Genomic DNA, 144,179 nt, shown 5'->3' on the forward strand with positions numbered 1-144,179 from the left:
TGACTGATACGTGTTCTTTTTGGGTGTTTAGGTGATAGATCATACAGTATGGTGATGACAAGAAGTGTACCATACATAATTTATATGGCCTATCCTTAATATGAATGTCTACTTTAAATTGATCATTTTTAGGTATCTCTCAACCACTTTACACATACTTTTGTACAGGGACAGACACCCTTGCAAATAGAAAAGAAAACACAACTTTCAGTTTCATTTGATCATTAATAGACATTTACGTATATATAATACATATAAAAAAATAACATTTAAAACCAGTCCATTTTTGTCATTCTACAAACTTGACATGGATAAGAGCAAGGCGGATTGTCTATTTTAACATCTTGCAATGTAGCTAAAGCCAAAGCACTTGAACCATGATTGTTTCCTAAGAAAATATATGGATATATTTGTATGTAATATATTTTCTTTCTTCTTTATTTGTCACACATGCTATACTATTTGCAGTTAATTATCCCAAAGCAATGTTTTTTGGTTTAAAAAAACAACAACCTTTTCCTCCCCAATTTCGTTGCAAAGCTAGCATCCAGAAATATGCTAAAATATTTGTGGCATCTTATGTTCTCTCACATTGTATTTTGAGTGGAAAGATGATATGTATGACCTGGTGAACTTGACAAAGCACACAAACTGTTACTGTAACAACAGCAAGCAAATCTGCAAAGTAGGCAATTTGGACCACATGATGACAACAAACCCATACATGGCAGCCACTGCTCTTCCTTTGCAGTGATTCAGTGAGACACAGTCTTCCTACTACACACTTTTGAAATACTTGCAAACAACTGTAATTTTTCAGTGCACCGGTATGATGTTTAACTTTCTGGTAGAAAGTAAACAGAATCTCAATAACGTGTATTATGACTGTGTATGTTACAACACATTCAGTGACATTTTAAGATGGAAACAGCTGTTATTAATACTATCCTCATTGGCTTTATAGACATGATTAGCTACTGGGGCCCAAAAATATGTGCATACTTAAAAATACCTTAATTTGTATTGAATAGAATGTCTCCTACTTTTGTTTACTGTACATTAAAGCCGACATACTGTACATACTGTTGTTCAGACAGTTAAACCAAGACTATACAACTAGGAGTGCACAACAGTGAAAATCAAGTAAATCGTGGTATGTAGTGTATTCAGGTATGAAAGACTATGTAGGTAATGGGACCAAACATCTTTAACATGTTCGGAGAAGCACAATGGTGAGATCTAAGCAGCAAGTGATCGGTAGAAAGCGACTTACAGTATGTGCTCTTCAAATAATATAATGTGGTTTGTCATTCCCACAGGATAGGATTTCTTTTTTTATTGTTGACACATTTTGCCAAATGAATTAATGAAGGCTTCCCCTGTGTATCATCCCAAATACACACAATTGGGTACTGTAGTGCTACTTTATTGCTAGGGTTGTATTCATTCAATTGCAAATAATGAATCAATTTGAATAAGGGCTGCTTTTAAACAACAGTGTCAAATCTGGTTACCACCTACACGTACAAAACGTTCTGTTACCCAGAGGTGGATCCATATCCTGTATAAAACATTCCAGTTCCAATTGACTTTAGTCCAGTACAATATGTCTAATTTGTATTGTACCTCAAATTGCTTAAATTCAAGTGTGGCAAATAGCTTGTGACTGTGATAGTTGAGATGACTAAACTGCTTGGAGTAACCCTAGATTGTAAACTGCCATGGTCAAAACATATTGATGCAGTAGTAGCTAAGATGGGGAGAAGTCTGTCTATAATAAAGTGATGCTCTGCCTTAACAACACTATCAACAAGGCAGGTCCTACAAGCCCTAGTTTTGTCACATCTTGACTACTGTTTAGTCGTGTGGTCAGGTGCCACAAAAAAGGACTTAGGAAAATTGCAACTGGCTCAGAACAGGGCCGCACGACTGACCCCTCGACGTACACAGAGAGCTAATATTAGTAATATGCAGGTCAATCTCTCCTGGCTGAAAGTGGAGAAGAGATTGACTTCATCACTAATTGTATTTGTGAGAGGTATTGACATGTTGAACGCACCGAGCTGTCCGTCTAAACTTCTGGCACACAGCTCGGACACCCATACATACCCCACAAGACATGCCACAAGAGGTCTCTTCACAGTCCCCACGTCCAGAACAGACTATGGGAGGACCACAGTACTACATAGAGCCATGACTACCTGGAACTCTATTCCACATCAAGTAATTGATGCAAACAGTAAAATTAGGTTTAAAAAACAGACAAAAAAACACCTTATGGAACAGTGGGGACTGTGAAGCAACACAAACATTGGCACAGACACACGCATGCATGCACACACACGATAACATACGCACTATACATACATGTGGATTTAGTACTGTAGATATGTGGTAGTGGTGGAGAAGGGGCCTGAGGGCACACAGTGTGTTGTGAAATCTGTGAATGTATTGTAATGTTTTTTTTTACAATTGTATAAACTGCCTTTATTTTGCTGGACCCCAGGAAGAGCAGCTGCTGCATTGGCAGCAGCTAATGGGGATCCATAATAAATGCAAATACCATTCAAACCATATTATACATAAAGTTATAATGGTGTCACAGTCACATGCTATTTGCCGAAAGAGAGTTGGACAGGCCCCACAAACACACTGCAAATAATTGGTTCTATAATGCAAAGCTCTATAATGCAAATCTTTTCTACTCTTGTATTTAAGCAATTTGAGGTACAGTACAAGTTAAACATATTGTATTGGACTAAAGGCAATTGGAATGGGCACAGAAACCCTCCTCATTGAAAACAACAATTAACTGAGCGTGGCCTAGTTGCCCTTTTGATGGGGAACCATTAGATTTATCAGGTTTTGTTGCTTTTACTTCTGTCAGTGTGCATTATAGTAAGTGCTTCTCAGTGAAGCTACAACATTAATTAAATGAATTTGCCATACTGGAGGGCCATGTAAAATCATGTGAATTGAGAACCATGTAGTGTACATTTTACCCACTCTTGAATGAAAAATGTACCATAGTAGTAATAAATATGTAACATTCAAAAGACTACTGCAATGATACGCCTAACCGTGGGAACTAGACTGAATGGTAAATGTTTGTCTATGACTATGTTGTACATGTATATATTCATCAGTACAATGTGATAAGATGTATACTACATCTGTACTGATCCTATCGTAATAAAGTGCTTCTTCTTAGGTCATGACCTCAGAGGATGTGGTTTCTGCTAAAAGCCCAATTGTGGTGCACACTTTGCGCAGAAGGTGGAGACTTGGAATTGGGCTCTAGTCTTTGACACATAGCAATTCAAACTCCCACCAACTCCATTAAAACACACCCCAAAGATACCTAAAAACATGAATCAACATAGTAACTCAAATTATTTTTGAAGGACAAATCCACCTTCCAAAAAGCAACATAGTGAAAATAGACAAAAAAAAATATGATGTGGGAGTTGGGACCCTAAAAAGCTTTCAAGACAATTCAGTTTAAAAAATGAGTAAAACATTTAAAACCATCAGAGGTGCGTTATAAAATATCAGGTGAACAAACAAAGGATTTGGTGGGTTTGGAGAAACTTCCTGGAGTATACTGTAGGGCTAGGGTGTATATTGGTTGGCAGAATGTCCATCACGTTGGCACCATCTCTGTGTACTCATCCTGTCCCTCCCTCTCATCAAACTTAGGTTCTGTGTCATCTGCATCCAACTAAGACACAAAGAGAGAGCAGGGGTAGAAGTCAAGGGTCAAGGTTATTGCCAGGGTTCAGCTGCATAGGATATCAGACTTTCCCACAGATTATTTCTCAGACAAAGGCCCCCGAAGCAACATCCCACTGTAAACTAAAACCAATAAAAACACAACTCCTTTAGGCGGTGGCAACAGTGCTAGACGGTGTGTGTGGTGAGACTTACACACTGCATCTCGCGCGTGGTGAAAATGCGGGGCAATAGGAACCATTTGATGGGCACGGTGAGGATGAGGACGAAGGGGAAGGCCAGCGAAGCCACGGTGGACATGACTGTCCACAGTGCCGCCAGACACACCAGCTGGATCCCCGTGAACAGATGCATGCGCAGGGTCCTCACCTGGAACACACACACACACACATATTAGAATAGCAGTTCTAGTCAGAGTCAGTAGTTGGCTTTCAAAGGCCTTGCCCTTCAGATGCTAAGGACACTTTTACAAGATAGAACCAGTGTCGTTATTAAGTTTTGCTTAGCTACTCTGCTGCACAGGATTTTCAGGCGTGGTTGGGGTTTGGGTAGTACTTACATTGTGGACGTAGGTGTGGTCGAGGTTTGGGCAATACACTGACCTTGCAGACATTGGTGTGGTAGGGATTCAAGCAGTGCTGCTGACCTTGCAGCTGTAGGTATGGTTGGGATTTGGGCAGTACTGACCTTGCAAACATAGATGTTGTTGTGGTTTAGTGGTACTGACCTTGCGGACATAAGTGTGGTCAGGATGATACTTGGGAGGCATCAAAAGCAGCAACATGCGCTCGGTGAGCTGGATACCGTTGAGGGACATGACGCCCATGTAGAGGAAGATCCCAAAGAGCACAGCGATGGGGATCTGACGCAGGAGATCTCCGATCACAATGGACAAACCTAGCCAGAGGAACAGACGTGAGAAGAACATTTGTCCTAGGAAATGAACACACCATTTATATGAAGCATGTGTCTGGATCTAAAAAAAATGTTTTAAAAAAATCACGTGAAAAAAACGTGGTTTTCCAAGACATATAAACATGTGAACAAATCACTTGTGAAAAATAAAAACAATTGTTGTTGACATTTTCATGTTTTCAGACAAGTAAAGTTTCACAAGTGTTTTTTTTTAGGCTATAGAATTTACACAACTTCAAGTTACATCTGGTTTCCCATCCATGAACTGGCTAGAACCCTGCTTATCTTGAGAGACACACCAGCAATGGGGTGCTCTGTTGCTTGAATGAATGTGCCAAATCTTGCAACTAGAAAAAGATAACCAAAAATTGCACAAAAGGGGGAGACATTTTGTTTAATCATGTTTTCATAAAAAAATATTTCACTGCAAACATTTTTTTTGCATACATTTACATTTGCAATATTTTGTTTTGCTATCAATACTTTTGGGTATATGTTTTGCTTTCAATATCGTTTGCAATACTAAGAATTTGGTTCTCGACATCAGAAGTTTTGCTTAATATCAATGGCACAAAAGCAACTCACTCACTAGAGGATGGCACCATATAATAACAATATGACTCTATTTAAGGTGTTTAAAGTGTCAATCCTTAATTGAAACTTTAACAAAGTGTTCTCCTTGCCCAGTGGTGACCAGTCATTCATGGCAGGTGGGGTAGAGCCCTGTTTTTTGTTGTTGTCTGTTTTGTTATATTTTCTGTTGTCTGTTTTGTTATATTGGCATTAATACGTGTCACATATCAGTTGGCAAACAATGTAAAAAATATAATTGAGTTAATAAAGTCGCATACAAACATGGTCTCTTTTTTGATTTCTTGAGTAAGGCAGCTCCAAAATGCAGGTGTTTCAAGCTAGCTCAGTGCTTTCTGTGGTGGTGGGGCAGCCAGTGGAAAATACAGTGCGTAGGGGTTGGTAATGTTCTCTAGTTGCACCATGATTGGCTCAGTTTTCTGTCAGTTATGGGGACACTAAGTCACCGCAAAATCTACAGGGAAAGTTTGAAAATTCAAACCCCTTGGGTGCTGCCATAAAGTTACATTAGAAGTGCCCATCTAAGAAGGCTCATGGTCATTGGACACGGATAAAATTATGTCAAATCACGTTATATCTACCGTAGCTTTGATTGGACTGATCATGTCAACATCATACTTTCAAAATCTTAGCTAAGCAAGCTACACAAGCAGTCATCATCATGAATCAAGTCGACAATCTACTGGCAAATCCTTTTCAAGAAATTATGGATAAAACGTCTCGGCGCTCATCGGCCATAAACATTACACAACAAGTTGGAAATCGCAAATTCAACAATGAGTGGTTTGGAAGAAATTAGTGGCTAACTGCAAGTGTTGGAAAGCAATCACTAGCCTGCTATTCAGTAGAGAGGGTGTGTAGTCCAAGTCAGGTATCATGACTTGCTATTTTGGGTGAGGATCATAGGCACCAGACCCCCTCCTCTCTCCCACCACAGTTTTATAACGGTCGTAAATAACTGCAGGACGGCTTAAAATCCCTTCTTTACAACAGAGAGAGATATTGTAGTACTGTGACATCCAAGATTGGATAATGAAACAATATTTCTGTAATCCAAGCAGTTGGCAGGGTCCGTGGGTACTTAAAGAACAATCATGTCAAATTCATTACTAATTTGTGATGTAACTAAGGACAGTAGAACAACATAAATGCATCTCTGAATGTGTATATTTTCCAGTGATCAGATTCACATCTAGATGTTGTGGAACTTATATGATTAAATATGAAACTATTTGTGAGAAGATGTGATGTTAGCCTTCTAAGTGAGAGAATTGTTTTTCATATGAAGTCTTAACAAGTCAGTGACCCCACCCACGTGAGCACACACATGTCGGCATCATGGAACGTCCCTTTTTCCAGAGTTCATAAAAGGACCAGTGACAAAATGTACATTTCGACCAGAGAACGTGAGGACGAGCCCGTTGGGTGCTGAAATGGTGAAATGCTGAAATGGTTAAGAAATGTAAATCTCTAGAGACTAGTACATTGTCGGGTTGCTAAGGGCGTGTAAAATGGTTCTAGCTCTACATAAGACAGCGTGAGCTGAATGATACGAAATGGTTAGACACTCTGAAATTTTCAACAGAGAAGAAGAAAATCTCTACAGACCAGTCAGCGTGAAGCAGTGGCTACATGGCTGAGAAATGGTTTAAAACTAGAGACCAAGCAGGGGGACGGTGTGAACTGGATGTCACTAATGGTTAGACTCTACAAGACCAGTACACAGACAGCGTGAGCTGAAAGGTACAAAATGGTTAGAAACTCTGAAACTTTCTTGAGTGAAGAAGATGAAGACAACACGGGAATATTCAGTCTGCAGCTGTTTAAGTACTTTAGGCTAGTAAATTTGACCGAGAACCACCGGGTGGTACTCTGAAAGAATCAATTCAAAGAACATTTCCCTATCAAACAACCATTGGTACGTCTGATGTACCCTTTATAACAGAGCTACAACTACAAAGACTTTGATCTCTGGTGGACAAACCAGAGACTTTGTCAAATTACTTCCCAGATGGACTGGCAATTTCAACAGAGACAACAAAGACATACACACGTCAATATGTACATTGCAATTTTTTCGAATGAGCGACCGTTCATGTGCAAAGTATTCACATTTCCATGAGCATAGTTCTCAGCTGTATGTACGTTAGCGAAGTCCTTTGTCTTTTTCTCCCACTCTTTCTTACACACCCCTTCCTTTCCCTCTCTTTTGAATCCACCATTTTGTGTAACAAGCCGTCATTTTAGTTTAGTACACTAGGGACTTTTCATTGCATTATGTAGTAATCAATGTCTAAGCTATTCTGTTTGTGTGTTTATGTAATTCTGTGTGATTATTTAGTTCACCTGATTTAGAATTCCTCACAATCAAATATCGACCGCATTATCTACCAAGGGAATTCTCTTCGATTATAATCACAGCTGTATATATTCCCCCCCAAACACATCGATGGCTCTGAACTAACTTTATTTGACTCTTTGCAAACTGGAAACCACATATCCTGAGGCTGCATTCATTGTAGCTGGGGATTTTAACAAGGCTAAACTGAAAACAAGACTCCCTAAATTGTATCAGCATATCGATTGCGCAACCAGGGCTGGTAAAACCTTGGATCATTGCTATTCTAACTTCTGTGACGCATATAAGGCCCTCCCCCGCCTTCCTTTCGGAAAAGCTGACCACGACTCCATTTTGTTGCTCCCTGCCTACAGATAGAAGCTAAAACAAGAAGCTCCAGCGCTCAGGTCTGTACAACGCTGGTCCGACCAATCTGATTCCACGCTCCAAGACTGCTTCCATCACGTGGACTGGGATATGTTCCGCACTGCATCCAACAACAACATTGACGAATACGCTGATTCGGTGAGCGAGTTCATTAGAACGTGCATTGAAGATGTCGTTCCCATAGCAACGATTAAAACATTCCCAAACCAGAAACCGTGGATTGATAGCAGCATTCGCGTGAAACTGAAAGCGCGAACCACTGCTTTTAATCAGGGCAAGGTGACCGGAAACATGACCGAATACAAACAGTGTAGCTATTCCCTCCGCAAGGCAATCAAACAAGCTAAGAGTCAGTATAGAGACAAAGTAGAGTCGCAATTCAACGGCTCAGACACAAGAGGTATGTGGCAGGGTCTACAGTCAATCACGGATTACAAAAAGAAAACCAGCCCCGTCACGGACCAGGATGTCTTGCTCCCAGGCAGGCTAAATAACTTTTTTGACCGCTTTGAGGACAATACAGTGCCACTGACACGGCCCGCAACCAAAACATGTGGACTCTCCTTCACTGCAGCCGACGTGAGTAAAACATTTAAACGTGTTAACCCTCGCAAGGCTGCAGGCCCAGACGGCATCCCCAGCCGCGCCCTAAGAGCATTCGCAGAGCATTCGCAGTGTGTTTACGGACATATTCAATCAATCCTTATCCCAGTCTGCTGTTTCCACATGCTTCAAGAGGGCCACCATTGTTCCTGATCCCAAGAAAGCTAAGGTAACTGAGCTAAACGACTACCGCCCCGTAGCACTAACTTCCGTCATCATGAAGTGCTTTGAGAGACTAGTCAAGGACCATATCACCTCCACCCTACCTGACACCCTAGACCCACTCCAATTTGCTTACCGCCCAAATAGGTCCACAGACGATGCAATCTCAACCACACTGCCCTAACCAATCTGGACAAGAGGAATACCTATGTGAGAATGCTGTTCATCGACTCCAGCTCAGCATTTAACACCATAGTACCCTCCAAGCTCGTCATCAAGCTCGAGACCCTGGGTCTCGACCCCGCCCTGTGCAACTGGGTACTGGACTTCCTGACGGGCCGCCCCCAGGTGGTGAGGGTAGGGAACAACATCTCCACCCTGCTGATCCTCAACACTGGGGCCCCACAAGGGTGCGTTCTGAGCCCTCTCCTGTACTCCCTGTTCACCCACGACTGTGTGGCCACGCACGCCTCCAACTCAATCATCAAGTTTGCGGACGACACAACAGTGGTAGGCTTGATTACCAACAACGACGAGACGGCATACAGGGTGGAGGTGAGGGCCCTCAGAGTGTGGTGTCAGGAGAATAACCTCACACTCAACGTCAACAAAACTAAGGAGATGATTGTGGACTTCAGGAAACAGCAGAGGGAGCACCCCCCTATCCACATTGATGGGGCAGTAGTGGAGAGGGTAGTAAGTTTTAAGTTCCTCGGCGTACACATCACAGACAAACTGAATTGGTCCACCCACACAGACAGCATCGTGAAGAAGGTGCAGCAGCGCCTCTTCAACCTCAGGAGGCTGAAGAAATTCGGCTTGTCACCAAAAGCACTCACAAACTTCTACAGATGCACAATCGAGAGCATCCTGTCGGGCTGTATCACCTCCTGGTACGGCAACTGCTCCGCCCACAACCGTAAGGCTCTCCAGAGGGTGGTGAGGTTTGCACAACGCATCACCGGGGGCAAACTACCTGCCCTCCAGGACACCTATACCACCCGATGTCACAGGAAGGCCATAAAGATCATCAAGGACAACAACCACCCGAGCCACTGCCTGTTCACCCCGCTATCATCCAGAAGGCGAGGTCAGTACAGGTGCATCAAAGCTGGGACCGAGAGACTGAAAAACAGCTTCTATCTCAAGGCCATCAGACTGTTAAACAGCCACCACTAACATTGAGTGGCTGCTGCCAACACACTGACTCAACTCCAGCCACTTTAATAATGGGAATTGATGGACATGGATGTAAAATATATCACTGGCCACTTTAAACAATGCTACTTAATATAATGTTTACATACCCTACATTATTAATCTCATATGTTTATACTGTACTCTATATCATCTACTGCATCTTTATGTAATACATGTATCACTAGCTACTTTAAACTATGCCACTTTGTTTACATACCCTACATTACTCATCTCATATGTATATACTGTACTCGATACCATCTACTGCATCTTGCCTATGCCGTTCTGTACCATCACTCATTCATATCTTTATGTACATATTCTTTATCCCTTTACACTTGTGTGTATAAGATAGTAGTTTTGGAATTGTTAGGTTAGATTTCTCGTTGGTTATTACTGCATTGTCGGAACTAGAAGCACAAGCATTTCGCTACACTCGCATTAACATCTGCTAACCATGTGTATGTGACAAATAAATTTGATTTGATTTTGATTTGAGTTAGTAAATAAATAATTAAGCCAATTTGTATATCGCTGATTCATCATTTATTCTAGGGTTTGTGCAGATATCCAAGGATTTTGTAACATTCAGAATGAGACTGAAGGTAAATTAATTAATGACTGATTGATGACTGAAATCTTTATATCTTTAAGAGTTCATTCGGAAAACGGTAATTCGTTGAATCAACTTTTTCTGTGGTGCCCAAGATTGCTAATGAGTTCATTGTTACAGGATTAATTGAATCATCGTAATAATTAAACATAGTTAATTGATTTGATAAAGTAATTGTCATCACATTAAACCCAGTGTTGTCTCTTTTACTATCCTTAAGGGTCTATTTTCCAAGCTTAAAATTATAAACATTAACATGCAACACCATGGGCCTGAAATGTTGAATACATTGTCCATGCTGTCAATCCAGCATGACTTCTGCCACGTTCAAAACAACTGGAAACTCAGAACTAGGGAATCTCAGACTTCAGTGAGTTCAAGACAAGTGGGCACTCTGAGAAAAACGAGCTTCGACTGGGAAAACACATTTTGAAAGGTCATCCAACTCGGAATTCCAAGTCGGGAACTCTGGCCTCTTTCTAGAGCTCTGACCTGAAGATCCCTGACGTCATGATTCAACCTTGTTTTTTCAGAATTCCCAGTTGTCTTGAAAGCACCATCAATGCAGAGAATGCCAGACTTTGATGACAAAGTTTGATGACAAAATTTGCCAACAAGAAGGATCGCCATGTCATTTTCCTGTTCAAGTGAGCACACAACAGCAAGATGAGTCCAAAAATGTATGCTGCTGCATAAATGATGTAATATGCTAAGGAGATATGTATACTGTAGATAAGAAAGTAATGCTAAGTGTATGTTGTGTAGCAAGCTGTTAGTAGCCCATGTGCCTCACCCAAATAATTTGGTCCCTTTCCCCCTACTATTCTGACTTGGTGGTGCACATGTAGCCTCGGGGCGGCAGGGTAGCCTAGTGGTTAGAGCATTAGACTAGTAACCGGAAGGTTGCAAGTTCAAACCCCCGAGCTGACAAGGTACAAATCTGTCGTTCTGCCCTTTGAACAGGCAGTTAACTGTTCCTAGGCCGTCATTGTAAATAAGAATTTGTTCTTAACTGACTTGCCTAGTAAAATAAAGGTACTTTTTTTAAATTTTTTAAATAGCCTGTGTGATGGAACATTTTATGTTGGTGCTTTTCTTATAACCAATTTCTGTGTTCATGCAAGTGACTGATTGAACAAGTCCTCAATATCAGTATCTACAATTTGACACTATGCGCATAACCTTGTTTTGAGAAAGGGATATTTCAGTTTCAAGGTCTCAGCTTATAGAGAAGAAGCCTCATGAGGTATTGGTCTGTCATATGCATGACCCAGTATTGGTCGGTCACATGAATAAAGCAAACGTTAATGATGAATGATGAATAAGCTAAATCATTCAAATATAACTTTTTTATATATAAGAGAACTAACGGGACTGCCCCAGGTGAAGGTCCTGATCGACATGTATACTTGGTGCATTGAGTTGGTTGGAACCTCTCCAGCTCACTGATAATAAAGGATGATTCATTTCAGATTGACTTTGAGTGTCCCTGTGTAGAATTTCCATGACACCTATTTTAGAAAATGTCATCATCAAATATTGCAAGAGCTTTTTTTGTCTGCTTATATGCCCACTTTATTTATCCTACAGTTCTGACTTGGTGTACAGGGAGAATAATGTAAGAACGCCCCAAGTTCTGAATTCTGTCGCTGTACATTTCAAAAGGGTTGAACAAATAGTTATATTGACTGCGTCTGTCTTAGCTCACTAATTAACATCTTAATCTAAAAATGTGGATAGCCTCTTATCCGCTCATCGTTCCTTTATGCTGTCGTGTCTCTAGTATGATTAAATGAGATGACATGCAATTTTCAAATTGGTTACCTAACGTTTAATTATTTGATTAAATAAATCAGGCAATAACTAGCTCATTAGGAATCCGGAGCACCACGGAAGCATTAGTTTATATAGAGTGGTTATCTCCCGAATCCATTCTTAAAAATCTGAAGATCTTTTATATCAATAGCAGTCTATCATTAGTTATTCTATACCTTCTATCAGTCTCATCTGAACGTCGTAAAATTCTTGGTTATCTGCATGAACCCTAGCATAACTTATGAATCAGGAATATACAAGCTGGCTTAATTCATTATTTACTAACTAACTAAATAATCACAGAAAAACTTCACAAACAAACAGTAGATATTGGTTACCAACAATGGTAGAAAAGTGCCTAGTGGGATAAGCCGATATGACGGCTTGGTAGACAAAGGGAAGGGCGTGGGACTGAGAAAGACAAATGGATTCATTACACACAGTCTATAATTATATTAATTGAAATGCTAATCGTTTGTACATGAACGGCCGCTCATTCGAGAATAATTGCAATGTATACACAATTGAAGTCGGGAAGTTTACATACACCATAGCCAAATACATTTAAACTCAGTTTTTCCCACTTCCTGACATTTAATCCTAATAGAAATGCCCCATCTTAGGTCAGTTAGGATCACCACTTCATTTTAAGATTGTGAAATGTCAGAATAATAGTAGAGAGAATGATTTATTTCAGCTTTTATTTCTTTCATCGCATTCCCAGTGGGTCAGAAGTTTACATACACTCAATTAGTATTTGGTAGCATTGCCATTAAATTGTTTAACTTGGGTCAAACTTTTCTGGAGCCTTCCACAAGCTTCCCAAAATATGTTAGGTGAATTTTGGCCCATTCCTCCTGACAGAGCTGGTGTAACTGAGTCAGGTGTGTAGGCCTCCTTGCTCGCACATGCTTTTTCAGTTCTGACCACAAATCTTCTATAGGATTGAGGTCAGGGCTTGGTGATGGCCACTCCAATACCATGACTTTGTTGTCCTTAAGTCACTTTGCCACAACTTTGGAAGTATGCTATGCATTGTCCATTTGGGAGACCCATTTGCGACCAAGCTTCAACTTCCTGACTGATGTCTTGAGATGTTGCTTCAATATATCCACATCATTTTCATCCCTCATGATGCCATCTATTTTGTGAAGTGCACCAGTTCCTCCTGCAGCATGATGCTACCACGCCCATGCTTCATGGTTGGGATGGTGTTCTTCAGCTTGCAATCCTCCCCCTTTTTCCTCCAAACATAACGATGGTCATTATGGCCAGACAGTTCTATTTCCGTTTCATCAGACCAGAGGAGCATTTCTCCAAAAAGAACGATCTTTGTCCCCATGTGCAGTTGCAAACCGTAGTCTGGTTTTTATACGGCGGTTTTGGAGCAGTGGCTTCTTCCTTGCTGAGCGGCCTCACAGGTTAAGTCGATATAGGACTCGCTTTCCTGTGGATATAGATACTTTTGTACTTTGCTTCCTCCAGCATCTTCACAGGGTCCTTTGCTGTTGTTCTGGGATGGATTTTAACTGGATTCGCACCAAAGTACATTCATCTCTAGGAGACAGAACACGTCTCCTTCCTGAGCGGTATGATGGCTGCGTGGTCCTATGGTGTTTATACTTGTGTACTATTGTTTGTACAGATGAACGTGGTACCTTCAGGCGTTTCGAAATTGCTCCCAAGGATGAACCAGACTTGTGGAGGTCTACAATTTTTTTCTGATTTTCCCATGATGTCAAGCAAAGAGGCACTGAGTTTGAAGGTAGGCCTTGAAATATATTCACAGGTATACCTCCAATTGACTCAAATTATGTCAAATCGTCTATCAGAAGCTTCTAAAGCCATGACATCATTTTCTGGAATTTTCCAAGCTGTTTAAAGGCAGTCAACTTAGTGTATGTAAACTTCTGACCCACTGGAATTGTAATACAGTTAGTTATAAGTGAAATAATCTGTCTGTAAAACTTTTGGGGAAAAATGACTTGTGTCATGCACATTGTAGATGTCCTAACCGACTTGCCAAAACTATAGTTTGTTAACAAGAAATTTGTGACGTGGTTGAAAAACGAGTGTTAATGACTCCAACTTAAGTGTATGTAAACTTCCGACTTCAACTGTATATTTACGCCCGTGTAAATATATCGATCGTCCTGTAGGTGGTTAGAATGGATACTTCAGAGTAGAATAGAATGGATGCTTCGGTGGTTGTCTGTATTCTCGTCCTAGGTTTACGTAATTTATAGCTGCAGACTAGTAATTGTGTCTAAGATTTGCCCTTATTCTGTTGGAATCAAGTTGAACCATTTCCAGCCGTGTAGCCAATGCTCCACGTGGTATAGTCTTGTCTTTTGGTAGAGTTGTAGTTTAAACCACTTCACATACCAGCATCACCCCGCATGTTTCGGTCTTAGAAATTCAATCATTTGCAACTTTAGCTCACACCGGGGTTTGCGTGGTCTGGTGTGAATTTCATCAGGGGTGGGTTTTATATGTTTCAGTAGAAAAGAGACGGTTCCGTGACGCCTAATGACTGGGCTCACGAGGGTGTGGCCACGGACTAGTTCTTAACATCACATTACATCTTTTAATAAATAGTTTCATGTTTAAACACATCCGTTTCACAATATTTAGATGCAAACCTGACAGCTGGGAAATGTACACTTTAAGAGAAAGCGTTATGTGTGTTTCCTGTCCTTCATGAGATCACCAAATGAAACACACTCAACATAACTATCCCGTAAGTGTACACGGATCATTCCCACATTCTCAAAACCATAACGAATGTTTCATTCTCCCATTTTGGGGATTTAGGAGTTTGGCAAAGTGAAGTCCTTCGTTCTCGCTCTCTCTCTGAATACTGCATGGTAGGTTCTACCCTGCATTTATGACCTGAGGTGCTGAACCTGGTTTAGGAGAGAGAGTGAGGAGGGGGGGGGAAGCCACGATCTACACCCAGAAAGGGCCACGTCATGATAGTGTCGTAGTTTGTACATCTTAATTGTCAGCTATGTTTGTTGAAAAGGCAATAAATGAGGCTGAATTAAGACTGCTGATAGCCAGGTGCAGCTGTGGTAAGGATTCACTCCATAGTGCTAAAAAGAAAGCTCTGCTGTTGGGACAGCTTTATGTAGGCCCCAACAGTTTGTGGACACTGTTTTTCACCGTTATAGTGCAATTCATGTATTGTTTAGTGTTGTGTAGTGGCTCTGCTGGCGAGAATCTACATTTTTTTGTTTTGTTTTCCCCACCAAGATTTACATGATAAAATCGCCACTGTCCCCGCCAGTTTCGATAAAAAGATGAGGGATGGGGCTGGAGAAATGCAAACACACTAATCCATTGACGATGCTATGGATACAAGGACTGACCATCCATTATATAAAAATTAAATTTTTAACAATGTTTTAAGGCTATATACACGTGTTTGTTTACATTTACTTTGGCTTAAATCAAGCTTATATTTTGGGTTCTAATGGGTTACAGAACAGTTGGACTAAGCTCATGAGGCATTTATACGTTATATTCTTGAAGAATAAATGGATACATATAATGAATTTATAAATCCAAAAATGGATGCAGCAAATAAATATTACCTGTTTAACAAGCAGTGGCCTTCATACAGCAGAACTATCAAATCAATCTTTATTTGTCACATGCCCCGAATACAACAAGTGTAGACTTTACTGTGAAATGCTTACTTACAAGCCCTTAACAAACAGTGCAGAACTATGTCGCCATTTGAATGTGTTCCATTAACCTGCCCCCCAAAATAAGGATCTGTCCACTGTTCCTCGAATGTCCCGCAAAATCATTCCCTTGTCCCGCATTAGTTTTTTCCCCAGATGTGGTCACCCTAATTCCAACGGTGGAAACATTGCTACTGCAACACACTAACACCATCTTTTCACATGTGAGAAGAATATCATTATTTCAACCCCACATGAGATTTTCACATGTGGAGGATTCTTACATGTGAAACCGCAAATTAGATTTTCACATGTGAAAATACAATTCCACATGTGAAAGTCAGATATTCATACAAAGTTTTTTTTTTTTTACATTTGTGAAAGTGCATATCCGATTATCACATGTGAATGTTTTTAACATGTGAAACATTATTCTCCTCACATGTAAAAAGGTGGTGTTAACACGTGAACTCTAAATTCAGTAAATGTGAAAACAGATATTTCACATATGAAACTGCAAATTTGACATGTGTTTTTTTGTAGGGGGAGTAAGGTTGTAAAACTCCAGAACCGTTCCCAAACTTCCCAGGTGTTCCATAAATCCTGGTTGTAGGATTCACAGTTGGAGGATCATCTCCCTGCTTATTCCCTCCTAATTCCAGGGAGATCCTCCAACCAGGATTTTTTGAAAACCTGTGCATTTTGGGAAAGTTTCTGGAATTTTGCGAACCTACTCTCAAGTTAGGCCTTGGCCCTAAGTTAGATGGGTCAAGCCTACCAACGAACGGAGCAATAAGGAAGCATGTCACCCTCTGCTCTTTCAATTCCTGGATACGGGGCTTATCGCCAGGGGCCACTTCCTTGTAAAGCTCTACTACGCAACCCGTCTGACGGACCCAGACATTATAAATTGGGTTGGGGCCAGATAGGACGTGTTTTTTCACAGATTTTGAAGCTGAACCATTTGCTCGTGCTCTGCTGCGCCGCAGTCATATCTGACTAAGATCATTGCAAGGTGTCACAACAGTGATTTAACCTTGCCAAAAATAAAACAGGAGAGATCATTTCACAGAAAATAACAATGCTCTTGAATTTTGTTAGAGTTTAGATTGACGAAAAGTTGCTAACAGCTAATTGCTCTCTCATGTCTCTTCATTGAGCAGAGCAGCCAAAGCAGAGCCATTGCTATGGATACTCACAGACTCAGAGCCGGCATGAGCAGAGCCAATACGGGGCAATTTGAACGTGATCCATTAACCTACCCCCAAGAAATGTATTCTGTCCACTGTTCCTCAAATGTCCTGCAAAATCTTTCCCTTGTCCCGTATTTGACCATTTTAGATGTGGTCACCCTAATTCCAATGGTGGAAACATTGCTCCTGCAACATCTTTTCACATGTGGGGTGAACATCATTTCAACCACACATGGGAATTTGCAATTCCACATATCAAAGTGCCATTTTCAAGTGGAGTTTTCATGTGATTGAAAACATGTTATTCTACTCACGTGAAAATATGGTTTCACGTGAAATCTTAACCCAACATGTGAAAACAACTATTTCACATGTGAAAATGTGATTTTTGGAAAACCTGTGCAATTTGGGAAAGTTTCTGGAATTTTGCGACCCTACTCTGGATTTAGTCCTTGGCACTAAGTTAGAGGGGTCATGCCTACCGACAAACAGAGCTACGAGGAAGCCCGTCACCCTTTGCTCTTTCACTTCATGGATACGGGGCTTGTCGCCGGGGGCCACCGCCTTGCTCATGACGGTAAGGGCGTTTGCGTGAGTAACAGAACGCACGGTGGCGGCGGCCAACCAGGGCAGGCCGAACAGGGCCGAAACCCCACCTATGGCCACGATGATGAGCAGGTCCAGGTGGAAGCCGGAGCCCTTCAACAGCATCCGTTCCTTCTTACTGACTATCAGCCTGACGGAAGGAGATAGACCAAAGAGAGAAAGAGTGTATAAAAAGAGAGGAATGTGGAGGGAGAGGCATTGAGTGAAGGAGAGAGAGTGAGGGGGTAGGGAGAGAGAGAGATGACTTGTATTACTCTATGATATGTAAGATGAGGGTGCAGAGGTAACGGGTTGTATTACTCTATGACATGTAAGATGGGGGTGCAGAGGTAACGGGTTGTATTACTCTATAATATGTAAGATGAGGGTGCAGAGGTAACGGGTTGTATTACTCTATGATATGTAAGATGAGGGTGCAGAGGTAACGGGTTGTATTACTCTATGACATGTAAGATGGGGGTGCAGAGGTAACGGGTTGTATTACTCTATAATATGTAAGATGAGGGTGCAGAGGTAACGGGTTGTATTACTCTATGATATGTAAGATGGGCGTGCAGAGGTAACGGGTTGTATTACTCTATAATATGTAAGATGGGGGTGCAGAGGTAACGGGTTGTATTACTCTATAATATGTAAGATTGGGGGTGCAGAGGTAACAGGTTTTATTACTCTATGATATGTAAGATTGGGGGTGCAGAAGTAACGGGTTGTATTACTCTATGATATGTAAGATGGGGGTGCAGAGTAACTGGTTGTATTACTCAATGATATGTGAAATGGGGGTGCAGAGGTAACGGGTTGTATTACTCTATGATATGTGAGATGGGGGTGCAGAGGTAACGGGTTGTATTACTCTATGATATGTAAGATGGGGGTGCAGAGGTAACGGGTTGTATTACTCTATGATATGTGAGATGGGGGTGCAGAGGTAACGGGTTGTATTACTCTATGATATGTGAGATGGGGTGCAGAGGTAACGGGTTGTATTACTCTATGATATGTAAGATGAGGGTGCAGAGGTAACGGGTTGTATTACTCTATAATATGTAAGATTGGGGGTGCAGAGGTAACGGGTTTTATTACTCTATGATATGTAAGATTGGGGGTGCAGAGGTAACGGGTTGTATTACTCTATGATATGTAAGATGGGGTTGCAGAGTAACGGGTTGTATACCTCTATGATATGTAAGATGAGCGTGCAGAGGTAACGGGTTGTATTACTCTATGATATGTAAGATGGGGGTGCAGAGGTAACGGGTTGTATTACTCTATGATATGTAAGATGGGGTGCAGAGTAACGGGTTGTATTACTCTATGATATGTGAGATGGGGGTGCAGAGGTAACGGGTTGTATTACTCTATGATATGTAAGATGAGGGTGCAGAGGTAACGGGTTGTATTACTCTATAATATGTAAGATGGGGGTGCAGAGTAACGGGTTGTATTACTCTATAATATGTAAGATGGGGGTGTGAGTAACGGGTTGTATTACTCTATGATATGTAAGATTGGGGGTGCAGAGGTAACAGGTTTTATTACTCTATGATATGTAAGATTGAGGGTGCAGAGGTAACGGGTTGTATTACTCTATGATATGTAAGATGGGGGTGCAGAGGTAACGGGTTGTATTACTCTATGATATGTAAGATGAGGGTGCAGAGGTAACGGGTTGTATTACTCTATAATATGTAAGATTGGGGGTGCAGCGGTAACGGGTTTTATTACTCGATGATATGTGAGATGGGGGTGCAGAGGTAACGGGTTGTATTACTCTATAATATGTAAGATGGGGGGTGCAGAGGTAACGGGTTGTATTACTCTATGATATGTAAGATGGGGGTGTGAGTAACGGGTTGTATACCTCTATGATATGTAAGATGGGGGTGCAGAGTAACGGGTTGTATTACTCTATAATATGTAAGATTGGGGTGCAGAGGTAACATGTTTTATTACTCTATGATATGTAAGATGGGGGCAGAGTAACGGCTTGTATTACTCTATGATATGTAAGATGGGGGTGCAGAGTAACTGGTTGTATTACTCAATGATATGTGAAATGGGGGTGCAGAGGTAACGGGTTGTATTACTCTATGATATGTGAGATGGGGTGCAGAGGTAACGGGTTGTATTACTCTATGATATGTAAGATGGGGGTGCAGAGGTAACGGGTTGTATTACTCTATGATATGTGAGATGGGGGTGCAGAGGTAACGGGTTGTATTACTCTATGATATGTGAGATGGGGGTGCAGAGGTAACGGGTTGTATTACTCTATGATATGTAAGATGAGGGTGCAGAGGTAACGGGTTGTATTACTCTATAATATGTAAGATTGGGGGTGCAGAGGTAACGGGTTTTATTACTCTATGATATGTAAGATTGGGGGTGCAGAGGTAACGGGTTGTATTACTCTATGATATGTAAGATGGGGGTGCAGAGGTAACTGGTTGTATTACTCTATGATATGTAAGATTGGGGGTGCAGAGGAACGGGTTGTATTACTCTATGATATGTGAGATGGGGGTGCAGAGGTAACGGGTTGTATTACTCTATGATATGTAAGATGAGGGTGCAGAGGTAACGGGTTGTATTACTCTATAATATGTAAGATGGGGGTGCAGCGGTAATGGGTTTTATTACTCTATGATATGTAAGATTGGGGGTGCAGAGTAACGGGTTGTATACCTCTATGATATGTAAGATGGGGTGCAGAGGTAACGGGTTGTATTACTCTATAATATGTAAGATTGGGGTGCAGAGGTAACAGGTTTTATTACTCTATGATATGTAAGATTGGGGGTGCAGAGGTAACGGGTTGTATTACTCTATGATATGTAAGATGGGGGTGCAGAGGTAACGGGTTGTATAACTCTATGATATGTAAGATGAGGGTGCAGAGGTAACGGGTTGTATTACTCTATAATATGTAAGATTGGGGGTGCAGCGGTAATGGGTTTTATTACTCTATGATATGTAAGATTGGGGGTGCAGAGGTAACGGGTTGTATTACTCTATGATATGTAAGATGGGGGTGCAGAGTAACGGGTTGTATACCTCTATGATATGTAAGATGAGGGTGCAGAGGTAACGGGTTGTATTACTCTATGATATGTAAGATGGGGGTGTGAGTAACGGGTTGTATTACTCTATGATATGTAAGATGGGGTGCAGAGGTAACGGGTTGTATTACTCTATGATATGTAAGATGGGGGTGCAGAGGTAACGGGTTGTATTACTCTATAATATGTAAGATTGGGGGTGCAGAGGTAACAGGTTTTATTACTCTATGATATGTAAGATTGGGGATGCAGAAGTAACGGGTTGTATTACTCTATGATATGTAAGATGGGGGTGCAGAGTAACTGGTTGTATTACTCAATGATATGTGAAATGGGGGTGCAGAGGTAACGGGTTGTATTACTCTATGATATGTGAGATGGGGGCAGAGGTAACGGGTTGTATTACTCTATGATATGTAAGATGGGGGTGCAGAGGTAACGGGTTGTATTACTCTATGATATGTGAGATGGGGGTGCAGAGGTAACGGGTTGTATTACTCTATGATATGTGAGATGGGGGTGCAGAGGTAACGGGTTGTATTACTCTATGATATGTAAGATGAGGGTGCAGAGGTAACGGGTTGTATTACTCTATGATATGTGAAATGGGGGTGCAGAGGTAACGGGTTGTATTACTCTATGGTATGTGAGATGGGGGTCCAGAGGTAACGGGTTGTATTACTCTATGATATGTGAGATTGGAGTGCAGAGGTAACGGGTTGTATTACTCTATAATATGTAAGATTGGGGGTGCAGAGGTAACGGGTTTTATTACTCTATGATATGTAAGATTTGTATTACTCTATGATATGTAAGATGGGGTTGCAGAGTAACGGTTGTATTACCTCTATGATATGTAAGATGAGGTGCAGAGGTAACGGGTTGTATTACTCTATGATATGTAAGATGGGGGTGCAGAGGTAACGGGTTGTATTACTCTATGATATGTAAGATGGGGTGCAGAGTAACGGGTTGTATTACTCTATGATATGTGAGATGGGGGTGCAGAGGTAACGGGTTGTATTACTCTATGATATGTAAGATGAGGGTGCAGAGGTAACGGGTTGTATTACTCTATAATATGTAAGATGGGGGTGCAGAGTAACGGGTTGTATTACTCTATAATATGTAAGATGGGGGTGCAGAGGTAACGGGTTGTATTACTCTATAATATGTAAGATTGGGGGTGCAGAGGTAACAGGTTTTATTACTCTATGATATGTAAGATTGAGGGTGCAGAGGTAACGGGTTGTATTACTCTATGATATGTAAGATGGGGTGCAGAGGTAACGGGTTGTATTACTCTATGATATGTAAGATGAGGGTGCAGAGGTAACGGGTTGTATTACTCTATAATATGTAAGATTGGGGGTGCAGCGGTAACGGGTTTTATTACTCGATGATATGTGAGATGGGGGTGCAGAGGTAACGGGTTGTATTACTCTATAATATGTAAGATGGGGGTGCAGAGGTAACGGGTTGTATTACTCTATGATATGTAAGATGGGGGTGTGAGTAACGGGTTGTATACCTCTATGATATGTAAGATGGGGGTGCAGAGTAACGGGTTGTATTACTCTATAATATGTAAGATTGGGGGTGCAGAGGTAACATGTTTTATTACTCTATGATATGTAAGATTGGGGGTGCAGAAGTAACGGGTTGTATTACTCTATGATATGTAAGATGGGGGTGCAGAGTAGCTGGTTGTATTACTCAATGATATGTGAAATGGGGGTGCAGAGGTAACGGGTTGTATTACTCTATGATATGTGAGATAGGGGTGCAGAGGTAACGGGTTGTATTACTCTATGATATGTAAGATGGGGGTGCAGAGGTAACGGTTGTATTACTCTATGATATGTGAGATGGGGGTGCAGAGGTAACGGGTTGTATTACTCTATGATATGTGAGATGGGGGTGCAGAGGTAACGGGTTGTATTACTCTATGATATGTAAGATGAGGGTGCAGAGGTAACGGGTTGTATTACTCTATAATATGTAAGATTGGGGGTGCAGAGGTAACGGGTTTTATTACTCTATGATATGTAAGATTGGGGGTGCAGAGGTAACGGGTTGTATTACTCTATGATATGTAAGATGGGGGTGCAGAGGTAACTGGTTGTATTACTCTATGATATGTAAGATTGGGGGTGCAGAGGAACGGGTTGTATTACTCTATGATATGTGAGATGGGGGTGCAGAGGTAATGGGTTGTATTACTCTATGATATGTAAGATGAGGGTGCAGAGGTAACGGGTTGTATTACTCTATAATATGTAAGATTGGGGGTGCAGCGGTAATGGGTTTTATTACTCTATGATATGTAAGATTGGGGGTGTGAGTAACGGGTTGTATACCTCTATGATATGTAAGATGGGGGTGCAGAGGTAACGGGTTGTATTACTCTATAATATGTAAGATTGGGGGTGCAGAGGTAACAGGTTTTATTACTCTATGATATGTAAGATTGGGGGTGCAGAGGTAACGGGTTGTATTACTCTATGATATGTAAGATGGGGGTGCAGAGGTAACGGGTTGTATAACTCTATGATATGTAAGATGAGGGTGCAGAGGTAACGGGTTGTATTACTCTATAATATGTGAGATTGGGGGTGCAGCGGTAATGGGTTTTATTACTCTATGATATGTAAGATTGGGGGTGCAGAGGTAACGGGTTGTATTACTCTATGATATGTAAGATGGGGGTGCAGAGTAACGGGTTGTATACCTCTATGATATGTAAGATGAGGGTGCAGAGGTAACGGGTTGTATTACTCTATGATATGTAAGATGGGGGTGTGAGTAACGGGTTGTATTACTCTATGATATGTAAGATGGGGGTGCAGAGGTAACGGGTTGTATTACTCTATGATATGTGAAATGGGGGTGCAGAGGTAACGGGTTGTATTACTCTATAATATGTAAGATTGGGGGTGCAGAGGTAACAGGTTTTATTACTCTATGATATGTAAGATTGGGGGTGCAGAAGTAACGGGTTGTATTACTCTATGATATGTAAGATGGGGGTGCAGAGTAACTGGTTGTATTACTCAATGATATGTGAAATGGGTGCAGAGGTAACGGGTTGTATTACTCTATGATATGTGAGATGGGGGCAGAGGTAACGGGTTGTATTACTCTATGATATGTAAGATGGGGGTGCAGAGGTAACGGGTTGTATTACTCTATGATATGTGAGATGGGGGTGCAGAGGTAACGGGTTGTATTACTCTATGATATGTGAGATGGGGGTGCAGAGGTAACGGGTTGTATTACTCTATGATATGTAAGATGAGGGTGCAGAGGTAACGGGTTGTATTACTCTATAATATGTAAGATTGGGGGTGCAGAGGTAACGGGTTTTATTACTCTATGATATGTAAGATGGGGGTGCAGAGGTAACTGGTTGTATTACTCGATGATATGTAATATTGGGGGTGCAGAGGAACGGGTTGTATTACTCTATGATATGTAAGATGAGGGTGCAGAGGTAACGGGTTGTATTACTCTATAATATGTAAGATGGGGGTGCAGAGGTAACGGTTGTATTACTCTATAATATGTAAGATGGGGTGCAGAGGTAACGGGTTGTATTACTCTATAATATGTAAGATTGGGGGTGCAGAGGTAACAGGTTTTATTACTCTATGATATGTAAGATTGGGGGTGCAGAGGTAACGGGTTGTATTACTCTATGATATGTAAGATGGGGGTGCAGAGGTAACGGGTTGTATTACTCTATGATATGTAAGATGAGGGTGCAGAGGTAACGGGTTGTATACCTCTATGATATGTAAGATGAGGGTGCAGAGGTAACGGGTTGTATTACTCTATGATATGTAAGATGGGGGTGTGAGTAACGGGTTGTATTACTCTATGATATGTAAGATGGGGGTGCAGAGGTAACGGGTTGTATTACTCTATGATATGTGAAATGGGGGTGCAGAGGTAACGGGTTGTATTACTCTATAATATGTAAGATGGGGGTGCAGAGGTAACGGGTTGTATTACTCTATAATATGTAAGATTGGGGGTGCAGAGGTAACAGGTTTTATTACTCTATGATATGTAAGATTGGGGGTGCAGAAGTAACGGGTTGTATTACTCTATGATATGTAAGATGGGGGTGCAGAGTAACTGGTTGTATTACTCAATGATATGTGAAATGGGGGTGCAGAGGTAACGGGTTGTATTACTCTATGATATGTGAGATGGGGGTGCAGAGGTAACGGGTTGTATTACTCTATGATATGTAAGATTGGGGGTGCAGAGGTAACGGGTTGTATTACTCTATGATATGTAAGATGGGGTTGCAGAGGTAACGGGTTGTATTACTCTATGATATGTAAGATGAGGTGCAGAGGTAACGGGTTGTATTACTCTATGATATGTAAGATGGGGGTGCAGAGGTAACGGGTTGTATTACTCTATGATATGTAAGATGGGGTGCAGAGGTAACGGGTTGTATTACTCTATGATATGTGAAGATGGGGGTGCAGAGGTAACGGGTTGTATTACTCTATGATATGTAAGATGAGGGTGCAGAGGTAACGGGTTGTATTACTCTATAATATGTAAGATGGGGGTGCAGAGTAACGGGTTGTATTACTCTATAATATGTAAGATGGGGGTGCAGAGGTAACGGGTTGTATTACTCTATAATATGTAAGATGGGGGTGCAGAGGTAACAGGTTTTATTACTCTATGATATGTAAGATTGGGGGTGCAGAGGTAACGGGTTTTATTACTCTATGATATGTAAGATGGGGGTGCAGAGGTAACTGGTTGTATTACTCGATGATATGTAATATTGGGGGTGCAGAGGAACGGGTTGTATTACTCTATGATATGTAAGATGAGGGTGCAGAGGTAACGGGTTGTATTACTCTATAATATGTAAGATGGGGGTGCAGAGTAACGGGTTGTATTACTCTATAATATGTAAGATGGGGGTGCAGAGGTAACGGGTTGTATTACTCTATAATATGTAAGATTGGGGGTTAACAGGTTTTATTACTCTATGATATGTAAGATGGGGGTGCAGAGGTAACGGGTTGTATTACTCTATGATATGTAAGATGGGGGTGCAGAGGTAACGGTTGTATTACTCTATGATATGTAAGATGAGGGTGCAGAGGTAACGGTTGTATACCTCTATGATATGTAAGATGAGGGTGCAGAGGTAACGGGTTGTATTACTCTATGATATGTAAGATGGGGGTGCAGAGGTAACGGGTTGTATTACTCTATGATATGTAAGATGGGGGTGCAGAGGTAACGGGTTGTATTACTCTATGATATGTGAAATGGGGGTGCAGAGGTAACGGGTTGTATTACTCTATAATATGTAAGATGGGGGTGCAGAGGTAACGGGTTGTATTACTCTATAATATGTAAGATTGGGGGTGCAGAGGTAACAGGTTTTATTACTCTATGATATGTAAGATTGGGGGTGCAGAGGTAACGGGTTGTATTACTCTATGATATGTAAGATGGGGTGCAGAGTAACTGGTTGTATTACTCAATGATATGTGAAATGGGGGTGCAGAGGTAACGGGTTGTATTACTCTATGATATGTGAGATGGGGGTGCAGAGGTAACGGTTGTATTACTCTATGATATGTAAGATGGGGGTGCAGAGGTAACGGGTTGTATTACTCTATGATATGTAAGATGGGGTGCAGAGTAACGGGTTGTATACCTCTATGATATGTAAGATGAGCGGCAGAGGTAACGGTTGTATTACTCTATGATATGTAAGATGGGGGTGCAGAGGTAACGGGTTGTATTACTCTATGATATGTAAGATGGGGGTGCAGAGGTAACGGGTTGTATTACTCTATGATATGTGAGATGGGGGTGCAGAGGTAACGGGTTGTATTACTCTATGATATGTAAGATGAGGGTGCAGAGGTAACGGTTGTATTACTCTATAATATGTAAGATGGGGTGCAGAGTAACGGGTTGTATTACTCTATAATATGTAAGATGGGGGTGCAGAGGTAACGGGTTGTATTACTCTATAATATGTAAGATTGGGGGTGCAGAGGTAACAGGTTTTATTACTCTATGATATGTAAGATTGGGGGTGCAGAGGTAACGGGTTGTATTACTCTATGATATGTAAGATGGGGGTGCAGAGGTAACGGGTTGTATTACTCTATGATATGTAAGATGGGGGGTGCAGAGGTAACGGGTTGTATTACTCTATGATATGTGAGATGGGGGTGCAGAGGTAACGGGTTGTATTACTCTATGATATGTAAGATGAGGGGTGCAGAGGTAACGGGTTGTATTACTCTATGATATGTAAGATGGGGGTGCAGAGGTAACGGGTTTTATTACTCTATGATATGTAAGATGGGGGTGCAGAGGTAACTGGTTGTATTACTCGATGATATGTAATATTGGGGGTGCAGAGGAACGGGTTGTATTACTCTATGATATGTAAGATGAGGGTGCAGAGGTAACGGGTTGTATTACTCTATAATATGTAAGATGGGGGTGCAGAGTAACGAGTTGTATTACTCTATAATATGTAAGATGGGGGTGCAGAGGTAACGGGTTGTATTACTCTATAATATGTAAGATTGGGGGTGCAGAGGTAACAGGTTTATTACTCTATGATATGTAAGATGGGGGTGCAGAGGTAACGGGTTGTATTACTCTATGATATGTAAGATGGGGGTGCAGAGGTAACGGGTTGTATTACTCTATGATATGTAAGATGAGGGTGCAGAGGTAACGGGTTGTATACCTCTATGATATGTAAGATGAGGGTGCAGAGGTAACGGGTTGTATTACTCTATGATATGTAAGATGGGGGTGCAGAGGTAACGGGTTGTATTACTCTATGATATGTAAGATGGGGGTGCAGAGGTAACGGGTTGTATTACTCTATGATATGTGAAATGGGGGTGCAGAGGTAACGGGTTGTATTACTCTATAATATGTAAGATGGGGGTGCAGAGGTAACGGGTTGTATTACTCTATAATATGTAAGATGGGGGTGCAGAGGTAACAGGTTTTATTACTCTATGATATGTAAGATTGGGGGTGCAGAGTAACGGGTTGTATTACTCTATGATATGTAAGATGGGGGTGCAGAGTAACTGGTTGTATTACTCAATGATATGTGAAATGGGGGTGCAGAGGTAACGGGTTGTATTACTCTATGATATGTGAGATGGGGGTGCAGAGGTAACGGGTTGTATTACTCTATGATATGTAAGATGGGGGTGCAGAGGTAACGGGTTGTATTACTCTATATGTGAAATGGGGGTGCAGAGGTAACGGGTTGTATTACTCTATGATATGTGAGATGGGGGTGCAGAGGTAACGGGTTGTATTACTCTATGATATGTAAGATATTACTCTATGATATGTAAGATGGGGTGCAGAGTAACGGGTTGTATACCTCTATGATATGTAAGATGAGGGTGCAGAGGTAACGGGTTGTATTACTCTATGATATGTAAGATGGGGGTGCAGAGGTAACGGGTTGTATTACTCTATGATATGTAAGATGGGGTGCAGAGTAACGGGTTGTATTACTCTATGATATGTAAGATGGGGTGCAGAGGTAACGGGTTGTATTACTCTATGATATGTAAGATGAGGGTGCAGAGGTAACGGGTTGTATTACTCTATAATATGTAAGATGGGGGTGCAGAGGTAACGGGTTGTATTACTCTATAATATGTAAGATGGGGGTGCAGAGGTAACGGGTTGTATTACTCTATAATATGTAAGATGGGGGTGCAGAGGTAACAGGTTTATTACTCTATGATATGTAAGATGGGGGTGCAGAGGTAACGGGTTGTATTACTCTATGATATGTAAGATGGGGGTGCAGAGGTAACGGGTTGTATTACTCTATGATATGTAAGATGGGGGTGCAGAGGTAACGGGTTGTATTACTCTATGATATGTGAGATGGGGGTGCAGAGGTAACGGGTTGTATTACTCTATGATATGTAAGATGAGGGTGCAGAGGTAACGGGTTGTATTACTCTATAATATGTAAGATTGGGGGTGCAGAGGTAACGGGTTTTATTACTCTATGATATGTAAGATGGGGGTGCAGAGGTAACTGGTTGTATTACTCTATGATATGTAAGATGGGGGTGCAGAGGTAACGGGTTGTATTACTCTATGATATGTAAGATGAGGGTGCAGAGGTAACGGGTTGTATTACTCTATAATATGTAAGATGGGGGTGCAGAGTAACGGTTGTATTACTCTATAATATGTAAGATGGGGGTGCAGAGGTAACGGGTTGTATTACTCTATAATATGTAAGATGGGGGTGCAGAGGTAACAGGTTTTATTACTCTATGATATGTAAGATTGGGGGTGCAGAGGTAACGGGTTGTATTACTCTATGATATGTAAGATGGGGGGCAGAGGTAACGGGTTGTATTACTCTATGATATGTAAGATGGGGGTGCAGAGGTAACGGGTTGTATTACTCTATGATATTTAAGATGAGGGTGCTGAGGTAACGGGTTGTATTAATCTATAATATGTAAGATGGGGATGCAGAGGTAACGGGTTGTATAACTCTATGATATGTGAGATGAGGGTGCAGAGGTAACGGGTTGTATTACTCTATGATATGTGAAATGGGGGTGCAGAGGTAACAGGTTGTTTTATTCTATGAAATGCGAGATGGGGGTGCAGCGGTAACGGGTTGTATTACTCTATGATATGTAAGATTGGGGGTGCAGAGGTAACAGGTTTTATTACTCTATGATATGTAAGATTGGGGGTGCAGAGGTAACGGGTTGTATTACTCTATGATATGTAAGATGGGGGTGCAGAGTAACTGGTTGTATTACTCTATGATATGTGAAATGGGGTGCAGAGGTAACGGGTTGTATTACTCTATGATATGTGAGATGGGGGTGCAGAGGTAACGGGTTGTATTCTATGATATGTAAGATTGGGGGTGCAGAGGTAACGGGTTGTATTACTCTATGATATGTAAGATGGGGTGCAGAGTAACGGTTGTATTACTCTCTATGATATGTAAGATGAGGGTGCAGAGGTAACGGGTTGTATTACTCTATGATATGTAAGATGGGGGTGCAGAGGTAACGGGTTGTATTACTCTATGATATGTAAGATGGGGGTGCAGAGTAACGGGTTGTATTACTCTATGATATGTGAGATGGGGGTGCAGAGGTAACGGGTTGTATTACTCTATGATATGTAAGATGAGGGTGCAGAGGTAACGGGTTGTATTACTCTATAATATGTAATATGGGGGTGCAGAGTAACGGGTTGTATTACTCTATAATATGTAAGATGAGGGTGCAGAGGTAACGGGTTGTATTACTCTATAATATGTAAGATGGGGGTGCAGAGGTAACAGGTTTTATTACTCTATGATATGTAAGATGGGGGTGCAGAGGTAACGGGTTTTATTACTCTATGATATGTAAGATGGGGGTGCAGAGGTAACTGGTTGTATTACTCTATGATATGTAAGATGGGGGTGCAGAGGTAACGGGTTGTATTACTCTATGATATGTAAGATGAGGGTGCAGAGGTAACGGGTTGTATTACTCTATAATATGTAAGATGGGGGTGCAGAGGTAACGGGTTGTATTACTCTATAATATGTAAGATGGGGGTGCAGAGGTAACGGGTTGTATTACTCTATAATATGTAAGATGGGGGTGCAGAGGTAACAGGTTGTATTACTCTATGATATGTAAGATGGGGGTGCAGAGGTAACGGGTTGTATTACTCTATGATATGTAAGATGGGGTGCAGAGGTAACGGGTTGTATTACTCTATGATATGTAAGATGAGGGTGCAGAGGTAACGGGTTGTATACCTCTATGATATGTAAGATGAGGGTGCAGAGGTAACGGGTTGTATTACTCTATGATATGTAAGATGGGGGTGCAGAGTAACGGGTTGTATTACTCTATGATATGTAAGATGGGGGTGCAGAGGTAACGGGTTGTATTACTCTATGATATGTAAGATGGGGGTGCAGAGGTAACGGGTTGTATTACTCTATGATATGTAAGATGGGGTGCAGAGGTAACGGGTTGTATTACTCTATAATATGTAAGATGGGGGTGCAGAGGTAACAGGTTTTATTACTCTATGATATGTAAGATGGGGGTGCAGAGGTAACGGGTTGTATTACTCTATGATATGTAAGATGGGGGTGCAGAGTAACTGGTTGTATTACTCTATGATATGTAAGATGGGGGTGCAGAGGTAACGGGTTGTATTACTCTATGATATGTAAGATGGGGGTGCAGAGGTAACGGGTTGTATTACTCTATGATATGTAAGATTGGGGGTGCAGAGGTAACGGGTTGTATTACTCTATGATATGTAAGATGGGGTGCAGAGTAACGGGTTGTATTACTCTATGATATGTAAGATGGGGTGCAGAGGTAACGGGTTGTATTACTCTATGATATGTAAGATGGGGGTGCAGAGGTAACGGGTTGTATTACTCTATGATATGTAAGATGGGGTGCAGAGTAACGGGTTGTATTACTCTATGATATGTGAGATGGGGGTGCAGAGGTAACGGGTTGTATTACTCTATGATATGTAAGATGAGGGTGCAGAGGTAACGGGTTGTATTACTCTATAATATGTAAGATGGGGGTGCAGAGTAACGGGTTGTATTACTCTATAATATGTAAGATGGGGGTGCAGAGGTAACGGGTTGTATTACTCTATAATATGTAAGATGGGGTGCAGAGGTAACAGGTTTTATTACTCTATGATATGTAAGATGGGGGTGCAGAGGTAACGGGTTGTATTACTCTATGATATGTAAGATGGGGGTGCAGAGTAACGGGTTGTATTACTCTATAATATGTAAGATGGGGGTGCAGAGGTAACAGGTTGTATTACTCTATAATATGTAAGATTGGGGGTGCAGAGGTAACGGGTTTTATTACTCTATGATATGTAAGATTGGGGGTGCAGAGGTAACGGGTTGTATTACTCTATGATATGTAAGATGGGGGTGCAGAGTAACGGGTTGTATACCTCTATGATATGTAAGATGAGGGTGCAGAGGTAACGGGTTGTATTACTCTATGATATGTAAGATGGGGGTGCAGAGGTAACGGGTTGTATTACTCTATGATATGTAAGATGGGGGTGCAGAGGTAACCGGTTGTATTACTCTATGATATGTGAAATGGGGGTGCAGAGGTAACGGGTTGTATTACTCTATGGTATGTGAGATGGGGGTGCAGAGGTAACGGGTTGTATGAACTCTATGATATGTAAGATGAGGGTGCAGAGGTAACGGGTTGTATTACTCTATAATATGTAATATGGGGGTGCAGAGTAACGGGTTGTATTACTCTATAATATGTAAGATGGGGGTGCAGAGGTAACGGGTTGTATTACTCTATGATATGTGAGATGGGGGCAGAGGTAACGGGTTGTATTACTCTATGATATGTAAGATGGGGGTGCAGAGGTAACGGGTTGTATTACTCTATGATATGTAAGATGGGGGTGCAGAGGTAACGGGTTGTATTACTCTATGATATGTAAGATGGGGGTGCAGAGGTAACGGGTTGTATTACTCTCTATGATATGTAAGATGGGGGTGCAGAGGTAACGGGTTGTATTACTCTATGATATGTAAGATGGGGGTGCAGAGTAACGGGTTGTATTACTCTATGATATGTAAGATGGGGGTGCAGAGGTAACGGGTTGTATTACTCTATAATATGTAAGATGGGGGTGCAGAGGTAACGGGTTGTATTACTCTATGATATGTAAGATGGAGGTGCAGAGTAACGGGTTGTATACCTCTATGATATGTAAGATGGGGGTGCAGAGTAACGGGTTGTATTACTCTATGATATGTAAGATTGGGGTGCAGAGTAACGGGTTGTATTACTCTATGATATGTGAAATGGGTGTGCAGAGGTAACGGGTTGTTTTACTCTATGATATGTGAGATGGGGGTGCAGAGGTAACGGGTTGTATTACTCTATGATATGTAAGATGGGGGTGCAGAGGTAACGGGTTGTATTACTCTATGATATGTAAGATGGGGGTGCAGAGGTAACGGGTTGTATTACTCTATGATATGGAAGATGGGGGTGCAGAGGTAACGGGTTGTATTACTCTATGATATGTAAGATGGGGGTGCAGAGGTAACGGGTTGTATTACTCTATGATATGTAAGATGGGGGCAGAGGTAACAGGTTTTATTACTCTATGATATGTAAGATTGAGGGGTGCAGAGGTAACGGGTTGTATTACTCTATGATATGTAAGATGGGGGTGCAGAGGTAACGGGTTGTATTACTCTATGATATGTAAGATGAGGGTGCAGAGGTAACGGGTTGTATTACTCTATAATATGTAAGATGGGGGTGCAGAGGTAACGGGTTTTATTACTCTATGATATGTGAGATGGGGGTGCAGAGGTAACGGGTTGTATTACTCTATGATATGTAAGATGGGGGTGCAGAGGTAACGGGTTGTATTACTCTATGATATGTAAGATGGGGGTGTGAGTAACGGGTTGTATTACTCTATGATATGTAAGATGGGGGTGCAGAGTAACGGGTTGTATTACTCTATGATATGTAAGATGGGGGGTGCAGAGGTAACAGGTTGTATTACTCTATAATATGTAAGATGGGGGTGCAGAGGTAACGGGGTTGTATTACTCTATAATATGTAAGATAGAGGTAACAGGGTTTATTACTCTATGATATGTAAGATGGGGGTGCAGAGGTAACGGGTTGTATTACTCTATGATATGTAAGATGGGGGTGCAGAGTAACTGGTTGTATTACTCAATGATATGTGAAATGGGGGTGCAGAGGTAACGGGTTGTATTACTCTATGATATGTGAGATAGGGGGTGCAGAGGTAACGGGTTGTATTACTCTATGATATGTAAGATGGGGGTGCAGAGGTAACGGGTTGTATTACTCTATGATATGTGAGATGGGGGTGCAGAGGTAACGGGTTGTATTACTCTATGATATGTGAGATGGGGGTGCAGAGGTAACGGGTTGTATTACTCTATGATATGTAAGATGAGGGTGCAGAGGTAACGGGTTGTATTACTCTATAATATGTAAGATGGGGGTTAACGGGTTTTATTACTCTATGATATGTAAGATGGGGGCAGAGGTAACGGGTTGTATTACTCTATGATATGTGAAATGGGGGTGCAGAGGTAACGGGTTGTTTTACTCTATGATATGTGAGATGGGGGTGCAGAGTAACGGGTTGTATACCTCTATGATATGTAAGATGGGGGTGCAGAGTAACGGGTTGTATTACTCTATGATATGTAAGATGGGGGTGAAGAGGTAATGGGTTGTATTACTCTATGATATGTGAAATGGGGGTGCAGAGGTAACGGGTTGTATTACTCTATGATATGTGAGATGGGGGTGCAGAGGTAACGGGTTGTATTACTCTATGATATGTAAGATGGGGGTGCAGAGTTAACGGGTTGTATTACTCTATGATATGTGAGATGGGGGTGCAGAGGTAACGGGTTGTATTACTCTATGATATGGAAGATGGGGGTGCAGAGGTAACGGGTTGTATTACTCTATGATATGTAAGATGGGGGTGCAGAGTAACGGGTTGTATTACTCTATGATATGTAAGATGGGGGGCAGAGGTAACAGGTTTTATTACTCTATGATATGTAAGATGGGGTGCAGAGGTAACGGGTTGTATTACTCTATGATATGTAAGATGGGGTGCAGAGGTAACGGGTTGTATTACTCTATGATATGTAAGATGAGGGTGCAGAGGTAACGGGTTGTATTACTCTATAATATGTAAGATGGGGGTGCAGAGGTAACGGGTTTTATTACTCTATGATATGTGAGATGGGGGTGCAGAGGTAACGGGTTGTATTACTCTATAATATGTAAGATGGGGGTGCAGAGTAACGGGTTGTATTACTCATATGATATGTAAGATGGGGGTGTGAGTAATGGGTTGTATACCTCTATGATATGTAAGATGGGGGGTGCAGAGTAACTGGTTGTATTACTCTATGTATGTAAGATGGGGGTGCAGAGGTAACGGGTTGTATTACTCTATGATATGTGAAGATGGGGGTGCAGAGGTAACGGGTTGTATTACTCTATGATATGTGAGATGGGGGTGCAGAGGTAACGGGTTGTATTACTCTATGATATGTAAGATGAGGGGTGCAGAGGTAACGGGTTGTATTACTCTATAATATGTAAGATATGTTTTATTACTCTATGATATGTAAGATGGGGGTGCAGAGGTAACGGTTGTATTACTCTATGATATGTAAGATGGGGGTGCAGAGGTAACTGGTTGTATTACTCTATGATATGTAAGATGGGGGTGCAGAGGAACGGGTTGTATTACTCTATGATATGTGAGATGGGGGTGCAGAGGTAACGGGTTGTATTACTCTATGATATGTAAGATGAGGGTGCAGAGGTAACGGGTTGTATTACTCTATGATATGTAAGATGGGGGTGCAGAGGTAACGGGTTGTATTACTCTATAATATGTAAGATGGGGGTGCAGAGGTAACGGGTTGTATTACTCTATAATATGTAAGATGGGGGTGCAGAGGTAACAGGTTGTATTACTCTATGATATGTAAGATGGGGGTGCAGAGGTAACGGGTTGTATTACTCTATGATATGTAAGATGGGGGTGCAGAGTAACGGTTGTATAACTCTATGATATGTAAGATGAGGGTGCAGAGGTAACGGGTTGTATTACTCTATAATATGTAAGATTGGGGGTGCAGAGGTAACGGGTTTTATTACTCTATGATATGTAAGATGGGGGTGCAGAGGTAACGGGTTGTATTACTTATGATATTACTCTATGATATGTAAGATGGGGTGCAGAGGTAACGTTGTATTACTCTATGATATGTAAGATGGGGTGTAGTAACGGGTTGTATTACTCTATGATATGTAAGATGGGGGTGCAGAGGTAACGGGTTGTATTACTCTATGATATGTAAGATGGGGGTGCAGAGGTAACGGGTTGTATTACTCTATGATATGTAAGATGGGGGTGCAGAGGTAACAGGTTTATTACTCTATGATATGTAAGATGGGGGTGCAGAGTAACGGGTTGTATTACTCTATGATATGTAAGATGGGGGTGCAGAGTAACTGGTTGTATTACTCATGATATGTGAAATGGGGGTGCAGAGGTAACGGGTTGTATTACTCTATGATATGTGAGATGGGGGTGCAGAGGTAACGGGTTGTATTACTCTATGATATGTAAGATGGGGGTGCAGAGGTAACGGGTTGTATTACTCTATGATATGTGAAGATGGGGGTGCAGAGGTAACGGGTTGTATTACTCTATGATATGTGAAGATGGGGGTGCAGAGGTAACGGGTTGTATTACTCTATGATATGTAAGATGGGGGTGCAGAGGTAACGGGTTGTATTACTCTATGATATGTGCAGAGATTTTATTACTCTATGATATGTAAGATGGGGGTGCAGAGGTAACTGGTTGTATTACTCTATGATATGTAAGATTGGGGGTGCAGAGGTAACGGGTTGTATTACTCTATGATATGTAAGATGGGGGTGCAGAGGTAACGGGTTGTATTACTCTATGATATGTAAGATGGGGGTGCAGAGGTAACGGGTTGTATTACTCTATGATATGTAAGATGGGGTGCAGAGGTAACGGGTTGTATTACTCTATGATATGTGAGATGGGGGTGCAGAGGTAACGGGTTGTATTACTCTATGATATGTAAGATGGGGGTGCAGAGGTAACGGGGTTGTATTACTCTATGATATGTAAGATGGGGGTGCAGAGGTAACGGTTGTATTACTCTATGATATGTAAGATGGGGGTGCAGAGGTAACAGGTTTTATTACTCTATGATATGTAAGATGGGGTGCAGAGGTAACGGGTTGTATTACTCTATGATATGTAAGATGGGGGTGCAGAGGTAACGGGTTGTATTACTCTATGATATGTAAGATGAGGGTGCAGAGGTAACGGGTTGTATTACTCTATAATATGTAAGATTGGGGGTGCAGCGGTAACGGGTTTTATTACTCTATGATATGTGAGATGGGGGTGCAGAGGTAACGGGTTGTATTACTCTATAATATGTAAGATGGGGGTGCAGAGGTAACGGGTTGTATTACCATATGATATGTAAGATGGGGGTGTGAGTAATGGGTTGTATACCTCTATGATATGTAAGATGGGGGTGCAGAGTAACTGGTTGTATTACTCAATTATATGTGAAATGGGGGTGCAGAGGTAACGGGTTGTATTACTCTATGATATGTGAGATGGGGGTGCAGAGGTAACGGGTTGTATTACTCTATGATATGTGAAGATGGGGGTGCAGAGGTAACGGGTTGTATTACTCTATGATATGTAAGATGGGGGTGCAGAGGTAACAGGTTGTATTACTCTATAATATGTAAGATGGGGGTGCAGAGGTAACGGGTTTATTACTCTATGATATGTAAGATGGGGGTGCAGAGGTAACGGGTTGTATTACTCTATGATATGTAAGATGGGGGTGCAGAGGTAACTGGTTGTATTACTCTATGATATGTAAGATGGGGGTGCAGAGGTAACGGGTTGTATTACTCTATGATATGTAAGATGGGGGTGCAGAGGTAACGGGTTGTATTACTCTATGATATGTAAGATGGGGGTGCAGAGGTAACGGGTTGTATTACTCTATGATATGTAAGATGGGGGTGCAGAGTAACGGTTGTATTACTCTATAATATGTAAGATGGGGGTGCAGAGGTAACGGGTTGTATTACTCTATAATATGTAAGATTGGGGGTGCAGAGGTAACAGGTTTTATTACTCTATGATATGTAAGATGGGGGTGCAGAGGTAACGGGTTGTATTACTCTATGATATGTAAGATGGGGGCAGAGAGTAACGGGTTGTATTACTCTATGATATGTAAGATGAGGGTGCAGAGGTAACGTTGTAAGATGAGATTGGGGTGCAGAGGTAACGGGTTTATTACTACTCTATGATATGTAAGATGGGGGTGCAGAGGTAACGGGTTGTATTACTCTATGATATGTAAGATGGGGGTGCAGAGTAACGGGTTGTATACCTCTATGATATGTAAGATGGGGGTGCAGAGGTAACGGGTTGTATTACTCTATGATATGTAAGATGGGGGTGAGGTAACGGGTTGTATTACTCTATGATATGTAAGATGGGGGTGCAGAGGTAACGGGTTGTATTACTCTATGATATGTAAGATGGGGGTGCAGAGGTAACGGGTTGTATTACTCTATGATATGTAAGATGGGGGTGCAGAGGTAACAGGTTTTATTACTCTATGATATGTAAGATTGGGGATGCAGAGGTAACGGGTTGTATTACTCTATGATATGTAAGATGGGGGTGCAGAGTAACTGGTTGTATTACTCTATGATATGTAAGATGGGGGTGCAGAGGTAACGGGTTGTATTACTCTATGATATGTGAGATGGGGGTGCAGAGGTAACGGGTTGTATTACTCTATGATATGTAAGATGGGGGTGCAGAGGTAACGGGTTGTATTACTCTATGATATGTAAGATGGGGGTGCAGAGGTAACGGGTTGTATTACTCTATGATATGTAAGATGGGGGTGCAGAGGTAACGGGTTGTATTACTCTATGATATGTAAGATGAGGGTGCAGAGGTAACGGGTTGTATTACTCTATAATATGTAAGATGGGGGTGCAGAGGTAACGGGTTTTATTACTCTATGATATGTAAGATGGGGGTGCAGAGGTAACTGGTTGTATTACTCTATGATATGTAAGATGGGGGTGCAGAGGTAACGGTTGTATTACTCTATGATATGTGAGATGGGGGTGCAGAGGTAACGGTTGTATTACTCTATGATATGTAGATGGGGTGCAGAGGTAACGGGTTGTATTACTCTATAATATGTAAGATGGGGGTGCAGAGTAACGGGTTGTATTACTCTATAATATATGTAAGATGGGGGTGCAGAGGTAACGGTTGTATTACTCTATAATATGTAAGATGGGGGTGCAGAGGTAACAGGTTTTATTACTCTATGATATGTAAGATTGGGGGTGCAGAGGTAACGGGTTGTATTACTCTATGATATGTAAGATGGGGTGCAGAGGTAACGGGTTGTATTACTCTATGATATGTAAGATGAGGGTGCAGAGGTAACGGGTTGTATTACTCTATGATATGTAAGATGGGGGTGCAGAGGTAACGGGTTGTATTACTCTATGATATGTAAGATGGGGGTGCAGAGGTAACGGGTTGTATTACTCTATGATATGTAAGATGGGGGTGCAGAGGTAACGGGTTGTATTACTCTATGATATGTAAGATGGGGGTGCAGAGGTAACGGGTTGTATTACTCTATAATATGTAAGATGGGGGTGCAGAGGTAACGGGTTGTATTACTCTATGATATGTAAGATGGGGGTGCAGAGGTAACAGGTTTGTATTACTCTATGATATGTAAGATTGGGGTATAACGGGTTGTATTACTCTATGATATGTAAGATGGGGGTGCAGAGTAACTGGTTGTATTACTCTATGATATGTGAGATGGGGGGTGCAGAGGTAACGGGTTGTATTACTCTATGATATGTAAGATGGGGGTGCAGAGGTAACGGGTTGTATTACTCTATGATATGTGAAGATGGGGGTGCAGAGGTAACGGGTTGTATTACTCTATGATATGTAAGATGGGGTGCAGAGGTAACGGGTTGTATTACTCTATAATATGTAAGATGGGGGTGCAGAGGTAACGGGTTGTATTACTCTATGATATGTAAGATGGGGGTGCAGAGGTAACGGGTTGTATTACTCTATGATATGTAAGATGGGGGTGCAGAGTAACGGGTTGTATTACTCTATGATATGTAAGATGGGGTGCAGAGGTAACGGGTTGTATTACTCTATGATATGTAAGATGGGGGTGCAGAGGTAACGGGTTGTATTACTCTATGATATGTAAGATGGGGGTGCAGAGTAACGGGTTGTATTACTCTATGATATGTAAGATGGGGGTGCAGAGGTAACGGGTTGTATTACTCTATGATATGTAAGATGGGGTGCAGAGGTAACGGGTTATTACTCTATAATATGTAAGATGGGGGTGCAGAGTAACGGGTTGTATTACTCTATAATATGTAAGATGGGGGTGCAGAGGTAACGGGTTGTATTACTCTATAATATGTAAGATGGGGGTGCAGAGGTAACAGGTTTTATTACTCTATGATATGTAAGATGGGGGTGCAGAGGTAACGGGTTGTATTACTCTATGATATGTAAGATGGGGGTGCAGAGGTAACGGGTTGTATTACTCTATAATATGTAAGATGGGGGTGCAGAGAAATGGGTTGTATTACTCTATAATATGTAAGATGGGGGTGCAGAGGTAACAGGTTGTATTACTCTATAATATGTAAGATTGGGGGTGCAGAGGTAACGGGTTGTATTACTCTATGATATGTAAGATGGAGGTGCAGAGTAACGGGTTGTATACCTCTATGATATGTAAGATGAGGGTGCAGAGGTAACGGGTTGTATTACTCTATAATATGTAAGATGGGGGTGCAGAGTAACGGGTTGTATTACTCTATGATATGTAAGATGGGGGTGCAGAGGTAACGGTTGTATTACTCTATGATATGTGAAATGGGGGTGCAGAGGTAACGGGTTGTATTACTCTATGGTATGTGAGATGGGGGTGCAGAGGTAACGGGTTGTATTACTCTATGATATGTAAGATGAGGGTGCAGAGGTAACAGGTTGTATTACTCTATAATATGTAAGATGGGGGTGCAGAGTAACGGGTTGTATTACTCTATAATATGTAAGATGGGGGTGCAGAGGTAACGGGTTGTATTACTCTATGATATGTAAGATGGGGGTGCAGAGGTAACGGGTTGTATTACTCTATGATATGTAAGATGGGGGTGCAGAGGTAACGGGTTGTATTACTCTATGATATGTGAGATGGGGTGCAGAGGTAACGGGTTGTATTACTCTATGATATGTGAGATGGGGGTGCAGAGGTAACGGGTTGTATTACTCTATGATATGTAAGATGGGGGTGCAGAGGTAACGGGTTGTATTACTCTATAATATGTAAGATGGGGGTGCAGAGTAACGGGATGTATTACTCTATAATATGTAAGATGGGGGTGCAGAGGTAACGGGTTGTATTACTCTATGATATGTAAGATGGAGGTGCAGAGTAACGGGTTGTATACCTCTATGATATGTAAGATGGGGGTGCAGAGTAACGGGTTGTATTACTCTATGATATGTAAGATTGGGGTGCAGAGTAACGGGTTGTATTACTCTATGATATGTAAGATGGGGGTGCAGAGGTAACGGTTGTATTACTCTATGATATGTAAGATGGGGGCAGAGGTAACGGGTTGTATTACTCTATGATATGTAAGATGGGGGTGCAGAGTAACGGGTTGTATTACTCTATGATATGTAAGATGGGGGTGCAGAGGTAACGGGTTGTATTACTCTATGATATGTAAGATGGGGTGCAGAGGTAACGGGTTGTATACCTCTATGATATGTAAGATGGGGTGCAGAGGTAACGGGTTGTATTACTCTATGATATGTAAGATGGGGGTGCAGAGGTAACGGGTTGTATTACTCTATGATATGTAAGATGGGGGTGCAGAGGTAACGGGTTGTATTACTCTATGATATGTGAGATGGGGGTGCAGAGGTAACGGGTTGTATTACTCTATGATATGTAAGATGGGGTGCAGAGGTAACGGTTGTATTACTCTATAATATGTAAGATGGGGGTGCAGAGTAACGGGTTGTATTACTCTATAATATGTAAGATGGGGGTGCAGAGGTAACGGGTTGTATTACTCTATAATATGTAAGATTGGGGTGCAGAGGTAACAGGTTTTATTACTCTATGATATGTAAGATGGGGGTGCAGAGGTAACGGGTTGTATTACTCTATGATATGTAAGATGGGGGTGCAGAGGTAACAGATATGTAAGATGAGGGTGCAGAGGTAACGGGTTTGTATTACTCTATAATATGTAAGATGGGGGTGCAGAGGTAACAGGTTTTATTACTCTATGATATGTAAGATGGGGGTGCAGAGGTAACGGGTTGTATTACTCTATGATATGTAAGATGGGGGTGCAGAGTAACGGGTTGTATTACTCTATGATATGTAAGATGGGGTGCAGAGGTAACGGGTTGTATTACTCTATGATATGTAAGATGGGGGTGCAGAGGTAACGGGTTGTATTACTCTATGATATGTAAGATGGGGTGCAGAGGTAACTGGTTGTATTACTCTATGATATGTGAGATGGGGGTGCAGAGGTAACGGGTTGTATTACTCTATGATATGTGAGATGGGGGTGCAGAGGTAACGGGTTGTATTACTCTATGATATGTAAGATGGGGGTGCAGAGGTAACGGGTTGTATTACTCTATAATATGTAAGATGGGGGTGCAGAGTAACGGGTTGTATTACTCTATAATATGTAAGATGGGGGTGCAGAGGTAACGGGTTGTATTACTCTATGATATGTAAGATGGGGGTGCAGAGGTAACGGGTTGTATTACTCTATGATATGTAAGATGGGGGTGCAGAGGTAACGGGTTGTATTACTCTATGATATGTAAGATGGGGGTGCAGAGGTAACGGGTTGTATTACTCTATGATATGTAAGATGGGGGTGCAGAGGTAACGGGTTGTATTACTCTATGATATGTAAGATGAGGGTGCAGAGGTAACGGGTTGTATTACTCTATGATATGTAAGATGGGGGTGCAGAGTAACGGGTTGTATTACTCTATAATATGTAAGATGGGGGTGCAGAGGTAACGGGTTGTATTACTCTATGATATGTAAGATGGGGTGCAGAGTAACGGGTTGTATTACATGATATGTAAGATGGGGGTGCAGAGTAACGGTTGTATTACTCTATGATATGTAAGATGGGGGTGCAGAGGTAACGGGTTGTATTACTCTATGATATGTAAGATGGGGGTGCAGAGGTAACGGTTGTATTACTCTATGATATGTAAGATGGGGGTGCAGAGGTAACGGGTTGTATTACTCTATGATATGTAAGATGGGGGTGCAGAGTAACGGTTGTATTACTCTATGATATGTAAGATGGGGGTGCAGAGTAACGGGTTGTATTACTCTATGATATGTAAGATGGGGGTGCAGAGGTAACAGGTTGTATTACTCTATAATATGTAAGATGGGGGTGCAGAGGTAACGGGTTGTATTACTCTATAATATGTAAGATGGGGGTGCAGAGGTAACAGGTTTATTACTCTATGATATGTAAGATGGGGGTGCAGAGGTAACGGGTTGTATTACTCTATGATATGTAAGATGGGGGCAGAGAGTAACTGGTTGTATTACTCTAATGATATGTGAAATGGGGGTGCAGAGGTAACGGGTTGTATTACTCTATGATATGTGAAGATGGGGTGCAGAGGTAACGGGTTGTATTACTCTATATATGTAAGATGGGGGTGCAGAGGTAACGGGTTGTATTACTCTATGATATGTTGGGGGTGCAGAGGTAACGGGTTGTATTACTCTATGATATGTAAGATGGGGGTGCAGAGGTAACGGGTTGTATTACTCTATGATATGTAAGATGGGGGTGCAGAGGTAACGGGTTGTATTACTCTATAATATGTAAGATGGGGGTGCAGAGGTAACGGGTTGTATTACTCTATGATATGTAAGATGGGGGTGCAGAGGTAACGGGTTGTATTACTCTATGATATGTAAGATGGGGGTGCAGAGGTAACGGGTTGTATTACTCTATGATATGTGAGATGGGGGTGCAGAGTAACGGGTTGTATTACTCTATGATATGTAAGATGGGGTGCAGAGTAACGGGTTGTATTACTCTATGATATGTAAGATGGGGGTGCAGAGGTAACGGGTTGTATTACTCTATGATATGTGAAATGGTGGTGCAGAGTAACGGGTTGTATACCTCTATGATATGTAAGGTGAGGGTGCAGAGGTAACTGGTTGTATTACTCTATGATATGTAAGATGGGGGTGCAGAGTAACGGGTTGTATTACTCTATGATATGTAAGATGGGGGTGCAGAGGTAACGGGTTGTATTACTCTATGATATGTAAGATGGGGGTGCAGAGGTAACGGGTTGTATTACTCTATGATATGTAAGATGGGGGCAGAGGTAACTTGTATTACTCTATGATATGTAAGATGGGGGTGCAGAGGTAACAGGTTTTATTACTCTATGATATGTAAGATGGGGTGCAGAGGTAACGGGTTGTATTACTCTATGATATGTAAGATGGGGGTGCAGAGGTAACGGGTTGTATTACTCTATGATATGTAAGATGGGGTGCAGAGGTAACGGGTTGTATTACTCTATAATATGTAAGATGGGGGTGCAGAGGTAACGGTTGTATTACTCTATGATATGTAAGATGGGGGTGCAGAGTAACGGGTTGTATTACTCTATGATATGTAAGATGGGGGTGCAGAGTAACGGGTTGTATTACTCTATGATATGTAAGATGGGGGTGCAGAGGTAACGGGTTGTATTACTCTATGATATGTAAGATGGGGGTGCAGAGGTAACGGGTTGTATTACTCTATGATATGTAAGATGGGGGTGCAGAGGTAACGGGTTGTATTACTCTATGATATGTAAGATGGGGGTGCAGAGGTAACGGGTTGTATTACTCTATGATATGTAAGATGGGGGTGCAGAGGTAACGGGTTGTATTACTCTATGATATGTAAGATGGGGGTGCAGAGGTAACGGGTTGTATTACTCTATGATATGTAAGATGGGGGTGCAGAGGTAACGGGTTGTATTACTCTATGATATGTAAGATGAGGGTGCAGAGGTAACGGGTTGTATTACTCTATAATATGTAAGATGGGGGTGCAGAGGTAACGGGTTTATTACTCTATGATATGTAAGATGGGGGTGCAGAGGTAACGGGTTGTATTACTCTATGATATGTAAGATGGGGGTGCAGAGGTAACTGGTTGTATTACTCTATGATATGTAAGATGGGGGTGCAGAGGTAACGGGTTGTATTACTCTATGATATGTAAGATGGGGGTGCAGAGGTAACGGGTTGTATTACTCTATGATATGTAAGATGAGGGTGCAGAGGTAACGGGTTGTATTACTCTATAATATGTAAGATGGGGGTGCAGAGTAACGGGTTGTATTACTCTATAATATGTAAGATGGGGGTAGAGGTAACGGGTTGTATTACTCTATAATATGTAAGATGGGGGTGCAGAGGTAACAGGTTTTATTACTCTATGATATGTAAGATGGGGGTGCAGAGGTAACGGGTTGTATTACTCTATGATATGTAAGATGGGGGTGCAGAGGTAACGGGTTGTATTACTCTATGATATGTAAGATGAGGGTGCAGAGGTAACGGGTTGTATTACTCTATAATATGTAAGATGGGGGTGCAGAGGTAACGGTTTTATTACTCTATGATATGTAAGATGGGGGTGCAGAGGTAACGGGTTGTATTACTCTATGATATGTAAGATGGGGGTGCAGAGTAACGGGTTGTATTACTCTATGATATGTAAGATGAGGGTGCAGAGGTAACGGGTTGTATTACTCTATGATATGTAAGATGGGGGTGCAGAGGTAACGGGTTGTATTACTCTATGATATGTAAGATGGGGGTGCAGAGGTAACGGGTTGTATTACTCTATGATATGTAAATGGGGGTGCAGAGGTAACGGGTTGTATTACTCTATGAATATGTAAGATGGGGGTGCAGAGGTAACAGGTTTTATTACTCTATGATATGTAAGATGGGGTGCAGAGGTAACGGGTTGTATTACTCTATGATATGTAAGATGGGGGTGCAGAGTAACTGGGTTGTATTACTCTATGATATGTAAGATGGGGGTGCAGAGGTAACGGGTTGTATTACTCTATGATATGTGAGATGGGGGTGCAGAGGTAACGGGTTGTATTACTCTATGATATGTAAGATGGGGGTGCAGAGGTAACGGGTTGTATTACTCTATGATATGTAATGGGGGTGCAGAGGTAACGGGTTGTATTACTCTATGATATGTAAGATGGGGGTGCAGAGGTAACGGGTTGTATTACTCTATGATATGTAAGATGGGGTGCAGAGGTAACGGGTTGTATTACTCTATGATATGTAAGATGGGGGTGCAGAGGTAACGGGTTTTATTACTCTATGATATGTAAGATGGGGGTGCAGAGGTAACTGGTTGTATTACTCTATGATATGTAAGATGGGGGTGCAGAGGTAACGGGTTGTATTACTCTATGATATGTAAGATGGGGGTGCAGAGGTAACGGTTGTATTACTCTATGATATGTAAGATGAGGGTGCAGAGGTAACGGGTTGTATTACTCTATAATATGTAAGATGGGGGTGCAGAGTAACGGGTTGTATTACTCTATAATATGTAAGATGGGGGTGCAGAGGTAACGGGTTGTATTACTCTATAATGTGTAAGATGGGGGTGCAGAGGTAACAGGTTTTATTACTCTATGATATGTAAGATGGGGGGTGCAGAGGTAACGGGTTGTATTACTCTATGATATGTAAGATGGGGGTGCAGAGGTAACGGGTTGTATTACTCTATGATATGTAAGATGGGGTGCAGAGGTAACGGGTTGTATTACTCTATGATATGTAAGATGGGGGTGCAGAGGTAACGGGTTTTATTACTCTATGATATGTAAGATGGGGGTGCAGAGGTAACGGGTTGTATTACTCTATGATATGTAAGATGGGGGTGCAGAGGTAACGGGTTGTATTACTCTATGATATGTGAAGATGGGGGTGCAGAGGTAACGGGTTGTATTACTCTATGATATGTAAGATGGGGGTGCAGAGGTAACGGGTTGTATTACTCTATAATATGTAAGATGGGGGTGCAGAGGTAACAGGTTTTATTACTCTATGATATGTAAGATGGGGGTGCAGAGGTAACGGGTTGTATTACTCTATGATATGTAAGATGGGGGTGCAGAGTAACTGGTTGTATTACTCATGATATGTGAAGATGGGGGTGCAGAGGTAACGGTTGTATTACTCTATGATATGTAAGATGGGGGTGCAGAGGTAACGGGTTGTATTACTCTATGATATGTAAGATGGGGGTGCAGAGGTAACGGTTGTATTACTCTATGATATGTAAGATGGGGGTGCAGAGGTAACGGGTTGTATTACTCTATGATATGTAAGATGGGGTGCAGAGGTAACGGGTTGTATTACTCTATAATATGTAAGATGGGGGTGCAGAGGTAACGGGTTTTATTACTCTATGATATGTAAGATGGGGGTGCAGAGGTAACGGGTTGTATTACTCTATGATATGTAAGATGGGGGTGCAGAGTAACGGGTTGTATTACTCTATGATATGTAAGATGGGGGTGCAGAGGTAACGGGTTGTATTACTCTATGATATGTAAGATGGGGGTGCAGAGGTAACGGGTTGTATTACTCTATGATATGTAAGATGGGGGTGCAGAGGTAACGGGTTGTATTACTCTATGATATGTAAGATGGGGGTGCAGAGGTAACAGGTTGTATTACTCTATGATATGTAAGATGGGGTGCAGAGGTAACGGGTTGTATTACTCTATGATATGTAAGATGGGGGTGCAGAGTAACGGGTTGTATTACTCTATAATATGTAAGATGGGGGTGCAGAGGTAACGGGTTGTATTACTCTATAATATGTAAGATGGGGGTGCAGAGGTAACAGGTTTTATTACTCTATGATATGTAAGATGGGGGTGCAGAGGTAACGGGTTGTATTACTCTATGATATGTAAGATGGGGGTGCAGAGGTAACGGGTTGTATTACTCTATGATATGTAAGATGAGGGTGCAGAGGTAACGGGTTGTATTACTCTATAATATGTAAGATGGGGGTGCAGAGGTAACAGGTTTTATTACTCTATGATATGTAAGATGGGGGTGCAGAGGTAACGGGTTGTATTACTCTATGATATGTAAGATGGGGTGCAGAGGTAACGGGTTGTATTACCTCTATGATATGTAAGATGAGGGTGCAGAGGTAACGGGTTGTATTACTCTATGATATGTAAGATGGGGGTGCAGAGGTAACGGGTTGTATTACTCTATGATATGTAAGATGGGGGTGCAGAGGTAACGGTTGTATTACTCTATGATATGTGAAATGGGGGTGCAGAGGTAACGGGTTGTATTACTCTATGGTATGTGAGATGGGGGTGCAGAGGTAACGGGTTGTATTACTCTATGATATGTAAGATGAGGGTGCAGAGGTAACGGGTTGTATTACTCTATAATATGTAAGATGGGGGTGCAGAGTAACGGGTTGTATTACTCTATGATATGTAAGATGGGGGTGCAGAGGTAACGGGTTGTATTACTCTATGATATGTAAGATGGGGGTGCAGAGGTAACGGGTTGTATTACTCTATGATATGTAAGATGGGGGTGCAGAGGTAACGGGTTGTATTACTCTATGATATGTAAGATGGGGGTGCAGAGGTAACGGGTTGTATTACTCTATGATATGTAAGATGGGGGTGCAGAGGTAACGGGTTGTATTACTCTATGATATGTAAGATGGGGTGCAGAGGTAACGGGTTGTATTACTCTATGATATGTAAGATGGGGGTGCAGAGGTAACGGGTTGTATTACTCTATGATATGTAAGATGGGGTGCAGAGGTAACGGGTTGTATTACTCTATGATATGTAAGATGGGGGTGCAGAGTAACGGGTTGTATTACTCTATGATATGTAAGATGGGGGTGCAGAGGTAACGGGTTGTATTACTCTATGATATGTAAGATGGGGGTGCAGAGTAACGGGTTGTATACCTCTATGATATGTAAGATGGGGGTGCAGAGGGGGTTGTATTACTCTATGATATGTAAGATGGGGGTGCAGAGGTTGTATTACTCTATGATATGTAAGATGGGGGTGCAGAGGTAACGGGTTGTATTACTCTATGATATGTAAGATGGAGGTGCAGAGTAACGGGTTGTATACCTCTATGATATGTAAGATGAGGGTGCAGAGGTAACGGGTTGTATTACTCTATAATATGTAAGATGGGGGTGCAGAGTAACGGGTTGTATTACTCTATAATATGTAAGATGGGGGTGCAGAGGTAACAGGTTGTATTACTCTATAATATGTAAGATGGGGGTGCAGAGTAACGGGTATTACTCTATGATATGTAAGATGGGGGTGCAGAGGTAACGGTTGTATTACTCTATGATATGTAAGATGGGGGTGCAGAGGTAACGGTTGTATTACTCTATGATATGTAAGATGGGGGTGCAGAGGTAACGGTTGTATTACTCTATGATATGTAAGATGGGGTGCAGAGGTAACGGGTTGTATTACTCTATAATATGTAAGATGGGGGTGCAGAGGTAACAGGTTGTATTACTCTATGATATGTAAGATGGGGGTGCAGAGGTAACGGGTTGTATTACTCTATGATATGTAAGATGGGGGTGCAGAGGTAACGGGTTGTATTACTCTATGATATGTAAGATGGGGGTGCAGAGGTAACGGGTTGTATTACTCTATGATATGTAAGATGGGGGTGCAGAGGTAACGGGTTGTATTACTCTATGATATGTAAGATGGGGGTGCAGAGGTAACGGTTGTATTACTCTATGATATGTAAGATGGGGGCAGAGGTAACGGGTTGTATTACTCTATGATATGTAAGATGGGGGTGCAGAGGTAACTGGTTGTATTACTCTATGATATGTAAGATGGGTGCAGAGGTAACGGGTTGTATTACTCTATATATGTGAGATGGGGGTGCAGAGGTAACGGTTGTATTACTCTATGATATGTAAGATGGGGTGCAGAGGTAACGGGTTGTATTACTCTATGATATGTAAGATGGGGGTGCAGAGGTAACGGGTTGTATTACTCTATGATATGTAAGATGGGGGTGCAGAGGTAACGGGTTGTATTACTCTATGATATGTAAGATGGGGTGCAGAGGTAACGGGTTGTATTACTCTATGATATGTAAGATGGGGTGCAGAGGTAACGGGTTGTATTACTCTATGATATGTAAGATGGGGGTGCAGAGGTTTGTATTACTCTATGATATGTAAGATGGGGGTGCAGAGTAACGGGTTGTATTACTCTATGATATGTGAGATGGGGGTGCAGAGGTAACGGGTTGTATTACTCTATGATATGTAAGATGGGGTGCAGAGGTAACGGGTTGTATTACTCTATAATATGTAAGATGGGGGTGCAGAGTAACGGGTTGTATTACTCTATAATATGTAAGATGGGGGTGCAGAGGTAACGGTTGTATTACTCTATAATATGTAAGATTGGGGGTGCAGAGGTAACAGGTTTTATTACTCTATGATATGTAAGATGGGGGTGCAGAGGTAACGGGTTGTATTACTCTATGATATGTAAGATGGGGGTGCAGAGGTAACGGGTTGTATTACTCTATGATATGTAAGATGGGGGTGCAGAGGTAACGGGTTGTATTACTCTATGATATGTAAGATGGGGGTGCAGAGGTAACGGGTTGTATTACTCTATGATATGTAAGATGGGGGTGCAGAGGTAACGGGTTGTATTACTCTATGATATGTAAGATGGGGGTGCAGAGGTAACGGGTTGTATTACTCTATGATATGTGAAGATGGGGGTGCAGAGGTAACGGGTTGTATTACTCTATAATATGTAAGATGGGGGTGCAGAGGTAACGGGTTGTATTACTCTATAATATGTAAGATGGGGGTGCAGAGGTAACAGGTTTATTACTCTATGATATGTAAGATTGGGGGTGCAGAGTAACGGGTTGTATTACTCTATGATATGTAAGATGGGGGTGCAGAGTAACTGGTTGTATTACTCTATGATATGTGAAATGGGGGTGCAGAGGTAACGGGTTGTATTACTCTATGATATGTAAGATGGGGGTGCAGAGGTAACGGGTTGTATTACTCTATGATATGTAAGATGGGGGTGCAGAGGTAACGGGTTGTATTACTCTATGATATGTAAGATGGGGTGCAGAGGTAACGGGTTGTATTACTCTATGATATGTAAGATGGGGTGCAGAGGTAACAGGTTGTATTACTCTATAATATGTAAGATGGGGGTGCAGAGGTAACGGGTTGTATTACTCTATGATATGTAAGATGGGGTGCAGAGGTAACGGGTTGTATTACTCTATGATATGTAAGATGGGGTGCAGAGAGTAACGGGTTGTATACCTCTATGATATGTAAGATGAGGTGCAGAGGTAACGGTTGTATTACTCTATGATATGTAAGATGGGGGGTGCAGAGGTAACGGGTTGTATTACTCTATGATATGTAAGATGGAGGTGCAGAGTAACGGGTTGTATACCTCTATGATATGTAAGATGGGGGTGCAGAGTAACGGGTTGTATTACTCTATGATATGTAAGATGAGGGTGCAGAGGTAACGGGTTGTATTACTCTATAATATGTAAGATGGGGGTGCAGAGTAACGGGTTGTATTACTCTATAATATGTAAGATGGGGGTGCAGAGGTAACAGGTTGTATTACTCTATAATATGTAAGATGGGGGTGCAGAGGTAACAGGTTTTATTACTCTATGATATGTAAGATTGGGGGTGCAGAGGTAACGGGTTGTATTACTCTATGATATGTAAGATGGGGGTGCAGAGGTAACGGGTTGTATTACTCTATGATATGTAAGATGAGGGTGCAGAGGTAACGGGTTGTATTACTCTATAATATGTAAGATGGGGGTGCAGAGGTAACAGGTTTTATTACTCTATGATATGTAAGATGGGGGTGCAGAGGTAACGGGTTGTATTACTCTATGATATGTAAGATGGGGTGCAGAGTAACGGGTTGTATACTCTATGATATGTAAGATGAGGGTGCAGAGGTAACGGGTTGTATTACTCTATGATATGTAAGATGGGGGTGCAGAGGTAACGGGTTGTATTACTCTATGATATGTAAGATGGGGGTGCAGAGGTAACGGGTTGTATTACTCTATGATATGTGAAATGGGGGTGCAGAGGTAACGGGTTGTATTACTCTATGGTATGTGAGATGGGGGTGCAGAGGTAACGGGTTGTATTACTCTATGATATGTAAGATGAGGGTGCAGAGGTAACGGGTTGTATTACTCTATAATATGTAATATGGGGGTGCAGAGTAACGGGTTGTATTACTCTATAATATGTAAGATGGGGGTGCAGAGGTAACGGGTTGTATTACTCTATGATATGTGAGATGGGGGTGCAGAGGTAACGGGTTGTATTACTCTATGATATGTAAGATGGGGGTGCAGAGGTAACGGGTTGTATTACTCTATGATATGTGAGATGGGGTGCAGAGGTAACGGGTTGTATTACTCTATGATATGTAAGATGGGGGTGCAGAGGTAACGGGTTGTATTACTCTATGATATGTAAGATGGGGTGCAGAGGTAACGGGTTGTATTACTCTATAATATGTAAGATGGGGGTGCAGAGGTAACGGTTGTATTACTCTATGATATGTAAGATGGGGGTGCAGAGGTAACGGGTTGTATTACTCTATGATATGTAAGATTTGTATTACTCTATGATATGTAAGATGGGGGTGCAGAGGTAACGGGTTGTATTACTCTATGATATGTAAGATGGGGGTGCAGAGTAACGGGTTGTATACCTCTATGATATGTAAGATGGGGGTGCAGAGTAACGGGTTGTATTACTCTATGATATGTAAGATGGGGGTGCAGAGTAACGGGTTGTATTACTCTATGATATGTAAGATGGGGGTGCAGAGGTAACGGGTTGTATTACTCTATGATATGTGAAATGGGGGTGCAGAGGTAACGGGTTGTATTACTCTATGATATGTAAGATGGGGGTGCAGAGGTAACGGGTTGTATTACTCTATAATATGTATTACAGAGGTAACGGGTTGTATTACTCTATGATATGTAAGATGGGGGTGCAGAGGTAACGGGTTGTATTACTCTATGATATGTAAGATGGGGTGCAGAGTAACGGGTTGTATTACTCTATGATATGTAAGATGGGGGTGCAGAGTAACGGGTTGTATTACTCTATGATATGTAAGATGGGGGTGCAGAGTAACGGGTTGTATTACTCTATGATATGTAAGATGGGGGTGCAGAGGTAACGGGTTGTATTACTCTATGATATGTAAGATGGGGGTGCAGAGGTAACGGGTTGTATTACTCTATAATATGTAAGATTGCAGAGGTAACGGGTTTTATTACTCTATGATATGTAAGATGGGGGTGCAGAGGTAACGGGTTGTATTACTCTATGATATGTAAGATGGGGGTGCAGAGGTAACGGGTTGTATTACTCTATGATATGTGAAGATGGGGGTGCAGAGGTGATATGTAAGATGGGGGTGCAGAGGTAACGGGTTGTATTACTCTATAATATGTAAGATGGGGGTGCAGAGGTAACAGGTTGTATTACTCTATGATATGTAAGATGGGGGTGCAGAGTAACGGGTTGTATTACTCTATGATATGTAAGATGGGGGTGCAGAGTAACGGTTGTATTACTCTATGATATGTAAGATGGGGGTGCAGAGGTAACGGGTTGTATTACTCTATGATATGTAAGATGGGGTGCAGAGGTAACGGGTTGTATTACCCTATGATATGTAAGATGAGGGTGCAGAGGTAACGGGTTGTATTACTCTATAATATGTAAGATGGGGGTGCAGAGGTAACGGGTTGTATTACTCTATGATATGTAAGATGGAGGTGCAGAGTAACGGGTTGTATATCTCTATGATATGTAAGATGGGGGTGCAGAGTAACGGGTTGTATTACTCTATGATATGTAAGATGGGGGTGCAGAGGTAACGGGTTGTATTACTCTATGATATGTAAGATGGGGGTGCAGAGGTAACGGGTTGTATTACTCTATGATATGTAAGATGGGGTGCAGAGGTAACGGGTTGTATTACTCTATGATATGTAAGATGGGGGTGCAGAGGTAACGGGTTGTATTACTCTATGATATGTAAGATGGGGTGCAGAGGTAACGGGTTGTATTACTCTATAATATGTAAGATGGGGGTGCAGAGTAACGGGTTGTATTACTCTATAATATGTAAGATGGGGGTGCAGAGGTAACGGGTTGTATTACTCTATAATATGTAAGATGGGGGTGCAGAGGTAACAGGTTGTATTACTCTATGATATGTAAGATGGGGGTGCAGAGGTAACGGGTTGTATTACTCTATGATATGTAAGATGGGGGTGCAGAGGTAACGGGTTGTATTACTCTATGATATGTAAGATGAGGGTGCAGAGGTAACGGGTTGTATTACTCTATAATATGTAAGATGGGGGTGCAGAGGTAACAGGTTGTATTACTCTATGATATGTAAGATGGGGGTGCAGAGGTAACGGGTTGTATTACTCTATGATATGTAAGATGGGGGTGCAGAGTAAGATTACCTCTATGATATGTAAGATGGGGTGCAGAGGTAACGGGTTGTATTACTCTATGATATGTAAGATGGGGGTGCAGAGGTAACGGGTTGTATTACTCTATGATATGTAAGATGGGGGTGCAGAGGTAACGGTTGTATTACTCTATGATATGTAAGATGGGGGTGCAGAGGTAACGGGTTGTATTACTCTATGATATGTAAGATGGGGTGCAGAGGTAACGGGTTGTATTACTCTATGATATGTAAGATGGGGTGCAGAGGTAACGGGTTGTATTACTCTATGATATGTAAGATGGGGGTGCAGAGGTAACGGGTTGTATTACTCTATGATATGTAAGATGGGGGTGCAGAGGTAACGGGTTGTATTACTCTATGATATGTAAGATGGGGGTGCAGAGGTAACGGGTTGTATTACTCTATGATATGTAAGATGGGGGTGCAGAGGTAACGGGTTGTATTACTCTATGATATGTAAGATGGGGGTGCAGAGGTAACGGGTTGTATTACTCTATGATATGTAAGATGGGGGTGCAGAGGTAACGGGTTGTATTACTCTATGATATGTAAGATGGGGGTGCAGAGGTAACGGGTTGTATTACTCTATGATATGTAAGATGGGGGTGCAGAGTAACGGGTTGTATTACCTCTATGATATGTAAGATGGGGTGCAGAGGTAACGGGTTGTATTACTCTATGATATGTAAGATGGGGGGTGCAGAGGTAACGGGTTGTATTACTCTATGATATGTAAGATGGGGGTGCAGAGGTAACGGGTTGTATTACTCTATGATATGTAAGATGGGGGTGCAGAGTAACGGGTTGTATTACTCTATGATATGTAAGATGGGGGTGCAGAGGTAACGGGTTGTATTACTCTATGATATGTGAAGATGGGGGGCAGAGGTAAGTGAGATGGGGGTGCAGAGGTAACGGGTTGTATTACTCTATGATATGTAAGATGGGGGTGCAGAGGTAACGGGTTGTATTACTCTATAATATGTAAGATGGGGGTGCAGAGGTAACGGGTTGTATTACTCTATAATATGTAAGATGGGGGTGCAGAGGTAACGGGTTGTATTACTCTATGATATGTAAGATGGGGGTGCAGAGGTAACGGGTTGTATTACTCTATGATATGTAAGATGGGGGTGCAGAGGTAACGGGTTGTATTACTCTATGATATGTAAGATGGGGGTGCAGAGGTAACGGGTTGTATTACTCTATGATATGTAAGATGGGGGTGCAGAGGTAACGGGTTGTATTACTCTATGATATGTAAGATGGGGGTGCAGAGGTAACGGGTTGTATTACTCTATGATATGTAAGATGGGGGCAGAGTAACGGGTTGTATTACTCTATGATATGTAAGATGGGGGTGCAGAGGTAACGGGTTGTATTACTCTATGATATGTAAGATGGGGGTGCAGAGGTAACGGGTTGTATTACTCTATGATATGATATGTAAGATGGGGGTGCAGAGGTAACGGGTTGTATTACTCTATGATATGTAAGATGGGGGTGCAGAGGTAACGGGTTGTATTACTCTATGATATGTAAGATGGGGGTGCAGAGGTAACGGGTTGTATTACTCTATGATATGTAAGATGGGGGTGCAGAGGTAACGGGTTGTATTACTCTATGATATGTAAGATGGGGGGTGCAGAGGTAACGGGTTGTATTACTCTATGATATGTAAGATGGGGGTGCAGAGGTAACGGGTTGTATTACTCTATAATATGTAAGATGGGGGTGCAGAGGTAACGGGTTGTATTACTCTATGATATGTAAGATGGGGGTGGAGGTAACAGTATTACTCTATGATATGTAAGATGGGGGTTAACGGGTTGTATTACTCTATGATATGTAAGATGGGGGTGCAGAGGTAACGGGTTGTATTACTCTATGATATGTAAGATGGGGGTGCAGAGGTAACGGGTTGTATTACTCTATGATATGTAAGATGGGGGTGCAGAGGTAACGGGTTGTATTACTCTATGATATGTAAGATGGGGGTGCAGAGGTAACGGGTTGTATTACTCTATGATATGTGAGATGGGGGTGCAGAGGTAACGGGTTGTATTACTCTATGATATGTAAGATGAGGGTGCAGAGGTAACGGGTTGTATTACTCTATAATATGTAAGATGGGGGTGCATAGGTAACGGGTTGTATTACTCTATGATATGTAAGATGGAGGTGCAGAGTAACGGGTTGTATACCTCTATGATATGTAAGATGGGGGTGCAGAGGTAACGGGTTGTATTACTCTATGATATGTAAGATGGGGGTGCAGAGGTAACGGGTTGTATTACTCTATGATATGTAAGATGGGGGTGCAGAGTAACGGGTTGTATTACTCTATGATATGTAAGATGGGGGTGCAGAGGTAACGGGTTGTATTACTCTATGATATGTAAGATGGGGGTGCAGAGGTAACGGGTTGTATTACTCTATAATATGTAAGATGGGGGTGCAGAGGTAACAGGTTGTATTACTCTATGATATGTAAGATGGGGTGCAGAGGTAACGGGTTGTATTACTCTATGATATGTAAGATGGGGGTGCAGAGGTAACGGGTTGTATTACTCTATGATATGTAAGATGGGGGTGCAGAGGTAACGGGTTGTATTACTCTATGATATGTAAGATGGGGGTGCAGAGGTAACGGGTTGTATTACTCTATGATATGTAAGATGGGGGTGCAGAGGTAACGGGTTGTATTACTCTATGATATGTAAGATGGGGGTGCAGAGGTAACGGGTTGTATGTATGATATGTAAGATGGGGTGCAGAGGTAACGGGTTGTATTACTCTATGATATGTAAGATGGGGGTGCAGAGGTAACGGGTTGTATTACTATGATATGTAAGATGGGGGTGCAGAGGTAACGGGTTGTATTACTCTATGATATGTAAGATGGGGGTGCAGAGGTAACGGGTTGTATTACTCTATGATATGTAAGATGGGGGTGCAGAGGTAACGGGTTGTATTACTCTATGATATGTAAGATGGGGGTGCAGAGGTAACGGGTTGTATTACTCTATGATATGTAAGATGGGGGTGCAGAGGTAACGGGTTGTATTACTCTATGATATGTAAGATGAGGGTGCAGAGGTAACGGGTTGTATTACTCTATAATATGTAAGATGGGGGTGCAGAGGTAACGGGTTGTATTACTCTATGATATGTAAGATGGGGTGCAGAGTAACGGGTTGTATTACTCTATGATATGTAAGATGGGGGTGCAGAGGTAACGGGTTGTATTACTCTAGATATGTAAGATGGGGTGCAGAGGTAACGGGTTGTATTACTCTATAATATGTAAGATGGGGGTGCAGAGTAACGGGTTGTATTACTCTATGATATGTAAGATGGGGGTGCAGAGGTAACGGGTTGTATTACTCTATGATATGTAAGATGGGGGTGCAGAGTAACGGGTTGTATTACTCTATGATATGTAAGATGGGGGTGCAGAGTATTGTATTACTCTATGATATGTAAGATGGGGGTGCAGAGTAACGGGTTGTATTACTCTATGATATGTAAGATGGGGGTGCAGAGGTAACGGGTTGTATTACTCTATGATATGTAAGATGGGGGTGCAGAGGTAACGGGTTGTATTACTCTATGATATGTGAGATGGGGTGCAGAGTAACGGGTTGTATTACTCTATAATATGTAAGATGGGGGTGCAGAGTAACGGGTTGTATTACTCTATAATATGTAAGATGGGGGTGCAGAGGTAACAGGTTGTATTACTCTATAATATGTAAGATGGGGGTGCAGAGGTAACGGGTTGTATTACTCTATGATATGTAAGATGGGGGTGCAGAGGTAACGGGTTGTATTACTCTATGATATGTAAGATGGAGGTGCAGAGTAACGGGTTGTATACCTCTATGATATGTAAGATGGGGGTGCAGAGGTAACTGGGTTGTATTACTCTATGATATGTAAGATGGGGGTGTAGAGGTAACGGGTTGTATTACTCTATGATATGTAAGATGGGGGTGCAGAGGTAACGGGTTGTATTACTCTATGATATGTAAGATGGGGGTGCAGAGGTAACGGGTTGTATTACTCTATGATATGTAAGATGGGGGTGCAGAGGTAACGGGTTGTATTACTCTATGATATGTAAGATGGGGGTGCAGAGGTAACGGGTTGTATTACTCTATGATATGTAAGATGGGGGTGCAGAGGTAACGGGTTGTATTACTCTATGATATGTAAGATGGGGGTGCAGAGGTAACGGTTGTATTACTCTATGATATGTAAGATGGGGGTGCAGAGGTAACGGGTTGTATTACTCTATGATATGTAAGATGGGGTGCAGAGGTAACGGGTTGTATTACTCTATGATATGTAAGATGGGGGTGCAGAGGTAACGGGTTGTATTACTCTATAATATGTAAGATGGGGGTGCAGAGGTAACGGGTTGTATTACTCTATGATATGTAAGATGGGGGTGCAGAGGTAACGGGTTGTATTACCTCTATGATATGTAAGATGGGGGTGCAGAGGTAACGGGTTGTATTACTCTATGATATGTAAGATGGGGGTGCAGAGGTAACGGGTTGTATTACTCTATGATATGTAAGATGAGAGTAACGGGTTGTATTACTCTATAATATGTAAGATGGGGGGTGCAGAGGTAACAGGTTGTATTACTCTATAATATGTAAGATGGGGGTGCAGAGTAACGGGTTGTATTACTCTATAATATGTAAGATGGGGTGCAGAGGTAACGGGTTGTATTACTCTATGATATGTAAGATGGGGTGCAGAGAACGGGTTGTATTACTCTATGATATGTAAGATGGGGGTGCAGAGTAACGGGTTGTATTACTCTATGATATGTAAGATGGGGGTGCAGAGTAACAGGTTGTATTACTCTATGATATGTAAGATGGGGGTGCAGAAGTAACGGGTTGTATTACTCTATAATATGTAAGATGGGGGTTCAGAGGGTAACAGGTTGTATTACTCTATGATATGTAAGATGGGGGTGCAGAGGTAACGGGTTGTATTACTCTATGATATGTAAGATGGTGGTGCAGAGTAACGGGTTGTATACCTCTATGATATGTAAGGTGAGGGTGCAGAGGTAACTGGTTGTATTACTCTATGATATGTAAGATGGGGGTGCAGAGGTAACGGGTTGTATTACTCTATGATATGTAAGATGGGGGTGCAGAGTAACGGGTTGTATTACTCTATGATATGTAAGATGGGGGTGCAGAGGTATCGGGTTGTATTACTCTATGATATGTGAGATGGGGGTGCAGAGGTAACGGGTTGTATTACTCTATGATATGTAAGATGGGGGTGCAGAGGTAACGGGTTGTATTACTCTATGATATGTAAGATGGGGTGCAGAGGTAACGGGTTGTATTACTCTATGATATGTAAGATGGGGGTGCAGAGGTAACGGGTTGTATTACTCTATGATATGTAAGATGGGGGTGCAGAGGTAACGGGTTGTATTACTCTATGATATGTAAGATGGGGGTGCAGAGGTAACGGGTTGTATTACTCTATGATATGTAAGATGGAGGTGCAGAGTAACGGGTTGTATAACTCTATGATATGTAAGATGAGGGTGCAGAGGTAACGGGTTGTATTACTCTATAATATGTAAGATGGGGGTGCAGAGTAACGGGTTGTATTACTCTATAATATGTAAGATGGGGGTGCAGAGGTAACAGGTTGTATTACTCTATAATATGTAAGATGGGGGTGCAGAGTAACGGGTTGTATTACTCTATAATATGTAAGATGGGGGTGCAGAGGTAACGGGTTGTATTACTCTATGATATGTAAGATGGAGGTGCAGAGTAACGGGTTGTATTACCTCTATGATATGTAAGATGGGGGTGCAGAGTAACGGTTGTATTACTCTATGATATGTAAGATGGGGTGCAGAGGTAACGGGTTGTATTACTCTATGATATGTAAGATGGGGGTGCAGAGGTAACGGGTTGTATTACTCTATGATATGTGAAATGGGGGTGCAGAGGTAACGGGTTGTATTACTCTATGATATGTAAGATGGGGGTGCAGAGGTAACGGGTTGTATTACTCTATAATATGTAAGATGGGGGTGCAGAGGTAACGGGTTGTATTACTCTATAATATGTAAGATGGGGGTGCAGAGGTAACGGGTTGTATTACTCTATAATATGTAAGATGGGGGTGCAGAGGTAACGGGTTGTATTACTCTATGATATGTAAGATGGGGGTGCAGAGGTAACGGGTTGTATTACTCTATGATATGTAAGATGGGGGTGCAGAGGTAACGGGTTGTATTACTCTATATGATATGTAAGATGGGGGTAGAGTAACGGGTTGTATTACTCTATAATATGTAAGATGGGGGTGCAGAGGTAACGGGTTGTATTACTCTATGATATGTAAGATGGGGGTGCAGAGGTAACGGGTTGTATTACTCTATAATATGTAAGATGGGGTGCAGAGGTAACGGGTTGTATTACTCTATGATATGTAAGATGGGGGTGCAGAGTAACGGGTTGTATTACTCTATGATATGTAAGATGGGGGTGCAGAGGTAACGGGTTGTATTACTCTATGATATGTAAGATGGGGGTGCAGAGGTAACGGGTTGTATTACTCTATGATATGTAAGATGGGGGTGCAGAGGTAACGGGTTGTATTACTCTATGATATGTAAGATGGGGGTGCAGAGGTAACGGTTGTATTACTCTATGATATGTAAGATGGGGGTGCAGAGGTAACGGGTTGTATTACTCTATGATATGTAAGATGGGGGTGCAGAGGTAACGGGTTGTATTACTCTATGATATGTAAGATGGGGGTGCAGAGGTAACGGGTTGTATTACTCTATGATATGTAAGATGGGGGGTGCAGAGGTAACGGGTTGTATTACTCTATGATATGTAAGATGGGGGTGCAGAGGTAACGGGTTGTATTACTCTATGATATGTAAGATGGGGTGCAGAGGTAACGGGTTGTATTACTCTATGATATGTAAGATGGGGGTGCAGAGGTAACGGGTTGTATTACTCTATGATATGTAAGATGGGGGTGCAGAGGTAACGGGTTGTATTACTCTATGATATGTAAGATGGGGGTGCAGAGGTAACGGGTTGTATTACTCTATAATATGTAAGATGGGGGTGCAGAGGTAACGGGTTGTATTACTCTATGATATGTAAGATGGGGGTGCAGAGGTAACGGGTTGTATTACTCTATGATATGTAAGATGGGGGTGCAGAGGTAACGGGTTGTATTACTCTATGATATGTAAGATGGGGGTGCAGAGGTAACGGGTTGTATTACTCTATGATATGTAAGATGGGGGTGCAGAGGTAACGGGTTGTATTACTCTATGATATGTAAGATGGGGGTGCAGAGGTAACGGGTTGTATTACTCTATGATATGTAAGATGGGGGTGCAGAGGTAACGGGTTGTATTACTCTATAATATGTAAGATGGGGGTGCAGAGGTAACGGGTTGTATTACTCTATGATATGTAAGATGGGGGTGCAGAGGTAACGGGTTGTATTACTCTATGATATGTAAGATGGGGGTGCAGAGGTAACGGGTTGTATTACTCTATGATATGTAAGATGGGGGTGCAGAGGTAACGGGTTGTATTACTCTATGATATGTAAGATGGGGTGCAGAGGTAACGGGTTGTATTACTCTATGATATGTAAGATGGGGGTAGAGGTAACGGGTTGTATTACTCTATGATATGTAAGATGGGGGTGCAGAGGTAACGGGTTGTATTACTCTATGATATGTAAGATGGGGGTGCAGAGGTAACGGGTTGTATTACTCTATGATATGTAAGATGGGGGTGCAGAGGTAACGGGTTGTATTACTCTATGATATGTAAGATGGGGGTGCAGAGGTAACGGGTTGTATTACTCTATGATATGTGAGATGGGGGTGCAGAGGTAACGGGTTGTATTACTCTATGATATGTAAGATGGGGGTGCAGAGGTAACGGGTTGTATTACTCTATGATATGTAAGATGGGGGTGCAGAGGTAACGGGTTGTATTACTCTATGATATGTAAGATGGGGGTGAGGTAACGGGTTGTATTACTCTATGATATGTAAGATGGGGTGCAGAGGTAACGGGTTGTATTACTCTATAATATGTAAGATGGGGGTGCAGAGGTAACGGGTTGTATTACTCTATAATATGTAAGATGGGGGTGCAGAGGTAACGGGTTGTATTACTCTATGATATGTAAGATGGGGGCAGAGGTAACGGGTTGTATTACTCTATGATATGTAAGATGGGGGCAGAGGTAACGGGTTGTATTACTCTATGATATGTAAGATGGGGGTGCAGAGGTAACGGGTTGTATTACTCTATAATATGTAAGATGGGGGTGCAGAGGTAACGGGTTGTATTACTCTATAATATGTAAGATGGGGTGCAGAGGTAACGGGTTGTATTACTCTATAATATGTAAGATGGGGGGTGCAGAGGTAACGGGTTGTATTACTCTATAATATGTAAGATGGGGGTGCAGAGGTAACGGGTTGTATTACTCTATGATATGTAAGATGGGGGTGCAGAGGTAACGGGTTGTATTACTCTATGATATGTAAGATGGGGGTGCAGAGGTAACGGGTTGTATTACTCTATGATATGTAAGATGGGGGTGCAGAGGTAACGGGTTGTATTACTCTATGATATGTAAGATGGGGGTGCAGAGGTAACGGGTTGTATTACTCTATGATATGTAAGATGGGGGTGCAGAGGTAACGGTTGTATTACTCTATGAATATGTAAGATGGGGGTGCAGAGGTAACGGGTTGTATTACTCTATGATATGTAAGATGGGGGTGCAGAGGTAACGGGTTGTATTACTCTATGATATGTAAGATGGGGGTGCAGAGGTAACGGGTTGTATTACTCTATGATATGTAAGATGGGGGTGCAGAGGTAACGGGTTGTATTACTCTATGATATGTAAGATGGGGGTGCAGAGGTAACGGGTTGTATTACTCTATGATATGTAAGATGGGGGTGCAGAGGTAACGGGTTGTATTACTCTATAATATGTAAGATGGGGGTGCAGAGGTAACAGGTTGTATTACTCTATGATATGTAAGATGGGGGTGCAGAGGTAACGGGTTGTATTACTCTATAATATGTAAGATGGGGGTGCAGAGGTAACGGTTGTATTACTCTATAATATGTAAGATGGGGGTGCAGAGGTAACGGGTTGTATTACTCTATGATATGTAAGATGGGGGTGCAGAGGTAACGGGTTGTATTACTCTATGATATGTAAGATGGGGGGTGCAGAGTAACGGGTTGTATTACTCTATGATATGTAAGATGGGGGTGCAGAGGTAACGGGTTGTATTACTCTATATATGTAAGATGGGGGTGCAGAGGTAACGGGTTGTAAGATTACTCTATAATATGTAAGATGGGGGTGCAGAGGTAACGGGTTGTAAGATGATGGGGTGCAGAGGTAACGGGTTGTATTACTCTATGATATGTAAGATGGGGGTGCAGAGGTAACGGGTTGTATTACTCTATAATATGTAAGATGGGGTGCAGAGGTAACGGGTTGTATTACTCTATGATATGTAAGATGGGGGTGCAGAGGTAACGGGTTGTATTACTCTATGATATGTAAGATGGGGGTGCAGAGTAACGGGTTGTATTACTCTATGATATGTAAGATTGGGGGTGCAGAGGTAACGGGTTGTATTACTCTATAATATGTAAGATGGGGGTGCAGAGTAACAGAGGTAAGATGGGTAACGGTTGTATTACTCTATGATATCTAAGATTGGGGGTGCAGAGGTAACGGGTTGTATTACTCTATGATATGTAAGATGGGGTGCAGAGTAACGGGTTTATTACTCTATGATATGTAAGATTGGGGTGCAGAGGTAACGGGTTGTATTACTCTATGATATGTAAGATGGGGGTGCAGAGGTAACGGGTTGTATTACTCTATCATATGTAAGATGGGGGTACAGAGGTAACGGGTTGTATTACTCTATGATATGTAAGATGAGGGTGCAGAGGTAACGGGTTGTATACCTCTATGATATATGAGATGGGTGTGCAGAGGTAACGGCTTTTATTACTCTATAATATGCACATCTCACACTACGAGAGCATTGCAGATTTTTTGCTGATAAAATCAAACATGTTTGAAAATATTGGGACGTTTGGGACTGCTCAAAGACGAGATCAGTAGCCCTCAGATTTCTTCTCTGACCCGTTCATATTAAACGAGCACCGGTGAGAGCCGCGCGCCCTGTGTTAGCAACGACATGGGGATTTTGTCTCCGATTTCAAAAACTTATCTCGGACAGCTAAATCATAGCCTTGTGAACACCCGGCTTACGTGGTGATCTGTGTCTCCATGAAGATGAGGATGAAGACGAGCAGGGCAGGTAAGATGCTGGTGGCCATCATCCAGACAGGGAACTGTCCGTCCGAGCCTAGCGGGGGGATCAGCCACTGCCGCTTTTCAGGACTGGTCACCGAGAAGCCTGTGGGCACGCTTAGCTTCTGAATAGGGTGGAGTGGTCAAAGGGAAAAGGTTAGCCTGGGCTATTCTCACTTCTGATTGCTCTCTTGACATTTGATCTTGACCTATATCTCACCTGGGTGTAGGTGTCTTTTATGCTGTAGTCCACCAACACCATGATGAGAATCGCGATGGGAACCCCGAAGTCTCCAATCATCCTACGGAGCTGAGACAAAGAACATGCACAAGTCAGATTGAATATAAAACGGATGCTTACTGCCACATGCATTAAAGCTGTAATATGTCACTTTTTGGACGACCCGACAAAAAAAACATAGAAATGAGAGTCATAGAACGGCCATTGTTATCAAAAGCAAGTCTAAGAAGCGGTACATCTGTTCTATGTTCACTATTTCTATGCTTCCCAGTCTTAAGTTTTAAGTTTAGTTTCTGTGTCTTTTACTTTCAGTTTTGTACACCAACTTCAAACACTTGAAAATACAATTTATTTTGGTTATGGAATATATATTTCACAGCAGTTTAGATGGTACAATGGTTCTCTACACTATACTTGCTTATTTTGTCACAAACTGAAATTAGGTGAAATATTCAAATTTTATCAATCAGGAAATGGCATAGCAATGTCTGCATAGTGCACCTTTAATGCATTTTGAATAAGTATTTTTTAAGAGCCAATAATGTATGGCTCTGGTCAGGCAGCCCAGGGTTACTGTACTTACCTTGCCTGGGAAAAAGGAACTGTTCTTGAACTTGCGCAGGTAAAACGCAATGAAGAACGTTCCGGACATTAGCACCAACGTCAGGAGGGCTGTGTTGGGCTCCCCCACCACCTTGCCAGGCACGCCAACCACAGTGTTGTTGCATGATGAGGATGTCCATGTGTCGTTGACCAGGTAACAGCGTTGGAGAGGATGCTCTTGAAAGATCTTGGTGGGTTTTTAGACAGACAGACAGACAGACAGACAGGCACAGACAGATGGACTCAGAGACAGACACAGTTTTCTCATGAGTCTCATACATTCCTGCACCATTTCATCTGTGTCAGGTGTGCGATAGATGACTTCCGTTTCAAACGCTCTTGACGGAGTCATAATGCATGCGGTGGTATGCTAGCAATGAAAGCTATGAACTTGTAGGCCAGTGGACAAGCAAGCCCAATTAGCTCCAGCCCAGTGTTAAAGGGCGCTCCTCCTCTAAACCTCACCTTGCCCAGTTTCGAGAAGGTCTCGTAGATGAAGATGAGGGAGATGAGGAAGGAGAAGATCTCCTGGGTGAAGCGCGTGACGAAGCGGACCAGGAAGCTACCTTCAAAGGCCACTATGATGACCACAATGAGCACCAGCCAGAAGCCAATCCACACCCGGCCCGTCAAGTACTCTATGTGGTTGGCATTGCAGAACTGCAATACAGAACCACGAGGCAACTTTGGGTTATGTTCAAGAAAGTGACATTATCATGCACACATTGCAACCATATTCCTTGCACCAGCTAGGGTTGCAAAATCGCTGAAACTTTCCCAAAGTTCATAGTTTTTTTTATTTAAAAGATTTCTAGAATTAGGAAGGAATAAGCAGGAAATCTTTCTACTGGGAATCCAGTAATTCTGCAACCAGTTTATTACTTGTAAATCCTTGCCAGGGGAGTGAACCACATTTGGGGAGAAGGGGGAATAACAGAATGGAAGAATTGGGTTAGTTGCTCACTGAGTAGAAGGCCTCCTCAAAAACCAGGAGGGGTCCAGAGAAGCCCACCACCAGCAGAGGCTGTGCCCCCAGGAGGGAAAAGATGACCCCCTGCATCGCCGTGGCGATGATCAGCTCCGACACGCCAATCAACCCCCCCGTTTTCTCACCTAGAAGAAGAAGAAAGGAAGGGATGGAGAAAGTGAATACCAACTCAAAATGATAAAGCCAACTATAGACTCTATCCCTCTTTTAAGCTTCATTTCCATTTAGTAATTGTCCCTCTTCTTTCCCTCCCCCCTCCTTTCTTCCCTCCCCCAATGGGGCTCTGAGTGACTGACCCAGCAGTCCTCCAAAGGTGACAGCGGGCGACAGAGCAGCGAAGTAGATGAAGATGATGGCAGCCATGCACTGGGGGTTGAGTGCATCACGGAAGTCACTGGCATATTTGGGGTAGCGCCGTGCGGCGTCACTGATCAGCCCCCCAAACAGGTGGCCGGACCGGCGCAGAGGGTCATCCCCAGGTTTGAAGGGTGCCTGCAGAGCTGAGGGAGGGGGTTATTTGCTGGTCAGGTAGCCCTCAAGCTCCTTCCTCCAGTACATGTCTTTGTCACCCTTGTCCATAGGACCTTTGGGTTTTTTGGCCAGTAGTTTGCCCTTCGGTTCCTCTCTGGAGTATACGTCTGTGCATATCTGAGTGTATCAGTGTATACCTGTCTCTATTACCTTTATCCTTTGGGCTCTTGGGCTCTTTGACCTTGAGCTTCTTGCCCTGCTGCTCCTCTCTCTTGTGGAGCATCTCTCTCTGGAAGCGGGCCACAGAGCGAAGCAGCTCCTCGCCGCCCACCTCAGACGGCGGCAGCACAATGCTACAGTCCAGAAAGCTGTTGATGGCGTTCAGCAGATCCTGCCGCTCGTCCGCCATGTACGCCGCCTCGTGGAAGTGCTGCGGTAAAATAATAACAATAATATATGCCACTTATCAGAGTTATTCAAAGTGATTTACAGGACAGTGAGTGCATACATTTTCTGTATGTGATCCCTGTGAGAGTTGAAGCCACAATCTTTGTGTTGCTAGTGCCACGCTCTTACCAACTGAGCCACACAGGGCAGTATGGGTTACCCAACGGTTAACTCGCCTTGTCAGACATAAGTGTGGAGATGGAGCGGCCGATCTGGTGGTAGTCGATGTTGGCAATGGGCGGGCCCATTAGAAGGAAGAGGAAACGTACAGGGACGGGCACCTCCAGCACAGATTCCAGCAGCACGGCTTCCTGCAGACGCACAAATGCCATGGATGGCTGCTCCAGGAAGGCCACGGTGCCTGCGAGAGACAGTTATTAAATGTAATTGAACTTTAATGATTCAAGACAAGCAACACTGAAACATGCATGAGAGCACCAGCTGTTCCGGACGAATGTATGATGACGCTCTACGTAGCCGATGTGAGTACGGCCTTTAAACAGGTTAACATTCACAAGGCTGCAGACTGATTACCAGGACACGTACTCAGAGCATGCGCTGACCAGCTGGCAAGCACGTTCAGTGACATTTTCAACCTCTCCCTGACCCAGTCTGTAATACCTACATGTTTCAAGGAAACCTCTGCAACTGGATCCTGGACTTCCTGACAGGCCGCCCCCAGGTGGGGAGGGTAGGCAACAATGCATCCGCCAAGCTGACCCTCAACACGGGGGCCCCTCAGGGGTGCATGCTTAGTCCCCTCCTGTACACCCTGTTTACCCACGACAGTTTGTTAGGCCTGATCACCGATGATTATTAGACAGCATCCCATGAGGGATGAGGTCAGAGACCTAGCAGTGTAGTACCAGAACAACAACCTCTCCCTCGTGGACTATAGGAAACGGATGGTTGAGCGCGCCCCCATTCACATCAACAGGGCTGTAGTGGAGCGGGTCGAGAGTTCAAGTTCCTTGGTGTCCACATCACTAAGGATGTATCATGGTCCACACTCACCAACACAGTCTTGAAGAGGGCACGACAATGCCTCTTCCCTCTCAGGAGCCGCAAAAGATTTGGCATGGGCCCTCAGATCCTCAAAAAGATCTACAGCTGCACTATTGAGAGCATCTTGACTGACTGCATCACCGCTTGGTATGGCAACAGCTTGGCATCCGACCGCAAGGCGGATGTGCGTACAGCCCAGCACATTACTGGGGCCAAACTCCCTGCCATCCAGGACCTTTATACCAGGCGGTGTCAGATACTTTTTCAAAGACTCCAGCAACCCAAGTCATAGACTGATCTCTCTGCTACCGCATGGGAAGCATCAAGTCTGAACAGCTTCTACTCACGAGCTATAAGATTGCTAAATAGTAAGTTAACTAGTTAACCAAATAGCTACCCAGACTACCTGCATTGACCCCCTTTCTTTTTTTTACACTTTTTTCTGTAGCCAGGTTATCATTACTCATTGTGTATTTATTATTAATTGTATTATTAAGTGTTTTACTTTTCTATTGTTTCTCTATTTTCTTTCTCTCTGCATTGTTGGGAAGGGCCTGTAAGTAAGCATTTCACTGTCTATCCCTGTTGTCTACGAAGCATGTGACAAATAACATTTTATTTGATTTGAATAGTAAGGCATACCTACGAGGACGACGGTGGCCTCTGCATTTTCCGGAATCTTCTCCAGCAACTTGAGCTCATGTTTGGACTTGGACCTGTGCATGCCCAATTTGGGAGGATTGTCTTTCTGTAGACGAAAACGTTGTTTAGACACCAAAAACCCACACACACTCAGACAAAAAAAAACATAAAAAATCACCTAGACAAGTGGATGAAGATGAATGCGTACACCCACCCAGAAACACAACTCACACAACACACTACTACACAAACAGAGCTCACAAAAACGCTCAGACTCACAAACATCCTGCACACACAGACACACTCAACCCCACACACTCCCAAAAACACAGCCACACTTTCAAGTGAAGACCTCGCTCTTCTCCATGTCAATGCGGGTGTCTGGAAGGATGCAGGCGGCCTCTCCTCCACCTACAACGGGGTCAATGACAGAGGGCTCGGCTTGGCCTATGTGGTTGCTGCTGCTGTGGTGGTTCACCATCAGGGAGGCCAGGCTGGCGGCAGAGATGTTCTGCGTGAAAGAGCTGTGTTCTTTCTCGTCGCTCGGGTGACTGCAGAGGAGAGAGAGAACGCCTGAACTGAGTTTGTGTAGAAGTACCAATGATGTATATAAACACTGTGAATACCGTAGGTAGCAGGGTAGATAAAGGATTTCATACAGCAAGACAAAAAGAGATACCTGTGTTTGAGTAGTAGGGCTCTGAGGACATTGGCCCGGTCCTCCACTTTGATCTGGTCAGAGATTATCATCTGCTCCACCACCTGATGGGCAATGCCAGGCAAGGTGTGCTGGTTCAGGTCCAGCAGCACCGCACCTAAAAAACACCCCCCAATGTGCCCCTTTAATGCCACAAACGCTACTTCATTCTCTTGCCTTTCTCATCCCTCGATTTGTATTTATTCCTCCTTTATCTTCCCTTCCTCCCCAAACTCTTCCTACCCTCTCTCTTCATCACTCCTTTTTCTCTTTTCCTAACTCACCCACTCCCTTCCCTCTTTCACCCTCTCCTTTCCCAACTCCTTCTCCCACTCGCCCTCTTTATTCCCACCTAGTCCCTTCCTCCCCTTTCTTTCCTCACCTTCCCCTCTTTCTCTCACCGTGGGAGATGGTCTTGCGGAGCTCCAGAAGACTACGGAAGGAGAGCGAGGCAACGTGGGGTTTGCCCCAGCGGTCCGTCTCCTCCTCCACGTCCTCCTCAAATTTGATCCAGCGGGCCGTCTCCCGCCACTGCAACTCCTGGTTCTTATCCATCACCAACTCGTTCAGCTCCACAAACACCTGGGAGATTATATATATATATATATCGGTTTTGCAACTCTGTGAAATCCAGACAAATGCTTCCTGATCCAGGTGTGAATGTTTTGGAAGTCTTTTAACATATCCCAACCAGTTTGAAAACAATGTGAAGCCCTTGATGGCCCATCAGCAGGCAATCGCGCATACCAAGTTGAGAGCCTGTGCGAAGGTCTGTGAGATGGTTTCTCAGTACTCCTTTTTACATAATACGGTACCTTAACAGGAATGATAAACCGATATCACAATATGCCTTGCACAAATCGATATCAAATGAATCAATATTTGTGCCCAACCCTATTCTTTATAGTACAGAGTAGTACTGATCTGAAACATCTAATCTAGAAACCATCTAATCTCGAATCCAACTTCAGATAGGAAAACAAAAAGAAGAATTTCTGACACCCCAGACACAACACACAAAAACACACAGCAAACATTTGGGTGGAACACGGGGTCTTTCTGTAGACAAACAGGGGGGTTTAGAAAGTCACACACATTTTCCCATTTTAGGTGAGTTCCAACTCGTGTCTCAATAACGAGAAATGTAGGACATTGGACCATACTCATTAGTGTTTCTAGTGTTATTACTCTGAGACCAAGAAGAAACCCAAAAGTTTCCACATCAAAAACATGTGTTGTATCAACCAGACTAAGCTCCCACGAACAACAATAACACGTTAAAACAGGTGTTGTATCAACCAGACTAAGCTCCCACGAACAACAATAACACGTTAAAACAGGTGTTGTATCAACCAGACTAAGCTCCCACGAACAACAATAACACGTTAAAACAGGTGTTGTATCAACCAGACTAAGTTCCCACGAACAACAGTAACACGTTAAAACAGGTGTTGTATCAACCAGACTAAGCTCCCACGAACAACAATAACACGTTAAAACAGGTGTTGTATCAACCAGACTAAGTTCCCGCGAACAACAATAACACGTTAAAACAGGTGTTGTATCAACCAGACTAAGTTCCCACGAACAACAATAACAAGTTAAAACAGGTGTTGTATCAACCAGACTAAGTTCCCACAAACAACAATAACACGTTAAAACAGGTGTTGTATCAACCAGACTAAGCTCCCACGAACAACAATAACACGTTAAAACAGGTGTTGTATCAACCAGACTAAGCTCCCACGAACAACAATAACACGTTAAAACAGGTGTTGTATCAACCAGACTACGTTCCCACGAACAACAATAACACGTTAAAACAGGTGTTGTATCAAAAACAGGTGTTGTATCAACAGACTAAGACTAAGTTAAAACAGGTGTTGTATCAACCAGACTAAGCTCCCACGAACAACAATAACACGTTAAAACAGGTGTTGTATCAACCAGACTAAGTTCCCACGAACAACAATAACACGTTAAAACAGGTGTTGTATCAACCAGACTAAGCTCCCACGAACAACAATAACACATTAAAACAGGTGTTGTATCAACCAGACTAAGTTCCCACGAACAACAGTAACACGTTAAAACAGGTGTTGTATCAACCAGACTAAGTTCCCACGAACAACAATAACACGTTAAAACAGGTGTTGTATCAACAAGAATAAGCTCCCACGAACAACAATAACACGTTAAAACAGGTGTTGTATCAACCAGACTAAGCTCCCACGAACAACAATAACACGTTAAAACAGGTGTTGTATCAACCAGACTAAGTTCCCACGAACAACAATAACACGTTAAAACAGGTGCATGAAGATATTATGGCAGCATCCAGCATGCATCAAGTGTCTACAAACACACCATGCTGTGTAGGTGTGGTGTTAATTGCCTTCTAACTGCACTCCAAACCAATATGAAGGCTAACACAGCAAATCCAAAGTTACCCGGGCTAAAACCAGGTTGTACTTCAAAACGACCCTACCTTCTGGTGCCGTGCCATACGACCCACGAACTCCAAGCGAACCATTCTGTCCGAATGCGAGGAGGACCGATACTCAAGCACTGGCTGGGTGAGTGAGAAGCAGAGATACTGGCAAATCTAATAGGGCAGGCTTACCTTACACACACTAATACACAGTTACTGGCTCAACAAGAGAGCGCATGTGAAATGGTCTGTCCATTTACGTTCACTCTCACACACACCCACACGAGAGTTATGTTTACCTGGCTACCCTAATACAACAAACTTAACTCCCTCGCTTACTTCCTAGAGCCCCTTGTGTCGTGTTACCTCTCCTCTTTTTCTTGTGGCATGTGAAAGGCGTTCCTAAGTTCATTTTTAACGTCTCACCTTTCCCTGACTGACTTAAGTACCAAAGAAGGGAGTTAATGTACAGGTGAGACATGGACTTCTTAACGCAAACTCTCCATCATAAAAACAACTTGACATGTGCTACTCATGTCACTGCCTGCTACTTATAACCAGCAGTAACACTGCTGGCCTACACCAGTGGGGGGCAAATTAAATGTAATAGTATACAACAATGTTATGTAAGTCTATGATAGACCATTCCGGTGAAGTGGTAGCAAAACATGGAATTGGGCCAAAATCACTGCCCATTAAACTCATTACCCTCTTGTTCCATGGTACCCACCTCATGTGGGGTACGGTCCAACTTGCAGCAGTGGGCACTAGGCTCCTTGTGGTCTTTGCTGATGTGCACCACCTGACCCTTGTTGCTCTTCCTGACCAGGTGACGGCGCACCGCAGGCACATCCTCGAACCTGTGACCTACGGAACATGGGGACAGAGAGAAAGAGAGATGGGGGAAAGAGAAAAATAAAGAGAAAGTTACTTTTTTGTCCCAAACTGATTTTCTCCTTGTTGAGTCATCGATCAGGTACAGCCATATTTTGTCCATGACAACATCTAAACATTTGGGAAAGACACCATATTTTGGTTGTTATCTGACCGGGTTACAAGCAGTTCAATATGTATTTTTGTGGTCGCTGAAATGATGTCTAAAATACCTCCTATTACATTCAAACCATGACGTCACAAAAGACATCATTGCAACTAGTTTTGCCACCTGCAGTGTGTTTTAACAAGTACGGTGAGAACACACTCATATTCCCACAGGAGTACTTTTCTAGAAAATAACATTTCAGGATTGGCATAGCAATAGGAAAGCTTCCCAGGGAATCTTTGTGAGACTAAGGTTTTAAAGCCCAAAGAAAACAAATGAACATTTGTCAAGACTAACCCCACCATCATCAACGAGCCAACATTTCTTCACTCACTTCACATAGCTCAAGTAGAGGCTAATTCATGGCTATCTCATTAAGATAATGGTTAGCAAACCATTGATATACATTTTTAACATGTTGATCTGAATGACAAACTTGCATATTCTACTATAAGTTATAACAGTATAATAATTATGTAATTTTATATGATGTCATGGATACTCACAAAGAAATTGCCTCTGACTCAAAGAAAAACGCAGTTGCAACGTTTTGACTTTCAAAACACAGAACCAAACCATGCTTCCAAAATGAATGATTGTTTTCCAAAGAATGACATATGGGCACACGTCACACACACGCTCACAGACTTTTATCTGAACATGAAACAAACAATGGAAAACTGGGAAAGAACTCCGGTGGTGGGCAGCTATGGGCTCTTTGAAAATGTTCACATTCCAACGGTGCACACTGAGCATGTGGGATGGACGGCCTTGTTTTCTTGTACACAGAACAATAAATTCCGTATTAGGATCAGATTTAAGATAACAAATGCAAATTGACTGTGGAGAATGGGCTTTTTGTGTCGAAATATCAAGGTTTTGAAAGCTTTCCATAAGGGTAAGGACAATGCAGATATAAAAATATGTCTTGGTCAAGTCATTATTGAACAACATTCTTTCATTGTTTCTTCCTAGTGATGATTTCATTTGGATAGGTTATCCATGAAAGTTACTGACAAATACCCTATAGATTAACATGGCATTTTTGTGACATCATACTACTGTAGAACTTCTATGACCACACAGTGGTGTGATATAACTTCAGATTTTACTATGACATCATTCTTGCATTCTTACATATGGGAAGTCATTGAAATTATGCTGCTATGATGTCAAAGTAATATCAAAGGTATAGTCCCAGTCAGTACTAAATAGAAAGTTGCCACCCTGCCCACCTGTGGGGAAAACAACCCATGGTTACCTTGGTTACCCCATTGGCTCTCAGCAAAAATCATTCCCTGATTACAACAACATTCCCTGATTACAACCATTCTCATTACTTAGAAAAACATAATATTGTAGGGCTTCTGTAAGGCATGCGTACTGGCGGTAGAGAAGTCAGGCGCAGGAGAGAAAAGACTGTGTTACAACGGCGCAGTTTAATGAATAAAATCACTGTGAACAAAAACAATATATCCAATGGGACAAAAACCCCAGACATAACGTGCACAAGCACTTACAATAAACAATACCGGACAAGGACATGTGGGGAACGGAGGGTTAAATACACAACATGTAATTGATAGAATTGAAACCAGGTGTGTGGGAAGACCAGACAAAACAAATGGAAAATGAAAGGTGGATCGGCGATGGCTAGAAGACCGGTGACGTCGACCGCCGAATGTCGCCCGAACAAGGAGAGGGACTTAGAAATAATGCTACAATGATGTCACGGTAATATCAAAATGAATCTCCTGTGTAGGCCTGGAAATTCTGCAATGATGTCATAGTATTATCAAAATGAATCCCCTGTGAAGTCATTGAAATGATGCTGCTGTGACGTAAGTCAGAGTAATATGAAAATTAATCTCCTGTGTAGTCATGGAAATAATGCTGCAATGTCACAGTAATATCAAAGTTCATCCTCTGTGAAGTCATGGAAATAATGCTGCAATGATGTCACAGTAATATATACATTTAGTCTCCTGTAAAGTCATTAAAAAGTTGCTGCAATGATGTCATAGTAATACTAAAATGAATCCCCTGTGAAGTTAATGAAATCATGCTGAAAACAGTTTAGTCATGACATGCTGCTATTATGTCACATTAAAGTGTGAATCAGCCCCGTGTCATGAAAATGCAATTATTTAATTCTATAAATTACATGATGTAACTCTATGCTCCAAAAATCATACCCCTCTGAGTATAGTTCCTGTAAAGTTTTCCTCTTTCCAGATAGTTGTTCCTTGCCACTGTGGTACTGCTTGATCTTTGGGGTTCTAGGTCGGGAAAATGATATTTATTGATTGATTGGTAGACTGACTGACTGACTCATTGATTAGAACTCACTCTTGATGCCGTCCAGGTCGGCGGACCCCAGCATCTGGGCCTCGCTGTCGTCGGTGGCCTGGCGCTGGTGGCGCTCCTGCTGCCCGCCCGTCATGTTGCCCGAGCGCCGGCGCTCCTGCAGGTCGTAGCCGCGGCTGCCAGGGGGCGGTGTCCTGGAGGAGGAAGAGGAGGCGGAGGAGGAGGGAGGCGTGGAGCCCCGTGTGGAGGGGTTGTGGGACTCCCGGGAGGGGCCAGAGGATAGGCCATTCCTCCCTTTGTTGGGGGCCAACACTGCGTCCACTGGCTCACTGGGACAACGATGATGACGTACAAGTAATTAGACAGACGGATGGACAGGCAGGCAGACAGATAAAGTACTGTACCTGTGTGTTTCTCTGTGCACACACTTAACTACATGCATGTGTTTGCAAGTGTGTGTACATTGCTTTATCAGTTTGTGTGTGTCACAGGAGGTTAGTGGCACCTTAATTGGGGAGGACGGGCTGTTGGTAGTGGCTGGAGTGGAATAGGTGAAATGGTATCAAATACATCAAGTACATGGTCTCCATGGTGTGTGTTGGTTTATGTCAGTCTGTGCATGTGTTTATGTGTATGTGTGTTTGTGTACATCTTTCTCACTTACTCCGTGGCATCCTCTGGCATGTTGGTACCCAGGGCAGTCTCAGGTACGATGGTGAGGCGTCTGGTAAGGGTGGCACTGCCACCCTTGCTGTGCGTGGGGGCAGGAGTGGCACTGGCAGGGTCATCCTCAGACACGAAGAACTACAGAGAGGAAAGATTGGGGTCAATGAGGAAGAGGCCTACCTAATAAAAAAGAAATTAGCTGAGTGTGTGTGTACAGTATGTACTATATGTAAGTGTGTATACTATAAAACTAATATACTATAACAAATACAGTGTATACTATAAACCACTTTAATATAATGTAAACCAGTATAAGCTTGCAACTCTACCTGCACATCCTCGTTGTGTGTGTCCGTGTCAGTATCAGGTGTGGGTGTGGTGGTCTGCCCCCCCTCTCCATCGTTCTGGCTGTAGGACTCATCTGCCTCCTCTTCTTCCTCGTCCTCCTCTATGTTGGGTGCTCCGCCAGGCCCGGATCCTCTCCTCCATCCCGCTTCCTTCTTCTTGCTCTTCTTCTTCCTCCTTTCTGGGGGTAGTTTGGACAGCGGGTGGTGGATGTGGTGGGAGGAGTGGCGGTGGTCTGCAGACAGGAGAAATAAACCGTGTTTGGTCAAGTAGTCATTTGGTGACACACTTCCTTGTCTGCATTGAGATGATATTTGTTGAGCAGCGTTGTCTGTCCTTTAATGGGCATCAAAAGCTGATGAAAGATACATTTTTGATGGACAGGCATGGCCCATACTCAATGCTACTTCCAACCAGAATGTGATGTCAAGCTGTACACGGTAACTGATACCCTTTCTATGGTACATAAAACAGTGATTTAATAGACATGAAGATTAACAAGTAAACATTGGTGGCTCACACTCAAAGTCTTCTTCGTTGTAGGCACGGTGTTTCTCTGGGGGTCCACGGGCCGGTGGGTGGAGGATCTGCTGGAAGAGCTGCACCCCCAGGGTCTTGTTCAGGTCCTGCTCTTCATCATCATCATCATCTTCACTCCGCCTAGAAGGGGCCGATGGCTGGACCGGGGAGGGTGGGTGGTCGATGGGTGGTTCGAGGTTAGTGATTATTTCATCATAGTCATGGATTCCTATTTATATAAGATTTTATGTTTTTTGTGCATTGCCCTATGACAAACAATGTTAGTATACAACATGTTATTGCTCACGTATACCCTTTAATCATATAGATTTGGAAAGCTTAGCTTAGATTCACAGCTATCAATCAGGCACATTTTTGGAATGTTCCGGTCAACTGAACCTTGACATTTGACCTCTAGTGTACATATCAGAATTACCTGTATAAATTGCTTTAAAAAGTAAACCCTGATATATTTTAATCTTTGTTTGACAAGTGGTTCTGAAAGGTCATGAAATTAACTTACTTTCAAATGATATATAATAAAAAAACAACTTAGAAAGCACCAGCTATAACTATTGTTTAAAAATAGCCCATATTGTGCCATTGGTATCAAAATGTTGGAAGCTTAGCTATAGAATTTCATGTAGTGGGGCACCTATGTTTTTGGATTGTAACTTTGGTGATATTCTGCACTGCATTTCACACACACAGCTAGAACAGGGTTTTAAAAATGTTTGAGAGATACAGCTCAATGACATCTTATTGGATTTCTCCCTGCATCATCATACCTGTATGACATTATAAATTTAGTGCTCAATAATATCTTAAAATGTTCATAGTGATGTAGAATATACAACCAAAGGAGCCAGGTGTCCCAGATATGTAAAGATGACAAATTATTCACACAATTGTGGTAAGAATGTGCCAAAATGCTGTCTGATTCACTAATTTCTGAATATGTTTCAAGCCTTAATTACAATACTTCATCTTCAAACATGTAAAAATGGATTTACAATGCCTTCAGAAAGTATTCATACCACTTGACTTATTCCACATTTTGTTGTGATTCAGCCTGATTTCAAAATTGATTAAATATTTATATATTTTTTTACCCATCTACACAGAATTTTTGTTCAAAAAAGGCATAACAAAAATGTAATTGCTAACTAGAAATTAGCATCATCATAAACTGCTCATGCAACTACAGCATACTACGGGATATGATTAGGAGACATGGAAGTGCAAAGTGTATGGCATCATGGGCTCCCGAGTGGCGTCAGTACAGACTCGATTCCAGGCTGTATCACAACCGGCCACGATTGGGAGTCCCATAGGGCGGCACACAATTGGCCCAGCGGTGTCCGTTTTAGGGTTTGGCTGGGGTAGACCGTCATTGTAAATAAGAATTTGTTCTTAACTGACTTGCCTAGTTAAATAAAGATTACATTTTTTTTTAAATAAAAAATGATTACCATAGGCAACACTAGAGGGAGACATGGCCACAGGTAAACACCAGGTGACTGACATTTACCAGTCACCAGATACATTTAGACAAAAGCTTAAAAAACACTGTTATACTACATTAATTTAAAAAATGTCCTAACCAATTACAGTTTAAAAGTCTATTTGGTTGTTTAAAAGTCTGATGGCAATGGTAAAATGTTTGTCTATTTGTCCTTGCATTAGTGAGGGACAGTTGGCTCTGGTTGTGGAAGACTGCCAGTGCAGTCTCCCCTTCTCTGTGGTAGGAGATCATGTAGAGGGTGGTCAGGTTGGTGCATGTCAGTGACAAATGTTCTGCTTGCTCTATCAGTGAATGTTAGTGGTGGAAGGGTCAGTGGGATGTCTCTGTTTTTGTTATTATCTTGCTTGCCCTTTTCTGTACCCTATCCAGTGCAGCTTGCTGCTTCTTTGTGAGGTCCACCTTCAACACACTGGCATACTCCAGGCATGGTCGGATCAGAGTGCTGTAGATGTAATCAGCGGGAAAGCCTTTTCTTGCCATTACAGTCAGGAAGTGGAAACGCCTTGAAGCCTTTTTCACTGCCTGGTCAATGTTGGTTCCCACTAAGTTGGTTGTCCAAGTGGAAGCCAAGGTATTTTGTGCATGTTAGAACCGGAACAGCCTGTCCACCGAGTATTAGTGGAGCCGGTAGGGGAGGTTTTTGAGAAGCAGATTCTTAATTCGACAGACTTCTTCCCATTAAGAAGCATGTTGTTCTCGGTCATCCATAAATCCAGTTTCTTAGCCTCCTCTTCCATTTTCAATGTTTGCTAGCCTTAAAGCACAAAACAGGCCAATGTCATTGGCATAGCCAGTGTCCAGTGTATCCTCAGAGATGACTCTCTCAGAGTGGACATGTGAAGCAGGAAGAGGTAAGACGAGACGACCCCAACCTCTGGGACCCCAGATGTTACCTCTGGCCATGAGCTGTACATTCCATTTGCTATCACCCTCTGTGTTCTCCCTGTTGTGCAGCTGTGAAACCAGGTGATTAACCCTGGACACAGACACAGACTGGCCAGATGCTGGAGGAGATCAGCATGGTCGACACGACCAGAAGCCTTTGACATGTCCGCCAGCAGAACCAGGACCATTATGGGTTGCTTTGAGTCTGTCTCTGTAAGCCAGGTGTGTGAGGCTCTGACCAGTGCATTTGTTGTGCTGTGTTTAGGCAAGTATGCTTGCTGTTTTTTTTTTTGCATTATTCAAGATCAACTGGTATGAGCTTCTTGACAATGAGCCTTTCCTGGACTTTGCCTAGACAGGATGTCAGAGAGATTGGTCTCCAATCATTTTTCTGTCCAGGACTGGAGACCTTAGGAATGGGGCAGATGTTAGTGGTCTTCCACTCTGTAGGTACAGAGCCCAGTTGATAAGAGGTGTTAACTAAGTGAGTGACCACTGGCGCTAGAACTTCTGAAAATTCCTTGAGTAACCATCTGGACCACATGCTTTCTTAGGACTGAGTCTTGAAAGAGCTTGTTTCATTTGTCCAATGTTGCATAGTTCTCCTTCCCCAACAGGCCTAGGAAGAGCAAAAACAGTGAAGGATGTATTTCCTGTCCATGCTTCAGCAAGTAAGTTTTTCAAGACCTCAGCAACATTGTCAGTTTCCACATCGTCAATCTGTATCATCCCTCTAAATGATTTTTAACAACCAAGCTCTTTATTGATGAAGTCCCACCACTCGTTTGGGTTATTCTTGTTAAATTGATTGAATTTAATTAGTGTAGTAGTTTTTCATTGCCCCTCGGATAAGCTTTTGAACAGAGTTTCTCACTTTTTTCTATTTCTCAGTTCCCCCCCCCAACTATTAAATATTTTTGCCATTTCTTGATGGACACTTTTAGTTGTTCCGTCATCCATGGCTTGTCCAGGGATGTTTTTTTAAAAATGATTTTGAATGGACATACATACAGTGGGGCAAGAAAGTATTTAGTCAGCCCCCAATTGTGCAAGTTCTCCCATTTAAAAAGATGAGAGAGGCCTGTAATTTTCATCATAGGTACACTTCAACTATGACAGACAAAATGAGAGAAAAAAATCCAGAAAATCACATTGTAGGATTTTTTATGAATTTATTTGCAAATTATGGTGGAAAATAAGTATTTGGTCAATAACAAAAGTTTCTCAAAACTTTGTTATATACCCTTTGTTTGGCAATGACAGAGGTCAAACGTTTTCTGTAAGTCTTCACAAGGTTTTCACACACTGTTGCTGGTATTTTGGCCCATTCCTCCATGCAGATCTCCTCTAGAGCAGTGATGTTTTGGGGCTGTTGCTAGGCAACACAGACCTTCAACTCCATCCAAAGATTTTCTATGGGGTTGAGATCTGGAGACTGGCTAGGCCACTCCAGGACCTTGAAATGCTTCTTACGAAGCCACTCCTTCGTTGCCCGGGCGGTGTGTTTGGGATCATTGTCATGCTGAAAGACCCAGCCACGTTTCATCTTCAATGCCCTTGCTGATGGAAGAAGGTTTTCACTCAAAATCTCACGATACATGGCCCCATTCATTCTTTCCTTTACACGGATCAGTCGTCCTGGTCCCTTTGCAGAAAAACAGCCCCAAAGCATGATGCTTCACAGTAGGTATGGTGTTCTTTGGATGCAACTCAGCATTCTTTGTCCTCCAAACACGACGAGTTGAGTTTTTACCAAAAAGTTATATTTTGGTTTCATCTGACCATATGACATTCTCCCAATCTTCTTCTGGATCATCCAAATGCTCTCTAGCAAACTTCAGACAGGCCTGGACATGTACTGGCTTAAGCAGGGGGACACGTCTGGCACTGCAGGATTTGAGTCCCTGGCGGTGTAGTGTGTTACTGATGGTAGGCTTTGTTACTTTGGTCCCAGCTCTCTGCAGATCATTCACTAGGTCCCCCCATGTGGTTCTGGGATTTTTGCTCACCGTTCTTGTGATCATTTTGACCCCACGGGGTGAGATCTTGCGTGGAGCCCCAGATCGAGGACGATTATCAGTGGTCTTGTATGTCTTCCATTTCCTAATAATTGCTCCCACAGTTGATTTCTTCAAACCAAGCTGCTTACCTATTGCAGATTCAGTCTTCCCAGCCTGGTGCAGGTCTAAAATTTTGTTTCTGGTGTCCTTTGACAGCTCTTTGGTCTTGGCCATAGTGGAGTTTGGAGTGTGACTGTTTGAGGTTGTGGACAGGTGTCTTTTATACTGATAACAAGTTGAAACAGGTGCCATTAATACAGGTAACGAGTGGAGGACAGAGGAGCCTCTTAAAGAAGAAGTTACAGGTCTGTGAGAGCCAGAAATCTTGCTTGTTTGTAGGTGACCAAATACTTATTTTCCACTATAATTTGCAAATAAATTCATTAAAAATCCTACAATGTGATTTTCGGATATTTTTTTTTCTCATTTTGTCTGTCATAGTTGAAGTGTACCTATGATAAATTACAGGCCTCTCTCATCTTTTAAGTGGGAGAACTTGCACAATTGGTGGCTGACTAAATAATTTTTTGCCCGACTGTACATCAAGGGCCATTTGTATGTTGGTGTTAAAGATCTACAACTTTTCATCCATGTTCTCCTCATTGTAGACAGCTGACCAGTCACTGATGGCCAGACACCAGGCTAGGGCCTCCTTTCTCTCAAACAACCTGTAGCCCTACTCTGTATTGCATTTCCTTCCCATGTTTAGGTACACTGGTGGGAGTGAGTTGCAGACACTGGTGGCCACTTGAGCCCAGCGGGGCCAACACCGTAGGGGTGCTGATCAGATCAATCATGGAGTCTCCACGGGTCTTATTTCTGACAACCTGTTTTAGATCGGGCTGGGAGTTAAGGTACAGGGTTAGGGAATTAGTAGGTAGATGATTGAAATCCCCACATAAGGCAATACCTACTTCAGGTGATTTCAGCTTCACAGAGTTAATGGTGTTAATGAGATAGTTAATCGCTTGCTGTTGCAGTTTATTCTCAATAAGCCCATGGAGGATAGTAAAGTGTTTCAACAACAATTGTTGATCTGGGAACCCGCTCTGAGCGCAACTGGATCCAGAAACACTCAAACTCATCTCGTTCAAGGTCAGTGCGTATCTTAACCTGGAGACTATCGTCCACATATGGCCACTACTCCTCCATTCATATTTAGGCTAGGATTTTTGACCTACATGAACACCTGAAAACCCTCTATGTTTAGGGACTTATCTGGAATGTTGTCATGTGCCCATGTGTCCATTACACAACCAATTTCAGCCCTGGGTGATAGGAGTAGAAGTTCTAACTCATCCACTTTGTCTAGCAGAGATCTGGAATTGCAAGTTAGGGCATTTGGCGGACATTGGGAAGCTTTTGCATCTTTTGCTTTCTTTATTACAGGGAAGACTCTGTCGCTTGGTACTTCTACATGACTGACAGTTTTGGCATGCCTGATATCAACAACAGTGCAGATTTTTGTTTACCTCGGCCAAGGAGTTCCTATTGGACGGCCTCAAAACAAATTTCCTTTGATGAATGGAGCCAGAGGTGTGGTAAGTTTCCTAAGATTCCAAAGGGAATTCGGTAAGTTTTCACAAATGTTTCTGGAATCCATTTTACTTGCTTAAAGTCCTTCAGTCCTCCTTTATTTTTTTTTTACAAGTTACCAATTCTGCAACAGAACTGACCACACAGACAATATCTATATACATGTCAACCAAAAACAAATGGATGGCTAATATATTGTACCAGGGTCATATCAAAACAACAGGACCAGCAAAGACATATCATCCATATAATCACTCCTACATTTTATATATAGGGAACTCATGTTGCCTTCTACTAAATTAACAAACGTTCAAACAATTATTTCCATGCCTATTACACAGGTCGATGTTAAAACTAACCGATCAAAAAACGATCAGAATCATAAGCAGTATTTAACCAAGCACTGTACTTTCAACCGGTAAACAATATCACATTCTTAACAGGTCAACCCCACATGTCAACGGCAGCATCATAAAACTGTGTAAACTGAACAAAAAAAGAAACGTCCTCTCATTGTCAACTGTGTTTATTTTCAGCAAACGTGTAAGTATTTGTATGAACATATCAAGATTCAACAATTGAGACAAACTGAACAAGTTCCACAGACATGTGACTAACAGAAATTGAATAATGTGTCCCTGAACAAAGGGGGGTCAAAATCAAAAGTAACAGTCAGTATCTGGTGTGGCCACTAGCTGCATTAAGTACTGCAGTGCATCTCCTGCTCATGGGTTGCACCAGATTTGCCAGTTCTTGCTGTGAGATGTTACCCCACTCTTCCACCAAGGCACCTGCAAGTTCCCGGACATTTCTGGGGGGAATGGCCCTAGCCCTCACCCTCAAATCCAACAGGTCCCAGTCATGCTCAATGGGATTGAGATCCGGGCTCTTTGCTGGCCATGGCAGAACACTGACATTCCTGTCTTGCAGGGAATCACATACAGAACGAGCAGTATGGCTGGTGGCGTTGTCATGTTGGAGGGTCATGTCAGGATGAGCCTGAAGGAAGGGTACCACATGAGGGAGGAAGATGTCTTCCCTGTATTGCACAGCTTTGAGATTGCCTGCAATGACAACAAGCTCAGTTCGATGATGATGTGACACACCGCCCCAGACCATGACGGACCCTCCACCTCAATCCCGCTCCAGAGTACAGAGTACAGGCGTAACTCATTCCTTCGACGATAAATGTGAATCCGACCATCACCCCTGGTGAGACAAAAACGCGACTTGTCAGGGGAGAGCACTTTTTGCCAGTCCTGTCTGGTCCAGCGACGGTGGGTTTGTGCCCATTGTTGCCGGTGATGTCTGGTGAGGACCTGCCTTACAACAAGCCTACAAGCCCTCAGTCCAGCCTCTCTCAGCCTATTGCGGACAGTCTGAGCACTGATGGAGGGATTGTGCGTTTCTAGTAGAGGTCGACCGATTAATCGGAATGGTCGATTAATTAGGGCCGATAACAAGTTTTCATAACATTTTTGTTTCAAATATTTTTATTAAACACACACAAGAATGGTGTATAGGTATACATGACAGGTATACAATTCTTATCTAAACATAAAAGAGCATACAGGAACAACAAGACCCAGAGTTCTGGGTGCAGAACAAATAATACAAAACACGACATACAAACCAAGGACACCTTGAAAGAAAGAGAGAAGATGTTCCCCCCATCCCCTATTCCTCCCCTCCCAACTGCTCGGGTGGTAGGGCCAGCACACGCTGCCCAAAGGTAGATTAAAATATTACAATTGAGAGTGTGTTAATAAGTACAAATTCACAGCGCCGACTCGTCCAAGTAGGAGAGGAAAGGCTGCCAGATTTTATCAAATGTTGATAATTTATTGTTCAGAATATATCTAATTCTTTCTAAGTGTGCAGTGTTTGCCAATTCACTGAGCCATAATTTGGTAGAGGGCGCTTCCCTCCTTTTCCAAAACAACAAGATTAGTTTTTTTGCCGAGATGAGACCATACGAGATTAGTTGTTTTTGGGGGTTGGTTAATCCGTTTAGGGACTCAGATACTCCCAGGATTATCAGAAGCGGGTCTGGATCTATTGAAGTCTCCAAAACTTCAGAGAGGATCCTAAAAATTCCACACCAATAACCATGCAAGCTAGAGCATAGGGCAAAGCAGTGGAGTAGTGTACCCTGCGTAGCCTGACATTTATCACATGTAGGGGATGTGTCAGGAAATATCCTATGCAGTTTAGTTTTGGAATAGTGTAATCTGTGTAATACCTTGAATTGTATGAGACGATGTCTGGAATTAATGGAGCATGTGTGGATATACTCCAAGCTCTCTTCCCAGTCTGCCACTGAGATGTCAGTCCCTAGTTCTTCCTCCCATTTTGCCTTGATGGCATCAGTAGAAGGTGTGCTAACAGATTGAAAAGCATCATATAGACGCGATATCAGTTTATCTGAGGTGGGGCATATCTTTATGCATCCGTCAAACATGGAAGGTTTAGCATTCCCAAATGTTGGGAGGTGTTTTCTAACGTAGTCTCTAATTTGTAGGTATCTGAAAAAATTACTTCTGGGAAGATTATAAGTTTCCCTCAGCAGCTCAAAGGAAGCAAAGGTCCCTTCTATGTATAAATCCCCTATGGTACTTATCCCCAACTCTCCCATCGCTCAAAGGTGTTATCAAGGTTAGAGGGGCAAAGGAGGGATTCCTGGCGACAGGGAGCATGAATGACATTGGTCTGAGCTCAAAGTGGACTTTAATTTGCTTCCAGATTCGGACTGTGCTATGTATTATAGGATTGTTACAATAAAGTGACATCTCCAGATTGACAGGCGACAAAATCACAGCGCCAATAGAGAAGGGGTGACACTCCTCACGCTCCATACTAAGCCAGCTGGATGCCGGGAGTACGTCATCCAACAGAAACGTAACAATGCGGAGGTTAGCGGCCCAGTAATAAAATATAAAATTTGGGAGAGACAATCCTCCTTCCATCTTGGATTTACAGAGGTGTTTTTTACCTATCCTGTGTGTTTTATAATCCCAGATGAAAGGATTGATAATTGAGTCCAGTTGTTTATGAAAGGATTTAGGTATGAATACTGGGATGTTCTGATATAGGTAGAGCAGTTGAGGGAGGAAGACCATTTTAATGGCATTAATTCTTCCGAGCAGAGAAATTGGGAGAGTTCTCCAAAATAGTATGTTTGCTTTGAGTTTTTGTATCAGAGAGGGGAAATTCTCTTTAAATAGTAAGGAGTATTGTTTGGTAACTACAATTCCTAGGTAGGTAAACTTTTCGGAAGATAACTTAAATGGGAGATGCTCTAGCCAGGAGGTATTTTGCGACCGTATGGGCATTAATTCACTCTTGTTCCAATTTATTCTGTATCCCGAGAAGGTACCAAACAAATTGATCACATCAAGAATAGCTGGGATACTAGCCTGGGGTTCTGTTACATAGAGGAGGATGTCATCTGCGTATAGGGAGATCTTATTTAGAGTATCTTTAGTATTATAGCCGTGTATTGCTGCATGAGATCTAATCGTCTGAGCGAGCGGTTCGATAATTAGGGCGAAGAGCATAGGCGACAGCGCACAACCCTGCCTTGTCCCCCTGTTGAGGTTAAATCGGGCGACAATGATTGGTTAGTGAGTATTCTGGCACAGGGGTTCCTATATAAAAGCTGGATCCAATTTATGAACCTATCTCCAATATTAAATTTCTGTAGGACCTTGAATAGATAGGGCCACTCAACTTGGTCAAAGGCCTTTTCGGCGTCAAGAGATATGACGGCAAGGTCCACGTTGGGTAACCTCTGAGAATACATAATATTGAAGAGGCGCCTGAGATTGAAGAATGAGTTTCTGTTAGGGATAAAGCCGGTCTGATCCGAATGGACCAATTTGCCAATTAAAGTGCTAAGCCTGTTAGCCAGAGTTTTTGCTAAAATCTTTTGGTCTGTATTAAGGAGAGATATTGGTCTGTATGACCCTACCTCTTCTGGATCTTTACCCTTCTTATGTATAACTGTAATGAACGCTTTGTCCAAAGTAGAAGGGAGAGCTCCATCCTCATTGGCCTGAATCAACATTTTGTGCAGATAGGGGGAGAGCATGTTGCTGAATGTTTTATAGAATTCACCAGGGTATCCATCTGGGCCCGGGGTCTTGCCACTCTTTAGAGATTTAATTGTTTCTCGGATTTCATCAAGAGATATTTCCTTATTCAGGAAGTTAGAATCTTCCTGGTTCAGGGCAGGAAGATTACAGTCCTCCAAAAATGTTTGCATAATTAAGGGGTTAGGATCCGCTTTAGATGTATATAGAGTCTCATAAAACTGCCGGAATCTGTCATTGATGTCTTTGGGGGAAGAGAGTAATTCCCCAGATGCAGATTTAACCCTGTGAATCATTCGGTCACTCACATTTTTTCAAAGTTGTCTGGTGAGTAATTTGTGTGGTTGTTTTGCTTGGCATAGAGAAAAGATTTAGCAATTTTAGCTGAGAGAATCTGATTATATTCAAATTTTAAAGAGGTAATTTTTTTATGTTTCTCCATAGATGGGTGGCTAGCATTCTCCCTATCCAGTAAGTGAATTTGTCCCTCTAGTTCTTCCAGTTTTCCTCTGTTTTGCCTACTCCTGGCAGCCTGAAAGGAGATGATACAGCCTCTCAGATAAGCCTTCAGTGTTTCCCACAATAATGCTGGGGAGGTCTCTGTGTTGTCGTTGGTATCAAAGAAAAATTTAATTTGGTCTTTAAGATATTCACAGAATGTTGGTTCTGTGAGGAGCTGAGGATTCAACCTCCAGACCTTCTCGTTTGGTACAATGTCACCCAATCTCAGGGAGAAGGTGAGTGGACTGTGGTCCGAGATTATAATATCATGATACCTCACATTACAGGTATAGGGGAGTAGTCTAGCATCCAACAAAAAGTAGTCAATTCGTGTGTAAACCTTGTGAACATGAGAGTAAAAGGAGTATTCCCTACCCGTAGGGTTAGCGATCCTCCATATATCAAATAAGTTAGAATTTTTTATGTAGGTATTCAAGAATTCGCTTGAATAGGAGGTAGGGGTTCGCCGGGTAGAGGATCTATCCAAATATTGGTCTAGCACACAGTTAAGGTCCCCTCCAATGACCAGGTTAGTATGGGAGATATCTGGAATCAGGGCAAGGACTCTTTTGAAAAAAGAGGGGTTGTCAATGTTTGGCCCATAGATATTTAGTAGAGTTACTGAGGTAGAGTGGATTTCTCCTATTGCGATCACATACCGACCCTCTTTATCCGCAATAGTGGTTTTATGTAGAAAGGGAATTCCTTTCCGTACCAGAATCGCTGTGCCTCTCGTTTTGGCAGAGAAGTTAGAGTGATACACTTGCCCCACCCACCTACACTTAAGTCTGCTATGAGAGTTATTCTTCAGATGGGTTTCTTGCAAAAATATAATATCAGACGAGAGTGCTTTCAAGTGGGCTAGGACCTTGCCCCTCTTAATTGGTTCGTTTAAACCCTTGACATTCCAGGAAGTGAATGTAAGCCCCGCCCTCCTCTCGTTTGTAGTTCCTATGGTGGCCTGCATACCATGTAACTTGATAAAAAGGTAAGAAAGCGCACCAAACCATCACGATCAGCATATGTAGCACCTACACCCGAGCAGTATCCAACCCACCCCTCCCCCCCTGCAAGCACCTTTACTTCCCACCCTGTTCCCCTAATTTCCCCAACACTTACCCCCCCCCATCAACCCACATTTAACAGGCATGTACATACAGGAGAGAAAAAAAAGGAAAAATAAAAAAATAAAAACATTGTCTGGCCGATGCCAAAAAGCACGGCGCGACCTCGAACAAGAGGTAAAACAAAAATAAAATCCCAACTATACGTTCACCTCTCACTATCCTAGAACTTCTACTAACATATGAACTGAGGAGGCTCCCGCGAGTTAAGTGTTCAGTTAGCATCTAATAAACCTAAACCGAATAAGTTGCAACTTAAACATATTGCGCATTTAAGCGTCATCCTGGGTCAATCCCAGAGATAAGCAAGATATAGCCTCAAGATAATATTGCTAAGCACTGCCGGTCAAAAAATAAACCATCCGCAACCGACCTAGTCAGCCGTACCTTTACATACTGTGGGTCAGGAGATCGGAACAAGGATTTGTTAAATTAAACGTTCCCCCCATAAAAAAAAATATGTTTAATAAAAAATAAGTAAAAATATATACCTTATATATATATACACATACATACATACACACATATACACACACACACACACATATATATACATACATACATACATACATACATACACACACACATACCTATATATACATATATATATATATACATACACACACACACACATCCATACATATACATGTATGTATACATACCCACACAAAAAAATCATATATAAAAATATATATTTAAAGAATATGTATATACATCCATATGCACACATACACAAACAAACATTCATACCCCAGAATAACAATCTACACTGATTTAAAATATACACATACATAATACTAAAATGCTAAGAGAAAATAGTAATAAAGTACAAATAGTAATTATATTTACGCACACCTACACATACATAAGCACTACAGAGGGCTGGTGGGACTCTAGTCGGGAGAGAGGCCCACGGCCAGACAAAGGCAGAACGGCACAAAACATCAACTTGCTAACCAGGCGTCTGCCCCCTCCCAACCATCACCCCCAGTCCCCTGCAAGCAATAAATAAATGGTATGGTAGTAAGAGTGATGTAAGGATTGTAAAATAAATAACGAAACAAAACAAACGTGGGGGAATATAAGTATATCCGTCCGAAGGTGTCAGTGATCAAACCTGGAAGTAAAAAATATGCATCGCTGAGCACAGCCGGGATGAAAGTGAATTTAACGTTAAATGAGAGCTCTGACCGCCATCCATTGGTCTGCTCAGCGTCTTACATGCTCGGTAGCCCTTGTTGAGCCCGTTTAATACGTTTTCACCCAATATGGTATAGTATGGATTCGAGTCCATGAGCAGACCCTGACACGCAATAACAAGGCACTCTAACCTGTACACCGGAAGGCGGGGTAATTCTTAGTCTTGCAGGGAAGAGTAAGGCTGGGCGAAGATGGAGTTTGTAGAGTTTGGTCATGACATCTCTGTAGTCGGCGCGATGCTTTGCCACATCGGGCGCATAATCCTCAGACACGGAATGGATGCCCTTTATGTGACAGGTTGCCCCTCATTCGAGCTTCACGCAGGATAAGATCCTTGGTCTTGAAACTGTGACAACAGATTATTACTGGGCGAGGACGTTGGCCCGGTCCAGGCACTGGGACAAGGGAGCGATGTGCGCGGTCCAGCTGGGGATCCGAATCCAAAACATCCGATCCCATTGCATCCTTCAATAGCTTGGCGAAGAAGTCGGTAGGGCGAGAGCCCGCCTCTATCCCCTCTGCCAGACCAACAACGCGAAGGTTATTACGTCTGGATCGGCCCTCCAGGTCCACCACTTTCACAGAAAGCCTCTGCACAGTATCCTGCAATGACGTGCATAGCTTCTCTAACTCGTCGATCCTACCAGCGTTGAATTCAGAAGCTTTTCAAGGTCCACAATACTCTGGCCATGCGAAGCGACCGTTCGAATGACGCTCTCGATTTTGGTGTCCAGCTCAGCAATAGTGGCCTTAAGATCCTCAGCTATAGCAACACGTAGCTCCCCAGAGCCCGGGTAAGTTCTGTAAGTGTCACGTTGTTGCATGTGCCTCCCACATGTCTGTCTCGTTGTTTAGTGGGGAGTAGGCCTCCGCTGTCGATTTATTGTCCTTTGGTCGCTTATTACTCGGCATTTTCATATAAAAAGTTACAATCTTGTATTAGAAAGAAACGTTTGTTGTAAAAAGTGCCATAAAGTAGGTTAAATTAGATTATTTCGCAAAAAGTTGCAGGAGCCTCTCACGCACAGCCGTTCACTCCAACATGCTAGTATTACTAGTTTATCTAGCGTGTCCTGCATGGCATATAATCGATGCGCTGCGCATCGTTGCTCCAATGTGTACCCAATATAAACATCAATGCCTTTCTTAAAATCAATACACAGAAGTATATATTTTTAAACCTTAGCTAAAAGAAATCCTGGTTAGCAGGCAATATTAACCAGGTGAAATTGTGTCACTTCTCTTGCGTTCAATGCACGCAGAGTCAGTGTATATGCAACAGTTTGGGCCGCCTAATTTGCCAGAATTTTACGTAATTATGACAGAACATTGAAGGTTATGCAATGTAACAGGAATATTTAGACTGATGGGTGCCACCCGTTAGATAAAATACGGTTCCGTATTTCACTGAAAGAATAAACGCCTTGTTTTCGAGATTATAGTTTCCGGATTCGACCATATTAATGACCTAAGGCTCGTATTTCTGTGTGTTATTATGTTATAACTAAGTCTATGATTTGATAGAGCAGTATGACTGAGTGGTGGTAGGCAGCAGCAGGCTCATAAGCATTCATTCAAACAGCACTTTTGTGCGTTTTGCCAGCAGCTCTTCGCTTTCAACTCCCGAGATTAGGCTGGTGTAACCGATGTGAAATGGCTAGCTAGTTAGCGGGCTGAGCGCTAATAGCGTTTCAAACGTCACTCGCTCTGAAACTTGGAGTAGTTGTTCCCCTTGCTCTGCATGGGCCGCGGCTTTTGTGGAGCGATGGGTATCGCTGCTTCGAGGCTGGCTGTTGTTGATGTGTTCCTGGTTCGAGCCCAGGTAGGAGCGAGGAGAGGGACGGAAGCTATACTGTTACACTGGCAATACTAAAGTGCCTATAAGAACATCCAATAGTCAAAGATTAATGAAATACAAATGGTATAGAGAGAAATAGTCCTATAATAACTACAACCTAAAACTTCTTACCTGGGAATATTGAAGACTCATGTTAAAAGGAACCACCAGCTTTCATATGTTCTCATGTTCTGAGCAAGGAACTTAAACATTAGCTTTCTTACATGGCATATATTGCACTTTTACTTTCTTCTCCAACACTTTGTTTTTGCATTATTTAAACCAAATTGAACATGTTTCATTATTTATTTGAGGCTAAATTGATTTTATTTATGTATTATATAATGCTTAAAAAGTGTTAATTCAGTATTGTTGTAATTGTCATTATTACAAATAAATAAATACATTTTATAAATCGGCCGTTGAAAAATCATAGTCGGTCGACCTCTAGTTTCTAGTGTAACTCGGCAGTTGTTGTTGCCATCCTGTACCTGTCCCGCAGTTGTGATGTTCGGATGTACCGATCCTGTGCAGGTGTTGTTACACGTGGTCTGCCACTGTGAGGACAATCAGCTGTCCGCCCTGTCGCCCAGTCTTAGGCGTCTCACATTACGGACATTGCAATGCATTGCCCTGGCCACATCTGCAGTCCTCATGCCTCTTTGTAGCATGCCTAAGCACGTTCACGCAGATGAGCAGGGACCTTGGGAATCTTTCTTTTGGTGTTTTTCAGAGTCAGTATGAAGGCCTCTTTATAGTGTCCTAAGTTTTCATAACTGTGACCTTAATTGCCTACCATCTGTAAGCTGTTAGTGTCTTAATGACCATTCCACAGGTGCATGTTCATTAATTGTTTATAGTTCATTGAACAAGCATGGGAAACAGTGTTTAAACCCTTTACAATAGAGATCTGTGAAGTTATTTGGATTTTTACCAATTATCTTTGAATGACAGGGTCCTGAAAAAGGGATGTTTATTTTTTTGCTGAGCTTATATATACACACACACTACCATTCAAAAGTTTGAGGTCACTTAGAAATGTCCTTCTTTTTGAAAGAAAAGCAACATTTTTGTCCATTAAAATAGCATAAAATTGATCAGAAATACAGTGTAGACATTGTTAACGTTGTAAATGACCATTGTAGCTGGAAACGGCTGATTTTTAATGGAATATCTACTGTGCTGAGATATGGCTTTGTCTTTGCAACTCTGCCTAGAAGACCATCATCCCAGAGTCACCTCTTCACTGTTGACATCGAGACTGGTGTTTTGCGAGTACAATTTAAATGAAGCTCCCAGTTAAGGACTTGTGAGGCGTCTGTTTCTCAAACTAGATACTCTAATGTACTTGTCCTCTTGCTCAATTGTGCACCGGGGCCTTCCACTCCACCCTATTCTAGTTAGTCAGTTTGTGCTGTTCTGTGAAGGGAGTAGTACACAGCGCTGTACAAGATCTTCAGTTCGTTGGCAATTTCTCATATGGAATAGCCTTCATTTCTCATAAAAAGAATAGACTGACGAGTTTCAGAAGAAAGGTCTATTTTTCTGGCCATTTTGAGCCTGTAATCAAACCCACAAATGCTGATGCTCCAGATACTCAACTAGTCTAAATAACAGTTTTCAGCTGTGCTGACATAATTGAAAAAGGGTTCTCATGATCAAATAGCAAATCCAAGTTTATCATTTTAAAAGGCTAACACAACGTGCCATTGGAACACAGGGGGGGTGGTTGCTGATTATGGGCCTCTGTGTGCAGATATTCCATAAAACATCTGCAGTTTCCAGCTACAATAGTAATTTACAACATTAACAATATCTACACCGTATTTCTGATCAATTTGATGTTTTTTAATGGACAATTTCTTTATTTTCTTTCTAAGTGACCCCAAACTTTTGAACGGTCTTGTGTGTGTGTGTGTGTGTGTGTATAAATACAGTTCAAGTCGGAAGTTTACATACACCTTAGCCAAATACATTTAAACATTTTAACTTTTTCACAATTCCTGACATTTAATCCAAGCAAAATTTCCCTGTCTTAGGTCTGTTAGGATCTCCACTTTATTTTAGGAATGTGAAATGTCAGAATAATAGTAGAGAATGATTTATTTCAGCTTTTATTTCTTTAATCACATTCCCAGTGGGTCAGAAGTTTTACATACACTCAATTAGTATTTGGTAGCATTGCCTTTAAATTGATTAACTTGGGTCAAACGTTTCGGGTAGCCTGCCACAAGCTTCCCACAATACGTTGGGTGAATTTTGGCCCATTCCTCCTGACAGAGCTGGTGTAATTGAGCCAGGTTTGTAGGCCTCCTTGCTTGCACATGCTTTTTCAGTTCTGCCCACAAATTTTCTATAGAATTGAGGTCAGGGCTTGGTGATGGCCACTCCAATACCCTGATTTCGATGTCCATAAGTCATGTTGCCACAAGTTTGGAAGTATGCTTGGGGTCATTGTCCATTTGAAAGACCCATTTGCGACCAAGCTTTAACTTCCTGACTGATGTCTTGAGATGTTGCTTCAATATATCCACCTAAATTCCCTTCCTCATGATGCCATCTATTTTGTGAAGTGCACCAGTCCCTCCTGCAGCAAAGCAGTCCCACAACATGATGCTGCCACCCCCGTGATTCACATTTGGGATGGTGTTCTTTGGCTTGCAAGCCTCCCCCTTTTTCCTCCAAACATAACGATGGTCATTATGGTCAAACAGTTCTATTATTTCAGTTTCATCAGACCAGAGGACATTTCTCCAAAAAGTATGATCTTTGTCCCCAATGTGCAGTTGTAAACCGTAGTCTGGCTTTTTTAATGGTGGTTTTGGAGCAGTGGCTTCTTCCTTGCTGAGCGGCCTTTCAGGTTTTTTCGATATAGGACTTGTTTTACTGTGGATATAGATACTTTTGTACCTGTTTCCTCCAGCATCTTCACAGGGTCCTTTGCTGTTGTTGTGGGATTGATTTGCACTTTTCGCATCAAAGTATGTTCATCTCTAGGAGACAGAACGCGTCTCCTACCTGAGCGGTATGACGGCTATGTGGTCCCATGGTGTTTATACTTGCATACTATTGTTTGTACAGATGAACGTGGTACCTTCAGCCATTTGGAAATTGCTCCCAAGGTTGAACCAGACTTGTGGAGGTCTACAATTATTTTTCTGAGGTCTTTGCTGATTTCTTTTGATTTTCCCATGATGTCAAGCAAAGAGGCACTGAGTTTGAAGGTAGGCCTTGAAATACATACACAGGTACACCTACAATTTACTCAAATGATGTCAATTAGCCTATCAGAAGCTTCTAAAGCCACAGTCAACATAGTGTATGTAAACTTCTGACCGACTGAAATTGTGATACAGTGAATTATAAGTGAAATAATCTGTCTGTAAACAATCGTTGGAAAAATGACCTGTGTCATGCACAAAGTAGATGTCCTAACCGACTTGCCAAAACTATAGGTTGTTAACAAGAGTGGTTGAAAAACAAGTTAATGACTACAACCTAAGTGTATGTAAACTTCCGACTTCAACTGTATGTATGTATATATATATATACACAGTATATCACAAAAGTGAGTACACCCCTCACATTTTTGTAAATATTTGAGTATATCTTTTCATGTGACAACACTGGAGGAATGACACTTTGCCTCAATGTAAAGTAGTGAGTGTACAGCTTGTATAACAGTGTAAATGTGCTGTCCCCTCAAAATAACTCAACACACAGCCATTAATGTCTAAACCGCTGGCAACAAAAGTGAGTACACCCCTAAGTGAAAATGTCCAAATTGGGCCCAAATTGTCAATATTTTGTGTGGCCACCATAATTTTCCAGCATAGCCTTAACCCTCTTGGGCAAGGAGTTCACCAGAGCTTCACAGGTTGCCACTGGAGTCCTCTTCCACTCCTCCATGACGACATCACGGAGCTGTTAGAGACCTTGCACTCCTCCACCTTCCGGTTGAGGATGCCCCACAGATGCTCAATAGGGTTTTGGTCTGGAGACATGCTTGGCCAGTCCATCACCTTTACCCTCAGCTTCTTTAGCAAGGCAGTGGTCGTCTTGGAGGTGTGTTTGAGGTCGTTATCATGTCCGAAGGGAGGTGATCATGCTCTGCTTCAGTATGTCACAGTACATGTTGGCATTCATGGTTCCCTCAATGAACTGTAGCTCCCCAGTGCCGGCAGCACTCATGTAGCCCCAGACCATGACACTCCCACCACCATGCTTGACTGTAGGCAAGACACACTTGTCTTTGTACTCCTCACCTGGTTGCCGCCACACACGCTTGACACCATCTGAACCAAATAAATGTATTTTGGTCTCATCAGACCACAGGACATGGTTCAAGTAATTTATGTCCTTAGTTTGCTTGTCTTCAGCAAACTGTTTGCGGGCTTTCTTGTGCATCATCTTTAGAAGAGGCTTCCTTCTGGGACGACAGCCATGCAGACCAATTTGATGCAGTGTACGGCGTATGGTCTGAGCACTGACAGGCTGACCCCCCACCCCTTCACCCTCTGCAGCAATGCTGGCAGCACTCATACGTCTATTTCCCAAAGACAACCTCTGGATATGACGCTGAGCACATGCACTCAACTTCTTTGGTCGACCATGGCGAGGCCTGTTCCGAGTGGAAGTTAAACCGCTGTATGGTCTGTCCAGTTAAACCGCTGTATGGTCTTGGCCACCGTGCTGCAGCTCAGTTTCAGGGTCTTGGTAATCTTCTTATAGCCCAGGCCATCTTTATGTAGAGCAACAATTCTTTTTTTCAGATCCTCAGAGAGTTCTTTGCCATGAGGTGCCATGTTGAACTTCCAGTGACCAGTCAGTATGAGGGAGTATGAGAGCGATGACACCAAATTTAACACACCCGCTCCCCATTCACACCTGAGACCTTGTAACACTAACGAGTCACATGACACCGGGGAGGGAAAATGGCTAATTGGGCCCAATTTGGACATTTTCACTTAGGGGTGTACTCACTTTTGTGGCCAGCGGTTTAGACATTAATGGCTGTGTGTTGAGTTATTTTGAGGGGACAGCAAATGTACACTGTTATACAAGCTGTACACTCACTCCTTTACATTGTAGCAAAGTGTAATTTCTTCAGTGTTGTCACATGAAAAGATATACTCAAATATTTACAAAAATGTGAGGGGTGTACTCAATTTTGTGATATACTGTATGTATATACATACATACATACATACATACATACATACATACATACATACATACATACACTTAACATGTTCTTTGTGGCACTCCATATACAGTATACAGTATACTGTACTTCCATAACATTTTTCAACAGGTACCGGGAGACCTTCAGACGAGTCTTGTGAGGCCTGTGGGCATCCTTAAGCAAAACAACCGACATGTACATGTTTGTCATATTAGTGTGTAGTCCAAACTGTTCGGACGCTACAGACAGAAGTTGGCAGATTGGCTGTACCAACTACCAACGAGTCCCAAGATGCTTGTGGGGGCCGTAGAGCAAAATGGAGAACAACACCATGTTCGTGAGTGTCACATATTTCCATAATAGTTTGTAGGCCAAACCATTAAAAAGCATGATCATTACACAGGTGCAACTTTTCCTGGGAACAATAAATGGCCACTAAAATGTGCAGTTTTGTTACACAACACAATGCAACAGATGTCTCAAGTTGAGGGAGCATGGAATTGGCATGCTGACTGCAGGAATGTCCACCAGAGTTGCCAGAGAATTGAATGATTATTTCTCTACCATAAGCCACCTCCAACATTGTTTTAGAGAATTTGACAATACGTTCAACTGGCCTCACAACTGCAGACCACGTGTAACCACGCCAGCCCAGGGCCTCCACATCTGGCTTCTTCACCTGCGGGATCATCTGAGACCAGCCACCCGGACAGCTGATGAAACTGTGGGTTTGCACAACTGAAGAACTTCTGCACAAACTGTCAGAAACCGTCTCAGGGAAGCCCATCTGCGTGCTCATCGTCTTCACCAAGGACTTGACCTGACTGTTGTGAGTGACTTCAGTGGGCAAATGCTCACCTTTGATGGCCACTGGCACGCTAGAGAAGTGTGCTCTTCACGGATGAATCCCGGTTTCAACTGTAGCGGGCAGATGGCAGATGGTGTCGTCTGGGCAAGCTATTTGCTGATGTCAACATTGTGAACAGATGCCCCATTGTGGCAGCGGAGTTATGGTATGGGCAGGCATAAGCTACGAACATCAAACACAATTGCATTTTATCGATGGCAATTTGAATGCACAGAGATACCGTGATGAGATACTGTCGTGCCATTCATCCGCCACCACCTCAATTTAGGGTATCTGTGATCAACAGATGCATATCTGTCTTCCCAGTCATGTGAAATCCACCAATTAGGGCCTAATTAATGTAGTTCAATTGACTGATTTCCTTATATAAAACTGTAACTAAGTCTAAAATCTTAAGAATTGTTACATGTTCCATTTATATTTTAGTTCTGTTTATCTGGCCAAAACATAGACATGTATGATGTGCCATACTGAACTCTACTATACTGTACTCTACTGTGCTCTACTCTACTGTGCCCTGCTGTACTGTACCCTACTGTACTGTACAGTGCTCTACTGTACTGTGCTCTACTATACTCAAGTTCTCTACATGAGTTTCTTACAATTGAAGAAAGGATCTATGGACTCTTAATCTAGTGGTCTTGGTCTTGAAACCACTCAAGACCACATATATTCGGGCATTAACTTGTCATGGTCTCAACTCACTGGGTCTGAGTCTGGATCTTGGGTCCAATGTCCTGGTATAAATATTGGTCTTGGCTCCTAGATATTACCTTAGTCTTTGGTTTATAAACCAATACAAACCAATTTGAATAAGACAATGCTTTCTGATCATTGGCTATTCACTCCCAACACATAGGAATCCCAACCCAGTTGGGGAAGCCCTCAATGGCAATGTCTATATTAAAATTAGTTATATCCATCTGGAGTCCTCCAATTATATCTATGATTGACACTTCACACCGAAACGCCAAAATTAAGATAAGTGATCATTTAAACATCTAATGACATAATTAATGACTGAACAATATAGATTATATTTCTCTAAATTCAATTTAAAGATTTGGAAAATCTGGTTAAAAATGATTTTTACTATTTTATTAATTTGGTGTGCAAATAACATTTAAAAATGTATCTGTAATAGAAGGTTAATCAAAACAACCACTACTGTCCATGGTTCTTCCTATATTGCAACTTCTTCACAAATTTAGTGAGGTGGTAAGGAAGTAAAATAAATATTTAAAATATGAAATATTAACAAAGTGTGTGAGTAGTATACAGTATATGTTTACCTGAAATATGTTGGAAGAGTTTTAAATTGGCTTTACAGCTTCCTCTGGTGCAATATAATAATAATAAGATATATTTTATATAGCGCTTTTCATACAGAATCTCAAAATAAAAACAAATTCAGGGGGCTGGCAGTTCATGGGAGCAGTTCAGTAAAGGAGTATCTCGAGTGGAGGTGGCATTGATGGTACAGCCAGGGAAGGAGAAACGTCAGACAGGCAGGCCCGGAGCTCTCCATCAGGCATCTCTCTCGGAAGTTCACAGCTACTCCTTCTATGTAGGTAGGCTGGAACATCCACCACCGAATGTGTAGCACCAACCTGGATGACGCTTCGGCACCATCGCCCAAGAGACCACCCCAGTTTGGCCTCGTAATCAGGAACAGTCTTCTACGAGGCGAGCCTCTGTCGTCGCCTCACACCACAGTACAAATCCTTCCAGAAGCCAGGGCAGGTGGAACAAAAAGCTGGTTCTGTATTGATCCATCATTCAAATTACATATGCCAGCTAGATAGCTAGCTATAGCTAACCAAGCCAAGTAAACTTGCCATCGTCAGTTCTGCAACTACATAGGTCACAACAAGATATTATAGATCAACTCACAACAGGTTTTTGTACATTATTGTTAAATGCAACAAAAAACACTTAAATTATATGTACAGTATTTACAGATACAATTACATATCGGGATATTATTTAATGATATATACCACATAAAGAAATACTACAGTTTACTATAGAATATCACAGTACTTACCATAGACTTCTGTAGTATACAATACTACACCCTGCAGTATCCCTCGATCATGTTCAGTACTTAGTATAGAATTTTGTAGTATACTATAGTAAATTCTACATTATTATTCACAAAAGAAACACTAGTAAATGTCAGCAAAGACATTTTTTTTACTATAGTAAATAGAAATGTAATTAGCATACAGTATACCCTGCCCATTCCCATCCTCCACATCCCAATTTGTGCCGACCGTAAAGTGAGAAACCTACATGTCAAGTATAGACCATATTGTGTTCCCCTGTGATTATAAAAAAGAGAAGAAGCCCTGAACTCTCTGTTCAGAACCCAGTCCTACCTACCTACAGGTTATGGAATATTTGTATTTCTCTACTAGGTTTCCTCAAGAAGAAAGCTTCACACTTCTATGTTAAAGATAATAAAACAAAACACTTTATTAAAAATACTACAGTAATGTACACAAAATACCTACAGTAAATACTACAGTATCCTACTATAGTATATACTAAAAACAAATTTACTACAATATTTATATAATAAATACAACAGTATTCACTGACGTTTTTTGTCGGACTTCAGTCTGCAAAAACACTACAGCAGTAAAGTCTGTAAAAACATTACAGTGAATACTATAGTATTCCTACCATAGTACACACAATGGTATTTTTTAATGTGGGTAGGCTTCTTCACAGCGCCATGGCAACCACAGAACCACGGATATAAGCATTACCTGACTAATAAGTTTAAAAAATGTTTTCAAAAATAAATACAGCAATAAATATCTAATTTTGTGTGTATAGAACCTGTGTTTAGAATAACTCATGTACAGTAAGTAGATGTAAGGTTTAAACTCACAGCTGAGGTGGCTGTGGCCATAGTGTTGGTGGCGACATTGGTGTCGCTGGCATCCTTAGGGTTGCTCATGGCTCCGTTGCAGATCACAAGGTCAGGGCAGTATGTTGCGAAGCAGTCCTTAGCCCTTTTCACTCTCTTTCTTACTCAACGGAGGACTTTTGGGTAGCATAACCTGCGAAAAGGACAGGAATGGTATTGTTGGTCTTAGTCAAGTGACTATTGGTAAATTGGGTCAAATGTTACGTCAATCACCCAAATGATCTTTTGGTTAGTGATTTCATTGTACGTCCTACATGATGATTATACGTCCATAATAACGACATAGGCAACGCCATTGTCATGACGCCGTTTACACATTTAGGGCCACATCACCAGACCAGGAAAAAGTAGGGTAAGATTCAGGGTCTGGAAAAAGTCCTGGCCCTAACCATATGGACAATCCCTTGTGAGTGAACAACAAGCTTACAGTATTGTGATTCTGAATGGGGCCAACACAGCGGCAAATAACAAAAGCAATCAATTTCTCTACTGTAGCTCTGAGTTTAGCTAAAAGTGAAGTCTTTTTTTAATGAAAACATGGGTGATAGCTTCATCATGAAAACACTGCTAAGAATTGCTGTGTCCTGAAGGGTTCAGAGGAGATTATGATGTACCCACCTTGGCAAGACCACAACATCCAATTTAGGGTGGAAAACCCCCTTTTTTTTCAAGACACTTTTTTCCAAGCGAGCAAATCAACTCAGCTGATCAGGCAGTGTCTTGTAACACAGCTGGTGTTACCAAGGTCTATTAGTGGTCACCTGGTTTGCGTGATAAGTAACCTTGCCTGAGACCTGAAGACTTAAATTACATCTCCGAGCTAATGCATAAGACTTAGCTCAGTGGGCTAACAGTGTTCAGGCGGAAAGCCGACTCGGGTGTTTATGATAACATTCATACATAAACACCCATAAACAGCTGAGAGCTTCTCTGATAGTGGATAGTGTTTGTCTACAGAGAATAACATTTACAGTTATTATGAGTCTGTATTCTTTTTAAGAAGCAGCGAGGGTCAGGGTTGAGGGTAAGGGTCAGGGTTGCCAGATTGCTGGTAATTTAGATAACATATTTAGAGAATATCTTGAAGTATTCCCTTCAATGACATCAGAACATCTGAATGCAGGGTTTGAGGGTCAGGGTTGCCAGATTGTGTTCTGGCTGTGGTCAGATAGTGGGGTTGCCATTAGAACCTGACCGATATATCAGTTCACCTATATTATCAATTCAACCGATAACTGATATTCTATAAATATAATTTTTAAAAAAAGGGTTAATCTGAACACTTGTGGCCATTCTCATGTCATTTTCACAATGTATGAAATCAACATTTGAAGCATAGTTATTGGACAATTGCTCTTTTGGATGGCAATTTCGGAGAATTCAGTGTGGGAAAATGACACTTCCATTTCCCCACTGTAAAACCGTATATCGGCAGATATGTCAGTATCGGTAAGTGTTCCTCCCAAAATTGGAAGCGGTATCAGACCCAAAGAAACATATCTGATGGGCTCTAGTTGCCATGCTGTGTAGGCCGAGTCCACGTGGAAATCACCCTAATCACTAGCCCAAACCATTTCAGTGAGTGAATTGACATGCTCAGCATTTTCCCTATCATTTTTGTGATTATATGTAAAACATGACCAAGTATTGACAGTATGTTGGTCTTGTTTAACATTTGAAAATAAGGATATACATTTCTAATGTATACATTTACATTGAGGCATATTAAAATAAAGAAGTTGTTTCATTTTCTTTCACTTTCGTATAATCAAAATGGGACCCATATCTCCCTCTGATTTCCATTGATGCATCTCAATAGTCTACAGGGTGCTTCCTCTCCTCATCCCCCAGCCGTTGCATGCACTGAACTGAGAGGACACTACTCTCCCTATGAGTGATAAGGAATACATCCCCAGTCTCGCCAAAGCAGGAAGAGACTGTCAGTGTGGTTTACATCAACAAGGTCACTGCTGCAATGTCACCGCCTTCGGAAAACACCCAACACCCTCCCTCTGATTTCCAGCCACAAACTGAGGAGGAGGAATGGGATGGATGATGTTCATTAGAGGTATCCTATGACACTTCATGAACTCTTAGAAAAAATATTTATTTGACTATCCTCATATGAGAACCCTTTGAATTACTCCTTTAGGTTCCAGGTAGAACCCTTTTAGGTTCCCAAAATATTTTTTGGGGATCCCAAAAGAGTTCTACCTGGAACCAAAAAGGGTTCTCCTATGGGGACAGCAGCAGAACCCTTTTGGAACCCTTTTTTGTGCTTGGTGTGGTTGGGAATGATACGATACTCATATATTACGCATATGTATAATATGTGATAATCATATTATATTTGAGTGGGAGTGGGAATTGTGGATCTACAGTACAGATAGTGCTGAATCATGTGAGGTCACAGGGGAGTTCATTAGAGATTTATGTTGAGATTTTGTCATCACTCACTACAAAATGTTGCTTGAGGTATGGTTTCGTCTTTGGTGGTCCATCTTATGGTGAAACTTGTGACGCTGAAAGCCCTCAAAGGACACAGAAGCAGGCAGACACACACAGACAGACAAACAGATGTACATAGGGCACATGTAAGAGAGCAATTAAGGGACCTCATAAATCTCAATATTACTTCCAGATATAGAAGCAGTAGCTGTGTGTGTGTGTCTCTGATTACGTTATTGGTTCTTTCAGTTCAACCTTCATTTCATTAAAGTGGAAGAGATCCATTTGATGACTCCATCATGACCCATCTCTCCCTGATATCAAATCAATACTTCTCCTAGGACAAAAACAGTTAGAAGAACACCAAAGAAGAAACACAAGTAGTTCCAGCAGGAAATGCCTTATTAGCATTCCATATCAATACACAAAGCTTCTAATTTATCATCCACACAGCAGGGATTATTTACACCTTTTCAAAATCCACTGAAAATAGCTGTTATTTTAGACAGGATCGTGAGGTCACAAAAAAATGCACTAAGCCTAAAACTACACAAATTACCATACTACACGTCAGCATTTACTGAAGTGAAATCTCTGACTTCCATTTTTGACTGTATAAGCCCTAGAGAGCAGACGTCGACACAAAGGGACCATGGTTCTCTTTGGTGACGACCCTCTTCCACAGTACCACACCCCTCATCGATTCAAAGGGCTTAATCATGTCAAAGCGCTTAGTGGAAAAACAGCAACAATGACTCGCCAGCCAAAAATGAGAAAGGCAAAAGGCATATGGGAAAATACGGTGCCGTACCTACTCTTGCCTTTGTTGTCGTTGTTTTAGTGGTCGGTGATATGTTAAAGTAAATCTGTGGTGGACCTGCAGGTGGTGGGACGATTATTAAAAGGCTACAAGGTCAGCGTTCGGAAACCCACTAGGGATTACAGGGTTAAAAATGTTTGCGTGAAAATATTAGTGTGATTGTTAACGTGTGACTCGTGAGCGTATGGATCGAAGACCTTAGCTAATATTTTTTGTTCAGGCCCGATACAAGTTTTAGAACGGTCCAAAACGGACCATACGGTTTTGGGAAAGTTACGGGTAGATATGTGGTAGGCCAGGAGCTACTCTACTGTAGACCTTAGGGCATGAAACGCAAGAGGACTGACCTTCTTCCTTTAGGTCATAGCTATGAGTTCACTGTGTTTCTTTCCTTACAGTTCATTTACTTCCTTACTTCACTCTTTTCAAAGTACATACTGTAGTGATCCTCGCTATATTCTTCCACTGCAAATCTACCATTTCAGTGTTTTACTTGCTATATTGTGTTTACTTTGCCACCATGGCATTTTTTTTGCCTTTACCTCCCTTCTCACCTTATTTGCTCACATTGTATATAGACTTATTTTTCTACTGTATTATTGACTGTATGTTTGTTTTACTCCATGTGTAACACTGTGTTGGCCAGGTCGCAATTGTAAATGAGAACTTGTTCTCAACTTGCCTACCTGGTTAAATAAAGGTTAAATAAAAATAAATAAATAAATATGAGCCACGTTGCAATTCCTACAAAGTGGGTTAACCCTATTTGTGCTATGCGTAGGGTGTTTGCCTTTCAAGCCAGCAACCTGGGTTTGCATCCCTGTCCTGCCATTTGCTACATTGGTGTCAGAAGTGTGATGGTGCCCGTGAGGCCATCGGAGAGGCGTGCACACGTGAGGGACATGGTATAGAGAAGCGTGAGGGGTGATGTAGCGACCTTAACTCAACACCTAGCGACCTCAAGAGGTTTTAGACCTCTTGTTGTAAAGGTGTTGGCTGGACAGTCACTGCACCCGGGTTTGCGTCCTGGGACTACCCCCTAAATGAGCTACACTGGTGTCAGAAGTGGGATGGCAACCCTGAGGCCATTGTGTTCGAATGGGGCAGTGTAGCAACACTCATTATATGAGCCACGTTACAATTCCCACCAAGCGGATCAGCGCGATGCATGCGGGTCAATCTGCCCTGCCCTGCCATACAGTACCAGTCAAAAGTTTGGAGACAGTTACACATTCAAGTGTTTTTCTTTATTTTTACTATTTTATACATTTTACAATAAACAGTGAAGACTTCAAAACTATGAAATTACTATATGATTCCATATGTGTTATCAAAAAAGTGTGAAACATATTTTATATTTGAGATTCTTCAAAGTAGCCACCCTTTGCCTTGATGACAGCTTTGCACACGCTTGGCATTCTCTCAACCAGCTTCATGAGGTAGTCACCTGGAAATAATTTCAATTAACAGGTGTGCCTTGTTAAAAGTTAATTTGTGGAAGTTATTTCGTTCTTAATGCTTTTGAGCCAATCAGTTGTATATAGCCCTATTTGGTTAAAGACCAAGTCCATATTATGGCAAGAACAGCTCAAATGAGCAAAGAGAAATGACAATCCATCATTACTTTAAGGCATGAAGGTCAGTCAATGAGGAAAATTTCAAGAACTTTGAACGTTTCTTCAACTGCAGTGGAAAAAATCATCAAGCTCTATGATGAAACAGGCTCTCATGAGGACTGCCACAGGAAAGGAGGACCCAGAGTTACCTCTACAGCAGGGGATAAGTTCATTAGAGTTACCAGCCTCAGAAATCGCAGCCCAAATAAATGCTTCACAGAGTCCCAAGTAACATCTCAACATCAACTGTTAAGAGGACACTGCATGAATCGGGCCTTCATGGTCCAATTTCTGCAAAGAAACAACTACTAAAGGATGCCAATAAGAAGAAGAGACTTGCTTGGCCCAAGAAACACAAGCAATGGACATTAGACCGGTGGAAATCTGTCCTTTGGTCTGATGAGTCCAAAGTTGAGATTTTTGGTTCCAACCGCCGTGTCTTTGGGAGACGCAGAGTAGTTGAACGGATGATCTCTGCATGTGTTGTTCCCACCGTGAAGAATGGAGGAGGTGGTGTGATGGCGTGGGGCTGCTTTGCTGGTGACACTGTCCGTGATTTATTTAGAATTCAAGACACACCTAACCAGCATGGCTACCACAGCATTCTGCAGCAATACGCCATCCCATCTTTTTTTTTTTCAATAGGACAATGACCCAAAACACACCTTCAGGCTGTGTATGGGCTATTTGACCAAGAAGGAGGGTGATGGAGTGCTGCATCAGATGACCTGGCCTCCACAATCACCCGACCTCAACCCAATTGAGATGGTTTGGGATGAGTTGGATGGCAGAGTGAAGGAAAAGCAGCCAACAAGTGCTCAGCATATGTGGGAACTCCTTCAAGACTGTTGGAAAAGCATTCCAGGTGAAGCTGGTTGAGAGAATGCCAATTGTGCAAAGCTGTCATCAAGGCAAAGGGTGGCTACTTTGTAGAATCTCAAATATAAAATATATTTTGATTTGTTTAACACTTTTTTGGTTACTACATGATTCCATATGTGTTATTTCATGGTTTTGATGTCTTCACTATTATTTTACAGTGTAGAAAATAGTAAAAAATGAAGAAAAACCCTTGAATGAGTAGATGTGACCAAATTTCTGACTGGTACTGTATATCAGCTTGAAGAAAGCAGGTAACGTTGCACTTAAGGGCATTTCCATCTAAAAGGATCCACGAGCACCATCATAGAGTTCATAGTAGCATGTCAAATTGGGTGTCAAATGAAAGCTAAGAGTCTGGCTATATTTTTGAGAAATTAAGGCATATATGCATTTTCAGGCTTTGAAATAGTCTTAAAAGGTATTAGAAATACATCAAAAAATAATAATGTTGAAGTTAAGACCCCTGCCAACTAATATCAACAACAATTAGATTTTGTTTTGGATAAATGATTTGCCTTCTGCACGTTTAAGAAACACTGCCTTGTAATTCCGTTACCAAAACCCTACATATCTGAAAGATATTTTCTCATTTCTCTCCCTCATGAGGGAGGATAATTAAAGTTCACAGAAGTAGCAAGTAGACCTAGTTAGTGGTTTGACTGATATCAAGTTTCTTTATGAATTATTACATGATTATAACTCGTAATCCTGTTACCTAATTGGTAACAGAATTATAGAAGAATCTAACAGGATTACTGCAATTGAAATGGCTACAATGGGAAATCATAGCAGTCACAAACCACAGTTGGGCCACCTGTTAGTGTCCTCCCTTCCACTGGCATACTGTTATGTTCAGCTCGTAACTTTCTTTTCTCTTTCTGTCATCTGGTGGTCAAAGCAAGGCTGTTAAAACAGTCTGGAAAATCCTCTCACTCTCCCTTTCTCGCTCTCTCTGCTGCTCCCTCTCTCTTTCCTCTCCAGTTAATGCCACCTCTCCCGGCTCTTACTGACACCTACCATGACACATACCACCTACCCTCTTTCCATTTACTGTAACAAGCATCCTCACACACTGAACACCGATCGTCCATGGACGTTGAAAAGTAGTTGAAATTTGATCAATCTGCCCTGGCCGGACCAAATCTGAACCAATCATAGATGTTTATGTTTCACAAGTTTGGAGAGCACAGTACAGTAGAGCACAGTAGAGTTCGGTACAGCACACTAGAGTAGAGTACTGTATAATGTACTTTATTGTACTGTGCCCGGTTCCATAAAGCATCTTAGGTACATTTTCCCCTTATCTTTTCCATTAAAGTTTCCTTCACTTTAAGTCAGCTGCACAAAAAAAATACTTTTTGGCGAAGTTCCCACTTAAATTAAATGAAAAAGTTAAGGGTGCCCATGAGGTCCCTTAAGTGCTTCATTCAGTATGGATATCAATGTAAACAGCATTTGTGGAGGTGAATGTTGTTTTCCTCTGCCCTGGTTTCAAAAGGAAAACATCCACCAGCTAGCTAGCTACTTAGCTAAACATTGGAAGGTGCACAATCCATGGCTATAAAGCTAGCTGGCTAGCTACCTACTCTGTAAGTTAGCATGCTAGTGCTAGAAAGTAATAAAAACAAGTTCAGAAAAAAGTAACTAAAAGAAACCTGATTTGGGATCTTCGGAGTCAATTTGTTTCTCCTATTTTGAATGTAGAAGTTCTATTTTGTGATCTCCCAAAATAAATGTGATTCAGTCAGTGAATCAGGTCATCTCCATGTTAACCAGACTCTTTCTGCAGTACATGCCTTCAAACTACCTTAAAACCTTTCAATTCTGCTCTTACCTAAGGAAATGTTAGATGGGCTCTATATGCCACACCCTTAAACAATTCCCTTAGGTAAGGGAAAATTAGTCCTCATGGTAAACCCTTAAGTGAAACACTGAAGGTGTTTTATGCATCTGTACTGAGAATATCTACTTTCCTGTGCTGTACTGTACTAAACTCTACTGTGCTGTAATGTGATGTCAAAACTTATGAAACAAGGGACGTCTGATTGTTTCAGATTTCGTCTGGTCTGGACCAACCAAATGTGGTTTTGTTGGGGGCGGAGCTCATTACAATAATAGAATAGAATAATACCCAAATATGCAAAAGAGGGATATTGCATATTTTTACCTTTGTATACCTATTCAGGATATGAGGATCACCATGGAGAGAATGACATTAATATCCATAATTATGCATCTCTATAGTGCAGCTCAGGGACCCATGATGTAATTCCATTACCAGACATAAATCCACTTCACCTACTGTTGTTCAATAACCAAAATATTTTTTTTCAAACTCAAGGTGTTATGTCATAGCTGACACCCCATTCTTTCTGCTGAAATCATTGAATCTTAATAAGATATTTAAACATGGTCGCATCTGCACAGTTCTTCCAGTAAATCTGTTTTTGTGAAATGTTGTGTATATTGTTCATAGAGTTGTACAGTTTGATAAACTTTGAAATCAATGATTTTTGTTTGGCATACAAATCTGAGTCAAAGCGTAATTCCATTATTGTAGAATTGTCCTTAAACTTAGAAAAAGCAAGTAGTCTAGTTGGTGAATACAACCAATTAATAATGGAGTAAAAAATGTAAGGATGATTTGAACACAAAAATGGTCAAAACTGTTGTGTGCAAACCCCCTTCTTATTTTTGAACATCAGCTAGTACATCAGCTTATATATTCAACTACCATATATATTTCAGTATGTATGACACCTGAGTAGGCTACATCAGAGAAGTGGAAATGGAAAACTGCTAAATAATTGTTTTTTGCTCTCGTCTCCCCAGCTCCTCTCGTTTACCGGTATGACTCAAGGTAACAGAGGACAGTGACTCAGCAGCAAACCACATCTGATATTCACGCACTCTGGGGCAGACTATCGGATTGTGAGCACGCAACATTTCCTTCAATGGATTGAAAAGCATAACTGCTTTGATGGTTGCAGATAAGAACCAGTCTCAGAAAGTATCTTGGGGCTTTAATTTCATTCATTCAAAGTGTTTCCCTGGTCTACACCATTTCCCATCCCTGTCCTGTCAAAATAGAGTTTTCAATAGCGTCTGCAACCACTAGTGCATGTGGAATAGAGGTCATGACCTCATAAGGTCTGCAGTACACGTCATTCCCACCATCTTGGGTAATTGACGATGCCTAGTTTGGTCAAAAGTTGATCAGAGCTAGCTGACCGGCCTGGCGTGCCCTCTAGATTTACTTGGACAGCGCACCAAATGGCATCCTATTCCCTATATAGTGCACTACTTTTGACGAGGGCTCACAGGGCTCTGGTCAAAAGTAGTGCATTATATAGGGAATAGGACGCCATTTGGGACACATAATCGTGGGAACATGCCATGCCTTGGCCAAAAACAAAAGCAGGTGCGAACACACACGTACAGTACTGTAGTTGCTATGCCCCTCCATTGACTTTCAGCTTGGCTGAGCACTCAGTGATGGAAAGAATGCAGAATCATCCTGAGCCACTTATACCACTTGAACAGCCAGTGACTGCACCAGCTGCATACGTCCAGTACTGAACAGTGGCTGGAGAAGTAAATTATTGCCTGCTGGCAAAGTGGTTAACTAGCAGCACCAAGGTTGTATTATTATGGTTATGCAATGCAGTGTTCTTTTTGAGTATTAGGGACCCACAAGAGCAGCAAGACACTAGACATGCCAAGGTAAACAAATTGTCATGATAAGGTAGAGGCACATAAAGACCCATGGGCTATTCCTCTACCACCAATTTTGCAACAACGTTTCTATCCAAGATGGATCTTCATCAGGGCCCGTATTAAGTTAATCTTTCCTTTATAGAATATGCTTAAAATTCGATTTTTGGTTTGTGTGACTTAGGCCTGTATTCTTAAAGTGTCTCAGAGTAGAAGTTGTTTTTTTAGATCAGAATTAAATGAACGGGGGACCTGATCCTAGATCAGCACTCCTACTCTAATATGCTTTGGGAATACGGGCCTAGGTCACACACAAATATCTAAGTTTAAGCATATTCTATAACGGCAAGATTAACTTTGTAAAATAAGAGAAAATAAAAATAAGCTAATAATTATGATCCGTTATCCTTTTGTGACTAGGGGGCAGTATTTTCATTTTTGGAAAAATAACGTTCCCATAGGAAATGGGATATTTTGTCAGGACAAGATGCTAGAATATGCATATAATTGACAGCTTAGGATAGAAAACACTCTAAAGTTTCCAAAACTGTAAAAATATTGTCTGTGAGTATAACAGAACTGATATTGCAGGCGAAAGCCTGAGAAAAATCCAATCCGGAAGTGACTCAGCTTTTGAAAGCTCTGCGTTCCAATGCGTCCCTATTGAGCAGTGAATGGGCTATCAACCAGATTACTTTTTCTCCGTATTCCCCAAGGTGTCTACATCATTGTGACGCATTTATGTTGAAGAATACCCGTAAGCTGCTACATTGCGCAAGTGGTCACCTGATGGCTCTCAGAGTGATTCTCGCGTAAAATACAGAGGTAGCCATTATTCCAATCGGTCCTACTGAAAAACCAATTGTCCCGGTGGATATATTATCAAATAGATATTTGAAAAACACCTTGAGGATTGATTATAAACAACGTTTGCCCTGTTTCTGTCGATATTATGGAGCTAATTTGGAATATTTTTCGGTGTTTTCGTGACTGCAATTTCCGGTCAATTTCTCAGCCAAACGTGAAGAACAAAAGGATCTATTTGCCTACAAAAATAATATTTTGGGAAAAAAGGAACATTGGCTATCTAACTGGGAGTCTCGTGAGTGAAAACATCCGAAGCTCATCAAAGGTAAACGATTTAATTTGATTGCTTTTCTGATTTCCGTGACCAAGTTACCTGCTGCTAGCTGGACAAAATGCTATGCTAGGCTATCGATAAACTTACACAAATGCTTGTCTAGCTTTGGCTGTAAAGGATATTTTGAAAATCTGAGATGACAGGGTGATTAACAAATGGCTAAGCTGTGTCTCAATATATTTCACTTGTGATTTTCATGAATAGGAATATTTTCTAGGAATATTTATGTCCGTTGCGTTATGCTAATTAGTGTCAGTCGATGATTACGCTCCCGGACCCGGGATGGGGAGTTACTAGAGGTTTTTAACTGGTCATTATCATTCATAAAGATTTCCCTTTGCTTCACGAAGCGGTAACGTTGATCTCTCCAAAATAGTGGATGTCATAAGATAGATAAAATCTCTAACTCAAGACCTTATCATTCCTCTCTTCTCAAAGAATGAGAGAAAAATAAAGGGAGAGGGGGAAAATGTATTGAAAAGAAAGAGACAGGAAGTGCCTCACGGCAAATCCTACATGGAAACATCGGGACATATTTCATCTTATGTTGTGTGTTCACAGCTGTATGGTAGTGACCTGCTGAGTGAGTAGTGATGCAGACTCAAGTTACTCAGCTAGTGCTCATAGGCACAAAATTGAGATAAATCTGTTTTACCATCCAACAGGAAACAGTCATAAAAAAAGTCAGTAAAACTTGCCGTTTTTTCTTCTGCTTTCACGTCACTCAACAGATAGGAATCCACAACCCCCTTTCCTCACACACACACACAGTGGTAAGACAAAACTCTAACAAAACCTCCTCTGTGTCGCGCTACAGTGTGTGACATGATAACATTACAACCGCTTCTTAGAGGCTTCCATTTACAAAGGAGAGAGGATATTTCTTCTTCACAAGGGACACCGAAACCCAAACTTGAGAAAGACAGCAGAGTTTAAGGGAGAGGAGCTATAAGAGGAAACACCTACTTTGAAATAATTTAAGTGGATGCTCTTATACAATGGATGCTCTTATCCCAGCAACTCTCCCAGTAAGTGTAGGTAGGCCTACAGCATGGAGTCTCAACCGCAGCATAACAATGAGCATAACTGGCACGAATCCCCACTAGACAGTGCTACTGTATAACGTACAACACTTCAAAAGACAAAGAGTATAAAGTGAGTGAAGTCTGAACGGTGTGTCTATGAGCTCGCAGCAGACGAGGTGACCAAGGTGTGTGAGAGAGAGTGACAGAGCTTACCTCAGCGTGCTCACTGCAGAGAGATTCCAGCAACAGCAAACATCGTAGTGACCGAGTCAAATCCCACTGAATTCAGAAAGGCAGTGAGAGGGAGAGAACACCGAGAAGAGGGAGTGTGTGCATCTGTTTGTGAGAGAGAGGGAGAGAGGCAGCGCAAAAGAGAGTGAGGGAGATTGTGGTTAGTTCTGTATTCCTGTCTTGGCTCTCCCCTTAACACACGACACTCACCCTGGCAAATGCACACTCTACACTCGCAACCATTGAGCACCAACTAATGTTTCAAACCCTCCCCCAAATTTAATCCCCCATCGGTTAGTCTTTCTCCTCTAGCCCTCTGACAAGCATGTGACCGTAGGAGATGACTCGACAATAAGGGACATACACACAGACTCACTCTGTGTTAAACACAGTGTGAAACATGACACGTGCCGAAAGACATTTGCGTACAGACACTGTCTACAGCAGCTATTTAAAATCTGACAATGACTTACGTTTCGAAAATGCGGACAAGGTTATACAGTACCAGGACACACCTACTCATTCAAGGGTTGTTCTTTATTTTTTACTATTTTCTACATTGAAGAATAATAGTGAAGACTTCAAAACTATGAAATAACACATGGAATCATGTAGTAACCTAAAAAGTGTTAAACAAATAAAAATATATTTTAGATTTGAGATTCTTCAAAGTTGCCACCCTTTGCTATGATGACATCTTTGCACACTCTTGGCATTCTCTCAACCAGATTCAAACAGTCTTGAAGGTGTTCCCACATATGCTGAGCACTTGTCGGCTGCTTTTCCTTCACTCTGCGGTCCAACTCATCCCAAACCATCTCAATTGGGTTGAGGTAGGGTGATTGTGGAGGCCAGGTCATCTGATGCAGCACTCCATCACTCTCCTTCGTTGTCAAATAGCCCTTACACAGCCTGGAGGTGTGTTTTGGGTCATTGTCCTGTTGAAAAACAAACCCGATGGGATGGCGTATCGCTGCAAAATGCTGTGGTAGCCATGCTGGTTAAGTGTGCCTTGAATTCTAAATAAATCACTGACAGTGTCACCAGCAAAGCAGCCCCACACCATCACACCTCCTCCTCCATGCTTCAAGGTGGGAAATACACATGCAGAGATCATCCATTCACCAGCTCTGCGTATAACAAAGACAAAGTGGTTGGAACCAAAAATCTCAACTTTGGACTCATCAGACCAAAGGACAGATTTCCACTGGTCTAATGTCCATTGCTCATGTTTCTTGGGCCAAGCAAGTCTCTTCTTATTATTGGTGTCCTATAGTGTGGTTTCTTTGCAGCAATTCGACCATGAACGCCTGATTCACCCAGTCTCCTCTGAACAGTTGATGTTGAGATATGTCTATTACTAGGACTTTTTGAAGCATTTATTTGGTCTGCATTTTTTGAGGCTGGTAACTCTAATGAACTTATCTTCTGCAGCAGGGGTAACTCTGGGTCTTTCTTACCTGTGGCGGTCTTCATGCGAGCCTGTTTCATCATAGCTCTTGATTGTTTTTGCAACTACTTGAAGAAACTTTCAAAGTTCTTAAAATATTCTGCATTGACTGACCTTTATGTCTTAAAGTAGTGATGGACTATCGTTTCCCTTTGCTTTTTTTTTTAGCTATTCTTACCGTAATATGGACTTGGTCTTTAACCAAATAGGGCTATCTTCTGTATACCATCCCTACCTTGTCACAACACAATTGATTGGCTATAAAGGCATTAAGAATTAAATAAATTCCACAAATTAACTTCAAACAAGGCACACCTGTTAATTGAAATGCATTCCAGGTGAATTCCTCATGAAGCTGGTTGAGAGAATGCCAAGTGTGCAAAGCTGTCATCAAGGCAAAGGGTGGCTACTTTGAAGAATCTCAAATATAAAATACATTTTGATTTGTTTAACACTTTTTTTGATTACTACACAATTTAATGTGTGTTATTTCATAGTATTGATGTCTTCACTATTATTCTACCCTGTAGAAAATTACTTCAACTAACCTAGAGAGAGAGGTGGGTAGATGTGTCAAAACCTTTGACTGGTACTGTATATGGATTGTAGATACTGATTCTATCCCACTAGAAACCAGATTGAGATGCATAAAGGCTGTGTACAGTGAAAAATAAGTTATTTGAAATAGTAAAAACTATTGATTAGAGGTTAAACAACATTCAAACATTCATGTATTCAGATTGTACACCAGGTGAGTCAGCTGAGAACAAGCAATTGTTTTTTCCCCCCCGTTTTTTATAATTACACACATGAAACAGTAGGTCACTAAAAAGGATGACATGCAGGAAAATCAAACATCTAGCTAAAAAACATCAAATCAAATCAAACTTTGTCACATGCGCCGAATACAAGTGGAGACCTTAACGTGAAATGCTTACTTACAAGCCCTTAACCAACAGTGCAGTTCAAGAAAGAGTTAAGAAATATTTACCAAATAAACTAAAGTAAAAAATAATAATAAAAAGCAACACAATAAAATAACAATAATGAGGCTATACACAGGGGGTACCACTACCGTGTCTATGTGTGGGAGTACAGGTTAGTCAAAGTAATTTGTACATGTAAGTAGTGGTGAAGTGGCTATTTATAGATAATAAACAGTGAGTAGAGGGGGTGGTCAATGTAAATAGTCCGGTGGCCATTTGATTAATTGTTCAGCAGTCTTATGGTTTGGGGGTAGAAGCTGTTAAGGAGCCTTTTGGTCCTCCAGTACCGCTTGCCGTGCGGTAGTCCAGGATCTAGTTGCAGAGGGAGGTGTTTAGTCCCAGGGTCCTTAGCTTAGTGATGAGCTTTGTGGGCACTATGGTGTTGTACGATGAGCTGTAGTCAATGAAAATCATTCTCACATACAGTAGGTGTTCTTTTTGTCCAGGTGGGAAAGGGCAGTGTGGACTGCGATTGAGAATGCGTCACCTGTGGATCTGTTGGGGCGGTATGCGAATTGGAGTGGGTCTAGGGTATCCGGGAGGACGCTGTTGATGTGAGCCATGACCAGCCTTTAAAAGCACTTGATGACTACCGACGTGAGCGTTAAGGGGCGGTATTCATTTAGGAAGGTTACCTTCGCTTCCTTGGGCACAAGGACTATGGTGGTCTGCTTGAAACATGTACAGTTGAAGTCGGAAGTTTACATACACAGGTTGGAGTCATTAAAATTCGTTTTTTCAACCACTCCACAAATATCTTGTTAACAAACTATAGTTTTGGCAAGTCAGATAGGACATCACTTTGTGCATGACACAAGTTATTTTTCCAACAATTGTTTATAGACAGATTATTTCACTTATAACTCACTGTATCACAATTCCAGTGGGTCAGAAGTTTACATACACTAAGTTGACTGTGCCTTTTTAAACAGCATGGAAAATTTCAGAGAATGATGTCATGGCTTTATAAGCTTCTGATAGCCGAATTGACATAATTTGAGTCAATTGGAGGTGTACCTGTGGATGTATTTCAAGGCCTACCTTCAAACTCAGTGCCTCTTTGCTTGACATCATGGGAAAATCAAAAGAAATCAGCCAAGAAAAAATTGTAGACCTCCACAAGTCTGGTTCAACCTTGGGAGCAATTTCCAAATGCCTGAAGGTACCGCGTTCATCTGTACAAACAATAGTATGCAAGTATAAACACCATGGGACCACATAACCGTCATACCGCTAAGGAAGGAGACGTGTTCTGTCTCCTGGAGATGAACGTACTTTGGTGCGAAAAGTGCAAATCAATCCCAGAACAACAGCAAACGACCTTGTGAAGATGCTGGAGGAAACCGGTACAAAAGTATCTATATCCATAGTAAAACGAGTCCTATATCGACATAACCTGAAAGGCCGCTCAGCAAGGACGAAGCCACTGCTCCAAAACCACCATAAAAAAACAGACTACGATTTGCAACTGCACATGGGGACAAAGATCATACTTTTTGGAGTAATGTCCTCTGGTCTGATGAAACAAAAATAGAACTGTTTGGCCATAATGACCATCGTTATGTTTGGAGGAAAAAGGGGGAGGCTTGCAAGCCGAAGAACACCATCCCAACTGTGAAGCACGGGGGTGGCAGCATCTTGTTGTGGGGGTGCTTTGCTGCAGGAGAGACTGGTGCAATTCACAAAATAGATGGCATGATGAGGCAGGAAAATGATGTGGATATATTGAAGCAACATCTCAAGACATCAGTCAGGAAGTTAAAGCTTGGTCGCAAATGGTCTTCCAAATGGACAATGACCCAAAGCATACTTCCAAAGTTGTGGAAAAATGGCTTAAGGACAGCAAAGTCAAGGTATTGGAGTGGCCATCACAAAGCCCTGACTTCATTCATATAGAACATTTGTGGGCAGAACTGAAAAAGTGTGTGCGAGCATGGAGGCCTTCAAACCTGATTCTGTCAAGAGGAATGGGCCAAAATTCACCTAACTTATTGTGCGAAGCCTGTGGAAGGCTACCCAAACGTTTAACCAAAGACAAATAATGTAAAGTCAAAGCTACCAAATACTAATTGAGTGTATGTAAACTTCTGACCCACTGGGAATGTGATGAAAGAAATAAAAGCTGAAATAAATCATTCTCCCTACTATTATTCTGACATTTCACATTCCTAAAATAAAGTGGTGATCCTAACTGACCTAAGACGGGGAATTTTTACTAGGATTAAATGTCAGGAAGAAAGAGTTTAAATGTATTTGGCTAAGGTGTATGTAAACTTCTGACTTCAACTGTAGGTATTACAGACTCAGTCAGGGAGAGGTTGAAAATGTCAGTGAAGACACTTGCTAGTTGGTCCGTGCATGCTTTGAGTACACGTCATGGTAATCCATCTGGCCCGCGGCTTTGTGAATGTTAACCTGTTTAAAGGTCTTGTTCACATCAACTACCGAGAGCATTATAACACAGTTGTCCAGAACAGCTGGTGCTTTATTGCATGATTCAGTGTTGCTTGCCTCAAAGCTTGCATAAATCGCATTTGGCTCGTTTGGTAGGCTCGCGTCACTGGGAAACTCGCATCTGGGTTTCCCTTTGTAGTCTGTAATAGCTTTCAAGCCCTGCCACATCTGACGAGTGTCAGGGCCGGTGTAGAAGGATTTAATCTTAATCCTGTATTGACGCTTTGCTTGTTTGATGGTTCGTCTGAGGGCATAGCATGATTTCTTATAAGCGTCCGGATTAGTGTCCCGCTCCTTGAAAGCGGCAGCTCTAGCCTTTAGCTCGATGCAGATGTTGCCCGTAATCCATGGCTTCTGGTTGGGATATGTATGTACGATCACTGTGGGGACGACGTCGTCAATGCACTTATTGATGAAGCCGATGACTGAGGTGGTATAGTCCTCAATGCCATTGGATGAATCCCGGAACATATTCCAGTCTGTGCTAGCAAAACTGTCCTGTAGCATAGCATCCGCGTCATCTGACCACTTCCATATTGAGCGAGTCACTGGTACTTCCAGGATCAGTTTGATTCTGTGATGGAAAATGTTCTTTTAGTGCTTTTCTATTTACCAATTTTTATGTTCTATGTTTGTGCTTTGTATAAACCAATTTCTGTGTTAATGCAAGTGACTGATTGAACAAATCTTCACTATCAGTGTCTGCAATTTGGCAGTACGCCCAGAACCTTTTTTAGAGAAAGGGATATCTCAGTTTCAAGGTCTCAGGTTGGAGAGAAAAAGCCCTGTGAGGTATTGGTCTGTCACATGCTTGAACCAGTATTGGTCAGTCACATGATTAATCAATTATGAATAAGCTAAATCATGCAAATATGACTTGTCTGCAGTATATAAGATAATTAAATGGGACTGCCTCGTTAGAACTTCTGACAGACGTTCCCTAAGGTGCATTAAGTTTGTTGGAACCTCTCCAGCGTGCTGATAATAAACAATGATTCATTTAAGATTGACTTTGAGTGTCCCTAGTGGTAATTTCCAAGGCATGGTGTAGAATTCCCAAGACAATTCATTTTTAATGATGTTAAGTGTGTTGTGACCCAACACTTTAGATAGATCTGACTTGACTTGACTCAGTATGACATTGACATGAGATATCAACTCACATATGACAGGCCTATTTTTTCATTGATTGGAAACACTGCTGTCATCACAGACCATACCATATACAGTGCCTTGCAAATGTATTCAGACCTGTGGTGGAAATTCTAACCAAGAGAGAGAGGCTTTGTTATTTCTTCAAACAAGCAATCTTTATTCTCGATTAACAATTGCAATAATGGATTTGGTCAACGGCCACCCGAACATGTTCACTGAGAACACAGCAAGCAGATTTGGGCTACAGCTCGTTATAGCAAAGTACATCCTCCTGGATGTTCATGACAAACAACAGATGTGTAGAATTATACAAAGGTACATTGTGCTATCAAGCAACAGACAGCAAGACTTACATTGCGCCAGGTTTATGTCTCTAGGTCATTTACTGCTTGTTTATACAGAGTTATCTTCTCAGTTTCGCACTCCTTAACACACAGATACTAATGCAACAAGTCCAGTGTTCATCTGCACATGAGAGGGAAACTGGAGGGAGGGTTCACCTAGCACTGGCAGGCCAGCATTTCACAGACACTAATCATTCAATGGAATGCTATAGGTTCTATCACCAAGCCATCATAAATCAATTGCCAGCATTAAGCCCCAGAGACCCAACTCAGTCACACAGACACAGATGAGAGAGCGCTCATCAAAGCTGTTCAATGCATAAACAGTATTATAACATCATCTTGTCATTTCCTACCCCTTGGATTTTTCACATTTTATTGTGTTACAAAGTGGGATTAAAATTGATTTAATTGTCATTTTTTTGTCAATAATCTACACAAAATACTCTAATGTCAAAGTGGAAGTACAATTTTAGCATTTGTTATGATTAATAAAAATGTAATAACTAAAATAGTCGTTGCATACGTATTCAGCTCCCTGAGTAAATCCATGTTCGAAACACCTTTGGCATCAAATACAGCTGTGAGTTTTCTTGGGTAAGGCTATAAGAGATTTGCACCCCTGGATTGTGCAATATTTGCCCATTATTCTTTTAAAAATTCTTCAAGCTCTGTCAAGATGTTGGGGATCATGGTTAGACAGCAATTTTCAAGTCTTACCATAGATTTTCAAGCAGATTTAAGTCAAAACTGTAACTTTGCCTTTCAGGAACATTCACCGTCTTCTTGGTAAGCAACTCCAGTATAGATTTGGCCTTGTGTTGTATGTTATTCAAAGGTGAATTCCTCTCCCAGTCCCTAGTGTAAAGCAGACTGAAGCAGGTTTTCCTCTAGGATTTTGCCTGTGCTTAGCTCCATCCCATTTCTTTTTATCCTGAAAAACTCCCCAGTATTTGCTGTTGTCAAGCATACCCATACCATAATGCAGCCACCACCATGCTTGAAAATAAGGGGGCAGCTACTCAGTGATGTGTTGGATTTGCAGTATTACTTTAGTCCCTTGTTGTGTACAGGATGCATGTTTTGGAATATTTTTATTCTGAATATATTTGTATTCTTCCTTTCACTCTGTCATTTAGGTCATTATTGTGGAGTCACTACAATGATCCATCCTCAGTTTCCTCCCATCACAGCCATTGAATTCTGTAGCTGTTTAAAATGACAAATGGCCTCATGGTAACATCCCTGAGCAGTTTCATTCCTGTCCTGCAGCTCAGATCAGAAGGACGACTGTATCTTTGATGTGGTTTAATACATAATCCACAACATAATTATTAACTTGACCATACTTGTTAAAGAGATATTCAATGTCTCATTTGTTATTGTTACCCATCTACCAATCATTACCCTTAATTATGAGGCTTTTCGAACAGCTTCCTGGTCTTTGTAGTTGATCTGTACTTGAAATACAAAAGTCTCTCAGTCAAGTATTGTAAGTTTGGGGGACAGAGGAAGGGTTAGTCATGTCAACCGCTATTATTTCATACACAGAGTTTAGGCTTGCCGAAACAAAGTGGCTGAACACTTATGCAACGACTATATTGTAAAGACCCTGGCTTTATAAGCGCGGAAATCGACTCTACCGCACGAGCATGCTTCTTGCATCCACGACAGTGCGTGTGCTTGGCCGGTGAGCGCGTTCCTGTAAAACGTAGAGTGGCAAGCTAGTGCGAGGACGCGCTCTTATAGCAGCGGGTCCCTGAAAGCAGTTTGCCACTTAAACTCACCCCAATCCATAAAAATGTGCGCAACCGCAACATACAAACGAGGCTACAAAGAAAACTAATGGAACTGTGTTGACTTCAAAATCGGTGGTGTGAACTAGGTTTCTATTCAACCGTTGATCGACATGGTAATGGACCTATAGTATTGGAGAAAAGTTGAAAAAAACTGTCCCTCCGTCTAGACGTGTCATGTCGTAACGTACAGCAAGCATAAAGCAACTATTTCTGTCTCACAATCTCTCTCCACCAGGTGTAGCACTTAAAAACAAGAAATGGACAGTGACGTGGTAAAGGGGGGATACCTAGTCATTTTTTCCGTCTTCATTGCATGCCATCATCATTCTCAAAGCCGCAGTTTACTTCACTTTAGCACCGCCCTAAAAACCAGATTCAAATTCGCAACAAACCTTCAAATAGGTATGTAATGACACATTATATAAACTCTTTATAGTGTTTTATTTACATTTTAGAGGCAATAAGGTGATAAGTTGGACAGATCGAGTGAAAAAAAGCAATTTTCCAACACGACATCTCTCCTTCTCACCCGCATTAGTTTCGCTTCCCCATTTTTAAAAACACCCGACGGGGCTCATTGCCTGCTTGAATTATGCAGAAACGGGCAGTGTTTAGGTCATGTCATTTATTTTGTTGGAAAGGGGAGAAATTGTGCTTTACAGTGTGTAATATTCATATCTGTCAACATACTGAATTGTAATTGGATGCATTTTACCGCCATATCATACTGTGCTATGATTGGTTAAGACCACCCAAATGGTTAGGTCATGGTCAGTTTGATCCTGGTTGGCAATACGTGAATATGCCAGTTATAGCTAGCTAATAAAGAGCTACATTAAGAAATATCCTGTAGTACTGCATTTTATTATTGTCACGGCTGGCTGAAGGACTGGACCAAGGTGCAGCATGGTAAGCGTACATTTTCTTTATTTAAAAATGACGCTGACAAAACAAAGAACAAAACCAAACCGTGAAGCTTTGGGCTATGTGCCCTAAACAAAGTCAAAATTAACTTCCAACAAAACAGGTGGGGGAAAAGGGTACCTAAGTATGGTTCTCAATCAGAGACAACGATAGACAGCTGTCCCTGATTGAGAACCATACCAGGCCAAGACATAGAAATACAAAACATAGAAAAAAGGACATAGAATGCCCACATAATAATGAAAGAATAAAAAGCCTCTCTATGGCCAGGGCGTGACAATTATTTTGTACATAGTGTGCAAAACAAGGCATGGTGTAAGAGTTCTTACAAGATGGATTGTTCTGGTGTTCCTTCACCTCGAATGGACTGGGAGTCTACAAACTTACCCGATGCATGGCGTAAGTTCAAACAGCATGTGGCGCTAATGTTCACGGGTCCTCTGAAGGACAGAGGAGAAGAGGGAAAATGCAGCTACTTGCTCCTCTGGATCGGTGAAAAAGGGAGAGATATTTACAACACATGGACACTTCCCGAGGCTGAATCGAAGGTACTGAAAACCTACTACGATCGTTTTGAAGCATATGTTGCGCCGAAGACCAATACGATTTTCGCTAGGTACAAATTCCATGAGAACGTACAGGGGCCTAGCGAGTATTTTGAACAGTTTGTGACAGAGCTGCGTCTGCTTGTGAAAGACTGTGATTATGCAAACAAGGATGAGATGGTCAGGGACCGTATTGTATTTGGAATACACTCACCGCGAGTGAGAGAAACTTTTCAATGTTGGGTCTGAGGTAAGGCTGGACAAAGCTATCGACATAGCCAGATCTCACGAGCTAGCACAGGTTCAGATAAAAACCATTTTGCGCAGTTGCACTAGCGCATCAGCAGTCAGGCAGACATCAAAGCACACCTCCGGTGCACAGAGAGCCTGTTTTAGAATGGAGAGAGACATAACTCAAAAGCAGAGCGACAGACTCAAAACATGTGGATATTGTGGATACAAAGTGCATGGGGAACAAGGAAATTGCCCAGCTAAAGGCAAACAGTGTACTAAATGTGGAAAATGGAATCACTTTGCAAAAGTGTGCAGAGCTTACAGAGGAAAAACAGTACACACAGTGAGTGAAGATGAAATGTCAATCAAAGAGTCAAACGCTCATGAACTGTTTATTGATTCAGTGACACAGAAAAGTAAAATATCAGAGACAGAGCAAGCCTTTGCTGACATTGACATAGGAACACAAGGCACAGAGCTAAAGTTCAAACTAGACACTGGTGCACAAGTAAACATTATTTCTCTGAATAAGTACCACAGCTTGACATCTGAGTGCGAGCTACAGCCCACCACGCGCAGACTGACTAGTTATGGTGGTGAACAGCTCCCAGTAAACACACATGCACTTTCAAATGCAAATACAAGGAAAGTGACATGATGTTGGACTTTTACGTTGTTGACACTAGAGCACCTGCAGTGCTAGGTCTTAAAGCATGTTTAGATATGGACCTCATCAAGCTAGTTTTATCAGTGACAGCACCAGTAGAGACAGACAATTTACTGGAGGAGTTTGCTGATGTTTTTACAGGAATAGGATTATTCCCAGGAGAATGTACCATTCACCTTGACCCAGACGCAACCCCTGTGGTCTACCAACCGAGAAAGATTCCCCTTGCTCTCCGTGCCTGTCTGAAGAAAGAGTTGGAGAGCATGGAGCAATCTGACATAGTCACCAAGGTTACAGAACCCACTGACTGGGTAAATGCGTTAGTGGTGGTGGAGAAATCACGCACAGGCAAGCTCAGAGTATGTCTCGACCCAAGAGACTTGAACAAGGCTATCAAACACCCCCATTATTCTTTACCGACGCTAGATGGCACCACACACAAGCTAGCGGGAGCACACTACTTCAGTGTCATGGACGCTAGATCAGGCTACTGGGCTATCAAGCTCACAGAAGAGTCATCTAAGCTCACAACATTCAACACAACGTTTGGACGCTACAGGTTCCGTCACCTGCCTTTTGGGATTATGTCAGCCCAAGACGAGTTTCAGCGAAAGATCGAAGAAGTGTACGAAGACCTCGATGGAGTTGTGGCCATTGGACGACATCCTTGTCTATGGTCGAACCAAAGAGGAGCACGACCGAAACCTCCGCGTGATGCTGCAAAGGTCCCGCGAGAGAGGAGTCCGGCTCAACCCCGAGAAGAGCACAGTCGGCGCTACAGAGGTCAGCTACTTCGGACATCTTTTCACAGCGACTGGAATCAAGCCAGATCCACAGAAGATCTCAGCCATAAAAGAAATGGAGCCACCAAAGAACCGTGCAGAGCTGGAAACAGTGCTTGGCATGGTCAACTACTTAGCCAAGTTCAGACCCAGCCTCTCCAATGCTAATGCACTCCTGCGTCAACTGCTAAAGCAGTCCAGTGAGTTTTTCAGGGACAAGCAACACAACATTGCTTTCCAGAATGTGAAAGAATTGATCACGAGAGAACCAGGACCAATCCTTGCCTACTACTACCCCGACAAAGAGCTCAGACTCCAAGTGGATGCATCGAAGTATGGACTAGATGCAGTGCTACTGCAAGAAGGAAAGCTCATCGGCTACGCTTCCAAATCTCTCACAGACTGTGAAATCAACTACGCTCAAATCAAAAAGGAGCTCTACGCCATTCTGTTCGGATGTAAACGTTTCCATCAGTACATATATGGACAATAAGTCATTGTGGAATCCGACCACAAGCCTCTTGAGTCAATTATGAGGAAACCACTAGCCGCTGCCCCGCCAAGGCTACAGAGAATGATCCTTCAACTACAAAAATACGACTTCACAATCACTCACCGTCCAGGCAAGGACATCCCTGTCGCGGACACACTCTCCAGGAAATGTCTTACCTATAAGGACAGCAGCCTCAGTGAAGGCATGGACATGCAAGTGTACACTGTGTACAGCAACTTACCAGTTAGTGACACAAAACTGAAGGAGATCCAAGCAGAAACGGAAAAGGACTCACAACTCGCACAGCTGAGGAAAGTCATACCGGATGGATGGCCTGAGGAGAGGAGAAAATGCCCTAGCGTCTCAGAATTATGGAACCATCGTGATGAACTATCACAGATCAACTGAATAATTTTCAAAGGAGAGAAAATCATTATTCCTACCAGTCTCAGAGAAGAGATTTTGACAAAGTTCCATACTGGACACATGGGCATGGAAAAGTGCAAACAGAGAGCACGGGACATTTTGTTTTGGCCCGGAATGTACAAACAAACAGAAGACATTGTTGTTAAATGCGCCATATGTCTTGAAAGACGCCCCTCAAACACCAAAGAGCCTATGTTACCTTACTGTATCCTAGACCGACCCTGGCATGTCGTGGCAACCGATCTGTTCACCCGGAACAACGAGGACTACATGAGGACTACATCGTAACAGTGGACTACTACAGCAGATACTTCGAGCTTCACAGCACCACATCTGCAGCTGTGATACACAAGCTGAAAGCAGCCTTTGCCAGGCATGGCATTGTAGAGACTTTAATATCTGACAATGGGCACTGTTACAAATCAAATGAGTTTGAATCCTTCACAAACGCATGGGAGTTCACACATGTCACCACAAGCCCACATTACCCTCAAAGTAATGGCCTTGCTGAAAAATCTGTGCAGATTGCAAAATCACTCATGGACAAAGCAAAAGAGTTGCACCCCTGCCCCCCGTGTTGACTCCAATGGTTCCAACCATTCTTGATACACACAGGAAACTGTTGGGCGTGAAAGACACAGCAGCATTGCAGTTCTTGGCATAAACCGGTTTGCATGACGCCTACTACCATACCCCGTTCAAGGGCATTTCATTTTTTTTGTCTTGCCCATTCACCCTCTGAATGGCACGCATTCACAATCCATGTCTCAAATATCTCAAGGCATAAACATCTTTTATTAACCTGTCTCCTCCCCTTCATCGACCAGGAATGCAAACGAGTCACCTTTCGGCAAAATTCGACGTTTTGAATCCAAAATAGGTAACCTACGTGATTTGTGTAGAGCCGATGAGAAACGTTTGGAGATAACCAACTTGCTAGTTACAGCAAGTTTTCCACTTGTAGCAGAGCATCCCTGAAGGCAGTTTGCCACTTCTAGCAGCGCCTCCCTGAAGGCAGTTTGCCACTTCTAGCAGCACGTCCCTGAAGGCAGTTTGCCACTTATAGCAGCGTGTCCCTGTCTAGCAGCGCATCCCCGAAAGATAACGTAGAGGTATGTGAGAAGCCTGACCACGGACACGGGGTGAGACGGTGATGAAGCGTACTTCATGAGCTGTAACCGAAAAGCCACTGGCATTTGGAAAGTTTGAGGTGAGGGAGAAAGTGTGGTGGAACAAGTATTGTTAGCATTGTTAAGTATCTTGCTCGCTGGATCGAATTCTTCGTTAGCTAAGCCAGAGAAATGTTGAGCAACATTAGCTGATAAAATAATTGAGTTTATGGGGTGAAAATTAGCTTGCTAATAAAGTCAGACAGCTAACTTTAGCTAGCTCACATTACAACATCAGATGATCTAACGTTAGTAACCTAACCAATTATCTATAGTATTACCTGGTATACGACTTCTTGCTGTTCCTCAAGTTATAACGTTAACTTAGTTGCTTATTGGACTCTGGCAATCTGTGTGAAATGTTAACCAGCTAACGAACTAACTACTATCTATGAACTAATGTTTTCCCTCTACAGCATGTGATAGATGTGTGTGTGGTCACAAGAGTTATATTATAAAGGCTGTCATGGCTAACTGCAATAACAGTGTATTGTTTTTTCTCAAGGATTAAGTGTAATTTGCAGTAAAGTCTAGGCAACAAATTACATTGGATTGCTTTCTTTACATTTTTTAGCTGCAAGTTAGGTTCACATTAACCGCTTGTTATTTTACACACAGAGACCGATCATGTAGATCATATTCTTTGTTGTTTAATTAGTTAAAACCTGCAATTCCCCCTAGCAGGGATTTTTTTTTGCATTTTTCAGTGCAAAATAAAGTGTCACCTTTTTGGGCCCTCACCAGTTTGCATCCCTGATCTACACTGATTGCAGTGGATTTAACAACTGACATCAATAAGGGATCATGGCTTTCATCTGTTCAACCTACAGTATGTCATGGAAAGAGCAAGTGTTCTTAATGTTTGTACACTCAGTTTATAGGGGCTCTTTGACGTCAGCCTATTCTACGAGTTGCTATTCACGTCATGAAGAAGTAGTCCCCTAAACCACGCCCACAAATTGGGGATGTCAACTGCCATCTGCGCCTATTTAACATTGTCTAGATTTACGTAGTTAGTACTTTTAACAAAATCACTTTTGGGGTTCTCATAGGCTTACAGATGTCTTGATAATTACTTGAACGGTCGCTAAGATTATATTTGTTTGACAGGCTCGTAGCATAGCTAGTCAAAGAGCATTTTACTGGTTGAAGTTTAAGTGATTAAAAAAAAAGAAGTATAATGCAGTTGACTGGCAATGATGACAAACATTATATTAAGCAAGACATTCATACGAGCCTTATAATATAAACCTTATAATTTTGCTTGCTGTCTTTGAGAAATCCCCCGTGTTTTCCCCCACGGTAAGGAAATTCTGAGAATCTAGGATTGTATATCTATGGATGTCATGACTGACTAGTTAAAGACCAGAGACGCTAAATTATCCTAATGTCTATGTTCTCACCCTGTGAAGAATGGCCTTGACTGCAGTCAATGTCATAGTCCAAACGCACGTGAGCGTCAGTCCAACACAAACAGTGATAATGAGGGGCAATCTCAAGCCATGAGAGTGGTTTCCACTCAGGGCAATGTATTCAGGGCATGGTGCTCCATTAGATAATACTAGTGACCAAGGGGACAGACTTTACATCGTGCAATGTAATTTCTCCAGAACAGCAGTTACATGTCAGTAGCAAAACATAAAGCACAATTAGTAACATTAGCATTTCCAGACCAATTCCCTATGTGAACTGCCAAACAATACTGAAATCAGGCTTTGTAGTATCTGTTTTATCTTGTGACAAAGTGTCCTGGTTCAATTATGTTCTGTTTCAGAGAAAATTGCTTGTGAAATAGTAACTACAAAATCCAAGTAAAAACCAAGGCAAATTGGTGGTCATGGTTGATATGCATAACAATTACTTCCTAATAAGATTATACACCAGTGCATTATCACTTATCTACCTACAACGTATGTGGCTGGCTAGCAAAGACAATCTAAAGCCATTTCCCTCAGTTTCACTGTTGGCATAGTTACCGCATTTTGCCTTTGTAGGGTAGTACATGAAACAGCCTAAATAATGGAAACACTTGAGTAAATGAGGGATGCGAAACTTATTAAAAGCAGGTGCTTCCACACAGGTGTGGTTCCTGAATTAATGAAGCAATTAACATCCCATCATGCTTAGGGCCATCTCTACTATGGCTTTGCTCCCCATAGGATGACATTGCCTCTATCCACAGGGCACGAGTGGTCACTGAATGGTTTGATGAGCAAGAAAATGATGTAAACCATATGCCATAGCCATCTCAGTCACCAGATCGCAACCCAATTGAACACTTATGGGAGCGCCCTATTAAGACATTGTTGGTGTCATGGTTCCTCTTGACACCAGAGGAATGCGAAGAGACTTTTATTGGACTCAGGTGTGTCTTATTTCATGATTGTGAGCTTGATTTGTTTACCGTGTGTGGTCGCTTCCTGAGTGAGTTTGAACCGTAGTGTTGTTTTTCTAGTGTACTGTGATCCTGTAGCTACTGTTTCTCAGTAAAGTATTTAATGTTTATCCTTAACTACTGATTCCTCGTCTGGTCTCTTCTCTGCACCTGGGTCCAACCTCACCACATCACAGTTGGTGTTTCCTTTATTTTAGCAGACACCTGTAGAGTATTTCCCCGTTAAGAATGTAGTACGTTTCATGCCCAAATCATCTCAAAATTATTTAAAACCAATTCATGAAGTAACAATCCAGATTTGAACATGACATTTAATAGTTTAATGGAAATTACATTATCCGGTCATGGTGGAATAAAAAAAATGGCCACTTACCGCCACCAATTTTTTGTTGTTGTAGATGGCTCTATTTCTGAATATATTCATGGCCCCAAACTGTTTGTGTACAAAGTTTCATGCTTTTTTTCTTTTTTAAATGTTTTACCCCCTTTTCTCCCCAATTTTGTGGTATCCAATTGTTAGTAGTTACTATCTTGTCTCATCGCTACAACACCCGTAAGGGCTCGGGAGAGACGACGGTTGAAAGCCATGCGTCCTCCGAAACACAACCCAACCAAGCACACTGCTTCTTAACAGTGCGCATCCAACCCGGAAGCCAGCCGCACCAATGTGTCAGAGGAAGCACCTAGCGACCTGGTTAGCGCGCACAGCGCCCGGCCCGCCACAGGAGTCGCTGGTGCGCGATGAGACAAGGATATCCCTACCGGCCAAACCCTCCCTAACCCGGACGACGCTAGGCCAATTGTGCGTCGCCCCATGGACCTCCTGCGACAGAGCCTGGGCGCGAACCCAGTCTCTGGTGGCACACAAAGTTTCATGCTTTTAATGAAAACGTGAACGATATCTTCAGCCTTAAAAATCTATTCTCCTAACCAAAACAGGCAGTATCCAAACCCATTTACATGGACATCCAAAAGTCTGTGTCTATAATTAGGGTGTTCATGACTTCCAATCCGCAACCTCCCTATAAAACTACTGTTGGCTAACCCCATTCCGTACAAATTTGCGCAACCGCGGCATTCAAACGAGGCTGCAATGAAAACTACTGGGACCGTAGCGACTGTGTTGGCATCAAAATCTGGGGTATGAACGATGTTTCTATTCAAGCTTTGATTGACATGTTAATAGCCCGATAGTATAGTAAAAAAGTTGAAAAAACAGACCCCTCTGACGCTGTACGTTAAATAATGACGTATCATGACTTAATGTAAAGCACTTATAATGCAACTCATTCTGTGTCATACAGCCTCTCTCCAACGCTTCTCTCACAGATTAAAAACAAGAAAGGGATAGGGACAGGGTAAGGGGGATACCTAGTCAATTGTACCATCATGACTCTTAAAAGCTGTGACAGCTGCAGTTTACTTGTGAATATTACTTTAGCACCACCCTAAATATCCGATTCAAATTCAACTCAAACTTTCAAATAGGTATGTAATGACACATTATATAAGTCCTTTATAGTGTTTTATTTACATTTTTAGAGGTGATAAGTTGGACAGATCAAGTGAAAAAAGCAGTTTCCCCACACGGCTTCTCCCCCTTTCCCTATCACACAGTAGGTTACGCTTTAAAAAGACCCTACAGAGCTCATTGCCTTCTTCAATCATGCAGAGACGGGCAGCATGAGGTTTTTGTCATTGTTTTTGCTGGAAAGAGGAGAAATTGTGCTTCACAATGGTATTCATATTACAGTTGACCTGGAAGTATTATGTTTTGGGGTGCTGAAAAAAGGTAAATTGTATGTTACAGTGCAATGTACAAAAGTGCGTTAGCAAACTATAATTGCAGAGGTATGGTCACTATTTCATGCTTTAATTGCTCATCTACATTGCAAATACTTTTTTTGAGATACATGCATGCACAAGTTAGTCAGTGTGCACAGATTCCTTAAGGGGCATGTTTTAATGGCGTGACATCCCATTTTCAAGTATGGTTTTTAAAACTTGCAAAAGTTCAGCATGGCAGAAGAAAAACATTGATATACAGTCAGGTCCAAAATGATTGGAACCCTTGATAAAGATGAGCAAATTTGCTATATTGTATGCTAAACATTTTTTATATATTATTTTCTACTAATACAACGGCTCAGAGTTTTGTTTAATAAGTAATCTCAAAAAGATAGGTGTCAATTATTGGCACCCCTATTTTCAACACTCCGCCACCCTCCCCTTGCGAGAATAACGTCACTGAGCCTTTTTCTAAAATGTTTTATGAGAATGGAGGGGAATTGAAGAGGGTTTTAGACCATACATAATCTTTCCAGATCTTTGAAATCCTTCATCAGTGCTTATTGGACTGCCCTCTTCAATTCAAATCACAGGTTTTCAATGATGTCCAAAACCGGAGACTGAGATGGCCATTGAAAAATATTGATTTTGTGGTCAATTAACCATTTCTTTGTGGATTGTGATGTGTGCTTGGGATTGTTGTCTTGCTGGAAGATCCACTTGCAGCAAAGTTTTAGCCTCCTGCCAGAGGCAACCAATTGTTTTACTAAAATGTCAAGTCCTCGTACTTGGTACATTTCATGATGCCATTGACCTTAACAAGGGCCCCTGGACAAGTGGACGCAAAATAGCCCCATATCAAAGATCCACCACCATATTTTACAGTAGGTATGAGGTTATTTTATGCATATGCATCCTTCTCTTGATGCCAAACCCACCACTGTGATGCATTGCCAAAGAGCTCTATTTTCATGTCATCTGACCAAAGCAACGGTTCCAATCCAAGTGCTAATGGTGTTTAGTAAACTCCAGGCATTTACATTTGTTGGTTGCTCTCAATAAAAGTTTTTTTACGGCAACCCTTCCAAAAAGCCTATTGACCTGGAGGTAGTGTCTGATTGTAGATTAGAAGATCAAATTTTGTAGATCTTACCGTGAAATGCTTGCTTACAAACCCTTAACCAACAATGCGGTTTTAAGAAAATAGAGTTAAGAGTTTAAAATATTTACTAAATAAACGAAAGGAAAAAAATACAAGAGTAAGGGTACCGGTACCGAGTCAATGTGCGGGGGTACAGGTTAGTCGAGGTAAGTCGTACATGTAGGTAGGGGTAAAGTGACTGCATAGATAATAAACAATGAGTAGAAGCAGTGTAAAAACAAAGGGGGTGTCAATACAAATAGTCTGGGTGGCCATTCGATTAATTGTTCAGAGGTCTTAAGGCTTGGGGGTAGGAGCCTTTTGGACCTAGCTCCGGTACCGCTTGCTATGTTTAGCAGAGAGCACAGTCTATGACTTGGGTGACTGGAGTCTTTGACAATTTTTTAGGCCTTCCTTTGACACTGCCTAGAATATAGGTTCTGGATGCGTCTTTCTTTTCCCCAGCACAGTTAAGCCAAAAACCACGGCAAGTTATTCAGAGGGGCGTTCTACTACGCTCCCATTGGCTAGCTAGCGTCTCACTCACAGGCAATCAGTGCAGAGACAGTGACCTTCCAAGATAAGGATGGAAAGTGGAATTTAACAGTTTGCTGCCTACCATAATGCAGGCCTATTATTATGATGTTTGGTAACATTTGCTCATGTATTTATTTTCAGAGTTTCAATGAGTTGTAAAAATATCTCAGAGAACGGCTGAATTCCCTAAATTGAAGGTCAGCTAAGTTAACATAGGCTAATTAGCGTTAATAGCTCGATATTTTAAGTTGCTATATTATCATTAGTAGTCTATTAGGTAAAAGCATATGCTTATTATTCATAATTTCTCAAATATTTATTAGCTAATCATTCAGTCGAATACGCTATGCTACAGCCATTGAATCTGTCTTTGAGCGTTGAGGGACGTTAATGGCTAGCTCGGTCCATGCAATTATTCTATTTTTCAATCTTGAAATACAAGGGCAAATGTTATTAATCAGTGACTGAAATTTTGCGCGACATGATATTCACTTCCGGACTTAGGGAGCGCTCAAAGCGTTGTACAACTTCCCTCTGAATAATGGGGTGTGGTTTTGCTTAACTGCGTTGGGGGAAAAGAAAGACACATCCTGGATGGCAGGAAGCTTGGCCCCTCAGTAGGGCCTTACTGTCGGAGGCCGAGCAGTTGCCATACCAGGTGGTGATGCAACCGGTCAGGATGCACTCGATGGTGCATCTGTAGACCTTTTTGAGGATCTGCGGACCAATGCCAAATCTTTTCAGTATCCTGATGGGAAAAGGTGTTGTTATGCCCTCTTCACAACTTTCTTGGTGTGTTTGGACCATGATAATTTGTTGGTGATGTGAACACCAAGGAACTTAACTCTTGACCCGCTCCACTACAGCCCCATCGAGTTGAATGTGGGTGTGTTTGGCCCTCCTTTTCCTATAGTCCACGATCATCTCCTTTGTCTCGCTCACGTTGAGGGAGAGGTTGTTGTTGTCCTGGCCCCACACTGCCACACTACCTCCTCCCTATAGGCTGTCTCATCGTTTTGTCGTCAGCAAAATTAATGGTGTTGGAGTCGTGCTTGGCCACGCAGTCATGGGTGAACAGGGAGTACAGGAGGGGACTAAGCACGCACACCTGAGGGGCCTTCGTGTTGAGGATCAGTGTGGCAGATGTGTTGTTGCCTACCCTTCCCACCTGGGGGCGACCCGTCAGGAAGTCCAGGATCCAGTTGCATAGGGAGGTGTTTAGTCACAGGGTCCTTAGCTTAGTGATGAGCTTTGTGGGCACTATGGTGTTGAACGCTGAGTAGTAGTCAATCAAATGTATTTAAAAAGCCATTTTTACATCAGCAGATGTCACAAAGTGCTATACAGAAACCCAGCCTAAAACCCCAAACTGCAAGTTACGCATATGTAGAAGCACGGTGGCTAAGAAAACTCCCTAGAAAAGCAGGAACCTAGGAAGAAACCGAGAGAGGAACCGGGCTCTGAGGTGTGGCCAGTCCTCTTCTGGCTGTGCCGGGTGGAGATTATAATAGTACATGGCCATTTAAGGCAAGATTGTTCTTGAAGATGTTCAAATGTTCATAGATGACCAGCTGGGTCAAATAATATCACAGTGGCTGTAGAGGGTGCAACAAGTCAGTACCTCAGGAGTAAATGTCAGTTGGCTTTTCATAGCCAAGCATTCATAGGTTGAGACAACAGGTGTGGGAGAGACGAAAACGGCAGATCCGGGACAAGGTAGCACGTCTGGTGAACAGGTCAGGGTTCCCTAGCCGCAGGCAGAACAGTTGAACCCGGAGCAGTAGCACAGACAGGTGGACTGGGGACAGCCAGGAGTCATCAGGCCAGGATCAGGTCCTCCGGGAGAGGAGGGAGAGAGAGAGAATTAGAGGGAGCATACTTAAATTCACACAGGACACCAGATAAGATAGGAGAATTACACCAGATATAATAGACTGACCCTAGCCCCCCAGCACATAGTCTCCAGTATCTATGCTGCAATAGTCTGAGACAGGGGGAGGTCGGGGGACACTGTGGCCCCGTCCGACGATACCCCGGACAGGGCCGACCAGGCAGGATGTAACCTCACCCACTTTGCCAAAAACACAGCCCCCACACCACTAGAGGGATATCAACAGACCACCACCTTACTACCATGAGACAAGGCTGAGTATAGCCCACAAAGATCTCCTCCACTGCACGAGCCCGAAGGGGCATAAAACTGGACAGGAAGATCATGTCTGTGACTCAAACCACTCAAGTGACGCACCCCTCCTAGGGACGACATGGAAGAGCACTACTAAGCCAGTGACTCATCCCCTGTAATAGGGTCAGAGGCAGAGAATCCCAGTGGAGAGAGGGGAGCCGGCCAGGCAGAGACGGCAGGGGCAGTTCGTCGCTCCAGTGCCTTGCCCTTCACTTTCGCACCCCTCGGCCAATATATAGCGAAAACAATGGACAAACCATCCACAGAGACAAACAGATATATGTCCAACAGATAAATCTAAACCAGGTAATAACTTGTCCGTGTAGACCAATTAGGGTTTCTAATCTCTCCAAAAGAATGCTGTGATCGATGCTGTCAAAAGCAACACTAAGGTCTAGGAGCACGAGGACAGATGCAGAGCCTTGGTCTGACGCCATTAAAATGTAATTTACCACATTCACGAGTGCAGTCTCAGATTTAAAAACTTGAGTGTCTCCATTGATCTTAGGTCCTGGCAGTTCTGAGTAGACTCAGGACAACTGAGCTTTGGAGAAATATGCAGATTCAAAGTGGAGTCCGTAATTTGCTTTCTAATGATCATGATCTTTTCATCGAAGAAGTTCATGAATTTATCACTGCTGTAATGAAAGCTATCCTCTCTTGTTGAATGCTGCTTTTTAGTTAGCTTTGCGACAGTATCAAAAATACATTTTGTAATGTTCTTATTCTCCTCAATTAGGTTGGAAAAATAGGGTGACCGAACAGCAGTGAGGGCTCTTCGATATTGCACGGCACTGTCTTTCCAAAAGGGAGTCTGGAAGGGCATATTTGGGTTGTTCGAGAATTTATAGCACGGCTTTTGATGATCTATGGTTGGGGTCTGAGCAGATTATTTGTTGCGTTTGCAACGTAATAAAATGGTGGCCAAATAGTCCAGGATTGTGAGAACAAATATTTAGAGCTACAATATTTATTCCACGGGACAAAACTAGATCCAGGGTATGACTGTGGCAATGAATAGGTCCAGAGACATGTTGGACAAAACACACTGAGTCGATGATGGCTCAGAAAGCCTTTTGGAGTGGGTCTGTGGACTTTTCCATGTGAATATTAAAGTCACCAAAAATGTGAATATTATCTGCCATGACTACAAGGTCCGATAGGAATTCAGGGAACTCAGTGAGGAACGCTGTATACAGCCCAGGAGGCCATAAATAGTGGTTTTATGAAGTGATTGAGTAGCCTACATAGATTTCATGACTAGAAGCTCAAAAGACAAATGCAGTCTTTGTTTTGTTTAAATTGAAATTTGCTGTCATAAATGTTAGCAACACCTCTGACTTTGCGGGATGTGCAGAGGATATGGTCACTAGTGTAACTAGAAGGAGAGACCTCATTTAACACAATAAATTCATCAGGCTTGAGCCATGTTTCAGTCAGGCCAATCACATCAAGATTATGATCAGTGATCAGTTAATTGACTATGACTGCCTTGGAAGTGAAGGATCTAATATTAAGTCATCGTATTTTGAGATCTGCGATATCACAATCTCTTTCAATAATGGCAGGAATGGAGGAGGTCTTTATTCCAGTGAGAGGTGAACACTGTTTGCTAAGGCGAATACCACCATGTTTTGTTTTGCCCAACCTAGATCGAGGCACAGACACAGTCTCAATGTGGATAGCTGGGTGGGCTACACTGACTGTACTAGTGGCAGACTCCACTAAGCTGGCAGGTTGGCTAACAGCCTGTTGCCTGGCCTGCACCCTTTCTCATTGTGGAGCTAGAGCCCTGTGTATGTTTATAGATAAGATGAGAGCACCCCTCCAGCTAGGGTGGAGTCTGTCACTCCTCAGCAGGCCAGATTTGGTCCTGTTTGTGGGTGAGTCCCAGAAAGAGGGCAAATTATCAACAAATTATATCTTTTGGGAGGGGCGGAAAACAGTTGTCAACCAGTGATTGAGTTATGAGAGTCTAACTGGGAGGGGGCCAGGGACAGTTACACGATGCCGGCATATCTTTCTAGCTGATTTACATGCTGAAGCTATGTTGTGCTTGGTGGCCTCTGACTGTTTCATTATAACATTGTACGTGCCGACGTTGATAACAATATCACTATACCCTCTACACTCTCCAATTTTAGCCTTAGCCAGCACCATCTTCAGATTAGCCTTTACGTCGGTAGCCCTGCCCCCTGTTAAACAGTGTATGATCGCTGGATGATTATTTTTAAGTCTAATATTGCGGGTAATGGAGTGGCCAATGACTAGGGTTTTCAATTTGTTAGAGCTAATGGTGGGAGGCTTCAGTGGCTTAGACCCTGTAACAGGTGGTGTAGAACATAACAAGATTCAACAAGTGAGACATAAACTGAACAAGTTCCACAGACATGTGACTAACAGAAATGGAATAATGTGTCCCTGAACAAAGGGGGGTCTAAATCAAAAGTAACAGTCAGTATCTGGTATGGCCACCTGCTGCATTAAGTACTGCAGTGCATCTCCTCATCTCCTCATAGACTGCACCAATGGCATTGAGGAGTAAACCACATCAGTCATTGGCTTCAATCAATCCGTTAAAAGACACAGACTACATTTCTGTTAACACATACAGTAAGCTAATACCATTTTTTACCAGTCTCTCTGTATATCCCCTGTGCTTTCCTTGCTTCCTGTTTTTCCTTCCTATAGTCTTTCATGACTTTCATGACTATGACTGTCGTCCCAACAGTGACCGTACGTACATGCCCCAACCAGAAGCCATGGATTACAGGCAGCATACGCACTGAGCTAAAGGCTAGAGCTACCGTTTTCAACGAGTAGGAGTCTAACCCGGATGCTTATAAGAAATTCCGCTATGCCCTCCAATGAACCACCAAACAGGCAAAGCATCAATACAGGACTAAGATCAAATCGTACTACACCGGCTCTGACACTCGTCGGATGTGGCAGGGCTTGCAAACCATTACAGACTACAAAGGGAAGCACAGCCAAGAGCTGCCCAGTGACACAAGCCTTCCAGACGAGCTAAACTACTTCTATGCTCGCTTCAAGGCAAATAACACTGAAACATGCATGAGAGCACCAGCTGTTCTGGAATACTGTGATCACGCTCTCCAGAGCCGATGTGAGCAAGACCTTTAAACAGGTCAACATTCATAAGGCTGTAGGGCCAGACGGATTACCAGGATGTGTACTGCGAGCATGCGCTGACCAACTGGCAAGTGTCTTCACTGACATTTTCAACCTCTCCCTTTCCGAGTCTGTAATACCAACATGTTTTAAGCAGACCACCATAGTCCCTGTGCCCAAGAACATGACTACTGCCCCGTAGCACTCCCGTCTGTAGCCGTGAAGTGCTTTTAAAGACTGGTCTTGGCTCACATCAACACCATCATCCCAGAAACCCTAGACCCACTCCAATTTGCATACCGTCCCAACAGATCCACAGATGATGCAATGTCCATTGCACTCGACACTGCCCTATCCCACCTTCATTGACTACAGCTCAGCGTTCAACAACATAGTGCCCTCAAAGCTCATCAATATGCTAAAGACCCTGGGACTAAACACCCCCCCCTCTGCAACCTTACAGTGAAACATGACAACCATCTAAACCGCTGTGAAATATATTTTCAATATTCCCAAAAATATTGTATTTTTAACTCTTCTTATACTTGCTTTCAATGACAGCTCTATAACTCACATTTCTATGTGAATTTGGTCAGGTCGCCCAAAAAGTTACATATTGCCACTTTATCTTCTCATAGTTGGTTTGAATCACATGATGATGTCATCGGAAATACTTCTCTTCCATCTACAAAACATAGAAACCCGATGCTTGCACATGGTGCGGTGGTGCTGGAGATGATGATGTTAAAAAACGCTGATGTTGAAAAAAGGTGTAGTGCCCCTTTAACACAGCTTTTGCTGACTTATAAATAATATCACCCCAGTAATGGCATGATAATACTGAAGCACCAATGTTCACTACCAATTAGCCAACATGATAACTAACAGTGCTTGGCAAAGTTGATTTAATTTCACCTGGAATTATCTTCAGCGTGGTCTTGAGTGCCCCTCTGCTATTTTACTGATGTAAACATGGCAACATTTATATGGTGAACACGTTGATATCAATCAGTCATGAAAGTCTTGTTCACAGACCTGAACTGAATATTCATGAATTCATTTGATTCTTTTAGGCTACTTAATGTCAGCACTTGATTGCATTTTCATGGAAATAACGACATACTCTGTGAGATGTCAAATGTCTTAAAAGCTATGGTTATATGTATGCCATCATGTTTTTTCCAAAGTTTAATGTCATGAGTGCACTCCCATTTCAAAAGGGGGATGTGGTAACCACACTAGAACAAACACTTACCAAAGCTATGGCTTATGGGGAAACTCTCAAAAATCTTTGTTTGCCTTCCCATACAAGAACCAGCAATCACAACCTGGTCAAAGGATGTGGACGTTTAGTGGCATTAGTTATTTATACTTTTTTCATAGTTTGCATTGCTTCAAGAGTCTTGGGGAAATACTACACTGACAGTGGGTTATTGTGAGAGTGTTTAGCTAACATCAACAATGCCCAACATGGGTTTTACCCAGCTCGTTGTATATCTTCCGGTGCATTTTATGCTCTAAAATGCACATCCTGTTATGTGAGCTGTTTTGTGGACCCTAAAATGCAATTTGTCACACCAACTGAACATTCCACTTATTCATAAGGCTGCACAGAGATATACTAGGGAATGAAATTACAGGTAGTTAAATTCTGTGTCTAAGTGTTAGAGTATACATGTTGGCTGAGTTCGTTGGGGGTCATGGATTCAGTACATAAAATCCTGTATTATACTAAATCAAATATAAGGCTTGGTTCATGACAACTACTATATTATGAGCTTTGCTGTTGTCTTGAGCTGGAGCTTTCAGCTCTCATCCCACTGAAAGGCAAAGCAAGGACCAAACTTGAAGCAAATACAATACTAAACCCTCCAACTCTCATGACATGCAGTAATGGCAACATCATTCTAAATACATAAGCAGTAACTACATGTTTTTGTATGTGTCTCTTTTTTGTTTTGTTTTCGTAGCCCCAGAGATGGTAAGACATGTAAATTGCAAGCATTCTGCCTCAACCGGGACCCAGCTGTCTTCTTTAGGACACCTGGTTCCTCATACAGTGCCATCAGAAAGTATTCACATCTGTTGACTTTTTCCACATTTAGTTGTGTTACAGCCTTAGTTATTTATTTCACTGGCCTACACACAATACCCCATAATGTCAAAGTGGGATTATGTTTTAGACATTTTTACAAATGAATTAGAAATGAAAAGTTTAAATGCCTTGAGTCAATAAGTAGTCAACCCCCTTGTTATAAGTTCAGGAGTAATAATAAGTTGCATGGATTCTCTCTGTGTGAATTAATAGTGTTTAACATGATTTTTTTTTTTTGAATGACAGACTCATCTCTGTACCTCACACATACAATTTGTTTGTAAAATCCCTCAGTTGAGCAGTGAATTTCAAACACAAATTCACAACCATAAAGACCTGGGAACGTTTCCAATTCCTCACAAAGAAGGGAAGCTATTGGTAGATGGGTAAAAATAAATATCCCTTTGAGCATGGTGAAGTTATAAATTACACTTTGGATGGTGTATCAATACACCCAGTTACTACGAAGATACAGTTGTCCTTCAGTTGCCGGAAAGGAAGGAAACTTCTCAGGGATTTCACCATGAGGCCAATGGTGACTTTAAAACAGTTACAGAGTTTAATGGCTGATAGATGAAAACTGAGGACGGATCAACAACATTGTAGTTACTCCACAATACTAACCTTATTGACAGAGTGAAAAGAAGGAAGCCTGTACATAATAAAATATTCCAAAACATGCATCCTGTTTGTAACAAGGCACTAAAGTAATACTGCAAAAAAATTGGCAAAGCATTTAACTTTTTGTCCTGAATACAGTATTATGTTTGGGACAAATCCAATACAACACATTACTGAGTACCACTCTCCCTATTTTCAAGCATAGTGGTGCCTGCATCTTACAACACAACAAAATGTGCAAAAAGTCAAGGGGTATGAATAGTTTCTGAGGGCACTTTAGATCATTGGAAGAATCACACAGGTGAAATGGTATTTAGAAACATTTAAACTTCTTATTATTAGATGTATGTCCTTGAACTGATTATTTCAAGAGGTTTCAGGATAATCAGGATAATTCAGTTGCTACTTTCAGCCTGCAGTTCCCAGGTTGGCCTTCAACTTGAGATACTCAATTAGGGGGGATAACACTGCAACATCCCTTCCTGGAGTAGCTAAAACTGAGCATTAGATGTTTCCAAAAACTCCCCCATGAAGCAAGATGGCGACGTGCTAAAATGACACTTACTGATTTTCAAATTCGCCACTGAGACTTCACATAGGAAATAATGGGGTGACGTCATTGATGGCTTCGTCCATATTCTATTTACAGTCTTATCTACTGCTGTGAATTTGATCAATTGTGGTGATATTGCCTCTGATCTTTGCTCTAATTCCTATGCAGGATGCAGTTGTGAGTACAATGCGGACATGTATCCCCGCTTATATCGAATTAACACAGGTAGCAACTCAATGCTAGACTAAACACTGAAATACCACCTGCCATTTATGTCAATAAGTCCACTTGTTCAGGCACATACAACTCTCTCCCAGGACAGAAGATTACAGGACATTCCTCCAAAGGCAAAACCCTAGTTTTAGCACTGCCCTCTTGTGTAATTATCTGGAGCTGCATATGAGCTTCTACTTATGCAAAAAAAAGAACCCAAATCATATGGAAGTGGTAAGTGGTATGGTAAGAGACCACAGGTGGCCGGTGGCACTTTAATTGGGGAGGATGGGCTCATAGTACTGGCGCGAATGGATTAAATGTAATGTTATCGAACACGTGACAACAAATAAATATGTCTGAACTCAGAATCAAATTGGCTTCGCAAAAATAACGTAGTTATTGTAGTAGAACGTTTATTGTGATTGCCGAAGTCCTGGTAGCCTGGTTTCAGATGTGTCCATGTAAACAGGATTATTAAGGAAATTGTTCTTGCAAAGCATGTAAAAGTTTTAAAAATAATATTATTTTAATCTGACTCATAACCATGCTCACTAGGAATGGTATTAGGCTATAGACTTATGGGAATGGCTGCTCTACAGAAACTACCTAGAAAAGTGTTTGCTGCTCTCCCTACGATTTCCTGACAAGGTGTTGCTGACGAATGCCTAAGCAGGAAGTTGGAGTAGTGTGCATTTTTGACTGTCATTTCCTGAAATCTAGAGTCTTAAATTATATCAAACAATATAGTGTTTGATCCTGAATGAAATTGAGGTGGTATCAGTGAAGCCTTCACATTAGTCTAGGGGTAATGATTATTTCAATAGGTGTCTATGTGGATAGTCTGGTGATAATGTAAACTGTCTTCTTCTTAAATGTGTTTGGAGAGAAAATTCAGAATAATTAAATGAATGGATGCAATGTAGTAGTCTAGCCTATGGTATTTGGAATATGAAACTGAATATATATATATATATATATATATATATATATATATAAATAAATGGAGTTTAAATGTATTTAGCTAAGGTGTATGTAAACTTCTGATGTCAACTGTGTGTGTGTGTGTGTGTGTGTGTGTATGTATGTATGTATGTATGTATGTATGTATGTATATATATATATATACACACACATGCACACACACACACACACACAGTTGAAGTCGGAGGTTTACATACACCTTAGCTAAATACATTTAAACTCAATTTTTTCACAATTCCTGACATTTAATCATAGTAAAAAAATCCCTGTCTTAGTTCAGTTAGGATCACCACTTCATTTTAAGAATGTGAAATGTCAGAATAATAGGAGAGAGAATGATTTATTTCAGCTTTTATTTCTTTCATCACATTCGCAGTGGGTCAGAAGTTTACATACACTCAATTAGTATTTGGTAGCATTGCCATTAAATTGTTTAACTGGGGTCAAACAGTTCGGTTAGCCTTCCACAATCTTCCCACAATAAATTGGGTGAATTTTGGCCCATTCTTTGTGACAGAGCTGGTGTAACTGAGTCAGGTTTGTAGGCCTCCTTGCTCGCACACACTTTTTCAGTTCTGCCCACAAATTTCTATAGGATTGAGGTCAGGGCTTTGTGATGGCAACTCCAATACCTTGACTTCATTGTCCTTAAGCCATTTTGCCACAACTTTGAAAGTATTCTTGGGGTCATTGTCCATTTGGAAGACCCATTTGCGACCAAGCTTTAACTTCCTGACTGATGTCTTGAGATGTTGTTTCAATATATCCACATAATTTTCCTGCCTCATGATGCCAGTCCATCCTGCAGCAAAGCAGTCCCACAACATGATGCTGCCACCCCCGTGCTTCACGGTTGGGATGATGTTCTTGGGCTAGCAAACCTCCCCCTTTTTCCTCCAAACATAACGATGGTCATTATGGCCAAACAGTTCTATTTTTGTTTCATCAGACCAGAGGACATTTCTCCAAAAAGTATGATCTTTGTCCACCTTGTGCAGTTGCAAACCGTAGCAGTGGCTTCTTCCTTGCTGAGCTGCCTTTCAGGTTATGTTGAAATAGGCCTTGTTTTACTGTGGATATAGATACTTTTGTACCTGTTTCCTCCATCTTCACATGGTCCTTTGCTGTTGGTCCTTTGCCGTTTTCGCACCAAAGTGGGTTCATCTCTAGGAGACAGAACGGGTCTCCTTCCTGAGCGGTATGATGGCTGCGTAGTCCCTTAGTGTTTATACTTGCGTACTATTGTTTGTACAGATTAACGTAGTACCTTCGGGCGTTTGGAAATTGCTCCAAGGATGATCCAGACTTGTGGAGGTCTACAATTTATTTTCTTAGGTCTTGGCTGATTTCTTTTGTTTTTCCCATGATGTCAAGCAAAGAGGCACTGAGTTTGAAGGTAGGCCTTGAAATACATCCACAGGTACACCTCCAATTGATTCAAATGATGTCAATTCGCGTATCAGAAGCCATGACATCCTTTTCTGGAATTTTCCAAGCTGTTTATAGTCACAGTCAACTTAGTGTATGTAAACTTCTGACCTGTAATTGTGATACAGTGAATTATAAGTGAAATAATCTGTCTGTAAACAATTGTTGGAAAAATTACTTGTGTCATGCACATTGTAGATGTCCTAACCGGCTTGCCAAAACTATAGTTTGTTGACAAGAAATTTGTATATATTTGAGTTGGGGCGAAAATCTGATATCAACTATGGAGGGGACAATTACATTACATTTTCTCAAGAGCAATTCCTGAGGGGGACACCAAAAGTAGTGCTGGAACACAGCCTACGTTGTAATATGTTAAACGTATATTGAGGAACCATAATTACTACAACTGGATAATTGATAGGTACAGTAGTTAACTGAAGGGTTTTCTCAACTTGTTCAAATCATTATAGTACTACTAATAATAATAGTTATAGCAGTGTTCCTTATCAGTCCAGTATGTATGCAGGTATTTGTATTTACAACCAGCAATACCAAGCAAGGCCAGTAGGTGGTAATGGTGCTGTACACTGTATGGGTGCAGGTTTCATAAATACAATAAATATGGTGCGATCTCATCTCAAAGAATCTCCATTGAGAACCATCACAAAGTTGGTCTCTGCACTGAACTGACCTTTTTATTTAACTTTTTCTGATTCATTTATATAGTCATTAAATATGTGCCACTGGTTTGAGTCTATTACAACATCTTTAAAAGAACAAAACACACAGAATAAGTACAGT

At 42.0% G+C, this 144,179-nt stretch overlaps 1 protein-coding gene across 2 annotated transcripts; it reads right to left on the reverse strand.

The window, feature by feature from the left end:
- Nucleotides 1-2,480: 2,480 nt before the first annotated feature.
- LOC112260153 (anion exchange protein 2) lies at nt 2,481-113,169 on the reverse strand. Of its 2 annotated transcripts, XM_024435043.2 has the most exons (24): nt 112,858-113,169; nt 100,960-101,131; nt 77,250-77,406; nt 76,714-76,964; nt 76,383-76,522; nt 75,761-76,047; nt 73,100-73,236; nt 72,427-72,510; nt 70,340-70,520; nt 69,921-70,056; nt 69,594-69,792; nt 69,242-69,347; nt 67,771-67,955; nt 67,358-67,577; nt 66,973-67,176; nt 66,653-66,801; nt 66,154-66,348; nt 65,669-65,875; nt 65,065-65,154; nt 64,803-64,969; nt 17,721-17,974; nt 4,460-4,629; nt 3,928-4,101; nt 2,481-3,721 (listed from the first exon to the last, which is right to left on the reverse strand). In XM_024435043.2, the coding sequence occupies exons 2-24, from the start codon at nt 101,026-101,028 to the stop codon at nt 3,644-3,646; spliced, it is 3,840 nt and encodes a 1,279-aa protein (XP_024290811.1). In that variant the 5' UTR covers nt 101,029-101,131; nt 112,858-113,169; the 3' UTR covers nt 2,481-3,643. The 2 variants fall into 2 exon arrangements, with proteins under 2 accessions (XP_024290811.1, XP_024290812.1); XM_024435044.2 differs by lacking the exon at nt 72,427-72,510.
- Nucleotides 113,170-144,179: the final 31,010 nt, after the last annotated feature.

The sequence above is a fragment of the Oncorhynchus tshawytscha genome, linkage group LG10 (genome assembly GCF_018296145.1).
Source record: "Oncorhynchus tshawytscha isolate Ot180627B linkage group LG10, Otsh_v2.0, whole genome shotgun sequence".
In the NCBI taxonomy this organism is placed as follows: domain Eukaryota; kingdom Metazoa; phylum Chordata; class Actinopteri; order Salmoniformes; family Salmonidae; genus Oncorhynchus; species Oncorhynchus tshawytscha.

Coding starts and splice junctions, on each gene's coding strand:
- LOC112260153 (XM_024435043.2), bottom strand. CDS start 101,028: ATGAGCAACCCTAAGGATGCCAGCGACACCAATGTCGCCACCAACACT. Junction 69,348..69,593: donor TTGACATGGAGAAGAGCGAG/GTCTTCACTTGA, acceptor TTTCGTCTACAG/AAAGACAATCCTCCCAAATT. Junction 3,722..3,927: donor CCACGCGCGAGATGCAGTGT/GTAAGTCTCACC, acceptor TTTGTGTCTTAG/TTGGATGCAGATGACACAGA.